General features: G+C 45.6%; 9 protein-coding genes across 14 annotated transcripts; 4 read left to right on the top strand and 5 right to left on the bottom strand.

Moving 5' to 3' along the window:
- The first annotated feature begins 16,933 nt into the window (after nt 1-16,933).
- Nucleotides 16,934-34,200, top strand: VSTM2B (V-set and transmembrane domain containing 2B). Its single transcript, XM_057421950.1, has 5 exons — nt 16,934-17,142; nt 17,652-17,836; nt 19,367-19,396; nt 20,028-20,415; nt 33,511-34,200. Exons 1-5 carry the CDS (start codon nt 17,070-17,072, stop codon nt 33,597-33,599), a joined length of 765 nt encoding a protein of 254 aa, XP_057277933.1. The 5' UTR covers nt 16,934-17,069; the 3' UTR covers nt 33,600-34,200.
- An 18,319-nt stretch (nt 34,201-52,519) lies between these two features.
- On the top strand, nt 52,520-55,478 carry POP4 (POP4 homolog, ribonuclease P/MRP subunit). Of its 2 annotated transcripts, XM_057421955.1 has the most exons (7): nt 52,520-52,532; nt 52,613-52,665; nt 52,994-53,217; nt 53,793-53,870; nt 54,083-54,144; nt 54,494-54,595; nt 55,098-55,478. In XM_057421955.1, the coding sequence occupies exons 1-7, from the start codon at nt 52,526-52,528 to the stop codon at nt 55,232-55,234; spliced, it is 663 nt and encodes a 220-aa protein (XP_057277938.1). In that variant the 5' UTR covers nt 52,520-52,525; the 3' UTR covers nt 55,235-55,478. The 2 variants fall into 2 exon arrangements, with proteins under 2 accessions (XP_057277938.1, XP_057277939.1); XM_057421956.1 differs by lacking the exon at nt 52,613-52,665.
- A 17,238-nt stretch (nt 55,479-72,716) lies between these two features.
- LOC130606029 (carbohydrate sulfotransferase 5-like) lies at nt 72,717-82,851 on the bottom strand. Of its 2 annotated transcripts, none has more exons than XM_057421945.1 (2): nt 82,709-82,851; nt 72,717-74,238 (listed from the first exon to the last, which is right to left on the bottom strand). In XM_057421945.1, exon 2 carries the CDS (start codon nt 74,208-74,210, stop codon nt 73,029-73,031), a length of 1,182 nt encoding a protein of 393 aa, XP_057277928.1. In that variant the 5' UTR covers nt 74,211-74,238; nt 82,709-82,851; the 3' UTR covers nt 72,717-73,028. The 2 variants fall into 2 exon arrangements, with proteins under 2 accessions (XP_057277928.1, XP_057277929.1); XM_057421946.1 differs by lacking the exon at nt 82,709-82,851 and adding an exon at nt 76,539-77,066.
- A 2,139-nt stretch (nt 82,852-84,990) lies between these two features.
- On the bottom strand, nt 84,991-89,256 carry TMEM231 (transmembrane protein 231). 2 transcript variants are annotated; one of them, XM_057421953.1, is made up of 7 exons: nt 89,055-89,255; nt 88,805-88,974; nt 87,664-87,792; nt 86,687-86,830; nt 86,322-86,403; nt 86,082-86,188; nt 84,991-85,223 (listed from the first exon to the last, which is right to left on the bottom strand). In XM_057421953.1, the coding sequence occupies exons 1-7, from the start codon at nt 89,194-89,196 to the stop codon at nt 85,035-85,037; spliced, it is 963 nt and encodes a 320-aa protein (XP_057277936.1). In that variant the 5' UTR covers nt 89,197-89,255; the 3' UTR covers nt 84,991-85,034. The 2 variants fall into 2 exon arrangements, with proteins under 2 accessions (XP_057277936.1, XP_057277937.1); XM_057421954.1 differs by lacking the exon at nt 87,664-87,792 and having other exon boundaries at nt 89,055-89,256.
- Nucleotides 89,257-89,640: 384 nt separating this feature from the next.
- Nucleotides 89,641-97,421, top strand: GABARAPL2 (GABA type A receptor associated protein like 2). Its single transcript, XM_057421939.1, has 4 exons — nt 89,641-89,718; nt 89,946-90,001; nt 95,046-95,218; nt 96,845-97,421. The coding sequence occupies exons 1-4, from the start codon at nt 89,685-89,687 to the stop codon at nt 96,933-96,935; spliced, it is 354 nt and encodes a 117-aa protein (XP_057277922.1). The 5' UTR covers nt 89,641-89,684; the 3' UTR covers nt 96,936-97,421.
- Nucleotides 97,422-99,807: 2,386 nt separating this feature from the next.
- Nucleotides 99,808-125,587, bottom strand: ADAT1 (adenosine deaminase tRNA specific 1). 2 transcript variants are annotated; one of them, XM_057421937.1, is made up of 9 exons: nt 125,347-125,587; nt 124,612-124,680; nt 123,387-123,441; nt 122,588-122,718; nt 119,809-120,427; nt 115,438-115,583; nt 112,767-112,866; nt 110,096-110,182; nt 99,808-102,558 (listed from the first exon to the last, which is right to left on the bottom strand). In XM_057421937.1, exons 1-9 carry the CDS (start codon nt 125,585-125,587, stop codon nt 102,426-102,428), a joined length of 1,581 nt encoding a protein of 526 aa, XP_057277920.1. In that variant the 3' UTR covers nt 99,808-102,425. The 2 variants fall into 2 exon arrangements, with proteins under 2 accessions (XP_057277920.1, XP_057277921.1); XM_057421938.1 differs by lacking the exon at nt 125,347-125,587 and adding an exon at nt 125,089-125,177.
- A 257-nt stretch (nt 125,588-125,844) lies between these two features.
- KARS1 (lysyl-tRNA synthetase 1) lies at nt 125,845-134,016 on the bottom strand. 2 transcript variants are annotated; one of them, XM_057421948.1, is made up of 14 exons: nt 133,844-134,016; nt 133,091-133,241; nt 132,711-132,876; nt 132,266-132,359; nt 131,835-132,021; nt 131,538-131,663; nt 130,211-130,330; nt 129,805-129,967; nt 129,538-129,711; nt 128,720-128,805; nt 127,949-128,034; nt 127,485-127,611; nt 126,597-126,740; nt 125,845-125,947 (listed from the first exon to the last, which is right to left on the bottom strand). In XM_057421948.1, the coding sequence occupies exons 1-14, from the start codon at nt 133,903-133,905 to the stop codon at nt 125,873-125,875; spliced, it is 1,761 nt and encodes a 586-aa protein (XP_057277931.1). In that variant the 5' UTR covers nt 133,906-134,016; the 3' UTR covers nt 125,845-125,872. The 2 variants fall into 2 exon arrangements, with proteins under 2 accessions (XP_057277931.1, XP_057277930.1); XM_057421947.1 differs by lacking the exon at nt 133,844-134,016 and adding an exon at nt 133,609-133,780.
- On the top strand, nt 133,958-135,495 carry TERF2IP (TERF2 interacting protein). The gene is made up of 2 exons (XM_057421949.1): nt 133,958-134,470; nt 134,988-135,495. The coding sequence occupies exons 1-2, from the start codon at nt 133,964-133,966 to the stop codon at nt 135,423-135,425; spliced, it is 945 nt and encodes a 314-aa protein (XP_057277932.1). The 5' UTR covers nt 133,958-133,963; the 3' UTR covers nt 135,426-135,495.
- A 2,405-nt stretch (nt 135,496-137,900) lies between these two features.
- CHST4 (carbohydrate sulfotransferase 4) lies at nt 137,901-139,055 on the bottom strand. Its single transcript, XM_057421944.1, has one exon. It carries the CDS (start codon nt 139,038-139,040, stop codon nt 137,901-137,903), a length of 1,140 nt encoding a protein of 379 aa, XP_057277927.1. The 5' UTR covers nt 139,041-139,055.
- Nucleotides 139,056-140,549: the final 1,494 nt, after the last annotated feature.

Genomic DNA, 140,549 nt, shown 5'->3' with positions numbered 1-140,549 from the left:
GCCCCTAAGGGACAGAGGGGTGCTGGGCAGCACACACGTGCTGGGTACCAGCCTGGCTGCTCACGCTGGACCACGGGAGCAGGGTCCTGTGCACAGGGACAGGCTGAGCCCTGCTGGCTCCTGTGGTCTCCTGTCGCAGGCAGTGGCTTGTGACAGGGTCACTCACAGTGTAGAAATGCACCCAGGACACTGCAAAGTACCCCAAGTGCAGCCTGCCAGTGCCTCGGATAGCGCAGAGGGAAAACCTCACCTGCTGGCACCAGATCTGTCAGAGCATGCAGCAAGACGAAATGAGGGATAATCCTTAAAAACAACAAGTTTTTGATATAAGAAGTGGGCTGGTTTTGAGGTTTTATCTTCCTGCTTTGTGCAAAATTTGGTATCTAAATTGTGACTTCATCAGGGAAGACTGTACTTTCAGATACTGCCTTTTGTTTTCAAACAAGATCTCAAGATTTCCTGACTGGCTTTTCAGAAGCTTTTGAAATTGGATCTGAATTTCACATGGAATCAGAAATCGTGCTTATGTAGATTTAAAAAAAAAAAAAAAAAAAGGGTTTAAAACATCTCCCAGTGGCTAAATCCCTTGCTTCCTTTGATAAGGAAACATTTCTTTTTGCTAGCAGTTTACTGCTGTTTTCATGCTTTGTAAATCTAAGCTTTAGTTTATCTCCCCATTTGTGCTTTTGTCCAAAGGTGTTAAAGTTGAACCACTGTAAAATTAATTGAGTCAGACAACACAACACTATTTTTCTTCCATCCCTGGTGTTTGCATTGCTACTGAGGGAGGGAAAGAGATGGAAGGGGAGGTGTCTGAATGCTGTGGGAGTCAAGCTGCTTGTTTCCTTCACTGATAGAAAGAGTGATTCTTTCTATTTCGAAGTGGAGCAGGAGTGGCTTGGAGCTTCTGCTGCGAATAACAGCACACACGGCTGCACTAGGACTGGAGTCAGCACCGCGCTTTGTGAGCACCAAGTCTGGGAATTGGTGCTTTATGATCCTGTTTAGGGGAGGCTGGGCCAAATCTAAATAAGCAAACCTTTGGAGAATCTTATACATTCTGTGCTAATAAGAAGTGCAGTAAAAAATGACTCTGAAGATTTACACAGACACATAAACACATGTAGATGCAAATCACTGGAAGAGGGGAGGTAGATTTATATGTGAATACAAGAAGGAAAATCTAAACACAGTTGGACTGCTATAGCCAGAAAATTAATTGTTACTCTATTTTTCTGCCAAGCACAGAATGTGCATCTCGTTTTTACTTGTCTCCTGAGCCATGGATATACAGGTAAATAGATGTGATAAGAGGTCAGGGGTTTAAGCTCCACACTGAAACAATAAAACAGACAGAACTAATTGTCCTGAGACCTTCTGCATCTCTTAAGGACAAATAAGACAACTTTACTGTGGTAATTGAGATTTGATTCGGCCTCATGGAGTTCAGAACATCCTGCCCTTTCCCTGCCCCATGGAGGACCAGATTTCTTCCTCCCCCAAACATTGATGAACTCTTGGCTCAAGCACTTACCAGGCAGGACAGGAGGGTAGAGCACACCGTTGCCGACAATGACGCTGGTAAACCTCAGATGATTTACAGATCTATCCATCTTAATTAACAGTCTCCAAACTTTTATTTCTCTCTGGAGGCCTGCTGTTCTCTCGAAATCTAATCTAATAAATCCTATTCCTCTGTCAGAAATGACAAAACCACAGGGAAAAAAGGCAGTGCTGTGAAAAGAGTAAAGGACCAAAGCTCATGAGAGTATCCGGGGCTGTGAGAGCCTGCCCTCCCTGCAGACAGACTCACCCCATCTGCAGAGGCTCCAGAGACGACTTCTGAAAACATCATCTCACTCTTCCACTGCCCTGCCAAGGGCCCCAGCTCCTTTCCCTCGGTGACCACCCCGAGGTCTCGTGGCTGCTGCCTTGTGCCAGCCTGCGCAGTGACTTCCACTTCTCCATGAGCTCTCCCCCAACCACAGCTCCCCACGGGGGCTCTCTGTCCCCGGCCCTGTGCACCCTTCCCCAGCCACAAGCACCCGTCACTGCAGATCCTGGCACCGGGGCAGGTCAGTGGTGTGCTGCTGGGCTGGATCTCTGTTGGTGCTGCCAAGGAAGGGTGGTTTGGGGGTAGCTCCATGGCAGCAATCCGGCGGGTTCCGCTCCACACTGCACCTAGCGACAGCGGTTTAGGAGGGGAATCTCTTCCCAAGATGGTTTGGAAGAAATGACTCCGGTATTGGTACCTATGTGTTTATGGATGGACACGGATACAAAAAGCAGGGCTTTTATGTATAGATATGTCTATATATAGTTCATATATAGTTTTTTCATCAATTCTCCAGGATAAAAGGAAGGATCCTAAAAAGGCTAGGTGGATTTGGCAGGTTAATAAATGGTTAAAAGGGTGGTGCCATAGTCAGGGGTTTGGGTATTTAGAACATGGGACTCAATCTGGGAGGCCAGATCTACTGGAGGTTGGTGAAGCTGCTCTAAAGGGGAAGAGCTCGTTTTGGTAGGAGTCTTGCCAGGCTGGTCAAGGCAGCTTTAAACTAGATGTGTCTGGGGAGGGGGGCATCATTCCATCCCAGCACTCCCAGTCAGCTGCCAGCACCTATAATAAATGCCTGGAGCAATGTAGAGATATTCCAGCCGCTCCAGCCAATGAGCCGGGTTCAGTTGGAGCTCGGCTCAGATGCCTCCATACAAACACCCGTAGCATGGGGAACAAACAAGAGGAATTAGAGATGTGTGCACGTCTACGGGGGTATGATGTAATGGGCATCACAGAAACATGGTGGGATGGCTCCTATGACTGGAGTGTTGGAATGGAAGCTTACAGGCTGTTCAGGAAAGACAGGCTTGGCAGGCGGGGAGGTGCAGTTGCCCTTGATGTTAGGGATAGGCTGGAGAGTATGGAACTCTGTCTGGGTCCACAGAGAGTTTGTGGGTCAGGGTTAAAGGGAGAACAGCAATGGGAGACATTGCTGTGGGGTCTGTTACAGACCGCCTGATCAAGGAGAACCTGTGGATGAAGCACTTTATAGACAGATAGGAACAGCCCCATGCTCACAGGCCCTTGTTCTCATGGGGGACTTCAACCACCCTGACATCTGTTGGAGGGACGGTATGGCCTGGCACAAGCAATCCAGGAGGTTCCTCGATTGTGTGGAAGACAACTTCCTTCTGCAAGTAACAGAGGAGCCGACAAGGAGAGGTGCCATGCTTGACCTCGTGCTCACCAACAGGGAAGGGCGCATTGGAAATGTGATGCTCCAGGGCAGCCTTGGATGCAGCAATCATGAGATGCTCGAATTTGAGATCCTCAGGACAGTGAGAAGAGCGTGCAGCAAGCTCACTGCCCTGGACTTCAAGAGAGCAGACTTTGGCTTTTTCAGGAACCTGCTTAGTAAGGGTCCATGGGATACAGCCCTAGAAGGCAGGGGGGCCAAGATGTTGGTTGATATTCAAGGATCACCTGCTGCAAGCTCAGGAGTGCTGCATCCCAACCAGAAGGAAGTGCAGCAGGAGGGCCAGGAGACCTCCTTGGATGGATAAGGAGCTGCTGAGGAAACTTCAAGGGAAAAAAGAGGCTTATAAAAGGTGTAAGCAAGGATAGGTGGCCTGGGAAGAATACAGGGATGATGTCTGGGAAGCTGGGGATCAGGTTAGGAAAGCTGAAGCCCAGTTAGAATTAAACTTGGCTAGGGATGTGAAAGATAACAGGAAGGGATTCTGTAGGTATGTAGCAAATAAAACACAGACTAGGAACAAGGTGGGCCCCCTCCGGAAGCTATCAGGAAAACTGGCTATACAGGATTTGGAGAAGGCTGAGGTTCTCAATGACTTCTTTGCAAATGCTCTGACCACACCACGCAAGCCTTGGAAGGCAGACGCAGGGACTGTGAGAATGAAGACCTGAGGCCCACTGTAGGAGAGGAACTGGTTCGAGACCATCTTAAGAACCTGAACATACACAAGTCCATGGGACCTGATGAGATCTATCTGCGGGTCCTGAAGGAGCTGGTGAATGAAGTTGCTAAGCCACTGTCCATCATATTTGAGAAATCATGGCAGTCAGGGGAAGTTCCCAATGACCGGAAAAAGGGAAATATAACCCCCATTTTCCAGAAGGGGAAAATGGATGACCCGGGGAATTACAGAGCAGTCAGTCTCACCTCTGTGCCTGGCAAAATCTTGGAGCAGATTCTCCTGGATGGCATGCTAAGGCACATGAAAATCAACAAGGTGCTTGGTGACAGCCAGCATGGCTTCACTAAGGGGAAATCCTGCCTGACCAATTTGGTGGCCTTCTATGATGGGGCTACAGAACTGATGGACAGGGGTAGAGCAGTTGATGTCATCTACCTGGACTTGTGCAAAGCGTTCGACACTGTCCCACACGACATCCTTGTCTCTAAATTGGAGAGACATCAATTTGATGGATGGACCACTCGGTGGATAAAGAACTGGCTGGATGGCCGCACACAAAGAGTTGTGGTCAATGGCTCAGTGTCCGGCTGGAGACCAGTAACGAGTGGTGTCCCTCAGGGATCGGGGTTGGGACCGGTCTTGTTCAACATCTTCGTCACTGCCATGGACAGTGGGATTGAGTGCGCCCTCAGCAAGTTTGCCGATGACACCAAGCTGTGTGGTTCGGTTGATACGCTGGAGGGAAGGAGGGACCAGGAGGGCCATCCAGAGGGACCTCGACACGCTTGTGAGGTGGGCTGATGCCAACCTCATGAAGTTTAATCATGCCAAGTGCAAGGTCCTACACCTGGGTAGGAGCAATTTGAGGCACAGCTACAGGTTGGGCAGAGAAGAGATTCAGAGCAGCCCTGCGGAGAAGGACTTGGGGGTGTTGGTGGATGAGAAAATGAACATGAGCTGGCTTCAGTGTGTGCTCACAGCCCAGAAACCAACCGTATCCTGGGCTGCATCAAAAGGAACGTGACCAGCACGTCGAAGGAGGTGATCCTGCCCCTCTACTCTGCTCTCGTGAGACCTCACCTGGAGCATTGTGTGCAGTTCTGGTGTCCTCAACATAAAAAGGACATGGAACTGTTGGAACAAGTCCAGAGGAGGCCACGAGGATGATCAGGGGACTGGAGTACCTCCTGTATGAAGACAGGCTGAGAAAGTTGGGGCTGTTCAGCCTGGAGAAGAGAAGGCTGCGTGGAGACCTCATAGCAGCCTTCCAGTATCTGAAGGGGGCCTATAGGGATGCTGGGGAGGGACCCTTCATTAGGGGCTGTAGTGATAGGACAAGGGGTAACGGGTTCAAACTTAAACAGGGGAAGTTTAGATTGGATATAAGGAGAAAGTTCTTTACTGTGAAGGTGGTGAGGCACTGGAATGGGTTGCCCAAGGAAGCTGTGAATGCTCCATCCCTGGCAGTGCTCAAGGCCAGGCTGGACAGAGCTTTGGGTGACATGGTTTAGTGTGAGGTGTCCCTGTTGGAACTTGATGATCTTAAGGTCATTTCCAACCCTAAGTATTGTCTTATTCCATGATTCTATGAGATATGTGTGTGTGTATATATATATATATATATATATATATATATATATATATACAACATCTCTGTGTAACAAACACAAAATTTCTCCTTTTATCCCTTTCCATTTTCTTTTCCCTTGTGGTCATATTCTTTAAATTTCAGCATTATCATACAGCATTTCACTTACTCTGTTTAGTGTTGGAGTGGTGCAATACTGAGATAAAGTTCAGGGATCTGAAGTCAAGAAGCTTTTTATCCATTTTGAGAGCTGCTCAGCCTCATCCTGAAGTTGGGAATCATGCAGAAGGTATACCCTCTGGAAAAGGAGCAGACATTTCACTGCAGTCCATTTATTCCTCTTTCTTTGTAAGTAAGTCCTCCTTTCACCTTAATAAATAGAAGAATTAATGAAAGCTTTTTTTGGCACCATGGCTATTACTTTTATACAGCCATCAAAAGGAAATGTGAACAGGATTGACAATTTCATTTATCTTTGTGATCAAAATGCAAAGTAAAGAATTTGTAGCAAGTTGTGTGCACATCATAATAAAAGGGCAGCAAGAAGCCCTTTGCCAGCCAGTGCAATATATTTACTTCTTTTCAAAATCAACCTCTCATTGTGTGCCTACAAACGTGCCTGCTCTGAATATGCATTCAAAGAGGAAGAAAACAGGACAGCTTTGAAAGGGTATTGCACAGAAATTGCGAAGAGTACTTATAATAATTTGGAAGCTTTGTCACATTGGGCACAGTCTGTCTGTGCATTTCAATAGAGTGTAAAAAGCCCCCAGCCGATGGCCATGCAGAAGGGATGCCCGTGTGGGACCCGCGAGGTCCTCTCTTGCTCACAGCAGTACTTGAAAGTGTGTGTTGGCCAAGGGAAGGCAGTGCTGCCTTCAGAGGCTCTCCATGCTACTCTGAGCTGGTAGCTCTATAGCGCGCTACTCACGGAACAGGTCCCACAGAACACCACTGCTGTTCTTTTCCCCAGAGATAAGACAGTCTCTGCACAGAAGAGTATTAAACTGAAGACTCACAAACCTGCTGTCCAAAGACAGGGGTAAAACCAAAATCATTGCAGAGTTCAAGATAAAAAGGGGTTTTGGCATTCAGCTTAGCAGCATCAGCAAATGCTGTCACAAGACCTTCCTTCCCTCTGCCTCTCAACAACAGCACAGGCAAATGTAGGAACAGCACCAGCCCTTCAGTAGACACATGCTGTATTTCCTGTGCTTTCTGTCTGATGTTTCACTGAATTTACAAAAACCTGGCAAATGAAACAGCCATTAAAGTGTGTAATAACAGCGACAACAAAAGCACGTGCTCTGTGCTAGAGCACACAGGTACATGCAGCCAGCGAAGAAACACCAATACAGTTTCTGACTCATGAGACAGAGACCGAATAATCTGGTCAGAGTTCAGTTCTTCATCGTTTCCTCATTAGCTGCACTGCAACATCAGCTCCCGTTCAGCTGGAGTACAATGGCAAAGCACAGGGCACAGGCCAAGGGCTCGCTGGAGGACAGATTTAGCACAGGTCGTTACCTTCATAACTAGGAAGGTGGGGGTAAGTCTGTGTGGAATATTACAAAAACATTTATGTGAAGTACAACTGAACAGTGTACGTGGTTACAGCCCAAACACAGGCACAGTGGTCTGGAAGCAAATCTGTGTCAAAAGGGCAGCTTGTTTTTAATACCCAAGTAAGCCACAAGTTCAAGAGCACCCGTGTGAACATTTTAGTCTTAGCTTAACCTCACCCCCTAGTCGAGGAGTCTGGAAAGCTATCAGCTATTGCTCAAGGAAAGGTCAAAGACAACTGCCCAAAAGACTGAACTCTTTGTTGCTGGATATACAAGGAGATCCAAGTATAGCCAAAATGACAACCAAATATAGCCTGCACGAAAAGCTAAATAAAGATGACAGGTTCTTCCTTCCCACAGCACCTGTGCCCTTTCTGCAGGGCCATGCTGTAACATGGGAATTACTTAAAACATTAATTAGCATGGTTTCTTTTAGCCATGACTGCCATCATCAACTTCAGACCTCTGTTTTCCAGAGATCTGCTTTTAACCTAATGGTATCACATTGACAGAGAAATTATAGATAACTGAAGTGTTTCCTAATATGAGAAACATTGCTTGTTGTAGCCAGGGATTTCAATAACCATCAGTTGATCTCTGATTCAGTGCAAGGCACTTCACCAGTCCTGCCTGTTTAACTTGGCATTTGTCATCCACAAAACAAGGCCATGAAGTTGGACTTCAAAAGACACCCTCCCTGACAGCAGAAAGTATTTCATACTTCATAAGCATAACGCATAACATCATAAGCAGCAGTGAGGAATCACGGAATCCCAGAGTGGTTTGGATTGGAAGGGAGCTTAAAGCTCATCCAGTCCCAACCCCTGCCATGGACAGGGACACATTCTACCAGAGCAGCTTGCTCCAAGCCCCTGTGTCCAACCTGGACTTGAGCACTGCCAGGGATGGGGCAGCCACAGCTTCTCTGGGCACCCTGTGCCAGCACCTCAGCACCCCCACAGGGAACAACTGCTGCCTAAGATCTAACCTGAACTTGCTCTGTTTCAGTTTGAACCTGTTACCCCTTGTCCTATCACTCCAGTCCCTGATGAAGAGTCCCTCTCCAGCATCCTTGTAGGCTCCCTTCAGACACTGGAAGCTGCTCTGAGCTTCCTCTTCTCCTCACCCATAAGATAAAATGATACTCTATCAAGCAGATAATGTAATGCTGATCATCAGTATGAGATTAGCCATGGTAAATTACACTTTGGAGTTTCCCATTCAAAGCCATCTTTGTAATTTTGGGGGTGGTGATGGTAGCAAAAGCCACATGTGCCACTCAAGAAAAAAACACAACATTTTGGTGAGGTTTTGGCTTTCGGGAGCAGGTGTCAGGCACAGCCAGGTCAGGAGGGTGAAGCAGGCTCCGTCCGGTGCAGCCACCATCCCTGCAGGGTGGCTTTGTCTCTGTTGTCCTAGTGCCAAGAAAGCCAGGGGTGCTCAGCCCCGTGTGCCACAGGCTGCAGGGTTGGTGCAAACATGCCCAGGGGTGCACACGTGCTTCTGGCACTTCTCCCCATTTGTCAGAGCAACCATCTGGGCAATGGCTTGTTCTGAGGTGCAAAGCACAGCTCAGAGAGGCTTTATTGCTAAGGAAGATGCAATAAAAGTAGACAAACAGAAACACCACCTGTAGAGCTTTCAAACACAGAATAATAATGCTGTGAAAACAAGGCAGAACTTCCACATGGGGAGGTTTAAGTTGGAAGCGCTGGAGCAGACCGGGAGTGCACACACAGTGGTGAGGAAGATACTGATTTTGGTGGGGTAGAAAACGCTAATCAGTGCTTAGTGTTCGTGTGCTGACAGTACTGTGTCTGAATCCATTCTGGTTATCCCTGCAGTTAATGTTTTCACAACTGCTTCCTGTTTTCCTCCTGAAAACCTAACCTCCACAGCAGAAAACAGCGAGTGGCAGCAGGATAGCTGCTGAACGCCAAGAGCTCTAAGGGAGAACATGTACTGTAGTCAACTTACTGCAGGATTATGAGGATTATTTCCTAAAAAAAAAAGGTCAAAATAAAGCAGACCTGAACTGTGGAAATGCCAAAGTCTAACTAGCAGTGTGGTCAATTTATTTAAACAAATATCTGTTTTTACACGGCAGATTAATCTCAGATTAGTGAATTAAAAGCCTTAATGTTGAAGTATCTGTAAATAGTGGAATTCTAGCTTTTATATTGAGTTGTTACTGTTTATTTCAAATACCTTTCTGCTTAGTGATATTATTTATTCTGTGGCTTTACCTTCTACCTGTTGGTTGCAGGATGATGAGGGCATGTGCTGCCCTGAGCTGTGTGTCCCTGGGGTTGGGATGGAGCCTTGGCTCAGATGGGTGAGAGCTGTGGTCCTCCAGCACCAAAGACTGCTCAGCCTACTGAAGGGTGCTCAACCTACTGAAATACCCACAGATGGCATCTGGCAGACTGGTTCCTGGAGATACAGCTTCATCCGGTGAAGCCTGTCCCTTCACCTGGATACCTGCCGTGGTGTTTGCATGTCTGCCTGCACTGAAATGGGCATGGCTGAATTACAGCTTCAGAAATGTTCAGTCTGCTCGAAAATGTTCACCATGGGGAAGGCTTAAATGAGAGCACAGTCACAGCTGGGGATCAGGACTCTTACCCACATCAGAGGCAAAGAAGGGAGAAACGTATTTATGTGTCCAAGTTTTGTTATCTACAGATTATCACCAAAATTAACCTTCTGACGGTCGGTCGAGCATTCAGAGGGAAGCATCTAAGTCAGACACATGCTTTCCCTAAGAGGAGCCATTTTGAACAAAGGTGTGTTGCAATTTTTTTTTTTGAAAACTCTGCAAATAGAACCATTTGTGCCTGAAACACTTTCTGTGTACTTGCTCACTTCTAAGGATTCAGTTTGTGAAGATCTTTTGTCTCAAACTCTTTTCCAGGATGCTTTTGCAACAGATAGGGAATCAAGAGCAATCTGCCTTTCACTTCCCATCTTCTCTCTTTGGCTTATAGCGACATCTCCCCAGGTCTTCTGGTGCCACAATCTCTTTAGGAGAATAGGAGAGGCTCCTATTCTTGGGCCATTTGCAACAAAGCAAGTGGTGGAAATCCCATCAGTTCTTGAAATGTTATTGGTCCTTTGGGGCTTTGCAATGCTTTGCCTTTGGGGAAAAATTGTTTTAGGCTTGTGCACTACAGGAAAATGACCCAAGAGAAAATTCATCCTGGCAGGAATGGGCTCTGACCTTCCCAGCCACAAGTCTGGCCCCATGTTTCTCTTTATTTCAGATAAAGAAAAGTAATATCAACAGTTAAGTCAGAGCATCTAATTCATCTGTACAGCATGAGGTCAGGTGTTTCAGCTGATAAATGAAGACAGCAAGTTATTAGCCTAGTTTTGGCAGAATTATTAAGAGCATGTTTACATTCAGGCTCATTAAGGGAGACATCTAAAACCAGAAGCATCCAAAATTAATGGATGCTTTTTGAAACTGTTGGCTTCACTGAGCTGTGTTGCATTGTTGTGTTAAGTGGGAAGGTTTCAGTGGTTTAGGCACAGAGCAGCTGCAGATAATTCCTTAAGAAATAAAAATAGTCTTGATCTGTAAAGGAAAATTAATTGAATACTCAGCAGCCTTCCTGCGTGTCAGCCATCAGTATGGTGAGTTTTAGGCACATGGTGTTTGTGCCTAATATGATTTTCCATTCTGTGTGTGTTTTATATAAGGCATAACATTCTGTTCTACTTGAACTTTTTCTTGCATGCTGTTCTTTTATTTTTTAGTATGAACTGGAAAGGCAGAGTTCCTGTGCACTTGCTGGTTGCACTGATTTAACAAAGGTCCTGATTTTGGCTATATCAACAGCAGATTCACACTGTCAACACCTATTCTCCTGCTACCTCTCTCACTGGCGTGCTAAGTACTTAAATCCCTAACTGACTGCTGCAGTAACTTGTGTCTGTTGGGAGTATTCCTCTGTGTTCTCACAGCTTAAGTGGCATTTATAAAGGTATTTAGTATAGAAAAATCATATGAAATATTTAAAGCACAACCCTGAATATTGACTATCTGTATATAGAGAAAAATAGATCTATATAAAATAAAAATTTATTTTATGTTAAACTGTTATTAAAGCAATTAGTCCTAGCAAAAGGCCCACAGGTGGGTGCAGGAAGAAGGAAAAGGAGTAGAAAAAGAGAAAGAAAAACTGAAAGAAAAAGGAAAAATAAATCAATGCTTTGTAAGAAAATAAAATTAATTTCCCCACCTCTAGTTAACCAGGCTTTATTTGCTTAGTGTCTGTGATGTTGCAGTAATTATACTAATTCTCCGGTCATTCACTGAGTCTCTCTTGAAAAACTGGATAGATGTGACTTGAATTTGTAATTCTTTTGACTTTCTAGCCTGTATTAGTGGAGAGCCCAGCATGATGTGACCCTGGCAGTGCATAAGAGGAGAAAGGAAAGGAGAAACCACCTCAGCTCTTTTGAAAAGCCAAGTAAACTCCCTGGTTCCACACATGGAAAACGTGTCTTTTTCTCCAGCATCTTGCACATTGGCTCATCTCCTGGTCCTCTGCACGAGGAGGGGGCAGACACTGAGGCACTTGCAGTGCAGCGCACACAGAAGCACTTGAGGCCTGAGTGTTTGAGAGGCTGCTGCAGACCTTGTCTGACTGTTGGTTTCTTACATGGATTGTTTTCCATCTGAGGTGCTGGGAGTTCTTGAACATCAGTATATGTTAGTTTGCTGTGGGGGTATTACCAGTTCTGGAGCTCAGTGGGAAACACAAAGTGCCGCCCCACTCAGTGGTGTTCTCTCTTGGACTACATGTTCATTCAGTAACAGTTTTATTAGCATTCCTTTTAAGTCTTATTGATAATATATTGGCTTTGATTCCCCATTAATTACACTGCCTTAAGAAGGTGATGAATTGTTGGGAAACAATTGTTAAAATTATTTGGTAGACCCAAATGGGAAGTGTTCAGAGTTTTGTCAAGGTGTTTATCTCTTTCAAAGAGTGTCTATATTACTTTTTCCCCAGAATGTGTTCATTTATAATCTATAATATATTATTTTAACAATTATCTTTACGTTATAAGATATTACAAGATAGCAATCTCATATAGATTATAAAGATTCTGGTGTAAGTTAAATGCAAACATGTTACTCTGAAGGAGTAACAACAGCATGTAGGTAGGAACACTTGGAGGCAAGCAATTGTCAGACGACAACTTGCACGTTACCTTCTCTTGCCATCCTACACTTCTGTCCAACTGCTGGGCAGCCAGCATCGTGTCTGTCGTTAAAACAAGTTCTATGCCCTAAAATTCAGGTAGATTTTACAGTGTGAAGTAATCTGATTTCCTGACTGCTTTTGATTTTGTTGTAAGCATAGTGTGCTAGAAGATGAGCTATTGCTGCATTATTGTGAATACATGTTGCCTTCTCCTTCCTTACATTCTTGTACAAGTGTCTCATACGGTTAGATAGCTTAACAGGGAGTACTGGATAAGCAAACTAGATAAAATACAAATCAAGGCAATCAAAAAGGCATTTGCTGCATAAAGTGAGAGTTGTGCCCAGCTTTGCACCTTAGCCAGAGTCATGGAAAGTAAAATGAAGTGTTTTGGCAGCAGTATCACCTATCCAGAGTAAGGCTCAGCAACAAAAGGCTAGCACAGTCCAACTGTTTGAACCTGGATTTCCTAATGTAAGTCCAGACACTTCTTTCACAAACACTGTGTCAGACTTCTGCCCATCACATGGAGCCAGGAACAATTTCTAGGTAGCACAGCCCCTGCTTGCAGAGGGGAAATAGAAGTCACCGTGTACATGGAGAACAATTCGGGTTCTCAACTGGCAGCATTCCTGACCTTTTACAGCCTTCTTGAGGGAACACAAAGGGAGCGTGGTTTGGGGCTGGCTGGGATTAGAAATTGGAGGTGGGGAGAAGGGAGGAAAAACTCAATTATACCTCTTGAATAGATGTTAAACCAGTGACATTTCAGAGGCACCCTGGCTGGCAGTTACCAGCCTGTTCTTAAGAGCTACTCTGAGGCAGAAGCTCCACAGTGAAGGTCAATGTGCTGGAAGCAGAGATATGAACATTTAGCATCTCTCTCTTTTGCTTTCTCTAGATTTGTGAGCTCCACCTTCACAGGAGTCCTTTGCAAAAGCATTTACTTCTTATCAGTAGGAGCAAAACTGGCCACTCTGACTATGAAAACACGTCAGGGTAATGAGAAACATAAGAAGAAAAACCTTGACAAAAATCTAAGAGTAGTGTTGAACAGGGCTTATTTCTGCCAGAGGATTTAGGGCAGAGGTGAAGGTTGCTAAAATACAGTAGGAACACCACATCACATGGAGCATGCTGCGGGATGTTCACACCAGCTCAAGGTAGATGTCTCATCACATACACTTTGTGTGTGTGAAATTGGGTGGTTTTGCAGCTTTCTCCTTTCCAAAGGTGACCTGTGCTGGTTTAATTTCTGAATGGATTAACTCCAAGCAGCAGGCTATGAATTAAAGGCTCCTCAAGCAGCCATTAGAAAGAATTTTGGTTATTCAAATAAAGGGGTTACCAGTCATTTAAAAAAAGTGCAGGGAGAAATGTTCTTAAATGTCATCAGTTCCACAGAGCTGGAATCACTTCGGGGATTTCATGAGTTGCCATAAAGCACGGTGCAGAGTAGCACCAGCACCAGCACTGTGCCACCCCTAGTCCTGCCAGCCCCAGTGCCCGTGCGAGCTCCAGGCCCTCACCCCTGTCAGTGGGCACCCCCCGAACTCAGTGATGCTCCCACTCTTCACATCAGAGGGTGATTGGGGCTGACAATGGAATATGAGAGCAGGACTGATGACAAAGGTGACTGTCCCTTCAGGACGAATTCTGCTGGTTTCATCCAATGGCTCCTTCAGACTCCTCCTGGCTTCCCTGGAAAGGTGGTCAGGAGCAAGAAAGAGGACTTCAGAGCTTCCTCCTGCCACCATCTCCTTGGGCATGGCTTTGGGACAAAGCCATGTGGATAAAGTGATGAAGAGTCCTGTTGCCAGAACAAATGCTCTTGCATTTTGGCTTGTCCTACAGCGGAGAGAATACTCTCCACATAAATCTGGAAGCGGAAAGCTATGGAAATGGCATGGGATTTCTCCATAAAGACAGCCAGTTTCAGTTTGCCTGGGTGTAAAATAGTTACCCCCTGCTATTCAGCTTAATGTGACATCTGGGGCAGTTACAGTACAAAATACAGTCACCACCAAAACACGGTCTTTGCTTTAAGCACCAAAACAGTCTCCCTGATCACACTGAGTGATGTGTGGATGGTGCTGGTGTGAATGGTGCTGGTGTGGATGGTGCTGGTGTGGGTGATACTGGTGTGGATATTGCTGCAATATCAGTGACTACAAAGGGAGCTTCTCCCAGTGGTATTCCAAACATTCCTCACCTGTGGAGGCAGTGACAGCTCCTGCACTGTGAAGTCCCTTTTGCAGACAGGACTGAATCAATAAATGACTTAAATGTTGTTATGATCCTAAGAGCAAAATGATTTGCACAGAGTACTTGCCAGCCAATGTAGAGCACAATAGCCCCCCATTACAGTGTTAGTAGAAGAGAAGAACATAAAAAGAGTCTGTTATTAGTCTAACTTCAGCCTGTGGAAAACACTCTTGTGTTCCTAATGCCTTACTTTAATTGAACACAGAGATGTCAGTGCTTCAGTGTTCAGCTGCTACATATAAAATCATATTTGGTGGGCAGTAAATACAGTAGAACTGAAGGTTTAATGTTATAAATTGAGGGATGCAGTCAAGATAAAACTGTCTTCACTTCAGCAACGCTATTACTATAATAACAACCTTAGATTTATTAAAACAGAACTAAGTTTAAATGCATTTGACTTTCCTTCTCGTTTTTATTACTCACTTTTTATATCTAGGAAACAAAACTGACTTCACATGAGCTGTCTATTTTTACATCCCCAGCCTTTATGAATTTTCACAATGCAGCAATTTCAGAAGAAATTTTTAAACATCAATTTTAATAACAACTTAAGTAACAGTTTTTCAAATATGATATGTCACTAGTAATTTGATATAAAAATTGATTGTGTTTTGATTCTCTTTATCCATCTGGAGTTTTCTAATCAATCCTGCTGCAGAGGGCACCAAGTCTTGGATTCGCCTCACTAGCAGGGACCCAGCGGAGCTGTTCCTGAGGTTGACTGGAAATCTTGTGCTGCTGGACCTACCCCAGCTACCCCCAGGCACCCCACAGCTACCCCCCAGGACATCTTTTCCTGTCTGTGTGGGGCCTAGAAGGAGAAGCACAACACGGGGACTCTGGCAAGCGCTCATAGAACTGACTGCAGCCCTAGGGGACTTGAGGCCATGTCTGAAAAGAAACACTGACCGTAGAATCATAGAATAATTAAGGTTGGAAAGGAGTTAAGGTGTTGCTTACTGTGTGAGATTTCGGGTGGAAAAGCAAAGTCTAAGTGATTATTAGGCTATTTGATTGAATAGTTATTACAATAAAGACTTTTATGATTGGTGGGGTTGCTGCAGCTACCCCGTGAGCTGGGCCCTGCAGGCTCCCAGTAAAGACTGGAGAAAGGCCAGGCGTTGTCACGGACCTGCCAGAGGCCTGTCACAGGATTTAAATCACAGAACCAGAGAATTCCAAAGTGGGTTGGGCTGGAAGGGACCTTAAAGCTCCTCCAGCTCCAACCCCTGCCACGGGCAGGGACCCCTTCCACTGGAGCAGCTTGCTCCAAGCCCCTGTGTCCAACCTGGCCTTGAACACTGCCGGGGATGGGGCAGCCACAGCTTCTCTGGGCACCCTGTGCCAGCGCCTCAGCACCCTCACAGGGAAGAGCTTCTGCCTAAGAGCTCACCTCGATCTAAAACTACCCTCTCAGTTTAAAACCATGATACCATCAGTTTTAAAATTCAGTTTAAAACCGTGATACCATCAGTAGGAGCAGCTGAAAATGCTCTGAAGAAAAAAAAATTCCAACGGGAAAACTGATTTGGTGCAGTTTCAGCACTGTTCAGAACCACACAGATTTTCCTGAAACTCCCGGGCGGAAGCCGTGCCGCGGTTTTCCTGGTGGGAGCTGCCAAAGCCTCCAGGCGTCTCCCCACCGGGCAGGGGTTAGCTGGGAATGTGGGTGAGCACCCATCTGAAAGCGGGTCCTACTGAGCTACTTGGGAAGAGAAATTTTCCAAGTAATGCGCTCCCTGCAGACCTTCGCGTCCCCAGCTTTGCACCCTGGTGCAGAGCGGAACCACTGAAAGCACAGAGGAAGCTTTCTGCAGGCCAGAACCCGCACCGCCCGGGGCGCGGGGACTTTCGGAGCTGAGCCTGCACCGCACGGTGACGTTTGGCGGCGTTTCAGCGCGAACAGGCGAAGCGCTCAGGGCGGCCCCAGGCTCACGGCAGCGCAGACGCCGAGCGCCGCGGCTGCAGCTCCCGCCGGTGCCTGGGAGCGCCTCCGGCTTTTAACCACGACGCTCCCGGGTCCTGCCCGCGCGGGGCAGCTGCGGAGCGGGCCCGGGGCCCCCCGGGGGTGCGGGGGGAGCGGGCGGCGACTCGCGACGGAGGCGGGGCTCGGGGCGGTCCCTGCCGCCGCTCGGGAGGTGCCCGCGCCGGGAGCGGAGCGTGGTCACGGTCCGGAGCCGGTTCCCCGCGAGCGCCGAGCGCCGCCCCGCAGCGCGATGGGTGCCGGGGCACAGCCCGGCTTCGCCTGCCCGCCTGTGGGCAGCGGGAGCGCCCGCGCGGCGCGGGGCAGCTGAACCCCGCGGCGGCGGAGCGGGGAACGGGACGGGTTTGTCGCTGCCTTCCCGGGAACGCCGCGAGTGAGCCCGAGCGGCCGCTGTGGATTTTACGTTCGCTTCCCCGCAACCCGGGGCCGGTCGGGCGGCTTTCCGGGAAGGAGCCCAGGCGCTGTGCGATGGATTGAGCCCGGCCGCGCCCGCAGCACACGCAGGTGCGATGGGCAATCGGGGGCTCCGGGGCACCCTCCGCTGCCTGCTGCTCGGCGCGCCGCTGCTGCTCCTCGTCACCGGTGAGTCCGCGACTTCTGCCTCTTCCCGCGGGGAGCCGCCGCTCCGGGCGCCGCTCGGTAGCGGGGACCGTCGGGGCTCGGGGAGCCGTCGGGGCTCCGGTGCCGGCAGCCGCCGCAGGCCCGTCCCCGCGGGAGGGGGCAGGGCGCGCAGAACAAGGTGTCTCTGTTGCGGCCGCAGCTGCCGGCAGCGCGGGGCCGTCCCCGCGCCGGATCTGGGGAGCGGGCGGCGGGACCCGGGTGTCCCCGCACCAGCCGAGGGCTCTCCCGGCAGGACCAGGGGCTCAAGGGCTTCTTCAAACGTCCCCTTTCCGCCGCAGGGGGCAGGGTGGCGGGGGCCGGCCCGGCGCTGGCCCCAGTGCGCTTATCCTGCGGTCGCCAAACTACGGGAAAGACGTGTGTCGGTGGGCAGCCAGCCCTGAGCTGGAGCAGCTTGCGTTGCCCTGGAAGGGACTGATTTGCCTCTTAATCCCTCCCGTTAACTAGCCCTTGTAACTCTCTTCCCCTCCCAGCTACCTTTACCGAAGTTCCCAAAGATGTGACGGTTAGGGAGGGAGATGATATTGAGATGCCTTGTGCTTTCCGAGCCAGCGGATCCACTTCTTACTCCTTGGAAATCCAGTGGTGGTACCTTAAAGAACCAGCCAGAGAACTTGCACACGAATTAGCCATCAGTGTCCCTGGCAGCAGGAGCAAGGTAATGCAGTGCTATGGAGATCTCTCTCCATCGCGTGCAGCGTGGTCGGAGGGTGAGCAGATGAACTCTGCAGTCCCAGAGATCAGAGCACTTCCCTGCCCAGTGCCAGAAAGCAGGTGGAGGCACCGGGATCCCTGGCATTCCATGGGATGGAGGAGGACAGGGTATGCACCAAGGGCAGCTTCATTTCAGGAAACTGCATCAGTGCTTTAAGCATTGTAAATAGAAAATTATAAATGTCCTGCTGCAAGATCAGCAGTGAGGACCCGTGAGAGGCAGTCAAAAATAGATGAGCATGAAGTGGGGATAAGGAAAATCCTGTGCTTTTGTGGACTAAGCTTGTGAAAGGTGGGAGAGCCTGTGTTTGCTCCTTGATAGAGCAGAGGGAAGCATGAGGGATGATCCTTTCCTGTTGGCATGTTAAGTACATATCAATCTGCATAGACAAACGCACAGTTTCTTGGGGTGCCTGCACACTCTCTATATCTGGAGCTCAGCAAGACATTTTGAGACAGTCAGATGTGGCAATTAAAATGCATGAAGCGCAGTTAAATCCTGCATTCCCTTTCCCCTCCCCCTAGCAAGCCGCCTGGCTTGAGGGTAGGCTCTAGTCTAAATTCTTCAGCTGCATTTCCCCAGCATAAGCCCGTCCATTCTGCAGCTCCCCCAGTTCAAGACGCCTTGTTGTGCAAAACGGGGCTGTACAAGGGGTGGGGTGAAGCAGGACTTGAAGCCCTGCCACCCCCTGCTCAGGCCATGTCATCTCCATCCCTGCGCAGCCCCCCTGCCAGCTCCCCTCTCTGTGGCTTGTTTTCCTGCAGAGCTCAAATAGAGATGCAAAGCAGAGATGCTGAGCTCACGCGATGCCGCCTAGCTGAGGAAAGTGTAAGTCAGTTGTCAGACAGGGAAGTAAATCGCTTGGATTTAAATGTCTTCTTTAACCTTATATAAAACCCCTGAGTTTCTTTCACAATAAACGATGGCAGGGCATGCCTGGAGAATAATGGCATCTTGCTGGGAGGTGCATCGCCGGGATCCCAGGCATCGCTTGGGTTTACAGTAGTTGGCTGGAGATAAAAAATACCCAAGTATTAGGTGATCTGGCAGTAACATGCAGAGAGTGATAAGAGCTCCCAGGGTGTTTCAGGACTGAAACTCTCCCTGAGCAGTGTGGGATCCTGCTTGCCCGAGCTCTGCACTGCTGGGCTAACACTGCTGGTAAAGTGTCTCCCCCGGTGTTTGTCAGCAATGGGAGCAGCACAGCGTGCAACAAGCGTTCCCCTGGCTGCTGTTCTCACCCTTGGTGAAGGCAACACTTCCGTGGGTGCTGCAGGCACTTTACCAGGACTGTCCCCCAGGCTGAGCACCGGTTTGGTGCCTTCCCATCACCTAGGGAGCTCCACAGCCACACACGGGTTGTGTTTATGGTGAGCAGAGTCCACGTCCTGTCCTTAAACTGGGCTGGGAATATGAGCATTTTGATGTGCTGGCAGAGCTAAGTCTCATCACCCTTTTTTTCTGTCCCTTTAGGTGACAAGTAAGGATGCGACCAAAATCAGTGTAAGTGCAGCTCTAAGCGGGGCGGTGCACCCTCCTCCTCCCGCGCGTGGGGTTCCTGCGGGCCCCTCCTGCCCCGACACACGGGTGCCGCCGGGCTCGCGGCAGCCCCGCTCCTGGGGCACGGTTTTTCTCTCGTTCTCAATCCGCTGCTGCTTTCACAGTCAGGTCTCATTCCTCACAAACCGGGAGGTGATGCTTGCCTTGCAGCCCGAGCTTAGCCACGCTTGGAAGAGACAGTGGGGTGGATCAGGGGAGAAGTTTGCTTTTTGTCCCTGTCCTCTGCAAACCTCCGGCGCCTTCGCTCCCGATCCTGCAGGACATGGGTGCAGCTGCGGTGGGGCATGGCCTGCACAGCGGTTGGGGGGGGGGGTTGGAGCCCGCCCGGCTTTTGGGGGCTCTGCGGGACTCGGTGCGGGACTGGGCGAGGAGGAGGGAGCAGGGGCTGGTTCTGGACGGGGCTGCAGCAGCGAGGTGCTGGGCGGGAGCGTCCGGTGCGCTCAGTCCGGTGCGCTCAGCCCAGGCTCGGGGTTCCTGACCGCGGAAGACTCGTCCGTGGGGCAAGAGCGATCGCTGCGGGGCCAGCGGGGTGGCCGCGGGGAGGGGCAGGGCTGAGCCGCGCTCTCTTTTACAGACCGTCCGCGTCCAGGGCAACGACATCTCGCACCGGCTGCGGCTGTCGGGCGTGCGGCGGCAGGACGAGGGCGTCTACCAGTGCCGCGTGGCGGACTACAGCGACGACGAGACGCGGGAGCACCGGGCCCAGGCGCTGCTGCGCGTCCTGTCCCGCTTCGCGCCGCCCGACGTGCAGGCGGCGGAGGCCGTCTCGCACATCCAGAGCGGGGCGGCCCCGCGGCGGCACGGCCCCAACGACCGCCCCACGCCGCCGCCGCCAGGGCCCGGCAAGCGCCCGGCCCCACGGGATGGCGCCGCTTCTGCCACCGCCCCGGCCGCCGCAGCTGCCACCTCGGCCTCGCCGGCCCCCGGACAGGCCGCGATCCTCCGCCAGCAGCACGGGTCAGGTAGGGGAGGCGCGGGGCACCGTGGGGCGGTTCCGGTGGGACGGGACCTTAAAGCTCATCCACAGGCAGGGACCCCTTCCACCGGAGCAGGGTGCGGCAAGACCCGTCCAGGCGGGCCTTGAACTCTGCCAGGGATGGGGCATTTACCACTTCTGTGGGCACTGGAGCTGCTCTAAGGGCTCCCCTTGAGGAGCCTTCTCTTCTCCGGGCTGAACCAGCCCAGCTCTGTCTGTAGAGCAGTGATGCTCGCGGCCTCACAGCATCTCCATGGCCCACCACTCAGCTTAAGGCTGAGCACCACAACCCTCTCGGTCGCAGGTGGCACTATCACTGTGATTCTAAAGCTGAACAACTAAGTAAATGTCCTTCCTTCACCCGAAAGCTCAGCCCTACCTCACCAGCTGGGCAGGAGTGTGTCGGGGGGGGGGGGGGGTGGGTGGGTGCTGAGTCCTCTCTGTGGGTGCTGTGGGGTGGAGGCCCCACTTTCACAACTCACACACAGCTTTTTGGATGTTATTTGAACATGAGCCGCAGCCTCAGGCGAGAGAAAAGCCCGGGCTGATGTGCAGGGGACTGAAACCCGCTGATCAGCCTCAGCAGGCCTGGGCCATGCATCAAGGACAGGTGTGGATGGCAAGTGCTAAACGCTGTGTAGTGAGCTCCGTCCACCTTTGCATTACTGGCAGGGTAAGCTTTGAAGATTCTGTGCTCTGTAATGGTTTGCAAATGTAAAAGTTGCATTAATGCTGATTGTCTGTCGGTTAATGCTGTGTTAAGTTGTTATCTCCACGTTACCATGTTACAGCTAGCTAGAGAAGGCTGTGGTAAACCTTCCTTTACCTTATGACAAAGTCTGGCTCAGAGAAGACAGTCTTAAATCTGCACTGCGAAGGTGTGCCACACTGCAGAGCTGTGGTGCTGCTCCGGCTGGGCTTCAGCTCCCCGCTCAGCTGCTGTCCCTTGGCTCATGTTGAGCAGAGGTCCCTGCCAAGCTGCCTGAGGGAGAAGGGAAACAATTTTATGCCAGTGGCTGTGCAGGGAAGGCCCTGAGCTCCCCTCCGCAGATTCATAATCCTCACTTGGAGTGTTCACACTTCTTTCTTCCTGATACCTCTTCACACTCACAGGGCTCATAGTGATGGGAATCAGGTGTCGATGGATCACTGTGACCTATGGCTGCTGCACAAGTGCTGGGTTTTATCTGGCCACTACCTTTAGCTATTTCTGAATAATTTAGTTTCTTTCTCATGTGGAAATAAACGTGTGAAAACTCGGGTTTACTCAAGCTGGCTGTTCATTGGTGTCTTGTGGAAGACAAAGTGATAATTCGTGAGGTTTAACTGCAGGTGCCTGTGGCCATATAAAAACGTTCAGTTTGTTGAATTCACTAGCCTCAAGAAATTAAACTGGACGCTGTAATGCTCATGATCTGCTGTTTTCCTGTTGGGTAGATCTTCTTTCCTTGTAGAAGCCTGGGGTTGGTCGTTGTTTCCATGTTTCCTCCTTCCACACACACCCTAGTGAGAATTCTTGCAAAGCTTTCCATGCTGACAGTAAGTTAGGTTGAGGATTCACAGCTCTGCACCCTGCTGACCGAACCAGAGCTGATGTCATGCCCATGAACTAAAACCAGGGTGGTGGAAGTGCAGTGGGCTCTGTTCCATCTCAACAGATGGGTGTGAATGTGTGCGCCAGGGCAGCCTGTCACATATGGCTGTTAGGGCAAGACCTCCTGCCCAGATCATCTAAACTTCAGTCTGTCCTGATTTTATCTATGTCTGTGGTTTGGGGATATGGCACTGCCGCATCATTTCTAGGCTGGATTAAATTCTGATAATAAATCACGAGCATTGTGGCCAGCAGTGGGGATAATGGAATGACTTAAATCGGTGGAAAAGGTACTGGAATGCTGAAAAATATTTTGTGGGGGTCTCCAGATGGAGGCTGATGCTAAGAGGGCTATGGAGCAGGCTAAATCAGAGTTTCCTGCTGTGCCATCCCTCCTGTGCACAGTGTTTTCTGTGAACCGTGCCACATTGGGACAGGTCCCATGCCAGCAAAAGGCTTAAGTCAGTGGAGAGGACAGAGAACTCCTGTTGTGCACAGTCAGGTATAGAACACATAAATACTAACATGGAAGTTGATGGAAGGACTTGCAGGGACATCACCTGGTTTTGTGAGAAAATGGGAAGCTGGGGTCTGCAGTGCTGTCACTCATGTTTGATAAGCAGTAGGAAGCAGTAAACTTGCTTCAGAATGTCTTAAAAGACAATTACATTCTCGAGCTTCAGAGTTTCCCATTTATATGTTAAAGTAGTGTTCTTCAGAGCTATTTTAGGTACAGTAATTATTTTTAATTTTTATTTTTAATAATGCAGTGTCTTTATAGGGAATACTTCGGTTTAACTCTTCTTTCACCTCTGAAACTAGAAGCCTTTCGGAGTTTGGAGTCCACCCCCTCCAGGCAGTGTCATAGCTGGTTTTCCACACAGTAGAGTCATCAAATCAAACTAAACCATTGTTCACATGAATGTAGCAGACTGCAGGACCTAAACCTGTGTTGCTGGATGAGTTATGGATATACATAGTAGCATAACACATGTGCTTCATTACCCTATTTTGAGCTCTGCAACACACATGCAGATAAGTACTTGCACCAAATCTGTATGTAGTGATTGAATCATCCAGTACATTTACTCTCAAGTCTTTAGTTCTGTAAGTCTTTTCATTGTACCTGGGGGTATTTCCTCTGTATAAAAGTACAAATGTGCTCAAACAATGGATTTGCCGTCAGTGGTTAACACCTTCATTTATATGCTGGAGAGCTCTGCCTAAAGGATGGTGGCATGGCACAGCCATAGTGTCCTGCATGAGTTGGGTTCTAATCCTACTTTCCTTGCAATAGAAATCTTCCCAATATGTCCAGTGCAATAGGTTAGGGCCTCTCCATGTTTGCAGTCCAGTAAATGTGTTTGTAGATTAAATGGTGCTTCTGAACATGCCCACAATTCTCTTGTTGACTTCTGTTGGAGTCCCAGCCATGCACCTTGGAAAAACATTATTCTTTCCATCTCCAGGTTGAACTGAATCATGGACTTACTGAAATAACTGTGTTTGTTACTGAGATTCTGTAAAAGCACAGAGTTAAATCTGACAAGCCAGGTAAAATCGAAATCCATAGTTTTGGAGAAGTCATCTGAAATTGTGGTTAGTATAAATTTGTGATCAACATTATAGCATGTACAGGAATGGATCCAGTGTAATGGAAAAATTGCCCACTGTGCCAGAAATGCTGGCTAATTATACAGAATTTTATCTGCAGTGTTTAAACCTCAGTGCTGTGGTCTCAGGAGAGTCGCATTGATTCCTGCTGTCTGCTGGTGAGGTACACTGACTTGGAAACTGAGAATGTGTCACTTAGGCTGCAGGGAGGCAAAGATCTACTGTTAAGATCGTTGGGTTTAATGGTGTCAGTGAAGGAGCCCTTGTCCATTTGGTTCTAAAGGAAAATAGTCTTTTCCTGGCTTTCATTTTAAATATTTACACACAACTAGAATCTTTTGCTTTAGAAGAAAATTGGGGTTAGCAAATGAAAGACTGCATGTACTGTTACTGTGTTTGGAAGTGGTCCTGGTTTGTATTGGGTAAGTAGGGGTGTAGGAGCATCAATGAGCAAGACTTACAGTGTCTCTGTCCCAGGAGGTCTGGGATGGATGAGATGGACAAATGGCAGTAAGAGCAGTGCCCAGCTTTGTTGAGTGTGCGGCAGCTGTGAAATTAAATCCCAAAATTTAGTTTCAGCTCTCTTAAATTCAAGTCCAGCCTTGGTTATGAGACTTAACTTTGTCACCTAGTAGGTGAAGTAATAAACAAGGATCTTTGTGCTGACCTTTGGAGAGGCAGATTGCCTGTGTTAGATAATACCAGACTGTCTCCAAAATGGGCACTGTGTATTGGCTTGGGGGCAGTTTTTAAGTTCTGAGCAGAATCTAGATGAGACATTGCAGCTTCCAAATTCCCTCTTGTTTGTTTGATCTCTAGCCTCAAAGCTCTGAAGTGAAACCTTTAAATAAAATAAACAAGGATGGGAGTGTGAAACAAGAAACTGTGCTTCATTATGCTTAAGAGTGCTCTAGGAAGGACACAGGCTTGTGTGTTATGCAGAGATGAAGTGCACACAACAAGGAAGAACATAAGTCTTCACTTCACGCCTGTTCCCTTCTCCCCCCACCAAGCCTTTCATGTCTGAGGCAGAAGCATGTCTGCTTGTGGGCTACACAGCCTGAGATAACAAAGCACCAGGTCGTAGTTTTGCAGTCTCTGTGCGTGCACAGCTCCTGTGATGCTCCTAGGAGCAGTACATGCCCAGGGTCAGGCTGTGGCAGGCTGCCTTGAGGCAGGAGACCACATGGGAGAGAGTTACCTCCATTGAGCACTGGGAAGCAAAAGGTATGCTTCTGCAGCCTGGAGACAGGAAAGCAAACACACACTCTTTTCTCTGGGGTACGAGCTGGGCTGTCGGAGGGGCTGTGGTTGAGTTTGAATTAACTTTGGGTGAGGGCTCTCCTGGTTTTGTCAGAACTGGAATGACTCTGCAGGCTCGCAGGAGGAGCAGCCCATGCAGCTCATTAGTCTTTGATAGATGAACAGGGCACAAAATAGCAGGACAGGGAAGTCCCTGTGTTGCTGCTCAGCCTCCCTGCCTTTCCACTCAGAGTGCCTGGGTCTGCTTCACCCCTCTGTGCTTCTAACGAGACCATGTATGAGCGTGTGAGCTGTTGTTATTTGTAGTTATATGCAACCTGGGTCACATCCCATTTTCCTTTACTTTAAAAGTAGCAAGACAGAGGCCATAACTGAATTAGCAGGCTGACCTCCTAAATGTCACTGGATAATAAACATGCAAAAAGAATTCCTATTAAATACACATCAGTAGCACTTTAATATCTAGGCAAATTAGACTGCTTTGGGGACAAGTGAGGTCAAATACCTTCTTTTCTGTGTGTGCAATATGGATTATTTCCCAAACTGCATAGAAGCACAAATGGCAGCACCACGTCACCTCATTACCTAGGATAGAAACAAGCAGTGCCAGGGTGGGTTTGTACTGTTTAAATGCAGTTGATCTGAGTAGCACCTTTCAGTGTTCTTGCTTGTTCCCAGAGGACAGACAAAACTGTGCTAACCTATGCCAGAGCCTGCGCAGTGTCCTGTATGAATTCTGAATATTATTTGAACTTCTTTAATACCTTCAAGTTATAAATGGGAAATTGGTTTAAAGAACACAATGAAAGGGGTATTCCAGGTCTTCCTTAATGAATTGTACCTGACATTGGTCTAGATTTCTATGTAAGATGGATTCATTAGTGAGTGAAAATCTGGCATTTGTATGAGGAAAGCCTGAGTGTGCCCATGTGTCTCGTTGCATGAACAAACAGCATTTGGGGCAGGAATATCTGTATAATGCCAGCCCTTTATGTGTGGTTTCAAGAGATACATTGCAAAATGGGTGTTTACTAATCACTAACTTGGTCTGTGTCCTTCACAAGAGGTGGGTAACTGTTACACTTTCCCCACCTCTGCTGTACTGGTGTAGCTTTACAGATGTAAAGTAATGTTTGAGCTGTGTTGTGGACTATAAAGGTCCCTAATACTTGCAGTGGTGTGCTCAGCAGTCGCAGAAGAGAGCTTTTCCAGGCAAACTGGGGCTGGTTTTGAGAAGGTATCAGCAGTGGCGGTCTGTGATTGCAGAGCGGACGTAAGGCAGGATGTGCTCAGAAATGGCTCTTGCAGCAGTCCTGCCAGGAAGGCGTTTCTTGTTTTCATATCAGGGAATTCTTGACAAGACAGAGCCTGGCAGGGCTGTGCTGGCAGTAAAGGGGGGTTGGTTTGGGCTGTGACTGAGCTTTGCTAAAGCAGTTGGAATGCTGGCAGGTCCTGCGCTGCTGTTTGCGGGTTGTTTCTAAATGAGGTAGCAGCGGAGCCACCCCGTGTGTCAATAATGGGCAGCTCTGGGGGGGGTGTGTTGGGAAAAACGGGCTGTTGGGGAGCGCGTCTGTCACAGCAGCAACGAGCCAACAGCCAAGGCCCTGGTGGCTGCTGCCGGCAGGAGCAGCCCTGCCCGCGCTGGGGCTGGAGCTGGGGGCACAGGACCCACGGATGTGCCTGTTGTTACCTGGACCCACGGCCCGGGCCGGGACGTGGAGTGGCCACACGTGCACTGGAGCTGACGGGTGAAGACGATGCAGCCGGGGTAGTTAGAACTGCTTCACTGCTGCATCGGTGATGAGGTCGGTGTTCTGACCCACTCGCACTGTGCAGCAGGAATCCCACACGTGAGAGGACCCAGAGGAATGCCCATGTCCATGGTTTCTCCAAATAGCCCCTCGCTGGCCTATCCTGAGGAGTTCGGTGCAGGGCAGTGCCTTCACTCAGCTGACATCTACCAAATATCTGCCACTGGGGAGGTGTGGAGGGTCTGTGGATTTGTGGGTCACTCCCAACATGTCACTGTTTGTTAGAGAAAAAATCCCACGCAAACCGCAGCCCCTGCCGCTTTGCCCGGCACAGGCTTTCCCTGCAGCCGTTTCCATGTGTCCTGCCCATGCTCTCAGCTCTGTTCTTTAAGTGTGGACGGGATAGGGTTATTTATCTAAGAAAAATCCTTAGATAATCTGCAGTCAGATCTGCTTAACTTCGGTAATTCTGGTTGGAGTGATGATTACAACTACATTGGCAGCTTTCTCCTAATCCCAACCAAGTCAAAAACACTCTAGAAGACACTGAAGTGAGATCTATGATGTCTTGTTCTCTGTTTCTGGGTTGCAAACATTTGCAGCTTTTGTACCAGTTACAGAAGGGGAAATCTGTGGTTCCTTCCAGTGTGGCTTTTATTACAAGTCTGTTCCTGAAGTGTCGGCTTAGGGAGCAGTGTGCTCTTTGCAGTGTGGCTTTAGTCCTCCTGCTTACAGCAAAAAACTCGAGGGTATGGCCCAGACCCACCTCAGCCACCAGGATTCTTCATTGCCTTATGGTGGGGGTGGTCTGAGTTGTGCTATTTGCTGTTTGTGCAGGTCCATGTGCCGTGGCCTTGCTCACACAGTGCTCCTGAGGAAAGACGTGTGGGGCCGGATGCACATTTACCACCTGAACCACCGCTAATTTAGTTACTTTTCTGTAAGTGTCAGTTCAAAATTCATTTTCCACCAAATCGCATTACAAATGATTTTGTATCTCTCATTATTCAGGTGTCAAGGAGTGAAATAATGATGCTCAGTCTTGTGAAGTGAGTCTTAGATTATGGAGCTGCGGAAAATTCTGGAAATGAAATGAATCCAGAGTTGCATCTTTTGGGTCTCTTGAATAAGATACTTGGTGAGAAGAGATCATCTCATAGATACCAAAGCAGAAATCTGTTGATGGGAATGTCTTGAAAGAGGGAAGTTCCTGGCTTATTTAAATGCAGAGCAGTGTGAAGTATTTAAGCTGTTGTTGGGGTTTGTATGACAGCTGTATAATCCTTCTGTAGTGAATGACTCTTTCTAAGCATCCAGGGTGCATTCCTGTGCACCACCACCTCAGAGCAGCCGTTTTCACAGCCCAGTGTAGCACTTGTAGCACTTGGAGGAGGTGGGGCAAGGCTCTGAGCTTCTCTGGCTTTCACAGGGGAACTGGGACTGTTGAGGGGAAATGAACCAACTGTTCCATATTGTGTGTCCCTGCTTCTTGTAACTTGGGTGAAATGAGTTTTTACCAGCCTGTTGACAACAAAGCTGCTTTTTTATCTGGTAACCTAAAATAGTAGATACATTTTTGATAAAGGTCTAAGTATTTATTGCTCTTTATGTAATATGCACTTCCAAACGTTAATCAAACCCACCAGTTTAGCTGTCCCTCTTTCTGTATGACAGCAGCTGTGTTTGATACAAGATTGTCTTGCCATACAGACCTGCAGCAACTGTAGAACTGGAGCAGGTCCATTATCCATCTAATCATTTAGCTTTTGTCTAGTAATGTCCTTATGACCCAGGAGGAAAAGGAAGAGCCCCCATGGAGGAGAGTTGAGGACTGGGCTGCTCCATGCACCGTGTGTGTGTGTGTGTTTGGGAGGGATTGTCCATCCTAACGTTTTGAGAACAGCTTGGCCTTGATGAGTCCTGGTTGAAATGAGCCCTGATGAGACCCAGAATCCATCTCAGGGGCTGTGCAAGTCCTCAGGAGCACCCCTGAGTCCCATCCTGTCCTGGGCACTCACACACATCAACTCCGTGCAGAGCACTGCAGCGCTTGAGGGAGCAGAGCTGCAGAAGGAACCCTTATCTTTGCTGGCCCTCCTGTCGGAACAGCCTTTCCTGTCTGCATTGTTCCCCTGTGTGACTGCACCTCCCGCCCCTTGCCAGCCAAGTTGTTTTCTGATCTGTCCATAGCCCCATGGTGCATGTGACCCATTGTTCATAGTATATGCTCAGACAGGGGCTGCACGGTGCTCCAGGGCTCTTGGCCATGCTGTAGTTTACTGTCTCAAAGTGGAGATTAAGCACTTTAAAACCCTTGCTGGCATGGGTGAAGGAAGCAAGCAGGATCACTGGCTCATACCTGCGTGGTTGTGTAGAAATGTGTGCTGGCTTCTATGAGGCGTAGTTTTGAGATGGGTTATGGAAAGCTGCTCCAAAATCCAGTGAATCATAAATAAAAATGTGTGATGGGTGGAAAACTAATCCTGCATCGTGCCTTGTAGGTGCTCAGTGGTGAGCAGATCCCACGCAGTCACCGAACATCTGGGAAGTCATCATGGCCAAAAAGAGCAACACCAGAGGGCAGCTCTGGAGCTGTAGCTGGTTGTGCCTGGGCATGATGGCACATGCCCAGCAATGGGGTGGCCAGGAGCAATGGGCGCAGCGCAGTTGTGTAGTTTTGTATAGAACTCCATAGTCCTGTCTTCTCCTTTCAAAAGGATGACGCTGTGTACTGCAGTGCTCCCGGGTTTGGCTGGGACGGTGTTGAGGTTAGTGCAGGCTCCTCAAGAACCAGCAATGGGTGAGGAGCAGTTACAGCCCTTAAACCCAACAGCAAAACTGCGGCACTAGGTTGTGCTGTATTTCCGAGTGGAAGAAGGATTTATACAGCTTATAAGATGATGTCTCAGACTGTGGAGTAATGCTAATGTGGTGGAGCTTATTACCTCTTCAGTAAGTGTAGAGTGACTTTAATGTGGTGTCTTTTTAATTAAAAACTTCTAAGAAGATCTTAGATCTGAGGTTTGCTAAATTCCCTTCAGTTCGGGGGAAGCGCTCCAGTGTGTGGCACTGAGAATTTGTTTTGTCTGAGATATTATTGCCTGTAATGAACCTTGACCAACAGCCCGTATGAAACCCTGGTTTTGCCGTACGTATGAGGCTGCCAGAGCATTTTATCCAAGAGTATGTCTCAAGCACAGTCTGAAGTTTCTGTTCTGAGAGGCTCAACCCGTGAGGTTAATTGGTTAGTTGGATCCTTCACCTCTTGGTGAAACACCAGGTTTAAAAATGTGTTTTACAGAACGCTGCTCTCTGGGGATTGGGATGAGGCTGCCGAAAGGCTGCACAGAGAAATGCCCATTGCGGCGCCGGCCGGGTCCCTGCTCCCACAGCGACCAGGCTGTGGCTGTTATCCCGTCTCCCAAGGAAAAACAGGCCACTGATGTCTTTTACCTTTTGATATATACGGGCCACTGCATTTTACCACCACCTCAGAAAGAGACATTAAGGGACTTCTCAGATTCTTTCTAGGAAGAAAAATAGGCAACTGCTGGAAACTGGGGGTTTGGCCATTGGTTAGATATAGCTTGTAGAAGAATCTTCCCATTTTCTCTATGTGTCACAAGTCTCTTGTTTTTTAATTTTTGTTTTCAATTAGATGAACTGTTTTAAGTCAGACTTTGATGTATGCTTGCACAAAACAAATTACTAAATAGAAAACTACAGTAAAACATTATGTTGTAAATTGAAAAGAAGGATGAGTGATGCCAGAGAGCAATTCACCATCCAGGAACAGAACAGTCTGTTACTGTTCTGCTTAGTGGCAGAGCTTCCCTTATAGCCACATACATATCAATAACCTAAAAGCAAAACTGGAAATCTCTGTTGTGATAAGTAAGCTTGCAATAACAAAATGAATATTCAAAGTATAAATGAAATGTTTTCTTGTAAGCATCTCTAAGGAACTGTGTGCTGCTGGTCCAGAGTCTCTGGATAGAAACTCCCTGATCTCAGATGGAGGTTGGTGACACATCAGGATCCTGGGGGTCAGCGCCACGTGCTGTTTGTTCGTATCTACAGGGGGGAGCAATTCCTTCAGTGAACGTCAAGACCAGACTAAGTCCAGCTTGTTTATAAACAATACTACAGATAATGAGAAGGGTTTGGGTTAACTAAACAAGGAGAAGTCACTGGAAATTACAGTCCTGGTCTAATTATATTCAGAGGGAGAATTCTGAAGGTCTGTGTGTCTGCTTCTACTGCCGGAGGTCTTGGAGGAGAATAACACTGAGTAAGCACAGGGAAAAAAAAGAAGCTTGCATTTGGTGTTCAGTAAGAATAATTGCTTTCAAGTAAGTTTGTAAAAATATTTTTTTTAACTGTTGAGATTGTTAACAGAGTCTGAACTCACGTTCTGCTGTCACATTAAGAAGATGGAGAATGTAGGTTAAAAACCATGGCAATTTCTAGAAAAGAGAAAAACTTTGGACTGTTGCATTAATTCCCAGTTCTGCACTGAGATTTAAACTAAAACTGGCACCTGAAGGTGAACCTGGCATGGGGGTGTCGTTGGTAATGAGGCACACGGCTCCTGCATGGAGCTGACTAACGCTGCTTCCCATTCAGAACAGAAACAACCCCGACCCAGCATCCGCAGCAGCCTGTCAGCGTGATGGGCGTAAGAGCCCTTGAGCCACAGGAGCCCGTTTCTGCAGGTTTTGTTCCTCAGCGTTCCCAGGGGTTCCCCCGCAGAAAAGCGCAGTTTTGTTTCAGTAGCGGCATCTCCCCAGCTCCAGTCCTGTTCACTGAGAGAGCAAGATCAGGGGCACAGAGGCTCTCGCTGCCCTCGGGTCCGAGCATAGTAAATATGCGGGGTGCGATCATTGCTGCGGTGCTGGGCAGGTGTGGAACGGGCACAGCTCGTGCCGTTCCCCGGGCACCGGGGCTGTCACCCTGGGCTGTGCCATGTCCCGGGAGCGAGAGGAGCCGTCTGACAGCTTGGGAACGGGGATGCGCTGACAGGCACCATGGGTCGTTGTGCGGGTACCGCCGTTTGTGAGCAAGCAGCCTCCCACCGAGCGCACACAGCCCGGCAGACACAGGAGGGGGGTTTCACCTTCATCCTGCTCAGTGAGGAAGCTGTTCTCTCTTGCTGGTGTAGCTGGAGACGTTGCTGGGGTTACCCTTGCGGAAAGGACTGGGTACCATGTGTTTGTGAGCCGGCTGTTTCTGACGGAGGAGGGAGGTCCCTGAGGCTGGGGAATGGCTGTCACAGCCCCCTTTGCTCCCAGGCTGGCAGAGGCAGACGCAGAGTTGGCATCAGCACGGGCAGGGCTCCTGCTGCCCTCACCCACCCTCCCGGCACAGGGAGGAGATGCAGGGACAGACCCCCCGTGCACCCCGGCTCCGCAGGGCCGGGTCCTGGGGCAGGGAGGATGAGCAGAGCTTTTTGAGCGCCCCGGGCTGGTGATGCTCCGTCCCGTGTTCTGGCCGGACCCTGAGCTCCAGCAGCTGTGGTGAACCTCCCTGCACACACTTCTGCTGTCCTTATGGCAAGACTTTAACGAGTTACTCCTTCAGTTACACGAGTTAATTGTGTTTGTTAATGATCTTCAGCTTTAAGAAGAAAAATCCTGCATCCGTCTTAATGCCTTGCTGTGGCTACATAGGCAGCCCTTAGCCACGTGTTTGTGCACGTGAGGATTTAATTAAAACCTTAATAACTAAATAATCTCCACACAGTATAGGCATGTGAGATAGCGCTGTGGGGACATTTTGGGAGTTCCTCAGTTGCCCACCACATTAATATCAAGTATTTTTTATGCTGGATAACAATACGCCAGCTTTGCTGGTGAGGCAGGTATAGAGGCTGGGGCAGGTGGAACAGCCAGCCCAGGAGCAGCGGGTTACTTGGAGCTGCTCGAGGAATGTCCTTTGGTCATGCCACAGCTGAGGGAGGCGCACAGCTCCAGAGACCAACTGAAGTATTCACATCAGGGTGCCTGAAGAGAGTTTCCTCAGTAGACGTGGCCCAGTTCCTTTCTCAGAGATGCCGAGCACAAAATGCTTTCACACTTAGCACCAGCAGTCACTTTGCTGGTGGCTGTCAGTACTGCAGGCACCAGTTCCTCCTGCAAGCAGGGGTGAGGGGCTGGGCCATGATGACACACAGTAAATGCCTCTCCTGGTGAACAAGTATCTCGGTGTGTCTGTGAGGCAGGGACAGCCCTAGCTGCAGTATGGCCACGGAGGCCAGTCTGTGCCAGACAACCTCACCTGGAGGGAGCTGGAGCCGTTTCGCCCCTCATGGACGCGGACGTTGACTCCCTGCTGTGTCCCACTGTGCTCTTGTCCTGCAGCTCCTATGCGCATTTTTAATGTAAAATTCTGCTCTTTCCTGTGAAAGGTAAAGAAGATGTCAAGGTCTTCCTGTTCCTATTCCAAATGAAATGGGCTCATGTCCTGTTAATCAAGGAGTATAGCTGCAGCATTTGTCATTTCCCTTTGAAGTAGTGGGTGGTTGATACCTGCCATTTCTCAAGAAACTGTATACCAGATTAAGGTGTATTTATAGAAATCTCTATTGCTAGTAACTTGGCTGAAGCCAAGTTTAGGCGTACCATTAGTAATGCATAATGAGATGGCCTAAGTGGAGTGAGATCTGGGAGGGGGAAGAAAAAGCTATTTGAGTTGGATAGCTTGAGGATGCTGTTTTACTATTAAAATTACGCTTCTGACCCCTGGCTCTGAAGTGATATAAAAATAAATCTTTCTATATTTCTCTTCTGCATTTAATCTTTTATATTAGACAAGATAAAGAATAAAATCTTTCTTTCTCCCTTGTCTCTTTCTGTTCTAGGTACAGGACCTATTTATGCTACAGATCCACTTCTCTATATGGCCCTCTTACTACTGCATCAGCTTGTACATTTGTTAGTAAACCACTGATCGACTGCTTCCTCCATTCCTCTGCAGCCAAGAACCTATTTAAACCTGAACAAACTCGTGACAAACAATACCTACGGTTTTAAAGATGGACAGAAAGAGACTGCAAGCAGCATGATCAGTTCTCTGTAGGGGATAAACATATTTTTGGGGATGTCACAGAAAATAAACCACTTAGAATAATGCATCTAGTTTCCAGACTCTCTGGTGTAAAGCCCTGCTCTGTGCATGGCACTTTTGATTTCTCTATTTTAATGTAATGTTTTTTCTTTTCTAAACCTTCCCTCTGACTCTTCATTTTGCACGAACTGTTGAGCAGTTGTTACAATATGTAAAGATGTTGGGTCAAAGCCTTTCCTAAAAAAGGAAATATTTTTAGTAGATTGTTGTGTTTAGGTTTTTTGGATTTCTTTTTTCTTTTTTTAATTAAATTATTTCTTTTGGAGACATTTTAATTAAAAAGGTACATCTTACCATAATTAATATTCACTGTCAATAATATTTATTTTTAAATGAAGATGATTGGAAACAAGGTAAGACATTTGTTTATAAACTGTATTGTATATTGCTGGATAACAGTTGAATAAAAAGATTTTGAAATAAAGTTTCTGCAGATGCATGTCCCCTTCCTTGTGCCTGGAGCTCCCTGAGGGCATCAGGGCTGTGTCCCTTCCCTGCCTTGGCTCAGGACAGGCAAGTGAGGAAAGGTGCATCACAAACCAATCTGAAGTGAAACCAGTTCTTTATTGCACCCCTCTACACTCTGCCAAACCCTGCCCACGCCAGTTGTCTCTGGGCTGTGAGTGCCAGATGTGGTCAGATGGACAGGGGCACGGTGCAGAGCACTCAAGGTTAAGTTGCTGTGGTTTTCCTCAGGCCTCCTGAAGAAAGGTGAATCAAGCCTTGAAAAAATAAAAGAGAAATGAATCAAGCCGGACTGTTTTATTCCTTAGGGCTGGATCCAGTGTGTGGTTATAATGTGATATTCAGAATTACATAGTTGTCATTTGTGTTGCCAAGTGAGCTGTCCTCTACTGGGGAGAAAGGCTTATTTTACAGTAAATACAGGAGTTATTTTCCTGTTCCAGAGTGCTTGGGGTTCAAGTGAGATAATGGGATAACTTGGTAAAGAAACATGACCTTCTTCAGCTGAATTTAGTGAAGTACTTTGAAATATTCTCTGCTACCTGTGATTCTTATCATTTGTGTAGCATTTCAGAAAGGGCCTTAATGTGCAAATGGTGAGGGGGCAGGTGCTGCACCAGCAGGACTCTGCTGGCAGAAGCTGTGGAGCAGAAGCAGGGCATGCCACTGCATCACCTCGTACCCAAGTTCTTTTCTAGGAGGAGCGCAGGAAAGGAATTTCCATTCCTCAGTCAGAATTTGCTTTTCTAGGACTGCCAGCAACAGTGAGGGACTTGTGCCTCTCACATCACACTGGGTGTCAACCAGAAGGCATCTGTCTTCCATACCTGCTACTACACTGTAGTAATAGAAGTCCTCTTGTGCTGAGGCAGATTCACCAAAGGCGTTAAAATCTTCGTAAGGATGTTCACCCCATAACGGCAGCTGTAGCATCCCCTGGATTGAGGAATAATCCATAATCATCCCACAAAAAGAGGAACTGCTCTTCATAAAGCTTGGGGAGGTGGTGGCTGCAAACCTGGAAGTGCATCAGAGGTGAGACACTGAAGAACCATGGTCCTTGGCTTCCGTGTGCTTGGGAGGGTGAGTCTTCAGTAACCTGAAAAGACAGGTGGAAAACAAGATTTCCATGTAGGACCGCGCGTGAATCAGCTCCAGCATTCATGTCTGGGAACAGGCTCAAGGGCAGCTACTCTAGCAGTGCTACACGTGGAGTTTGGAACGTCACCAGAGCTCTCATCCTTCGAGTCGTGAGAGTGAAACCCACCTGGGTTTGAACTGTGCCTCATCAGCTGCTGCCTTTCCCAAGGGCAGTGAATATTTCTCTGCGACTTGTCTTCCTCCTAAGGAAGGGAACCCAAACACATTTTTCCACAAGAGGAAGAAGAAAATCTGCCTGAATTTACCTAGAGAAAATGCTGATGTCTGAAGCACTGCAGTGTGTCTGTGGTTTACCTGCAGCCCTCCCCAGCATGGTCTCTTAGTAAACAGATCTCTTTCGCTCTGACACCTGTGTTTCATCACTTACAGAGTACATAATGTCTTGAATTGCATACAGAAACCAGGGAAGGAAATACATCATCCTGCACTTGTCCTTCCCTTGGTGCTGTAGCCTGTTACCTGCTCAGGGACGTGGCAGCAACTGGGACTTGTGTGTGCAGTGGCAGGAGCAGAATTATCAAGGTTTTTTAGACTTTCATCACATTAAAGGTGAAAAAATACTAAATCTGCAACTAAAAATAACTTTTTTTCTTATCCTTTTTGAGATCAGAATTAAGTATACCACAGTAGGAATAACAGTTCTTACACTCTAATTCACTATAAAACCACACAACTACTAAACAATAATCTGAGGATTTGGTTAAAAAAAAAACAAACCTAACGAGCAATAGGCATCTTTTCCATCCAGGAAAGACCTGCACACATGCACACTCATTCCCAGCACACACAGGATAACTTCAGCAAGGGAGCAGCCATAACTTGGCTGTACCTTCACTTTGCTGTATTTCAGCCTTCAGAAACAGCAGAATGAGTTCTCCAAGTTTTGGGTCCTAGTTTCCACATCTGGACCAGCATTTTTTGCAAAACACACAGCGAGTGGTTGGCCCCATATTTGTGTAGTGCAGAGGAAATAACTGGCTAAAGAGGAGGCTGCAGCTCTTGGTACCCCAATTGGTCTTTACAAAGCACTTAAAGGAATGAGAAACATTTTGATGGAAAAAAGTAGAGAATTTGGAGGCTTATTGCTTGTGAGTGCGTTAAGGACTTCTGCTAAAACATCTGTCCTTGAGAGTGCTAGCTCTTCTGAAAAGGGCAACTGCCTCTCTGCTGCTGATTGTATTTACAGAGGGCAAAGTGAGGTTTTGCTGTACCCTTAATGGACAGAGGCTAGTGGCAAATCTTGCTCTTTCATAAATCTCCGCATTCCTTGTGGTGTCTGCTGTCAGAATCAGTTAGGAGTAAATGCTCAGCCTGCAGAGGCAGGGGAAGGCAGCAAGTCTCCTGCAGTGCTGTGTGGAGCTGGGCAGAGAGTGCCATGGCTGGGGGCCCTGGGGACACAGCTCTTGCCCTGCATGGGGCCAGCACACCAGCAAAGCTGCAGCCCTGGGCTGGGAAGTGAGTGATGGCAGTTGTGGCCAGAGCTGAGACGTCTATAATATAGTCATAAGGAAACACACATTGTTCCTGAGAGAAAATCAATAGAACTTTGCACTTTCCCTTGTAATATTTCCAGCGTGTGCCATCAGCCACATTTGCTCACAGTTACACTGCTATAAATTCACTGCCTGCTACAAAAACAAATGGATTTACAGTGGTGTAACAGAGCCGGTGCTAAAGCCATGTACATGTGAAAATACACGGCACAAAAGTAGTTGTACGGCACTGGTGACCTTCAAAGTACCAAGACTCGGCAAGTAAAAAGCAAACTTACCTAGTTCCCTGTGTGCTCCCTGCAAGAGGACACGTGTGGTCCCCACAGCATCCCTGTGTGTGGCACAACGCCAGGGCCCCACTGAAGGGAAGGCGGGCGAGCAGCTTCTCGCTGTGATGGAGCACACAGGAGACTGTCTGACCATGGCAGTTTTCACTGCCTGCATAAACCATGCAGGAGCCTAGCCTCACTCAGAATTAGTGAGTAAATAATGTGTTCCCAAACTCTGTGTCAAAACTGGGTTGGTTAATGCATGAGCTGCCTCTGTTCCATTTGTTACTGCACAGTAAATTTCATGCTTAGCCAGAGGCTGGCAAAGTTAATTTATTCATTATCCCCAAACTTCGGGCAGTTACTATTCAAACTCCCCTAGTACATCTATTTAATAAGAAGAGAACAGAAAATTGATGGGATCAAAAATGTTAAAGTCTTAATTAATGCTTTTAGCAAAGACTGATTAGAGGGGGGTTGTTGTGAGAATATTAATTTGTAGCAAGGAGAACTAGGGCTGCAAGAAATGGGAGAGTGCTCAAATACCAACACACACAGATGCTGCTGGTGAATAACAAGTGCTCAGATGGCAAAACCTGCACCCGCTGCCTTGGGGCTTCTGTGGTGCGCTGTCCTCTGGCAGCCTGGCAGTGCTGCAGGTCCCTGGGCAGCGAGGCAGAGCAAAGCTGGGCTGTGGCCATGCAGACAAGGAGGCTGGGTTTTGTTCACACAGGAACAGGTACAGTTACTCCACAGGAAAAGCAGCTGGCCCTAAATCAAAGGCAGCAAGATGAAAGCTGTGAGGGATGCTGCATCCCCCATCCTGCCCCAGAGCAGCGTCAGCCCATCCTCTGTGCACAGCCCCATGGTTTGACAGGGAAGGGGAAGAGCAGGGGAGGGTCTGTTGCTGTTTTTAGACCCTGTTTCTAAAGCCCAGCAATTTTTGCTGAGTGCAGATGGGTGTTACTGAAAATGGAGCCAGTGGGGAAGAAAGATCTATGGTTCAGCTCTGCAGCAACAACAATCCAGAGTGTAGCACTGAGCAAGATCGGGCTTCTAAGGATCCATGCGAGTGTCAATGAATGGACTGAAACCTCCTGTTTTTTTCTCTGATGAATGACAGCCTTTTAATTACAGCAATTATGGACAGTCCAAGCAAATCAGTTACAGTAAGAATCTACTTGCACAGTGCTGCAGAGTTTGTTACTGGATTTCTCTATTTGTTGCCTATAGATGTGGCTTCCTGTTACTGTTAAAATGTTTCTTAAACCCCATCTGTAGTTTAATGCAAATTAAACGACCACTGTCTTAGTAACTCCAGAATGCTTACAGTTCAATTTTACTTCAATTTACTTTTCCAGTAAGATATTTTTGAATGGACTCTGAGGAAGATGGGGAAGGGACTGTGAAGGTATTTCAGGTTTTTTTCTATCCCATTACAAGATCTGCCAAACACTTTAATTCATCTCTATGTTATTACCCTTGAAACAGGAAGCAACAGGTAAGACTTCAGGAATGCTATCCAGGGTGAACAAACAGATGACCACACAAAATGGTTTCTTATTTTTGGATTTTCTTGTCATTTTCCTTGAGAATCTGAAGCAATTGGTTTTTATTTTTTTTCCCTAGAATAGGAATTCTTTATTACTAAATATTTTCCAGGCTTATAAGTTACTCTAACCCACTGAGTATCATGACTCATTTTGACTTTAGGGTGATCTACACGTATCTAGGCAGGCGATGATATTTAGGCTGTCAGCTGAAGTCAGCTGTTTTTGGCAAAAATTAGGATAGTTCTGATTTTAAAGTGCTGTGGGTTTTGTAATAGCTTTTAATGTCTTTGTTTGTTTTTAACAGACTGGTTCTGCATTCATAGTCTACGGCAAACATGAGATTTAGCTCGAATTACCCATGGCAGAGTCTCTTTTTAATGCATATGCTGTAATTTATTTACTTACTCTTTTGAACAGTTGTACTTTAGTGCTTCCAGAGTTGTCAGAATTGATCCAAGTGACTGATACCTGTCAGTATGTCATTAATCAACTGTCTCTGCAGTTTTAGAAACATGTCCAAATGTCTCCCATGGGGAGAGCTTCTGACTGCTGTGATGGGTGTGAGGAAGGCTGGTGTCAGCACTTCGACACCTGCCTTGGTTTGCCTCATCCTCCCCTCCCAAGAGCAGCACAGGGGGCTGCCATGACACAGATAGGAGCAGCCTGGCCAGACACCAGTGAAGGGGCTCGTAACTCAATTTCCCTGTGCGACTCATGTCCTCCCATGGCATCGGGCGGCCCTAGGCTGGGGGACAGTCTGTGCTCTGAGACAGACTCAGACCACCAGTCCTCAGGGCCCGGAGCAGCATCACTGACATGGTGGTGAGGGCTCTGTTTCTCTGCTTCCTGGGATCCCCTCGAAAGCCCTGACAGCAGACGAAGGGGCTGCAGCGCCATGCTCCCAGAACTGCGCCCAGTGCAGCTCTGGAATCCTCTTGCTCAGTGTCCCAGCACACGGCTCTGCCTCACACGCTCTGCTCCAGCAGGACACTGGGGACAAGGAGAAGCCACCCATCGGTTCCTGAAGGGACCCTCATGTGCCTCAGGATTCGAAAGCCTGCTTTCCCCAGTTAAGCTAATCTTGTGAGCGTCCAACAGGAATAAGGATGGTGTTGAAACACCCCACATTGTTCCACTGAACCTACATTGCTCTGAGCTGTGGAAAGCTGCAGTACCTCGTCAGGGTGCCTTGACACAACTAAGCCAAGTGCTGTGTGAGCACTGGGAATGTTGATAAACCTTTGTACAAGGACATGGTGCAAACATCTAAATTCAGGCCAGGCCAAGGAGTAACGGTACTGAGCAAGGATCTAGACCAAACCATGTCTGTCAGTGATACCTGTTACTCCGAGAGGAATGCCGGACTCAATAAAATCTGCAGGAAAAGCTAAACGCCAGCAAATCAAATGAGGTTACTAAAATGTACAGTCTGATTAAGGAAACATCAGTTACTTTATGACCTTTACCAAATACACTCATGTTTGTGATTCATTTATGGTAATGCAGTGGAAGACGGTAAAAATACAACCATTCAGTGCTACAAATAATGATAATAGTGTAATCCATTTACTCTTAACTCATATAATCTCAGCTTTATAGTATAGTGGTATAGAAGTCTCAAGTTAATTAAACGCACAGCAAGGTGCTACTTGCAATCTTGGTTAAAATGAACCTCAGCTTATGGTTAAGTTGCTGGTTGAGCGAATGATTTTGTATCCAAGTGAGCGAGGTCCACTGAAGTGGGCAGCCAAATTCCTCATATAGTGAAATACTGTAATAATTAGTAAGGCTGGCATTTTGGCCTCCAGAGAAGTAAGGGTTTGATAAGACAGACGAGCAAAACTGTGTACGGACCTGTGCACTGACCCTGCTGTGGGTCTGCTGATGTGGCCGCCTTGCAGCATTTCAGCATGCAGGGAGTCAGGAGGATTGCTCGCCTTGTTGCTGCCAGCACTGGGGGCTCAAACCCAACCAAACAGCAGCTAACACACACCAGGCACCTGCCAAACTGAACTGTAACACGATTTAATAAACCCAGCTTGCCGCTTGTCAAATGTGAGAAGCTGAACTTTCTGCAGACTTTTCTAGAACATAAAACCTCTTTATTAACCCAAGATTTAATTATATTAAAACCAGAGAAGTCTTATGCTACTTATGCCAGACTAAAGCATTTCACTAAAGCAAACCAGCTCAAATACAAATGTGCGGAGCTTCGCTGGATTCAGGAAGTGTTTGTCAACCTGGTCATAAATGTGCACGGAGAAGTCACCCAGATTCAGGCGCACCACCTGGGTAACCCTGACATTGCCAGTGCTGGGGTTTGGAGCAGAGCAACACCAGAGAGAGCACTGCTCGTGTGTGGGGCCCCAGACATGGCACGTGTTCACACACCGTGTTCCCCTTCAGTCAGCTGCTGCTGGTATTTACGGGGCTTGGGAAGGTTTGCTGTTTACAGCTGGGAATGTGAGTGCAAACTGGCGAGGGAGGAAGGGAGGCAGGGAGGCAGCCACAGGGATGCTTACCTGGATGTTGCACACCTCACCTGCCATGGTCTCTCAGGAGCAGGAGACAGAGGTGCTGCCATCATGCTGAAGCCATTTACTCTTAAGCAACACTTCACATTCCCAAAACAGCCAGACGGAGCTCAGGGAGACAGGTGAATAAGCAGGAGCAGCAGGATTTGCCACGCCTTGAAGTTTCCCTCTGCTATAAAACAAGCTTTTCTCAGTGGAGAAAAAGGGTATGTGGTTTTTCTTCTTCACATGCTAAACCATGTGAAGAAGCGAAATAAGGTGTTTTCCCCAGTAATGTCACTGATCATGATTTTCACCATGCATCCCTACCTAATTGGGGTGCGTGCTTATCAAGTGCTTAATTTGAGTGCTATCTAGCCTGAGGGTTTAAAGAAAAGCTTAACTCTGCCTGCAAAGTGGAGATCACTGATGTGACATCTGCCTACCAGCAGGCTGCAGGCAACCTCCTGCAGTGGGTGCACCGTCTGACTGCAGCTTAACTTCTGTCCACAGCCCTGCCTGTGTGGTTCAGCAGTTACTCGATGGCCAAAAAGGCATGAAGGAGTCACAATGCAGAGTTTATTTCAGGAGAAAATACTTCAACAGCCCAGGTGACTGCCACGCATGCATTAAGAAAACCAGGACACAGCACACCAGATTTAGTTTAGCTACAGTAAAATAACTGTAGTAGTAGTGAAGCAATGCTGACCCCCAGCTACTAGATGCTGACACCTGGCTTTTGCTGCATAAGAGATCAGGTTTCTCTGGTTTGTTTCCTCCCTGTCTCTTTATATATATTTCAAGTATATAGCATAGATTTAGTATTCAGATGTTTAAGATAAACCCCCAACATTTTAGAGAAAGAAGCCCAGCAAGCACAATCCATGGGCTCATGAAATAGCAACTGCAAGTGGAAATGAGCCCCTGCAGTGCAACCCCTTCACTTTGTTATATTGCAATGTATTTTCTGATTTTTCATGAGCCTGGTTTGTGTGACCCTGCCAGTATCTAAATTGGTTGTTGAAGTTTCTCTGCTTTTGTCTTATTATAATGTAATTTATGGGATGCTGGAAGTCTGCAAGTTACTTGTACTTGACTGACATTTCTCTGAGAGTCAAAAAAAAGGCTGTGTGTACTTGACTGAGATTAAAATTGGTAGACTGCATCTAGCTGTATCCTGCTATCAAAGTGCAGGATTGGAAGACTTCCATTAAATTGTTATTTTCAGTTATTACTAGCTCCTAAATCAGTTCATATAATTTCTTTCCCATAATGAATGCACTGCATTGTAAGCCTAAATGCCATATTTTCTACTGATCTATTTCCACAACCTGTTTAGTGAAATAATTAAAATGATTTACAAGGCTGACCCAGTATCTCAGTGGTTTAGTAAATCATGTGCCTTGTGGGAGACTCAGAGAGTTTTAAACCCACAGCTCCCAGCAGCAGCAGGACTCAGTGCTGCTGCAGCGCATCCTGGACTGCATCTTATGGTGCATACAAAGCCAGCCTCCAGAAGACTGTCTGCCAGTGCTCAGGTGGAACAAGGGCTCCAGTTGGTTTGTTCCTTCATCACCCCTGTTCAAAGCAGGAACACTTCTTGGTGCTACCAAGCTGGAGCAGAACTCGAGCTGCAGCCTACAGGTAACGTGTCTTCACTTGAACATCTTCAACTTGAACACCCCTGTTTTCCATCCTCAGAGTCGAGCCCACATTATCTGTGACGGTAGCAAAAGATGGCAGCAACTGTGGAGCTTAGTATTTTTGCATGCAAGACAATGTGGGAAATGATTCTTTCTATCTTCTTCTGGTTAGTTTAAGTCATAAGAGGACAACTGTAAACACAATCTCTATTTAAAGGCCAGGGTTATGGAAGGGCTCTGTAGCATTCAGCAGTGTCAGAACAGACATACACCAAGGTATGCCCCAAAGTCTCTTCGAATCTCCCAGGTTTCTTTCTAGCTCACCTCCTGGTCTTACACAAACAGAAGCCCTCGGAGCAGGGTCAGACAGACACTACAGCAATGCCTGGGAGGAGACACAGCAGCCAGTCCCTGTAGCAAGAGTGGGAAGAGCAAACACTATTTAAAGTGCTAGTGTGAAAAGCTGCCAGTAATGCTCTTTTCCATGAAAAATGTGCATTTTGACAGCTGCGGTCTGGAACAAAAGGTATTGAGCTGACTTCTGTGCGATGAGGGCAATGGCTACGAAGCAGAGTACAGCCAGGGTCAGCCCCACCAGCCCCGCAGGGAGGACACCCCTGGGGACACACAGCGGGCAAGGAGGTCACAGACCTCCATCCACAGGAAGGACAGAGCCCATCACTCTAAAATCCATCAGCATCTGAGACACTATTTATAATGTCTCCACTTACAACCCCCGAGCAAGGCTCAACCTTGCTTTCAGCATCTGCTGCATTTTTTATAGTTCTATTCTTTTGCATAATTATACAAAGAGAAGAAAAACATCCTATATAAACTTAAATATTTGCAGACAGTTGCTGGACGCACTTTGCTGCGGATGTTATTATCCTCCTTCCCCGACACTAACCTACCACCATCTCTGCTTTGATTCAAATGGGCCTGTAATTTCACAATATGAATTCAGCTGGAACTACTATTTTTCTTAAGTGAACTTTGCCAGAGCAGCGACTGCTCCAGGCTCTGAAAAGGAACACATCTTGTGAATGTTCCAAAGCATGTGTCTGAAATTCAAAACAAGTGTTGGTAAATGGGCTGTAATCACACTGAAAGGCAAGCAAGTATTCCTCCTCTAAGGCAGAAAACAACAAAGGGAAATCCGCTTTGCTTCTGCTGCCTCAATGCTGATAATTTACAGATCAGAAGACTTCTTTAGAAAGAAGCCTGCTGTGCTGCAGTGTGTGTTTCAGAGCTGAAATACCTATAGTCATGCCTTTAATGCCACATCTGAGGTGTAAATCAGAGCCTTACCTCTACAAGCACCATGCACCCAGCAGGAGCTCATGCTGCCTGCAGCAGAGGGTCTGTGTGGAGGCACACACCAGCAGCAAGCCCTGACGACCCCAGAGTCACCATGGCACAGCGTGCTGTGTTAACAGCATCCATCCTCCAACACAGGCAGCTGCATGTACGAGAGCTTGGCGGCCGTGACCCATACGACTGAAACTGGACACAAGGGTCAAAAAATGACCTCAGAGAGGGACTGTAACACACAAACATGCTCTGCTCGTGTGCACAGTGGGTAACAGTCACTGCCTCCCACATCAGGCAAAAGTCCCTCACTTTGGTGTCTGTCCGGCCTCAGAATCAATTTTCTGCAGAACATGAGAGCCACAAACCAGGCGCGGGGCAGCTCTGTCAGGGGTAGGTGCCACATCACTGACAGGGTCCTGAGCAGAGACTTGCTCACTGTGCCAGCCCAGACAGCACACGAGGTTCTGTTAGTGCTTCTGTGCCAAATGGTCCTCCCCTGCACCTCCCCTGTGCCCCCACCAAAGCCCCTTTGAGTTTACTGTAGTCTCAAATAAGCACTGTAGGTAAAACCCACCGCTGCAGCACTCCTAATTTCACACTCAGGTAACTCTTAGAAATCCCTTTAACCCACACCAACACCAAGCGACTCAAGCCATTTGCTAACTAGGGCTCTGTACTAACTGAGCTGTGGCAAAGCAGAGGATCCCCTGGCAGCTGCCTGCAAATGTGGTTCAGGCCAGTTTTAAATCTGTGACCAGTTAATTCTGTTTAGAGGATCTGCTTTTCTCTCTCCCTCATTCTCACCCACTATTCAGTTTTTAAGAAGGTGCTTAATACCACTTGAACTCATCACTGGCAGGATGAAAGCTCCTCCTTCTCCTTCCCCTGATGTTTTGTCCCACTGTAAAATACATAAATTAATTTTATGCTAAAATTAACATATATTGCTGAGGCAAATGAACTGGCATCTCCATGTATACCTATTAGCTTCCAGCATTTCCTGAGAGGGGCTTTATTTAATTACCAGCCTGAGAGGCTAGCTCACTCCAGAACTGCAGCCGCATTTATTAGTTATCTCCTTGGACACCTGCCTCTCTGCTGTTTATCAGATTTCCACTGGAGATGGATAAAATATTTTCTACTGCACCAGATTATTGTTTCTTTAAAAGGTACTTACTAGAGCACTGACCTCAAACAGGGTTTTTCTGCTTGGCTTTGGATGGGTTGGGCTTTTTTATGCAATTATCAAAGCAATCCAGCAGCATTAAGCCCCTCATGGCCCCACCACATACTGGCAGCTCAGAAGAAATCACAGTATGGAAAGGGAGCTGAAAGCCTGAACACCCTGCACAGAAAGACCCTGCCTGCAGTGGCAGCCAACCTCAGGTGCTGTGACTTCTTTTCATCCTCCCATGTATGAAAATATCAAGTGGCAAAGCCGAGAGACTCCCGAGCACATGGCTCAGTGCCCTTCACTGCAGTCCAGCCAGAGGGATCTGCCCAAATTGCTCATGATGGTTTGGACCACGCTTTACATGACAATGATGCCTCTATAACTGGTTGATAAAAAACTAATGTAGACACAATTATAAAATGCTGCCTACATGCATTACCAACATAGTCACAGCCAGTGTTATGGGTGCTAAGAAACCTAAGCGACCAAGGAGGGTAAAGCAGCTCTCAGCTCCTCTGCAGGACAATGCTAGTCAGGTGTAGACTGTAGCCATGGGTCTCCTTCAGCCCAGCTTCAACAGAGTTTCCACTTGTTTTCCTCTGGGTTGCACTCCTGAATTTGTAGAGACACACATTTAAACCAGCGTGACCTGATGCTTCAGGGTGCCTCAGCAGACAAGGCCTTTATGTGTATGCACTCAGCAACACATCTCTTTGGAGATGCACGAGCTGACTCCTGCTGAAGAGAATGGTTCAGTCCTGATAGCCTACGCATGTTACTGAGAAAGAGTGTGGCAGGAACAGGGTCATGCTGATAGCGATGCCTCTGAGAAAGGTGACTCATTACAGAGGAAAAATGAGAAAGTGTATTTGTTTAATTAATGAACCTTTTCAACTTTCTTGGGATTTCACCCCAGTTTGTAACTCCAGGCATGTTTGGCATGAAGCACCGGCTGGCTGCGAGCTGTGCAGGAGGCAGCAGAGCTGCAGACACTGCTCCCCCATGAGTGAGAGCCCCTTAGCCAGAGCGTGCCGCGTCCCCAGCTCTTCAGCACCTGCTGGGAATGGAGCAAAAGATTCTGTAGTGAAACATACGCTGTTTTAACAGGAGCCTTGTGCAAAACGTGCCTCTTCTCTCCTGCCACCTCAGTCGTAGTCAGCACCACTTCACCTCACACCGGAGCCCCAAAGTGGAGATACACACAAACACCTTGTTTATGTTATGTTGATGTCCAAGATAACTGGGGTTTGAACCCAAAAGCTCTTGATTTGTATTATTTTTAAATGTTAATGAATTATGCTAACTGTATGTAGTTTAACCAAAACCAAATGAAATACATTCTACGGGCTGGTCTGCTGTAACTCCAGTGACTATTATTACTCCATAATTTATCATTTTTAATACTCATTTTGCATCACACATGACTACCACTAGTCAATGCTAATTTTGTTTTAAAATGAAATATTCAACAAGATCTAAATGTGATTCAAAGCACAGCAACAGTAATGGCTGGGAGACAGACTGATGGAGTAATACATGAATGCAGAACATTGCTATTAATTAGTAAATACAAGCTGTTCAGGAAAGCAGCAGTGGATGTTGCCCTGAGGTGGGTTTGGATCATATGTGATCTCAGCATGCTGGGGAACCAAATGTCTGCTGCCAAAGCCTCAGCTTGTGGACTCCCCATTACTGTTTTACAGAGAACGTGGTGGTTTTTTACTGTTGCTCTGCATGGCAAAGCTGGGCAACTCTAGTTTGCAGCAGTTATCTCCAGGTATTCCAGGGTCCCTCATATTTTTAATATTTAAAGATGGACTTAGCTTCTTATTTTGATGTAAGGCTATACTGGTATTTAGAAGAGTGCCCTCCTAAACTCGTGGGGAAATTGAATTCCTTCAAAATCCTCTTTCCACTGATAATTGTACCGTGATGCAGAAGAACTGGAACTGGATACCTGTATGCAAAAAAAAAAGCTGCAAAGAAGCAAATTTCTTCCAAAACAGGAAACCATTTTAAAGCTTTTTTAATTATTATTTTTAGACTTGAAGCAGGCAGGAACAGGTAGAGAGAACACATACAGGAGCCTGCGGCTGCGACCCCTGTCTCGGGCTGCCCTCTAGTGAGATCAGCCTCCGCGATGGGTGCTGCAGCCAGCCTCCCAAAACAGCTCCCTTCTTTTGTTTTTGTTTTAAACCCCAGCTTTTAAATCCTTGACATTTTCTGGAAGCATTTTGGGATTACTATTTGCGTTCTGATTTCTGTGCCACTAGGATATATTTGGACTGGGTTTCCAGGCACTTTCTGTTTTCCTTGCACACAGAAAAGCCAGTCTCTTATTTACCCTGAGGTAGTACCTGCAATCTGAGGTAACAGGAGCCAGGACTCTAAGGATAAAAATGAACCTTACGATGCAAAGCACAGTTAGTCAGCTGAGGGGTAAGACGACACACGGGATGGACAACTGGAGACACCCATCTCATCCTAACCCATGAGTTATACATGAGCTGAAAAAAGCAGAAAAACTTACAGGAAAATAAATGGAAAAGAAACACTCAAGGAAAACAGGGTACATCAAAAGATGATGCTCATTAATGAAACACAGCTATCTAAAAGCAGTCAGCCAAGCCCATAATGCAAGAGTCTGGGTTTCCACACACAGCACCTCCAAACTTCCCTCTAGCAAACCTACACTGACATGAAAACTCAGGCTACTAATACCAATACTCCATCTACCCGCCTTGCTAAGTGGCAGCTCTGCCCCATGACCCTTTCCTAGACCGGTTTCTGCAGGGAGCCGCAAGTCCCAGATCCCTGGAAGTGCATGCACGGCACATGGCACACCAGCACTGCCCAGGTGCTGCACGGCGAAGCCAGGGGAAACTGGGGCGTGCAGGGTACCGGCAGCCACAGGGCCCAGGAAACATGGGCACAGAGCACCCAGGCCAAAAGACGTCAGCACAGGGAGGAAAAGGCAAAAGCGATGGTGAGATGCAGGCAGGAGGTGGAGGGATGGCCATGGGACCCACGCAGGCTGGATGCATGTGGGAAATTGGCTGGCAGTTGTATTAGCAGCTGGATATTTGGATAGAGGGAATCAGTTCAGAAGAGCTTAAATGGAAATTACTTTCACCAGTACAGGTATCTCTAAGGACCACATTTAGCTGCTAATAAAATGTGGCGAAGAGGAATAAATCATATTGATCTTGAGAGCTCACATGCTTGCTGAGACAGTCCTTCTAGAGAAGGATGGTATTCTCGTACCAGTGACAATCTGCAAAGGTTAACTGTGATTATAGCCCAGTCACTTTTTACACACACCACTTCACTTCTCATACTTCTGCTCATCTCTCTTCAGCTCACAATGACTCTTTGTAAAAAAATCACTGGTCTTCTATTCTTGTGTCACACAAATATCCTTAATTGTGGTTTTATTATCTTTAATTATCTTTGCTTAGTCTGCATCTTGTCTCTTAGTTCTCTGTGAGCGCCAACATAGAGCTCTTTCTGTGACTGCTCCCCCACTGGCGCGCACAGGGCGCTCTCCCATCGCAGCCCTTCAGCAGGACTTCGGTGCAGCAACACTGCCCCCTAGTGCTCACGGTCAGATCACCTAGCGCTGGGCTTGTGCGCGGTTCGGGGTTTCAGATTGGTTTTTAGAAAGCAATAAATAAAGCCATACACAGACTTAGCAGACTCAGATATGCCAGTGTTGGCACCTGTAACTTGGTATTAATAATATATATTAGGGATTTACATCACTATAAACCTATTCCAAGCTGATTTACTTGAAGTAAAAAGCTTGAGAAGTCTGAGGCACTAAGACATGCAGAGCAGTTGATGACGCACATTTGGAAACACGCATTATAATTATTTTGTTTGAATATTTCCACTTCAGTTTCTATTCACATTTTGCCCATCTCTCCTCATTTCTGAGCCTTCTTTTTCTTATTTACAAATTGTCTTTGCCTATTCAGTGGTTTCTCAGTTTCTTCACTTACCCTTTTTCACATTTATTTGATGGGACTCTCAACTCCTGACACAGAACCTTCTTTCTGGGACACACACTTAATGCACTCACCTCACTCCCTCAGACATTATATCTGAAGATAAATAGAGAAATGAAGACGTAGAGCTGTTGGAAGAGACTGGTTTCCCCAGGCACTAGTTTAGCCTGGATCACTGGATTTACAACACCAGCATCGCCACCACTGATTTGACTATTAATCCCTGAAGTGCCCTAGGAATTGCAGCATAAATCCAGTGAAGGAGCACTCATATGGCCCTAAAGACCCATAGCACTTATCCTGGTACTCCATTCATGAAAATTGATGTTTTTTTAGTAGCAATGACAACTCAAGGAGTCCACGCTTTGTAAAACCAAGCAATCTGCTTGCTGTAGCATATACTTAACTGCCAGGAGGTCTGTGATACAAACCAGCTGGTGTTCACACTTAATACCCTGCAGAGACTGGCCCTTTCTTTACACACATGCAGAGATCCACAATTTCACTCCCTGTTAGGGATCACTTTATTGCCTTCGTGCTTCACAGCAGCACTTAAAAACCCACCATTTCCTATATCCTGCCTGAGTAACTTGTTCCCTAAGTATTCTTCACCAAGCAATGATAATTACCCGCTAAGCCAATATGCCTCCATGACATGCATATAGAATCACAGAATCATAGAATCCTTAGGGTTGGAAAGGACCTTAAGATCACCCAGCTCCAAACCCCCTGCCATGGCCAGGGACAACTTACGCTAAACCATATCACCCAAGGCCTCGTCCAACCTGGTCTTGAACACTGCCAGGGATGGAGCATTCACAATTTCCCTGGGCAACCCATTCCAGTGCCTCACCACCCTAACAGGAAAGAATTTCCTTCTTATATCCAATCTAAACTTCCCCTGTTTAAGTTTTAACCCGTTACCCCTGTCCTGTCACTACAGTCCCTAATGAAGAGTCCCTCCACAGCATCCCTATAGCCCCCCTTCAGATACTGGAAGGCTGCTCTGAGGTCTTCACTCAGCCTTCTCTCCAGGCTGAACAGCCCCAACTTTCTCAGCCTGTCTTCATACAGGAGGTGCTCCAGTCCCTGATCATCCTCGTGGCCCTTCTCTGGACTTGTTCCAACAGTTCCATGTCCTTTTTATGTTGAGGACACCAGAACTGCACACAATGCTCCAGGTGAGGTCTCACGAGAGCAGAGCAGAGGGGCAGGATCACCTCCTTCGACCAAAAGGAGGTTACGCTCCTTTTGATGCAGCCCAGGATACGGTTGGTTTCTGGGCTGTGAGCGCACACTGAAGCCGGCTCATGTTCATTTTCTCATTGACCAACACCCCCAAGTCCTTCTCCACAGGGCTGCTCTGAATCTCTTCTCTTCCCAACCTGTAGCTGTGCCTGGGATTGCTCCGACCCAGGTGTAGGACCTTGCACTTGGCATGGTTAAACTTCATAAGGTTGGCATATAAATCCCTTCTGTATTTGGAGAACCATCATGTATGAGCAGGTGGCAGCATGGGTTGGGACTAGGCTGGCAAGAAAAAGGAATTGGCTGCTCTGGTTTAAAGGTACCTCTATGTTGTACAGTGAGCAAGACTTTGACTTACCCCAGAAGGAAAGAGGCAGTGAGGTATCAGAGGTAGTAAACTCCACAGCCAGCAGCATCTCCCTGATTTTTTGACCTTTGTTGGTAGAAACATAAAGACAGATTTTAAACAAAGATACAAATCAATACTCAAACAACAGACTTGTCTACTCCAACTGTATGCAACCCTACTGAAGTGGTAGGTGACTAGAGAAAATGAGGTGGCCTACGTTACAGAATATATGACTGGCAAGACTTTTAACAGAAGTAACTGAGTTATCTGGTGCCCAGCTTACTCTCCCAAGTCAGAGAATTTTTAGTATAAAAGAGATCAACAATAGATTTCAGTTTGTAAGACAATCTCTTTGACAGCTGAAAATTAATGTTAATTTTGCATCACAAACTCTACTGAAATAAACCTGTGACTTGAGTAATAATAGTAACGCTACTGTTTGGACATGTAACAAAAATTAAAGGTATTGAAAGTATCAAACTGACCCTATCTAGCTTAATCTAAATGGCTAATCTAACAATCTACACCGGCCACAGCTTCCCCCTTTGCAGAACCTCATGGCTGAGATAAGCAACGGCACTTCCCTGTTTTACATGTGGATTTTGGTCTCAGTGATGGTTTCCCTCTAAACCCGAGCTTAGCACAGCTTGTGATTTATGAGGGACACCTTGCTCCTGGGGACCCTGGTGCCAGCCGTTAAACAACCCAGAAACACGGCTGCTCGTGGGGGCTCCTCTTCCTGGGACACCTTAAACAGAGAAGCCTCTGAAATTTGAGGTTAAGGGTGGGATTTACTACCCGAACCAGCAGTGGAGATGCTACCAAGATGGTATTTATTCTGACATTCCATATACTACAAACTCTTTTAGCAAACAGAATGTAAGAGTTTCCTTCCCACCCCCCGTTTTTTGGCTCCTGTGCTCTAATAAAGTTTTGACATCCCTTCCCGTTTGTCCCATGCGACTGTCAGACAGCAGGCAAGGCCAAGGGAGCAGCTGGGCTCACCATGCCCAGGGCCTCCCGTAGGGCCCACACAGCTCGCGAAGAGAGCCAAGGCTGGTGCGCTGTATGCCTGTCCGGGGCTGCGCTGTGAGGCGGGTCGGTTGTACCCCTGAGCTCAGCCGGTGCCGCAGCCGGGCAGCGATTCCTCGCAGGCCCGCTCCTGGCTCATGCAGCTCCGCGGGGCCCGGGAGCTCGGCACCGCCGGGCCCTGCTGCGAGGCGCGTTCAGCGCACACGGCGCACACAACGCACACGGCGCACACGGCGCACACAACGCACACGGCGCACACAACGCACACGGCGCACACAACGCACACGGCGCACACAACGCACACGGCGCACACAACGCACACGGCGCACACAACGCACACAACGCACATGGCGCACACAACGCACACGGCGCACACAACGCACACAACGCACACAACGCACACGGCGCACCCGCCCGGTGCGGCTCCGCTCACCCCCGCCCCGCGGCCCTCCGAGCAGCCGCGCGTCGCCTTCGTCACCGTCACCGTCACCGTCACCACCCGCGCCGGAAGCGCCAGCCGCCGCCGCCGCGATGGAGGGTGAGTGCCGCTGGGGAGCGGGGCCGCGCGGAGGTGGGGAGCGGGGCCGCGCCTGACGCGCTGTCCCGCTCCGCCTGCAGTGCAGCTGTACCGACGCCTGCCGCCCCAGGAGACCAAGGATCTGCGCCTCCAGGTACCCCCGGCCGGACGCCCGGCGAGGTGTCCGGGAGCGGCGCGGGCTCTGCTCTTCGTGCACGCCGCCGTATAAAAACCCTGCTGGGAACCGAAGGTACCGGTTCTCCCCGCTGGGGGCCACGGCAGCCGTTCCCCTCCCAGACGCGTTAGTGACAGTGGCGGCGGGTAACGCGGCTGCTGTGAGCTGAGGTGCACGAGGGTGCAGCATGTGAGCGTTCTCCGGTAACTGTTGCTGTGCGTGGCACCGCGGTAGAACCGGCCAGCAGCAAGTTAGTAACATTCAATTAACATTTCGTATTTTAAAGTATCTTTTAAAATACCTTTAGCCTCAGAGCTCAGAAGAGGCCAAAGCATTTGTAAACGCCTTCCTGAAGCTTAGCATGCCAAAAAAGAAAGATCAAGCTATCCAGGACATGCTGACTCGGAAAGCCGTGGTTCTTGAGCATTATGCCAAGAAAAAGACGAAGCAAAAGGGGAAGAAAACCAAAGGTTTTACTGCCAAACAGAGGCGAGAAATGCATCTTTTTGAAATTGAACCCAAGCAGCAAAGGTAAGAGCTGAACTATTTTCTTCGTGTAATAGTACATCAGTTGTATGTAAAAGCAGCGGCACACACAAGTGAGTACTAGCCCTTCAGTATGTACAGTCAGTGTGACTTCTGTCCTGTCTCTGAAGCTGGTAAATTAATTCTCCACCTGGTCTCTCTCCTTTTACGTACCCAGCTATGAGATCAGACCCAAATACAATCACCCCTGATTTCAGGTTTTCATTAGAGTGCCTGTGACCAGAGAGCCAAAGCTCTGCAATAAGGTTCCTCAAACCACTGGCTAAAGCCCCAGCTGTTGTTAATGACAAATGGGGAAAGAACTGAGGAGAAATTTCAAACCTTAGATACAGCCTAATCCTCTAAAACACATCACCATTTTGGGTTGACAGCAAAGAGCATGGTTTGTGCTTTTTTATAAAGCAACTGTGTTGTTCAGAGCAGGCTATGAAAACAGATTACAAAACTTAACAAATGGTAGTCTTAAATCTGTTGTAAATATGGATTATTTCAGTAACAAGCCAAGAGAGGTTTTGATCATCAAGTTTGTGTATAATACTTTTTTGTGTCTTTTACTACAGGTATGCCATCTTTCTACCACTACATCAACTCTGGAAACAGTATATCAGAGACCTGTGCCATGGCCTTAGACCAGAATCGTAAGTTGAAGTATTTGTGGGTGGGCATGTTTGGGTCTCAGTAGACATTTCCAGGTTTACTGAACTACTGCTTGAAACATCACAGTTACTTGATAAGGTTATGTACTGTTTCTGTGAGGTTTACAAAACATGACTGTGACTACTAAAATCATGCTCAAAGCTAACTTTCCATATAACTTTCCCTCTTCTCTGATCCAACCCTCTTCTTCAAGGCAACCGTATATTGTGCAGGCCAAACTGCTCAAAGCTGATCTCCATGGAGCAATCATTACAGGTATTCCATTTGGTCTCTTTTACAAAATCATCTGGAGTTGATGAGTAGACACTCCTGTGTTTCAGATGCTTATTTTTAAATTTGTTCAGTGTCATCTACTCTAGAATCACATAGTTGAAATTCCCTGTGGAGGGATTCTTTCTCTACTTAGCAATGCTAATTACTTTTCAACTGCTCTTGAAAACCATGTTGTTAGCTGCAAACATTAACTGCAAATTTTACTACTGCTTACAGTAAAATGGCATTATTTCAGAATACTGTTAACCAGTTCTTAAAATCAGGGGTGGAAGAGAAAATAACGTGTCTGCATCTGAAATTTTCAAATACCTACATATTTCTGTTCTTTCAGTTGCAAAATCAAAATGCCCCTCTTATGTGGGGATAACAGGAATCGTTCTACAGGAATTTAAACGTGTGTTCAAAATTATCACCAAAGAGGACAAATTAAAAGGTATGTTAGATTTTTTTTCAGTGCTTTCCACAATTTGAATAATCAGAACTTTTTTAAACCCACTATTCCTCTTACACCTCTGAGTGCATTGTTTTGTATCAGTGTGTTTAGCTTTTTCCATAGAGTCCCAGAGGTCAATGTCTTTGACCACGCAACAACCCAATAGCTTACAAAAAATATCTCAGAATTGAGCGGTTCTTAAAAAGGTATTTTCGGTGAACACAACATGGTCGTGCACAGGGCTCATTCATCTGCTTCACATTAGATATTCCTTGCAACACTGCATGCTCCTGAAAGAGGACTAACTTTACTAATTCCAGTTTAAAAACTTAGAGGGTTTGGTTATTTTTTTCTTTTCTTGCTAAAGCATGAACTCCTTGAAATGGGGCAAACCTCAAGTCTGTGAACAATGTGAATAATATCCCTGGGTACTTCAGTTTATTTTCATAACAGGGATTTACATTAGTCTACTCTTGTTAATTTCTTTCCTTTTACTTTTCAGTTGTTCCCAAATTTAACAATGTATTTAGTTTTGAGATTGATGGATTCATTTCCTACATCTATGGAAACAAGTTCCAGCTTAGAGCAAGTGAGCGATCTGCAAAAAAATTCAAGTTCAGAGGATCTATTGACCTCTGACTTCATGGAAAATCAGAAGTATTACTAGAAAGGTCTCCTGGTTTCCTGCAGTTTAAAGACCAGGTTTTCTGGCAGACTGAAAATGGAATGGCTATGTGAAGTATTTCTAAAGCATTTCTGCTTAATGAAGAATGACTAGTGTTGGTTGTCTTTAAACCAGTCTCTCAGACTTTTGGAATTTGAATGGTTTATTATTTGTATATAACATTCTGCCTTTTATTAAACTTTTATGATTAGTGTCAAATACCTGACTTATGTTTCAATTTATAATCATAAATTTGCACAATGAAAACTGTATCTTGTAACTGATGAATGTTACTGCTTTCTGTGTAAACTGGACTTTATCTACCTGTTAAATACTTACAGTGCAACTGCAGGTGCTGACAGCTCTCACAGTCATTGCTCCTGGGCCATCTTTAACATAGAATCATAGAATAGTTAGAGTTGGAAAGGACCTTAAGATCATCCAGCTCCAACCCCCCTGCCATGGGCAGGGACACCTCACACTAAACCATGCCACCAAGGCTCTGTCCAGACTGGCCTTGAACACTGCCAGGGATGGAGCATTCACAACTTCCCTGGGCAACCCATTCCAGTGCCTCACCACCCTCACAGTAAAGAATTTCCTCCTTATATCCAATCTAAACTTCCCCTGTTTAAGTTTTAACCCGTTACCCCTTGTCCTATCACTACAGTCTCTAATGAAGAGTCCCTCCCCAGCATCCCTATAGGCCCCCTTCAGTTACTGGAAGGCTGCTATGAGGTCTCCACGCAGCCTTCTCTTCTCCAGGCTGAACAGCCCCAGCTTCCTCAGCCTGTCTTCATACAGGAGGTGCTCCAGTTCCCTGATCATCCTCGTGGCCCTCCTCTGGACTTGTTCCAACAGTTCCATGTCCTTTTTATGCTGAGGACACCAGAACTGCACACAATGCTCCAGGTGAGGTCTCACAAGAGCAGAGCAGAGGGGCAGGATCACCTCCTTCGATCTGCTGGTCACGCTCCTTTTCATACAGCCCAGGATACGGTTGCTTTCTGGGCTGCAAGCGCACACTGAAGCCGGCTCATGTTCATTTTCTCATCAACCAACACCCCCAAGTCCTTCTCTGCAGGGCTGCTCTGAATCTCTTCTCTGCCCAACCTGTAGCTGTGCCTGGGGTGGCCCTGACCCAGGTGTAGGACCTTGCACTTGGCATGGTTAAACTTCATAAGGTTGGCATCAGCCCACCTCACAACATCTTTGCCTGATATAAGTATGTGCAACTAGGTTGTTTCAACTGATAGGTTTCACCTTGAATTTCTCCTTTGTGGTTAATATTGCTACAGATAATACAAGCAAGCATGCAGAGACATGTTTTCTAAGTAATAAAATGTTCTGGTCACCTTATTATTCCTGCTGCAGTTACTCACACTCTTCCACTGAATACCACTGGATGGCTAATTCCCAGCTCTGGTATTTACGATCCTCTCTCAGCACACACTAGTTTCCCTAATTAATCTCCCTTTGCCTCAACCAAGGGAGGCCTTACCTTAAGTGATCAAAGTACAAGGCTTCAACAGTCCACAACCTCTCCTTTTGGGCTCCAACAGATCCATCTTCTTCAGCCTACACATCATATGATGTTGCAGCAGCATCTGCAGGATAGAAGATCCCTAACAGCCAGTAGCAGCTATAACAGCCCAGTCTCCTGCACCACCACAGATTAGGCAAATGCCCAACTGGCCTCTAAAAACACCCAAACTCCAAAGCTCTCTTGATATGGAAAATACTTCAGTACCTTGAAAGACTAACCCCTATCAGCTGTGCCTCCTGCCCCAGCTGTACTGCCTCCGCACCCAGAGTGAGCTCCTTAGCATGCAAAGCCTCCCTGAGTAAAGCACATTACAGAACAAATACTCATCCCCATTCATTCTGTTAGATAAAAACTGGATTGACAGAGCTTACAACATTCACCAAACCATGGTCCTACATACTGCGTCAAATAATTTGTTGACAATGGACAATTCCATGGAATTTCACAGAGGTTTGACTCATCTTTGTCTCACGCTCCCCTTCTTTAATTCTATCATTCCTATGGTAACTAACTCCAGTTCTGAGTCACCCTTCCCCACAGCCTGTGATGAAAATGTATGCTTCTGGTAAGGCAGTGTCCTGGGCTCAGCAGTAGCAGTCATTTTTCTCCTTCTTAGTAGCTGGTGCAGTGCTGTGGTTTTGACTTTCAGCCTGGGAACAGCGCTGATAACACCGATGCTTTTAGTTGTTGCTCAGTAATATTTAGTCTGACCAAGGACTTTCTGAGCCTCATGCTCTGCCAGGGAGATGGGGAAGCTAGGAGGAAGCAGACAGGACACCTGACCCAAACTGACCAAAGAGGTATTCCATACCACAGCATGTCATGCCCAGTATATAAACTGGGGGCAGTTACCCAGAAAGGCTAGATCACTCCTCAGGTCAGGCTAGGTATCGGTCGGCTGGTGGTGAGCAGTTATATTCTCTTCCCTTGTTATTTCCCTTATCATTATTATTATTGGTGGTAGCAGCAGTGGTTTGTGTCATACCTTAGTTACTGGACAGTTCTTGTCTCAACCTGTGGGAGTTACATTCTTTCCATTCTCCTCCCCATCCCTCTGGGAGCAGGGGGAGGAAGAAGGGGCACAGGGGGAGTAAGCTGCTCTGTGGTTCTGAGTTACCAGCTGGGCTTAAACCATGACACTAATCTTAAAATATACAAAAATATATAATAAGATAGAACAAAAACTATAATATTCATATAATAGTTTCTGGGAAGTATGATATTACCAGAAATGCCAAAGGACTTCAGCTTGACTTCACACATTTTAAAACAATAACCAAAATGGGATATAAATGCCAAAGTCCTCATATGCTTGTTAAAGGCAAAAGTTAAAACTTCAAAACCAAAACCTCGAGCATGACTGCACCCACTGGTCTGTCAGCCATGTGGCTCCAGAGCCCCATGACTGGGACAGAAGGTTTAGAAACATGCTTCTTGTGTATCTGACTCCAACACCAGGATAGGCCTCTAACTACCAGCTCCTTGGCCGCCCTCTAGTGTACATACAGTATCTGCCCCAAAACGACTCCACTTAACAGCACCGTTGTTCTGGGAGGGGAGGAAAAATAGGTTTATGCACTTCTTGTAAATGTTAAAATAACCCCATAAATCTGAATTATTTCTCAGAGAGAAACTGCCTGCAACGCTCTGCTCTGCATATTCTTCCTCTAAAAGTTTATTTCAAAATTACAGGCTCAGAAATGTTCAGCTGAATGGTTAGTTCTTCAGTGGCTGAGGTGCTCACAGAAGAATTTAAATTATGTAATAGCTATTGAACACCCCATTGTATGGCTGCCTAATTAATGTGAATGATAGTTATGTATCAGTCACAGAGGATTATTTTACACAGAGGAAAATCTACTCATTGTCACAGTAGCCATTTCAATAGTTTTTACAGGAGCAGTTGCATCATGGATTCATCGAGTAGAATGCAACTAGCCATCCTAAATAATGAAGATTGAAAGTTTTACAGTCCCAATAAAGAATCCTGCAGGTTTTTTATTTCAAAAATTAGAGTCTGATTGCAAGTGTAGGATAGTAAGAGGGAAAAGAGCACTGGCACATGGAATCCTCCTGCAGCCCAGGCTCCTGGGGAGCCTCCACTTATTTCATGCAGAAGTATAGAAGAATAAGGACAGAAAAGAAAGAAAATAAGATCTTTAGTTTCCAAGCCTCTCCCTGTGGCAACATTTCAGTGAATACGGACATACTGGCTTGTACCTATTACACTCAGAAGGCTGACACTACTGAAACAGCTGCATACAGCTGATCAGATACACAGAAATACTCTAAAATACTGTGAAGAGCCCAGCCCCATTTGATGATGGGACACATAAGCCAGCCTTGCAAACTTCTCTCACAGCTGTAGCCTATTACAGAAACTCTTTTTTGTGAGGGAATCATCAAGGTACTTGACATTTCTGTTATGAGGCCCTATTTGCAAGGTTATATATCAGAGATTATAACAGCTATGAAAACTCAAATGAGATTTAAAACTTCACATTAACATTCTTTAAGCAAATCTTTGCAAAAGAAGATGAAAGTTTACTTTTTCTGCTTGTTATTTTAGGTCCCTATTGTTACAAAATTCTCAATCTAGATCCTTATACACTCCACATCACAGTATCAAGTAACCTCTTTTCTCAGCTGCATTTTCAGAATGGCAGTTCGGAGCTAGGATAACTTATTTGACATTTGTTTCTCAAAAAAACAAATTTCCAAGAAGGGGTTTTAAATCTTTAAGATTATTTAGAAAACCTAAGGCTTACCCACAGAACAGTAACATCTTCTGGTTTTGAACAATGACTTTTTTTAAAAAACAAAATGAGTTATTAATGAGAACAGATTGAGTAATCAAGTTCAATTAAGCATGTGCAGTATGTACTATAACAACATTCACTGTGTGGTGAAGTAATAAAGCAGGTTTATTTTCTTTAGACTTCTGGAAGTCTACCTCAGAAAACCGTTCATTCCTGCTTCTAGCCAGGCAGCACTTCCATGAAGATGTATCATGAATTTTAGCTACATTGCTGTGAAAGGGAAAACAAAATCCTACAGCTATTATCAGGAGACAGTATTAGCACCTACGTGGACATCAAGTTTTGCTGGTACAGTCCACGCTCTGATCAAGCATTGGTTTTGTATAGGAAGCCAAGCCACTTTGGGGACTACACACATCAGAGAATATTTCAAAGGACAGTTTTCTTCCCATGCAGCAGAATGGTGTGTAGCTTCAGGAAAACTCCACTAGTAACTTGTGTGTTGTACCTGAGGGTCAGGTATTTTAATTTATTATTGTTGTTGCTGCTGCTGGTTTAGTTGCAGCTAACATAAATCTCTAACAGAAATCACCTCACCTCCTTCTATGTCCAGAGCAATGCATTTTGCTTTGGTACCAGAAGATGGAGCCATATGCTCACAGTTTTAAAGTGATACCCCCCCCGCCCCCGTTCTCACAGAAGAACCACCCGTGAAGTAGACAGTGCCTACAAACTGCTCCCTTACCTTACACGAACTTGTCTTTCTACTGTGTCTATGTGTACTGCTGATCTGATGCATGCCTTACCCTATGTCAGCTGCCTTTCTCAGATGTTTCCATTCCAACTGAATTTTCCTTACTGCAACAGATTTTCCTAATTGCCTACTATGTTAAAATGAAATCAAGAAACAGAACCAAACTAAGCCATGCACTTCCAACTCTGCTAAAATTTTACACTTTACATATCCTTCATTAAAGAATTGATATAAGGAAAGCAAGTGCCTGGAAAACAAAGGGTTAAAATACTTTTAACTTAACTTAGGTCTAAGATAGAGAACACTGTTTATGTTGTAAGTCTGTGATGTAGTAACAGAATTTAGTAGTCTTACTAACATGAGTGACCATCCTTCTAATGAGTGAATTATTTCTTACCATACTTCTAATTATCAGTTAGTTTGGAGACAGTGACTCCCAAACATCTGCTAGCTTAGGATACTGCTTGTCTGCCCATCCTGTTTTGCTTGCAATAAATTTTGTACGAAGGTCACATTGTCCTAAATCTTTGCCAGCTATCAGAAACTTACACATATGGCTGGTTTCAGCTGGTTTTGTGATTCCTGGAGCATCCAACTGTGCCAAAGGTGGAAAGTGCACCATGAGGAAGATTGCTTACTTCATCTTGAAGACCCCTGTGCACAATCATCAGAGGGCAGTGCGCAAACACCAAAAGGGAAGAGACTTATAATAACAAGTACCTAAACTAATTGTCATATCCCCACCGCTCTCTCAGAACCTAATGAATATGCATGTTTGTGTGTAATAAATATCTGCTTGCTTAACCCCTCGGTGTGCAAGTTAGGAGGAGCTATCCTCCTTGCACCTGGTGCCGTAATAAACATACCTGCTTTATAACTCTGAGTTGTAGAGTCTGATTCCATGCTTCAGGATATAGTCTTAAAGGAAGTCATATATGTCCCAGAACCATCAGCTTCAGACTCTTAATTCTCATATTGTTAACATGTCAGATAAATGCAGATAAATCATGTTTAGTGCGTCCTAAAGCTTAAAATATGCGCACAGATGAGAGAACAGGCTAAGCTTATGCTTTGCAAACCTTCAGTGTCTCTGTTTAAACAGAACAGCAATAGCAAGAAAAGAGTTCAGATGAAGAACATGCACAGAATGATGTTATTCTGGAAGGAAAGCTAAGCTCACAAGATGCAGTCCTCTCTTCACAGCATGCTACAAAATGCTTTCAGCAGCTTTTCTTAGACACACCTCTTTTTTTCCACTTTAATTTCATGCATGTTTCCTTTAATACTATACCACTCTCTGCATATAATACCTGCACCTTCCCACAGTTCTGGCATTTCGTATTCTTACCCCACATCTTTCTCACCTTCCCCTTTCATGTTGTGACTAGAACCTGCTCCCACTACTGGGGAACACAGAAATAGTGGTATGGCAGCGTGCCAATCCTACTGCTGCTTTGTCAGTGTGTACTTACCCATCCTGCTCCTCAGAGAACAAACTTCTAAACTTCCTCCACGTATGTCCCTGTATTGGGCTCTTCTTGGGTGTAACCTGGAGACTCACAGTGACCAACCCACTTGGTCAATCCATGCAGAAAATGAATGTGAAGTTCATGCTGTTAAGGATGAAAGCAAGCACATATTAATGGCACAGCCTGAAAAAACTGACAGCAGGCAACACGGCATATGGCAGTATTGCTCCAAGAGGCAGGGGAAGGGCCACCAGTGTGGGATCGGGGTGGTTCTGCACTCCTGGCAGCAGCAGCTTCCTAGGCCCAGCACCAGAAGTTCAGCGTGTCCTCCTGACACCCACCACACACTGCACAACCTCATGCGTCCTCCTGACACCCACCACACACTGCACAACCTCATGTGTCCTCCTGACACCCACCACACACTGCACAGCCCCATGTGTCCTCCTGACACCCACCACACACTGCACGGCCCCATGCGTCCTCCTGACACCCACCACACACTGCACAACCTCATGTGTCCTCCTGACACCCACCACACACTGCACAGCCCCATGCGTCCTCCTGACACCCACCACACACTGCACAACCTCATGTGTCCTCCTGACACCCACCACACACTGCACAGCCCCATGAGTCCTCCTGACACCCACCACACACTGCACAGCCCCATGCGTCCTCCTGACACCCACCACACACTGCACAACCTCATGTGTCCTCCTGACACCCACCACACACTGCACAACCTCATGTGTCCTCCTGACACCCACCACACACTGCACGGCCCCATGTGTCCTCCTGACACCCACCACACACTGCACAGTCCCATGTGTCCTCCTGACACCCACCACACACTGCACAGTCCCATGTGTCCTCCTGACACCCACCACACACTGCACAACCTCATGTGTCCTCCTGACACCCACCACACACTGCACAGTCCCATGTGTCCTCCTGACACCCACCACACACTGCACAGTCCCATGTGTCCTCCTGACACCCACCACACACTGCACAACCTCATGTGTCCTCCTGACACCCACCACACACTGCACAACCTCATGTGTCCTCCTGACACCCACCACACACTGCACAGTCCCATGTGTCCTCCTGACACCCCCACACTCTGCACAGCCCCACGTGTCCTCCTGACGCCCACCACACACTGCACAGTCCCATGTGTCCTCCTGACACCCACCACACACTGCACGGCCCCACGTGTCCTCCTGACACCCCCACACTCTGCACAGTCCCATGTGTCCTCCTGACACCCACCACACACTGCACAGTCCCATGTGTCCTCCTGACACCCCCACACTCTGCACAGTCCCATGTGTCCTCCTGACGCCCACCACACTTTGCACATTCTCTGCTTGACCCCACAGGCATCAACTGGTGTAGCTGGTTTGCCAATGGTTTTAAGTTCCAGGTCTCACCATGTCCCCTGCTCACAGGGTACTCTTACCATACACACTGAGGACATCATATAAAGAACGTTTCAGTGACAAAATGCCCTATTATTAGGAAGGGGGATTCCTCTCTCCCACTGCACATTTCACCACTGCTGTTTATCACTGAAAATTAAGAAGGAACAGCAAAATACACGATGCCTTCACAGCACTGAGACCCACAGACATCTACTGAGCCCTCACACCAGCATGCAGCCTTCCACAGTGCTAACCACACGCCTTCTACTGAGGAGCACACCCCCCATTCCTTCCTTCTCCTAGGACCCAACCCAGAGCAAACATTTGTTGCATATTTACACAAAGCATTTCAGTTTAGCCTTTGCTGTTTACCTGCTTGGCCTCCACTGCCTGTTCAGCCCCACCTGAGGGCACGCGCAGCACCGCGCCTCCGCTATCACAGACCAGACCCGCGGCTCGGCCAGGCCCCGCCGGCTGCGCGTTGCCACCGGAGCTCGGGGCTCTTTCGCGCCGGCGACACGCTGCAGGGACCCCCCGAAGGGGCTGCCCCGGAGCGTCCCGGGGTGCCGGCCGAGGAGAGGCGGCCGGACCGGCCTCAGGGCCCGCTAGCAAACGCTGCCCCGGGGAACGGCCACCGGGTAGCGGCTGCCGGCGCCACAACCACCGCCCGCTCCCTCAGCTCGACAGCAGCGGGGAGGCGGCGCTCGGGCGGCCCCTGCCGGCGCCGCGCCCGTCCCGTCCCTTCCGGTGCGTGCCCCAAAGCGGCGCGCTGGGCCGGGCCGGGCCGGGCCGGGCCGCGCCGCAGCCGGCGCTCGGGAACCGGGCGCGTTCCGACAGTGCGGGTGCAAACCCGGAGCTGCTCTGCCAGCACCGGCGGCTGCCGTTGGCGTTCGCCGCTCGTCGGTATCGCAGGCGGACGTTTGCTGGTTTACGTCTGTTGTTACCTGGTGTTAAACCAACCAACCAACAACCGCCCCGAAGCGGGCCTGCGAACTGCGCCCCAAGAAGCTCGCTGCGTTTAAGACCTCCGCAGGGTGGATTCTTTGTTTTATAATGCACTGTAAGAGCTCTGTCACGTGCGTGCGCGCTTCTGTTTGTAAAAACGAAAGACGTAACTGTGGCATTTTTTAATTTATTTGGAGCGGTGCTGGTGAGATCGCTGCTGATTCGGGGAAAACTCCAGGAACAAACTCGCCAACAGTTTCCAAGCTGACAAGCAGGTACTCTTTATTCCGGTGCCGGAAGACACGGAAAACAGCTCCTCCTAACGCGTGTCCCCGTATTGCTGCACAAGCCGGCCTTATGTAGTCCCTGGGCATACATACATATTCATGAGGCTACGTATGGATTACATCATTTTCCAGAAAGTTCCCCACATGCGTACAGAATTGAGGTGGTGGGCCGTGAGGGTCGTTTACTTCTTCCAACAATCTTCATCAGTTCTGGCAGCCTTCAAAGCACACAGTAGATGCTTATACCAGCTTAATTGGTTCATTAACACCACAGGCATAACAATCCTCCTGTCCTCCTACTTATCAGTTAGTTTAACTGCAACCCATCCCGGACACCTGCTATTCCCAGATACTCCTTAGCCTTGCGTCCTGTTCTAGGCTATTTTTCTTGCATTCATTTTGTACTAAGGTCATAAGGGCCTAAAGCTACATCAACTACAATGGTTTATCTTGTACAAGAGTTCTCAGTGTGTTCTCTAGCTGTACTCTATTTTTTGTGTGTATCATGCACCTCAGTAATTCTCCATTGCTACTGTTACACAGCCACCAAACTGAACATTACTTAGAACTGATTCTAAAGGTTTATATATTCCATTTTGTAATTTTACGCCCCCTCTTGTCTCACTGTGAAGCTTTTTTTTTGGTCCCCTCTCACCTCTGTGTGGAGCTCTCTCTCCTCTTTGTCACTGCTTTTCAGGCTCTAGACATTTGGATTGTTTACTTCTGCCTTAGGCCCCTGCTGAAGACTTGCTCAGGTGCATCTGCGTGAGAAGAGGTGCGATTGGAAACGAGGACAGCTACGGAGCAGGAGTTCACAGCACAGGCCTTGTGGCACTAGAGAAAAACAAACCTCAAACAGCTTCCCCTGCGAGAGGAATTTGTTACTCAAGTCCAAAGCAGAGGTACGTGAGTAAAGCACTTGAGCAGTCAGGTCCCTCCTTGCGAAAAAACAGCTGTGACCTTGTGCAACTATTCAGAAACAGTGTCGTTGGTGGCATTGACATTGTCGTCTGTTCCTCTCTCTGCATTCTGAAAACCACTGACATTGAGAACAATTTAAAATGTTTTTGTCTACAGTTTTTAGAACAGTATGCAGAGAGTGAGTCATATTTTTATTGGTAACACCAGTGCTGCTTTAAGGGTTCACATTCAAACAGGTTCCCGCTTTACACTGGGAGAGACAACAAGGTTAGATTTCCTAGCCTTTTTTCTAGTATACATAGCTCCTGGTGACGTGCTGCACAACTCTAATGGGTTTTTACAGGTACCCTTTCACTGGTTTAACAATAAATGTTACTGAGTTACAGACCTTCTGTGGCATGAGCTCTTTTCTCAACTATTGTTCCACAAGGGAGATAACCAGGAAACTTTCTCTGTACTTGGACTCTTCATTAGGGACTGTAGTGACAGGACAAGGGGTGATGGGTTCAAACTGAAATAGGGGAAGTTTAGATTGGATATAAGGAAGAAGTTCTTTACTGTGAGGGTGGTGAGGCACTGGAATGGGTTGCCTAAGGAAGCTGTGAATGCTCCATCCCTGGCGGTGTTCAAGGCCAGGTTGGACAGAGCCTTGGGTGACATGGTTTAGTGTGAGGTGTCCCTGCCCATGGCAGCGGGGCTGGAACTGGATGATCTTAAGGTCCTTTCCAACCCTGACTATTCTGTGATTCTATGATTTATTCAGAGATGTTTTTGTCTCAACAGTACAAAGAATTGCTACTTCATTGGGTATGCAATCAAGGTGGGGTATTCTTCGTTTTTTTCTTAAGAAGTGAATTTGGGTCCCTTCTAGGGTGTCAATCAAAATCTCTTTCCCAACCCTGGATTTTTTCAAGTAGTTTTGCTTAAAGTCCCACACCTCCCACAAGTAAAACATCTGAAAACCAACATCCAGCTGTTAATATAAAGCCCCAACCCCACTCTGCTCCTCCCTTCAGCTCTTTGTGTGAAAGTCATTGTTATATTTGATGTTTTTGCATAGTCAAGCAAGTTTAGGTTAGACATAAGGAAGAAGTTCTTTCTTGTTCTTTCCAGTGCCTCACTCACCACTGGTGAGTGGTGGCAAGGCACTGGCATGGGTTGTGCAAGGTAGTTGTGAATGCTCATCTCTGGCAGTGTTCAAGGCCGGGTTGGATGAAGCCTTGAGTGACATGGTTTAGTGAGAGGTGTCCCTGCCCATTGGCAGGGGGGTTGGAGCTGGATGATCTTAAGGTCCTTCCCAACCCAAACCATTCTATGATTCCTGTTTTGAACAGAAAGTAGCTGACCTGTTTTCTGCATTTAATGCATGAAGAGAAACATCAAAAAATATGAAAAGCCACATATCACCAAAACCACTAACATCTGTGATTCTGGGACACCTCTTCTGTGGGGCAGGGGCAAAAACCTGAGCTTTGCCCAGAGGCTGGCATGCAGTGAGGAGCAAAGCCCCATGGTGCTGCCTGCGGGGCAGGGAAGGAGTCCCAGTGGCCCTGCACCACCTTCAGCTGAGCCGGGGACCAGCTCACTGTGGCCAGCAACAGCCCTTCTCCCAGTCCTGCTAAAGCCTGCCCTGGCAAAGGATGAAAGAGCAGCATTTAGAAACTTCCTCTTTTCTTCACTCACTGATGAGGACAGGTGCAACATCAAAATTCCATAACGCAATGAGCTATCCGCTAACCCCTGTTAATCAGTGACTTGCACGGTATGTTTTGAACAAAGGTAATCCTGTACAGAGGGGAAATCTCAAAGCAAACAAACTGACAATTTAAAATGCACAATTATAGCTACACTAAAAAACTCACTTGGTCATGCAGTTTATTAACACCTTAATCGGTTGGCCTACTGGAAACTGCAAGATAGTGGGATGTATGGAAATACCATCAATATATTTAAATGCAAGAAGTTATTAGAAATAGCTTCTAAAGATATTTAAAAGATATGTTATTTTATCTTTATAATTATGTTAAGATATATTAATAATATAAAGATATTTGAAAAAAAAAATATCTTCTAAAGCAGCCACCTCAGGCACGTTAGAAAGAAGCTGGAAATTAATAAATTACTCAACATGACATTCAGAAAACTTTCACACAGAAGGGCACATACCATAACACAGAAGGAATACAGAGTTTTGCAAACTTCCTGATGTCAAATATAATTACTCAGTAAACACATGTTTAACACTGACAAATGTTTAAGTGTCTGTAACGATGTTAGTTCAGGATGTGAACGCAAACCAAACTTAAAGGTTAAACATTTGCCCAACACATTTATTGATTCATTTTTTCATTCTCAGTCTTTTCACATCAATGGCTTTGATACGCCTTTGAAACCTTAGCACTGTTGGATGTTGTGAAGAGTCTCAAACATTATGACATGAGGATTGGGAAGATTTGTCACGTAATGTAATATATGCTAACCCTTCTTCTTATTAATCTGCTTTGTGTTTCTGAAAATTTACATTGTAAAGTACTAAAAACGTACGGTTGAAACCTGCTGTGCATCTAATCATTTTCATTTGAAGTACTGTCTTATTATTTTGCACCTCTTGTTATTGTTTGAAAATTATCATTGCTTTAAAGGGGAAGTAATTAAATACAAAGAAAATACAATTATAAAGAATACTATTCTTACAGATGCACAAGGATTTTAGACCATTTTGCACTTGATTAGTTTAACTAAGGCTGTGCCATTCTTTATGTGTACAGGTCTTATTGTTGCTAGATCCCTAACGGGATCCCGTTACTCCCAATGGGATTCATTTATCTTTTACCTACTTGATGTCAATTGTTACTACTAATTACTCATGCTAGGAGAGGGACATGGGGCAGAGCCCTGTGGCAGTTCAGGTAGGGCAGTGCCAAAGAGCTGCAGGGAAGGGGTGCCTGGGGTAGAGCAGGGGCTGAACCTAGCTGCTCTAGGCGAGCCATGGAACACCTCTCCAGTGCACACCTTCCACGGCTCCAGACCAGCTCTCACCCAGCACTGCTCCACCATCCATGGCCTCCACCGCTGGTGTCACACTCCCAGGACATTCCCGTTGCGGGGACCCCTTGTCCCAGCTCACCTTCTCTGCAGTTGTGGTCGGTTCTGGTCCCAGCAGGCAGGGCTCGGCAGCAGATCCATTGTCCCAGACAGGCCCTTGCACAGCCCCCCAAAGCTGCACACCCCCTGCTCAGCTGTACTACATTGGATGTAGAGGGGCCGTCAGCCCCACTGGCTTCACCTGGGGCTTTCCATCCCCAAACTCCCATTACAGCACAGAGCTGCATGAGGGGTAGTGGGAAGGTTACACTAGTAATCCTAACCTGAAGTATGATCAAGGGGCTAGTGATCCACTTAACCTGAGAAGGTGCAGTATAACTTCATGTATAACTTCTGCATGTATAACTTCACCTCCCAGCCTGTGTTGTGCATATCCCCTGCTAACAAAATAAACTTGGTTGGCTAACTGTAAAAAAGGAGTCTGTAGGCAGCTCCCACTTGGCACTGCTGACTAGAGAGAGCACCTACACATCTTGATCGTAAAGTGAAGCAGCAGGTTCCCACATGGACATCCTTTCCTCTGATGACGGAAATGAAAAATAGAATAATTTTCTTCTAAGAAAATCATGTAAGAGCTCTAAAGACTGAGACACTGGTGGAACCTCCCTACAGAGAGGATCTGCATGATATGCTATGTCTTGGCTTAAGGTCACTCTGGTTCTGTGAAAATCGGAGTTCCCAGCATCTGAAGGACACAGAACTATCCATCCTAACCTCTTTTTCCTTTTGGTGTTAAGTTCAATAAGTGAAAGTATAATCAATACCTTGTGGAGTTTGAGTGCCTTTCAGGGATAGCCACATACAGAGTTGCAGTCAACAGCTCAATGTCCAAATGGAGACCAGTGATGAGTGGCATCCTTGAGGGGTCAGTGTTGGCACTGGTCTTGTTCAACATCTTTGTCGCTGACATGGACAGTGGGACTGATGCGCCTTCAGCAAGTTTGCCGATGACACCAAGCTGTGTGGTGCAGTCGACATGCTGGAGATAAGGGATGCAATCCAGAGGGACCTGGACACACTTGTGAGCTGGGCAAAGCCAACCTTATGAAGTTTAACCATGCCAAGTACAAGGTCCTACACCTGGGTCAGGGCCACCCCAGGCACAGCTACAGGTTGGGCAGAGGAGAGATTCAGAGCAGCCCTGCGGAGAAGGACTTGGGGGTGTTGGTTGATGAGAAAATGAACATGAGCCGGCTTCAGTGTGTGCTCACAGCCCAGAAAGCAACCGTATCCTGGGCCGCATCAAAAGGAGCGTGACCAGCAGGTAGAAGGAGGTGATCCTGCCCCTCTACTCTGCTCTTGTGAGACCTCACCTGGAGCATTGTGTGCAGTTCTGGTGTCCTCAACATAAAAAGGACATGGAACTGTTGGAACAAGTCCAGAGGAGGCCACGAGGATGATCAGGGGACTGGAGCACCTCCTGTATGAAGACAGCCTGAGAAAGCTGGGGCTGTTCAGCCTGGAGAAGAGAAGGCTGCGTGGAGACCTCATAGCAGCCTTCCAGTATCTGAAGGGGGGCTATAGGGATGCTGGGGAGGGACTCTTCATTAGGGACTGTAGTGACAGGACAAGGGGTAACAGGTTAAAACTTAAACAGGGGAAGTTTAGATTGGATATAAGGAGGAAGTTCTTTACTGTGAGGGTGGTGAGGCACTGGAATGGGTTGCCCAGGGAAGTTGTGAATGCTCCCTCCCTGGCAGTGTTCAGAGCCAGGTTGGACTGAGCCTTTGGTGGCATAGTTTAGTGTGAGGGTGTCTCTGGCCATGGCAGGGGGGTTGGAGCTGGATGATCTTAAGGTCCTTTCCAACCCTAACTATTCTGTAACACTATGATTCTATAAATAGCCCAAAGCTTTTTATCTCAGGACTTAGACCTATTTAACAATAAGCTATAAACCCTAAACTCTAGCTGAAAAACTGCAAATATCAGAACCCAAATGCTTGCTGGGGCTTTACAACTTATCATAGAATCATAGAGTTGTTTGGGTTCAAAGGACTTTATGATCATACACTTCCAACCCCCTTGGCATGGGCAAGGACGCCTCACACTAGACCACGTTACCCAAGGCTCTGGCCTTGGGTAACGTTAGATTTAACGTTAGATTTAAAAACCTACGCCTTGAGTAGTAAACTGTAAATCCTGACTGATGAATACCAAATCCCACAAAACTAACAAGAAAACCACAACACCTGAGTGAGAACATCTCACCAAGAAATTCTAAACAAAAAACTGCACAAGCAAACCTCCAGACCCTCAGTTTTACACAAGATACAACATGGGGGAGCAGGAAAACAGTGAAACCAAGGTATTTCTGCCTACAGCTTAAAACACTTCATTTGTGAGTGTGGCAGAACTGGGAGACACGTCACAAACACTTTACAGTTGCTGTTTATAAGCCTGGTTTCAGCCACCGTTCAAATGTGACCATATGCAAGAAGCAATACATGGAACCGTGGTACCCTGCTCTTGCACCAGACCTGCCTGTCCCCGTGTGAGCAGCAGCTTCAGTGCAGGACCCGCGACCATGGGAGTTACCGGGGCTATCCAGAAGGTGGGGCAGTGTCCAGAGTGAAGGTTAAAACACTACCGTGGGGAAATAGGATGCAAAGTAGACTTGATTTTATCCAGTTAACCACATTGTGGACACTTCTAGTCCACTGTGGACATTTCTAATGCCTAAGCACTCAGGCACCTGGCTGTCTTCAGCCTTTGGCAGATGATCCTCCTCAGGGAAACTGCAGCACAGACAGTGTTAGAAGTGCTTGCTTGCCTTACTTGGCATGAAGAACACTTACCACAGAAAGGGAGCACAAGCAGGCCTCTCACCTGCCCACTTGTTCATCAGCACAGGCAAGAGAATGAAAGCGAAGGGCTTGCAGACTTCCAGGCCATCATCTGCTACCACCGCAGCACCGCGCCAGGGCCTGGCTCGTCAGCTGCTCACACACATGGGCAGGATGTTCTCCCCACGCCAGCCCAAGCTGCCTCCTCTCCAGCTCAACAGCCCCAGCGCTCTTGGGCTCTTGTCATGCGAGAGCTGCTCCATCCCTTCGTCATTTCGGCAGCCCTTCGCTGCATTCTCTCCAGTCTGTTCATGCCTCTCTTGCACAGGGGAGCCCAAGAGACTCTTGTGCTACATACAGCAGTGGGGTACCCTTACCACCACAGAATTCCATATTCCCTGACACAGGGAAGAAGCCCCAAGTAATCTGAGTAAGCAAATGGCCCCCAAAGAACTGAAGAATGCATGAGAAATACTAGCACAACCTCCTAGTCCCTGGAAAAGTCAGCCAGAAAAAAATATGACTCCACAAGCCCCATTGTAGCTCTGGGAACACTTAGGAAAAATCCCCATCAACAGGAATGCCCCCAAGAAGACACAGCACTGATGGGCCTGCCTCGCAGCGCTAAGAGCATCCACCTCCTACAGCAGGTTAAAGTGGTGGCACTGAAGAATTTTTGTGCACACCATATACGAGCTACAGCACAGCATTCAAGTAGTCCTAAAAGGATTATCTGGTATCAATCAAACATGCACTATCCATCCTGAGATATGCTGGATTAAAAAAAAAGTTAAAACCACACAAAGCCCTCTTACACAAGCATCTGTCTCTCTACAACAACTGTTTGAACTGATAGCTTCCATACAGCAGTATAATCAATACAAGTATTTCCAGGGTACCTCAAAATTCTCAGTGATCTTCATAAACAACCTGTTTCTCTAAACAGAGAGGGTAATGGTATGAATCATGCTGCATGACCAAGCGTGTGCCTACTCCATGTCACAGCATTAGAATGCACGACTGGGGCAGCATTAACAAGCTATTTCTACAGTGATTCCACTCGAAGTTTCTCCATCTTTTTTGCTTTCTGCATTCCATGCCAACATCACCATCAACTATCTCAGTGCAAACTTTGCTTTTCCATGGAAAAGAAATCTATCAATAAATGAAGCTCCTGCATAAGCCTTTTACAACAGAACTGCTGCAGTTGTCCTAGCTCTTAGAAAACTTTAATAAAAGTTCTCCATAATTAAAATATTAAAATTATGTTAAAATTTAAAACATCAAGAGAAGTCTGAAAAGTTCTTCACAACAACTTTAAAGCAAAGGAAAAGAGTCAGATGATTCTAAAAGAAACAGAAGGAATTTAGTTCCTACTTTGTTATTTATACACATTAAGAACTGAAATTCTTAAGTATTTAAAGCATGAAAACAGAAAACTATTATCAATGAACAAAGTCATCTTTGATAATTCATCTTTTAATAGAATGAACTTAAATTATATTTTAAAAACAATGCTGAGAACAGCACAGCTCAGCTGTAAATGTGCAATCTGACAAGTATCCGCAGTATTTCTCATGCCTTTTTTTGGTTTTGGGTTTTTCAGTGTAAGAAACTCAGGGTAAAGACCTCCTTCCATTATGGAAAAACAGCAGATGGGAAGATAGTTAAACTTATCAGCCAAGGATTTTCAAATAACCTCTATGCTGCATAGTAGACAGATACGCAACCATCTACACACCACTCCCCAACCCCAATCTCAGAAATCATGTCTCAGTGCTTTGGATTAAATGATGACCAACTGAATTGATTCTGTCTTCTTGGCAGCACTAAATCCAGTGACAGATCTTTCTGCTCTTTTTCTGAATCTACCAGCTGATAGCCAAGCATGTTTATAGCACCTCTGCAAACTTCCTGTATTTGCTTAATTTTCTGGAAGGAAAGAGCATTTCTCCAGGCCTGTGAAACACTAACTGCATCTCGAGATGTGATTTTGAAGGCTTCTTTTTTCTTTCCTGGTCCCTGTCCATGTGTGATATTATGGATCCAGCTTTTGAGCATAGGGGTCAAACTAAGATCAGCAAATTTATACATTTCTGAGATTTCTGATAATGGATCCCTTACCAGGTCTTCGAAACGGATCATTAAATAGCGATCTTTAAGGAAATGGGGTGGTTTTAGAGTAGCTGTTTCATAAATCTGAACATGACTTCTACAGATCTCTTGCATTACTTTGTATTTGCTGTCTTCCACTTTGGTGCCATTGGTGCTCAAAACGATCCCGTTGTCACGGGCTAATGCTTTGACCGATTGTTCCCGTGACTTGACGACTGCCCTGGGGTCACGGACCAAGTGAATGATTTTGAGATTCAGGGACGGATCAGTGAGAAGGGGGTAGAGGACCTTCAAGTCAAAGAATCGAACCTCCTTGATGACAACATGACTGTAGGTTTTACAGGCTTCCTCCACCTTGCTGAATGGGTACCGTCCACAAAGAGTCTTGCATGCCATTTCACTGGTTATGTCAGTACGCTGAAAGGAGTCACAGGCAGGAGCTGAACACAGAGCCCGACTCACTGCCCACTGGAAAAGATCAGATAAGTTTCTTTTCCAAGGCATGTAAGCATCAAACACAGACATGTCACACAGAAAAACCGACCTGACAAGGTCCCGCACTGCCATGTGCAAGACCTTGGCACTGCTCTGGTACATTGTAACCCACACGTGCCATGCAGGCTCCATCAGGTAGAAGACACTGGGGTGCTGGCTGAAAAGTTGACCAACAAAAGAAGATCCTGACCGCCAAGAAGAGAGAATGAGGATGTGGACTTGAGATGGTTTCTCCTCGGGCTGAGTCATGAAGCTACTATACCGGGCATACATGAAGAGTAAGAATCCAGTCTGAACCGCAACAAAAATTATAACAATTGTGCTAGGAATCCGAATCCTTGCCATTCTCACCAAGGAAAAGCAATTACAAAAGCTGAAAAAGAAAAGGAAAATGCATGTGAACCATTGCCCCTATGGCACATAATAATGTCACAATTTACACAGTACAAGCTCTTGCATTAGCAAAACCTTCTTTCAAATATGCATTAGGCAGTCTTTGCTTCCTCAACCAGTGACACTGAGAGATGATCATTTGCAGGTGACAGGTATCAGAAGCTGCAAGAAAGTAGTGTGTGACAGCAAAATCACAGCAGAAATTCTTTTGGAGCATGTGCTTGATGCTGAAGGAAACCTTGAGTTGATGCAGCTCAACTACTGGAGAAGTAAAAATTTACAGAATACACAAAGCCCTCAACTTGAATTCTGGTAAACACTGCTGAGGGGAAAAAAATCTTTCTGAATCATTCCACAGTATTTCCATTTCTGTCTGCGAGGGCTTCTATCCCTTCACAGGAGTAGACAGGAAAGGCAGTAACTGTGACTACTAAAATAATGAAGCTGGCATGCCTTTGGACTGGAGTGCAGATACCCCATGACTGAATACTCTGAGTTTGCATTTAAGAAGTTATCCATTTGTGAGTTACAATTAATCTGCATGTAACTCCTGGAAAATTTTAGGCATGTTGCCCACAAGTGGACTTCTGTTTTACTTGGAAGTCAAAGTTCAAGCCACATGCACTCCTCATGATCTCATACTGGAGGTTTTTGGCACCTACCCCTTTGTGCTCTCACTTTTGCAGAGTCCACTTGTAAGCAGTCAGTGTATGTTAGCAGGCACGGTATTAGGATGATAAGAATCCTCGTGCATGCAGATCATCTCAAGAGTTTTACATATAAGCATTTGCTATCTAGCTGCATTTAGGCAATATTTTTATTGTTACACTGAAGATGTCAACAGGTATCAACACACTGAATTCTTGAAAGTAAATAATGCAGACTAGTGAATATAGATACACACTGATTTGACATAATACATACATTAAGTTCTTAGTGCTAGCTCAAGGAAACATGAAAAAGACTATTAATTAGTACCAAAAGTTGAAATAAATGGTCAATTGAAAGAGATAGTAGAAATGGGCAGATTTGGCTCCTTCCACTGCGCAAATGCTTCTTCACTATATCAAGAAATGCATTCTACCTTAAATTAACACAGTTTTGCTACTAAACTTTTATTTAAAAGCCAAGAAAAACAGCAGAAATATGAGCTGAGTAGGAAAAAGGAGTCAATAAAGACATCCACCTTTGGTATCATACAGTATCTCGTAAGGAGGGTATGGCAAATGAGTAAGGTATTAGTTTGCTTGCAGACACTTTTCTCCCAAGACACAGTCATTTTGGTTTGAAAAAGCCTTTAAGGTCAAGTCCAGCTGTTAACCCAGGACTAAACCATGTCCCTGTGCACCATGTCTACACCATGTCTTTTAACCACCCCCAGGGGTGGTGGTTCAACCACGTCCCTGGGCAGCCTGTTCCAATGTTTGATAACCTTTTGGTGAAGAAATTGTTCCTAATATTCAGTCTAAACCTTCCCTGGCACAACTTGAGGCTATTTCCTCTCATCCTATCACTTGTTATTTGGGAGGAGAGACTGACTCCACCGCCCTGCAACCTCCTTTCAGGTAGCTGCAGAGAGTGATAAGGTATCCCCTCAGCCTCCTTTTCTCCCGGCTAAACAAGCCCAGTTCCCTCAGCTGCTCCTCACTGCACTTGTTCTCGAGACCCTTCACCAGCTTCACTGCTCTTCTCTGGATTCAAAGATCTGTATATTCCTCACATCCACTCCAGTTTATAGCCACTCAGTTAAAAATGCCTCTTTACTGTTTTATGTTCCTGGCTTCACCATACAATCTGTGTCTGTAGCTTAGCAACAGTATTTAGTAATTTCTAAAACTATGTTTATCACTGAGGATTTAGTGGTGGTGTTGCCTGGTGAGGCAAGGCCCTTTTCTCTACATTCTCATCAACCTACATCCAGCCCAGAACAGTGTCCAGATGGCTCTGGAGCATCTCCAACCTGGGAGACTACACAACTTCCCTGGGCAGCCACTGTCAGTGCTCCATCACCTGCACAGTGAGAAGTGTTTCCTGATGCTCAGAGGGAGCTTTCTGTGCTTCAGTTTGTGCCCATCACCTGTTGTCCTGTCACTGGGCACCACTGAAAGCAGCCTCACTCCATTTTCTTTACACTCTCCCTTCAGATATTTATAAACATTGGTGAGATCTCCCAGTATCAGCCGCTCCTCCCAGTTTCCTATCCTCAGCAAACTTGCTGAAGGTACACTCTTCGCCATCATCCATTTTGTTAGTGAGGGCAGGTTTGGATTCTGCACTGACCTCTGGGGTACACTGCTAGTTACTGGCCCTCAACTAGACTTCATTCCACTGACCGCCAGCCTGTGGGCCTGGCCTTCAGCCAGGCTGCAATCCACCCCACTGTCCGCTCATCCTGCTGCCCCGTGCCAGCTCCTTTGCACAGTAACCTGATTGTTCTCACTTCAACAGGCTTGGGTTTTAAATAGCAAGATGAGACAAAATGTAACAGAGTGCTCATAAATAACCTTATTTTCTCAGGGCCGGGCTCATAAGCAAATTTAAAGCCACAAAAAAACAGACCTTTTACTAGACCCAGATGTCACTATATTCACTGAAATGCCCACTAATATATCCAGGCAGACAAGTATGGAAAGAGTAGCACAGTCTCTCTACTCTGGTATTAATGTTTGGCCTGCAAACAAATAATGCTGCCAATTTTTGGCAATGGGATGGGGAGGCAAGGTGTCTGTGGACCAAACACACTGTGAGTTGGCTTTTGTATTTGCTGCACAATCAGTATGATAGCTGTACTCAAAAGGGAACTGAAGAATGACGGGTGTAGTCTGATACCCTGCACTAAACCATAAAATGTTAACTATGGAACCACTGGCCCCTTGGCCTAATGCGAAGATCTCCTGACTCAGATCCCAATGACTCCTGACTCTCTCCGGGACCAATGACTGTTTTTAGAGCATCATATTTTGCATGCTAATTTGCCCATGATAATCCTTCAAGACAATATAGCAGAATACAGTCAAGTACAAAGATTAATCAAAATGACAGTCAATTACTTTTGTAAAAGGAATACTGAAGTTCCTCAGCCTGGAAGAAATGCTTCCTGAACAGGTCACAGCTGGCCTGGACAGAGTATCTGCAAAAACACTTTCTCACAACTGCTCAAAACAGGAAAATTGGGAGAATTCAATTAAATGATCACTCATGACAAAAGCTTTCTGTACACTGCATTATAAAAAATGTGAAACTCTACCTCAAAATGCTGTGGCAGCAAGACTATACAAGAGTTCAACAAATTATTATATCCACTGAAAGTAATTAATGGAAGAGAACCTCCACAAGGCTGTGAAAGCAAAGACGAGGCTCCAACTGGTGGTTTAGCAACTCCCTTGACTGTAGACAGCCGGAGGTGTCTGCCTGCATCTGGGAGGTCTACTCGGAGAAAACACATCCTTTATTATTTAACATTTTGCCTAGCAATGCAATACCTGCTACTGTTGGGCACAAGAACAGGTAGATAAACATCCAGTTTAATTCAGTATGGCTGAATTAATTCAATTCAATTCTTCATAGGTAAAATCTGCTTTATTCAAATACTATTTTTTGCATATTATGCCACCAGAAGCATTTATAAGTTTTCTCAACGCAGTGGCGACTATCAGCAACCCAGCAGTCTGCACTGACACTTCAACAGAGGTGAGGAAAGAACCCAAGTTAACACAGAAGAGCAGCTGCTTTTGCTAGTTCAAGTTTTCCTGAAACAGTTCCTACACCTGAAAGACAGGCAGCCAGAACTACGTCAAGTCTCTGCAAAAGTCAGGCATTTTCTGTACTGGCTGCGTCCTGTAGCTCCTGACAGTCTGGCCTATTACATACCTTTTAGAGACACAGTGATACTTTCTAACGAATTAATGTGTTTCTGTTCTAACTACACAGAACTGCTGCTCCACCCTAATGAAGACCACAGCAGAAATAAAATACTAACTGGTCTTTATACCTTATCAGCAAGGGATGAGGGAGTAAGGAATAAAAACATGTAGATGTCAAACAAAAAGCTGGGGTTTTAAACTCAAATCTGTGTTGACTGCCTCTCTGACCTCTCCTCACTCTGATTCCCACCCAAGTACTGCTGCAGACAGTACTGTGCCAACAAAAACAGAGACAGCATAACTATTAGTTCATAATTTGTGTCTGAACTAGTCCACCCACTGTAAGCAGTACAAATAATATGCAAAATGACTGCAGCCAAAGTATTTCCCTACTCTTTAGTATGATATAAACTGCAAGAAAGATTGTGATACCAAAATAAAGCACTAAGCAGATTTTCATTTTCAGTATTTAAAATTCATCTTCTGTGCTTTCAGGTGAGTTGTGATGTGTCTAAGGAATATGCATGCACGTAGTCACCACACAGAAATGAGTAATTACACAATAAAATGCAGCATCTGTAAGAGTATTCTCTGGGGCAGTTTCCAGTGCATGAGGCCAAACACACATCCAGTTCACTGTTTTTTCTCTGTAAACAGTACCTTTAATTTCTGCATTTCTCACACTGGGCACTATAATTCTCTTTGCAAGTAAATACCCTTTTACCATCTGCAGTTGCATTCTGCAGATAAGGTGTTTTCTGCCCACATTAAACTCTCACTCCTTTAATGTGCAGCTTTATAACCCACCAAGCTCCTTCAGGATTTTTGACAAATGGTGGCAGGCAGAAAGCAGATCTTGAACACCCTGAAAAATCACCGTCTCATGAAATTATATATTTATATATATATAAATCTACAGATTACATTATATCATCACCTTGGCAGTGCTGGGTTAACTGCCAGGCGATGTTGGACTGGATGGTCTTTTCCAACCTAAACGATTCCATTATTCTAATTGTGAGGGAAAGCACCTTACAATACAGCCTGCTTCTGATCCTCCATTTACTTCATCGCAGGGCCCGCCAGAGGGTGCTGCGAGGCAAGCTCTTTCCACACAGAAAGGCAAGATGCCAAAACTGCACCAGTTACTAGTCTGGCCATTGCTTTGCATTGCCTCTCCTCTTTCTCTGCTAGTGTGCTCCTTCTCCTCCGACAACTGAGCGTGGGAACGTGGGGACCCCAGGGGAGCTAGAAAGGGGCTTGTTCCCGTCCCTCTTCCTCCTTCTCTGCTTCCCAGCACAGCTTTCTTGTGCTGCCCCTGCCTTTACTCGAGCAGGACTGCTGACTGAAAGGGAGAAGCACCAGGACAGCCAGACATCCAGCTTGAGTACATCTTCAGCTGTCAACTGCCACCTCAGAGACAGAACTTCCAGCAGGCACCTACCTCCTTGTTGACTCATGAAATCAGACTGACCAGAAGTGTCAAGGGGGCTACAGAGGCAGAAAAACAGACTGTGAGGGATGCCAAGCATAGAGCACTCCAACGCCTTCTGCATCTCTCACCTGAGACACCTGAAGTATTGCAGTATTTGGTAGTACCACAATACAAGCTTTTGTACTTAATGAATACTGCTAAGCATAAACGATTTTAATAACAATCACAGTGGTATTCCTTTTCTTTGAGAGTAGTATTACTTTTGTTGTGATAATATTTTGGCAGGGAGAGCTCTGGCAAACAGCAAAATGACCAAAAATCTCATTCTAACAAAAGCTTTAGGCAGAACCATCTCTTCACAAGCCTATGAAAATGTTCAAAATGTGATCTGAAAATCTGTATATATGGTTTATCTGAGAGTCCTGAGTCAAGCCAGTCACTGGGCTTGTCTGCTAATGGCTACTAATGGAAACAAGACCCTGGATGAGATGAATCCTGGCTCTGTCCCAGAATAACTATTCTTACATATTGTGGAAAGGAAATGAGTTATACAAAGTGGCTAACAGAGCAATGATTTTCTTCATCACTTAAACTGGCTCTGACAGAATCCTGAGCTGCAGGGCCACTAGCATCTACCACTGCTTCCTGAAACTAAGATCCATTACAGAAAGCTATCCAGTTTTACCAGGCAGGCTAAACACACAGTGAGTGGTAGTATTGATCCCAGACAGCTTGTTTTCTAAACAGAGCACTTTTCAGACCCAGAATTGTAGAAACGAATGGAGGAGGAAATAACTAAATTGTGCAGTGGATGATTGTTTGGCTCTTGCTTTCATTTTTACTCTTTTGTCATGTAAGATAAGTAATGCTGGAATTCAGTAATCAAACCTTTGCAGGTCAGCACTGTAAGGAGCACAGTTGCTCAGTGAACTTCATTTCAGTACAGAATTCAACCTGAAGAGACCTAGTAAATTAACTTTATAGCTAAAAAAAAGACCCTCCTGTTACACTGCTCATTTTTTCTGGAATACTAGAACTATAGAAAGATAGCAAGAAAGTGCCCCACATTAGAGCTGCAGAGAAACATGGGCTTGCTCTGAGCCTGGGACAAAAGGCTGAGATGAAAGACTCCCTTGGAACAAATGGGTCTGGATCGGTTTCTGGAAGACTGAAAAATATGGCTGGAAGAAAGCAGAACAACTGAGAGAGGAAGTACAAGTATCTTGTCCCCTAAAGTGACTTCTGGGCAACTGAATCTTAGCAGTCTTTGTCAAAGTCTTCTCCAGCCATTTTGTATCTGAGAGAGTTTCCAGCACACTTTCATTTAAAACAGTTTATGCAACACTTTAAAGCCAAACTCTTTAGGCAGAAAATACTTCAATTCCCACAAAATGCAAAAATGCATACATAATTTCCCAGACTGATCTCTTCTACTGAAAAATGATAGCCTAATGATGTACTGTGTTCAACCTCTTGCTCGCCAAAAATGATTTTGTCCTGTATGCCTGTCATATACTAAATGCTGACTTTCAGAGCAACCATATCAGCTAGATATAAGTATCATTTATGTACTTATAATTCAGCAAAATACCTCAGTACTGCCTGTGAAAAAAATTGTAACAGTAAATGGAATCATGCATTTTATAGAATTAATAGGAAAATGTTTGTGCATGGTGTGATAAACAGATCAAAGACCACCTAAAGGCCTACTATACCTCATGGAGACATTTACTCACTACGTACTTCACCTCTAAGACATCACACCAATGCAAACACCACCAGACTGGCTGCTATGAGCTAACATTACAAACATAGCTTGCTGCTGAAAAAACTGAAACACAGGAACGTGACAAAGCTGGTCCAAGAAAAACGCACAGCAGTATTTCTAGTAGTTCTTGATATAAATCACCCAGCTGACAAAATGTCAGTTTTCACTGCTCCTGCACAGCTAGAAATGACACATCTGCACAGGGCAAAAGCCAACAATATGTAGGTTGGACTTCGAATGAGGAAAGAAGAGTTCAGTGAGTGCCTTCTATAACCACTGATACTTCAACAAGAGCTAAAAGTATTTCTAAGAGCTGATCATTGCTAAATAATTGAAAAAAATATTAGTAAGCCTGCTTTTTTTTTTTAAATACAACAGTGAAATGGCAACGGAAAGTACAATATATTTACTGTAATCAGTCATTTTGAATTCTAACATTGTATTAGCATTTCAGCTGATACTGTTAGCTCAGTTTTTAAAACATTCTTCCTTTTACAATCTAGTGGAAAATGAGATTGAAAGAGTTGCTTCCAGGTTATCATCAGACATAAAGACTTGATAACACAATGAAGTATACCATAGGTTTCATATGTGACCAGAAAAAAGGCACTGGGCTTTTATATATGTATATAATTTGGGGCTAGGATGAGTTGTCCAGCCTGAACAAACAGCCACGTGAAGGCACAGCCGTCCCTACAACACCTATTTCTCCATGCAACGCACCTGAAGATTACGAAGTGTTTTCAGCTATTCCGATTACCTGCGCTCAAGAAACGAGGTCTGCTCAGCTGCAGCTTTTGTTAGGAATTATTACTTACGGTTTTAAGGATGGCCAAACGGGGCTGACAGTGACTGAATGCTGCTCACATCGGAGACCTCGCTGACACCCCACACTCTCCGAGGGCGAACGGGCTGAGGTGCGACCTGTGCCCCACCACAGCAACTGCTGCAACAACGAAATAACAACAAATTCTCTGTCCACTGGGAACAGGCGGGACACAGCAGGAGAATGGGGAAGGATTCCCCCGAATGTTCTCTAGAGCACCTCATTTCCCCATCTAACTCCGGCAACAAAAACTAATTCAACCCGAATCGGGGGGGGGGTGTCGGAGAAAATAAAAAATAAGGCAGATTTCCAACATTTCGAACACCTTTACCTCAGACACGAGCTGACTGCGCCTCACGCAGCGCCCGCCCGGGCTGTGCGGGACCGCCGCGCCGGTATCACCGCTACCTCACCGGCTCAGCCAGCGGCTCACAAACATCTCCTGAACGCAGTGCAACCGGTGACAAACACCGACATCAGACACCCAAAGCAACCGGTCCGTCATCGCCCGGCCCGCCTAGCGGGACGATGAACAACCCCCCCCCGGCCTACCCGTGCCTTCCCGCCGCCTCCCGGCACCGCCGCGGACCCGAGCTGCCTGCGGAGACAATGAACCGCTTTCAGACGTGGCCGAGGAGACGGGGCAGCGGGAGGAGCCGAGCCGATCCGCCCCGCACCCGGAGCATCCCCGGGCAGAGGCGCAGCCCTGCCCGCCCCGCCCCGCACAGCACCGCCTGCTCCAATGGGACCGGCTCGGCGGGGAGCCTCGGGACAGCGGCCGGGCGCTGATGGCGGCAGCAGCCTTACCGGAGCCGGGCCGCTGTAGCTCCCTCAGGCCTGCGCCGCCTCCTTGCCCCTCCGCCCGCCGCCACCCCTCAGGCCGCGTCCTGCGGGGGGAACGGGACCGTAGCCGTCCTTGTCCCGTCCCGACCCCGACCCCCCAGGGGCCGCCTCCTTCGTTCAAGCATCGCCCCATGGAAACCTCGGCACCCGTGCTTCTTCCCTGCCCACATCACCGCTTTTATTTATGCACAGGGCTGTTAACCAGCAGACACTCATCTATTTCCTGAACCAGACCTATCCACCATTTTTCCTTTCACATGCATTCACTGAGCTGTTGCTCTGAGCTGTTGTAACTTCATGTGGAAGGAGATGAGAGAAAAGCAAAATAGGGGGATGGGGTCTCCTGGTTTTACTGCTGTTTTCTGGCATTAGCCTCGCTTCTTTTCCGGCTGCTACCTTAAACAGGCTTCTGTTCGGCTTGGAATTCCATTTCTGTGAGAGTACAGCAGCTCAAACCCTTAAAATGGGCCTGTGGTCTCTAGGGATTTCTATCCCTTGCTTTATGCCCACCCTAATGCTTGTGCAGACACATACCAAGCTCATTCAGGGAACTGACTTCTCTGAAAAAGTGAATATATTTGGTAAATATGACCTTTACCACAATGAACTCATTATCAACCATAATGAACTGATAGCTCATACACTCACATGCTATCACCACTGCAAGGAAGAAGAACTGGGACTACAGCAGGAGAGATGTATGTCAGCACGAGATGCTGGTGAAACAAGTGCACGGGCCCTATGTTCATCCTCTGCAGTGCTAAGAACACTGAAAAGCAGTGGACAGTTGCTGTTGACAGTGCACTGGGATACAAAGCCAACTGCCAGCAGTCCACAGCTGCCATGTGTGGAGTTCGCAGAGCAAACTGGAGATTTCTGGAATAGGTAGTTCTCAAAACTGCCAGGATGCTGAATCCCAGAGAACAATGGTCCAAAGGTCAGCTGTTGCTTTACAAGTTGCTCTTTCACGTTTCATAGCTGCACCATGTCTTGAGACTTAAAAGAGAACCAACACAAAATTTAACTAGCACCTAAAATTGTTTTACTCCTTCCTGCCATAACATGGCTTTGCTAGAACTACAAAACTGAAAACACAGCAGAAATTTTGTTGGTTTCCATTTTAAGCTTGTCTAGAACAAAAAGTAAGCTTAGAAAGAGAAAATAAAACTAAATAATCTTCCTTACCACCCACACTAAGAAAGAGGGACATATCAGCACTCACCAGGTGATAATAATTGATTTAATTTTTATTTATTCTAAGTTATCATTTAAGTTCTGAAAGTAATTTTTCACTTGCTTTGGAACTCTGAAGCTTCTCTGGTAGGTTTTTGTTGTTGTTAGTGTTCTTTAAACAAATATCAGGCTTCTCTGTTTTACTATTCCCAATTTACAATTAATGGTGTAGTGCTACAGTAATAATGCCAACAGCAGACAATTGTGCAAACCTTGCAGACACTGTCACCCACAACCCAGTTTCTCACATCAATCTTGAATTTATCCAACTTAATACCTAAATTGGTGAGCACATATAGCCACAGTTATGGAAGTATGGCTCTGATGGTAACTCATCCATACACTTCTTCACATTCCTTGTATTTTTTCCTTTCATAGTGCATATAAACACATGTACAAATACCCCTTGGCAGAACTCTACCTTAATGGTGAATTAATTTACAAGACAGTAAAAACAGCTTATGCTGATACTGTTGGCATGTTATTTTCAATCTTCAAGGTTAAGCAAAATCAAGATCATGAAAAAGCAGCTTCATTGCTTTCTGCTGGTTTTCGAAGTGTGTTCTAGTTGAAAAAAAAAAACCAAACAAAAAACTAGGTTCTTCTTCTGTCAAAGATACAAAACTTTTCAGTCCCAAAGCAGTGTTCCCAGAGAAAAAGATGAATGAACGTGTACTTGAAAAAAAAAACAAAAACAGAACAAAATTGGAACACACCTACAAAGTTTGATCTTCCTGAGTAAAAAACACACAAAGTCAGGGATCTATTTTTTGAACTGCATTTCTTTAAAGTATTCTCAAGTATCTCCTCAGGACTGGTGCTGTTTGTAGGACAGTACTGGAGACACTGGCAAAACTGGTGTTACTGAAGTTGTCGTCAACACATGATTCTGGAATATAAACATTTTAATCCTACCAAACACCCAAAGAAATATAAGGAGAATGCTGACATACTGGATCCAGGCAAATTTAATCACTTCCCAAAATCCTGGCTGATACTTAAAGGAAGTCAAGGAGTGTTCAAGAAGCAGCTTCTGCTACTACTACTGCAATAACTAAACAAAGGAACTTGAAGGTGGAAAGGCAAAACTTCTTGTTAACAAAAGTTGTTAAGACATCAGTTCATGTGGCAAATGCAAAGCCTTTTACCATAGTATGCAACAACAGTTGCAGAGAATGTCTACCCTAGAAGACATTTAGATCAATACTGTGCAAAGTGCCTAGTTTGTCCCTGACTCACCAGAAAGTAGTTTAGTAGTCAAGCAGGTAAACAAACCTTGTAAGAAGAGTGCTTCATACAAATTCTTTTAAACACAGGCTTGTTCTTATCAGACAAAATGAGTAAAAAGTGTAATGAATGAATAATTATTTTATAGGGGGAAAAAAAAACACCAGGTATGTCTGCACATGCAACAGGTTTGCCACATCCACTGCAGGGATTATGATCTGGTGAGCTTACCTTGCATTCAGATTTCTAATGATTTGCTTTAAGTCACAGAATACAGTATTATGCTTTGCTAGTGGCATCTATGACACATTGGGACAGCAGGTGCTGCAGGAGCAAAGCAAGACTTCCTAAGGATATTTACTGTGGATGGCTAAGAAACTGCTATAAAGGCCAGTATAGAAAGACTGGAAAGCAACGTGGGTTCCTAGCAAGGAAAGACAAAAGGTGGTTATGCTAGCAGAACCACCCAGAAGAATGGGCAAATAGGTATTCAGCTGGCTCCAGAACTATAGCATTTGCTCAGCTAACACAGCAAGTCTAGAAGCAAACAGTTTTCTTTTGGCCTATATGCAAAGTCCTAAATAATGCAACCCTGTTATGTCACAGTTTATGCAGTTTTCAAAGGATATAAGATAACTTCCACTGGGTAATGAATAGTGGCGTTAATGATAAATGGTGTATCTGTTGCTCTTCCAGCCATCCAGAGAGGGTTGGGATCTGAAAAGACTGTTGTAACTACAATGGGGAAAGAAAACATCCAGGTTAAGGGGCTTTTCAGTCTTAACACAGAGCTCAAATCCTCACAGAATAACTGCCAGTATGAGAACTACTGCTGCCCTGTAATTCAGAGCTGTACATTCAGGCTTACCATTTCTATCCCGATATGCTGCAATGATGTTTGTTAGATCATAATCACTTGCAAAGGGACTTGCGCCATTGACCAGAGACACCTGTTACAACAAAGAGATACTTGCATTACTTGTTCACTCCTCAAGGAAGTAACTCTACCAAGTTTTTTTATGCTAAGTAACCATGCCCTTGAAGGAATGCACGTAACTATCAGACTGAATGTTTTGACAGAATAACCTGATCCACCTTTCAGCCTAACAAGAAAACACCAGTTTCAAAGTTCTGCAGTCCCCTTTGCGCAGGAGTATGAATAGGGTGTCACCTATGGCACTAGGAGGATAAAGAGAGGGGACAATTTATGGAGAAGGAAAAAAGTTTCCTCACATTGTATCTGGTATCCAGTCCACAATAGTTAAGTAATTGCCTCTGCTTCAGTTTCAGGTCTCCATTCATATACAGCTGAGACCCTGGCACAGGAGAAAAATACTGAAGAAAAGCCATGCTCTGCATCACAAACGTTGACATCCTCTGAAATGGTGAACACAAGAGAAGATAATTGGGGGGGGAGGGGAACACAACACACTTTTGAAATTCTTTGTATCTACAGATTTTCTGCATGGATTTTATTTTTTTCCTGACCCCCAGTTTCAGACTGTCACATTAGTCTAAACAAGGGAACACCAAATAAGATATTATTTATTTTTTCAGGTTTTTCTGAAAGTGAACTACCTTATTTGTGAGTTAACAAACTTTATAAACCAAACAGTTCCATGGGAACTTCAGGGCAGTTCAGCAATCTGTGGCTAATGACAGAAGGATTCAACTTGCCATAACATGTGAAAAGCAGCAAGATGACTAAACAGGTTAATTGGAGACACACTTTAAAATACTCAAGCAGTCAAAGTCAGCTAAGGACTCACTGTGGAAGGAAGGAAGGACCAAACAAGTTCATTTGCCATTATCAACCACTCAATCTGAATGAAAATTTTCTTATTTACCTAAAACAAATGTGCTGTGAATATCAGAACTGTCTGTGATATTAATCACTGACCTGAAACTCCAGCACAAATTTAGTCCTGTCAGGCCTTTACTCTGGGCCTCATAGGTTTGAGAACACCCCACCCCAAAATCCAAAATGAAATCAAATCAAAACCAAGACCCACAAAACATATCAAAAGATGCAAGAGAGATAGACTAGGGATGACCCAGCAGAGGAGGAGAAAATTAAGTATTTGTTAGCAAAATAAAACTTTTAGATAGTAATTTCAAATATGGAAAGGTTCTTCCATGCTTTGCATAACCACTACTGGAATATTATATTGTGTCTAAACGTCACAACAAATAAAACTAGAAATGCTCACATAAAGCTGGTAGGAAAAGAGTAGAATCAGCTGAACACCAACTACATGCTCTGTAGGTTGTAGCGGAAGTTCCAATCGAAAATGCAACTGATCCATTTTGCCATCTTGGTTTTTGTCTTCTTCTGTAGTCTAGAAGAACCAGTAAGATTTTTAGTTGGGGTTTCTTAAACAGGAACTTCTACTAGAAAGAAAACCAAAGGTAAAACCCCAGTGGATCTCCACAGCTGCAGCATGCACATGCTGAGGAAGCAGATAAACCACTGTTAGGAACGCAACAAAAAGCTGCTTGACTTTATTAGACACAGGACTAGAGGCTGCAGTTTTGTCTGTTATACAATGTCTCATTTGCCCCCAAGGGAGGGAAAGCATATCAGACTCTTGAAGGTCTCTTCTGCCCTGTGCCATTCCAACCACCTCCCCAGCATGCTACAAAGCACACATTAGTGCTGAATCTTATGTCACATCCTGTGCAAGTGTGTGACTGTTTGCCAAGCTTTTGCCTCTTGCCCCTGCAGCCTGCCTGTTAATGGTCTCTGCATGACGACTCCTGGTTATAAGCCAAGGCTTGACACACTTCTGTGCCACAGATGCCCAGCACTTCAGCTATCTGGATACATAACAGGACCGTACCAGAGGAAATGCAGAAAAATAACTGCCGCTGTTGACTCCCAGTAGGAACAACAGTTGCAGGGCAGAAGCCAGGCAGGTTAGAAAGCACATACCTGCTTTCAAAACCAGGGGCTAATGAGGAACCCCTGCAAACTTCAGATCCTGACAAGCCATATGGAGGAGGAAGAGAGTAATTAATTTGAGTAAACTGATGTGCTCATGCAAACCACCAGTAGTGCTTAGGAACATGGTTTAGTGGTGGACTTGGTACTGCTAGGTTAACGGTTGGACTTGATGATCTTAAGGATCTTTTCCAACAGAAACGATTCTACAACACTGAGAGGAAGTAAAATTGGACTGGTTAATAACCACTCGTCCCTCCCGAGTGAATTTTGGTGTGGGACACGAAGTGACACATGAAGCTGCTGCTACTAGCAGGGAGCAGAGCGGGACAGGCCTCCTGCTCGCAGCACCAGCACTAGCCCCGGCTCTGCTGCCCTGGGCGCCCCTCTCCCGCCCCGGGCGGCCCTACCGACAGCAGCGGGACCCGCAGCCGCTCCCCCTGCAGCCGGTTGAACGCTGGAAACGTGCTCCACGCCAAGAAGCTGCCCGGGCTGGGCCCTGTGGTGGCCACGAGGAGCAGCTCGTACCGGAACCGCACTGTGGGCTGCTCCAGGTACGAGCTCTGCTTCAGCCAGAAACCTGCGGGGAGAGGAATCGCGAGGGCTCAGCGCCGCCCGGGCCGCTCCGCTCCGGGCCGCGCGCGGTGCGGTGGCGCTCACCGTGGCTCCGGTAGGCCACGAGCAGCGGCGGCACGTAGGTGAGCAGCGTGACGAGCAGCAGCGCCAGTGCGGCAGCGGAGCAGAGACCGGCGCGGTACCGCGTGTGAAGCGCGGGGTGCGAGAACAGCTCCACGGCCGCCATCGCCCCGCGCCCTCACCGTGGCAACGGCGGGGCCCTGACGGGCGGGACGCCACGCTTAGCAGCAGCCCAGGCGCCGGGGAAAACGGGCGCGCCAGCCAATCAGCGCGCTCTGCTGCAGTCCGCTGCTCCCGGGGCCCGCGGCGACGGCGGAGCCTCGAGCGGCCTCGAACCCGGCAGCGGCAACGGCAGCAGCGGCAACGGCAGCAGCGGCAACGGCGGCAACGGCAGCAGCGGCAGCAGCGGCAGCAGCGGCAGCAGCGGCAGCAGCGGCAGCAGCGGCAGCGGCGGCGGCGGCCGCACCCCCCCCTCCCGCCGCCACTGCCACCGCCCCTGCCCCTGTCGCGGGCCCGCCGGAAGCGCCGCGCTCGGACTGTTGCTAGGAGACCGGCGAGCCGGAAGTCCCGCCCGCCGAGCCGCGGTGTTGTTGTTGTGACAGCGCCAGCCCCGGCCTGAGCCCCGCCGCCGGCTCCGCGCCCCGCCGCCGCGCCATGAAGTGGATGTTCAAGGAGGACCACGCGCTGGGTAAGGCCGGGCGCTGCTCGCCGCTTGCAGTGTCGCTGCGTGCCCCGTGGGTCGGCCTGTCTGCGCGCGGACAGCCGCCCAGCCCCGCCGCGATGCCCGGGACGGTTCCGGAGCCCCCGGAGCCCCCTGGGCGGCCTGCGGGCTGCCGTCCCTGAGGCCTCACCCCCCGGCTCGGGGCACGGCGGTGCCGCTGCCGTGCGCTGACTAACGGCGAGTTTTGTCCACAGAGCACAGATGTGTCGAGTCGGCAAAAATCCGAGCCAAATACCCTGACCGTGTCCCGGTGAGTAACCGAGCCAGCTGCATCGGGCCGCTGGAGGCAAAGCTGGTCCCATCCCACCGCCTCATTTGATCAGATCTTACTGAAGAAATTCATCTTCCCTTGTGTGTCCTCAGGTGTTCTAAAGAGGCCCCAGACACATCTGACTGACCGTAACCCTTCCTCTGCCCTACTGCAAGAGTGCCTTTCTAAACACTTTCCAGGCATGTTCATGATTTTCAGTGTCCTGATTTCTTCAGATGGCAATTATATCCCAGCAAATACCTTCAGTGTCCTGAGGATTCATTCTGTGCCCAATCCCAAGAACACTAAATTCTCTAAACCTTCACAATCTTCTATCCTGGCTCTGTGAAGAGGGTGATTTCTCCTCATGTAGCCATACTTGTACCCCGTTGCTGGAAGAGCCAGTGCAAGTGATGACCCCTCCTTTTTGCATTAATACCTCTCTACCTGCTAAATAGTGAATGATCTTTCCTCTTCACAGCACAATTCTTTTTTTCCTTTTATTGTGGTTCAGTGAAATGACCACACTTCACATCTGTTACAGTTGGCAACACGGCCATCTGCTTGGGAGTAAAATTTCCCACATCTAAGCTGACCACAGGCCAGTTGATGCCACTTCTGACTGAGCTTTTGGTAAACAGCATTCATTAGGCAGTGCAGCCCAGAGAAGAACCTCTAATCCCATTGAATTTCTCTGCTGCTGAGCTGCCCCTACGCACAGCACATTCTCCAGCTGCAGTCTGGCAAACTGAGCTGATCCTCGCTGTTCTCTGCTTGCCTAACTACCCCATCATGTCCATTTCAGGAATATCCCTCATGACCTTAGGGGATAAAGAGACATTGAAACTCACAGTATGAGTCAGAATTACGTGATGATATATCAGGAATGGACAGCAAGGTGTGTGTAGATACAGAAATTAAATTGCAGTGTGATGCTTTGGCTAGGCCAATAAAATTCCAATTGAGCCATGTACCTTTCACAAAATAGTTACCAAGTATATTTTTGGCATTTAATAGAAGTGTTTTTCAGACTTAATATACGTTTCCTGCTTTCCAGGTTATAGCTTATATCCAGAGTGACAGATGTCAAAATTATTTCAATTCTCAGATGCTGTATCTGTGTACCTGGATTTAGAGATATTTCAGTGATTCAAACCTATTAAGATAATGTAAGAACAGCCCGACTCTGTCCTAGGGTGGACTGTATAGGAATAAAATGTGAGGTGAAAGAAATTCATGCTTGCTAAGCACTGCAGTCTTAAATTTGCCTGAGTAATCAAGTGGTCTAAGGGTTAAAGGTATCTGTAAGTTTTACTAGAAGCAGTTCACCAACAGCCTTGACTTCCTTTTGTGACATTTTCTGTGTTATGAAGCTGAAATGCCCAGTGTGTTATTGTAATCTTAAAAATACAGAAGTATCAGTTGTTAAGGCTTTGGTATGTCTGTCAGGCTGCTTTTTGACCACTTTATAGTTCCCTCATACTGAATTGCAGGAGGCAGCTCCTGTTTCTGTAGGCAGATCTGAAGAAATTATAAGGAAAACCCTCTCCACATCATAGGATAGTGTATTCTGGATATCTGTCTGGGCATTACCTGGATGCTGTAGCAATGGGGAACGCAGAGGTAAGGAATGGAGACACTGGAACCTCTTGTAAGCCTTACTTCCTCATGTACTATATTTTTCCTTCAAGAACTAGTCTGGATGGAGCAATAAGCACCAGGTCCTTTCCACAAGTAATACTTAATTCCTCTTCCTCTACCTGTTGCTTTTTGTTTGGTTTGTTTGTGGCCATCTGTCCTTCCTGTAGTCAGTTTCTGATTTCCTAACATGAAGTAAGATACTCTAATGCCAGTCCAGCATAATACAAAGTAGAGAACAGCATCAGTGAGTCCTACCTTGACAACAGAAACACAGTGGAATGAACAATACGCCTTAGAGTGCAGTTATATTCAGAATAACACGTGTGAAAATAAAAAAATCTGTTTTCCAGTGGTAAATCAGTATGTTACTGCAGACCTGAATCTACAGACGTCCTGAAATGGTGATTAACACAGGCAGTCTTTTTTTCAGAGTTGCAAACAGAAGCCTGTTGATGCTGCAAACATCTTACCCTGGCATCTCTGCTTTGGTCCTTTCCTGCTTTCTTCTGCCAAACACTGTAGTATAGGCCGGGAATATCCCAGTTCCTGAGGTGGCTGCACAGCACAAGCAAAGCTTGTAGATTGTTTTTTCTTTTCCTAATTTTTTACTTAATTTTTTTCCTTAAAGCCTACCTACCCCATCTGGCTGTCATTCATACAGAGCTAAAACCTACACCTTGTTGGTATGGCTTCACTGCTGTCTTGTAACTTTAGCCAATCAACTGAAGCTGTAATTAACATGAGCTGCATACACTTCTGGATTAGCACTGTAAGTCTGGTACAGCAGAGGCACACACACAGCATCACATCACAGCACCTTTCTGGGGATTTGGTGGGCTCAGCTGGCACCCTTGAAGGTGAGCTGGTGTTGCAGCATGCTGCAGCCATGCTTCACCTCTCAAGGCATTGTTAAAGTGCTTGGTGGCTTGCTTTGGCCTGTCAGTAGTAACTGCTGGAGTAGTTGCAGAAATGCAGAGAACATGGATGTCAAATCAAAAGCAGTACAGCAAAGCACTGAAAAATGCACATGTGGTCTATGGCCAACTAGAAACTTGCATTGTACCACAACTCATACAGTATCGGAGTTTGACTATTCAGATACAACATGGCTTCTTCAGCTCTGCACCAATCTCCCTGAAGGATGCCTGTACCTCTATTTAGCAAGGAGGTTTCTGATGTAAAAGTACTGATGAATACTGTAATGCTGTAGATGGAAGCCTGAAAGTCATTCTGGCATCTGTGGTGTGTGCAGAACAGATGAAATGCCAGACCTGATACTAGACTAGGCTGATGCTTCTCCCTCCCATTTACCTAAATTCTGATTTTGTAGCTTCAGTGTTACTGAAATTTATTTCTAATATTTCTTCCTGTTTGGGTTTTTTTCCTTTTGATGTCTGCTACACATGGACAGTTCGTTCTGTCATGTTAGGGTCAGCTTGAGGCATTGTTTAAAGAAGACAGTTAAGTTGGAAGGGTGGTAGAGGTGTGTATATTAAACCTGTATTTCTTCGTATTGTGGCATTTTATTTAGCCCCATGACAGTTTAAATGAGGAGAGGCCATGCTTCTTGCAAACTAGAACTGTATGTAATGAGATTGCAAGCAATGATGGTCATGTCCAGTGAGTAGCAGTTCAGGACTCTAGGTTTGTCTAGGTTGGAGAGAAGGAGGCTGAGGGGTCACCTCACTGTTCTCTGCAGCTTCCTGAGGAGGAGACGTGGAGATGGGGCGGGTGTTGGGATCCAGGGCAGGACACATGGGAATGGTTCAAAGCTGCAGCAGAGGAGGTTCAGACTTGACATTAGAAAGAAGTTCTTTAACATGAGGGTGGTCAGACACCGGAAGAGACTTCCTAGAGGTGGTTGATGCTCCAGGCCTGTCAGTGTTGGAGAGGCAGTTGGACTGTGCTCTGAATGACATGCTTTAATTTTTGGTTGGCCCTGAATTGGTCAGGCTGTTGGACCAGATGATTGTTGTTAACTATTCTGTTGTAGTCTGCTTTCTTTTTACATTGTGACAGTGACAAAACAAAGTAAGCAGCATCTGTACTAAGGGAATGCACTTCCCCAGATCACCTGCCATTGCTCAGGTACCAGTGCTGCAGTCTGGTTAGATTTTTCATGACTTCCTTTACAGGTGAATGGGGCAAGAAGGAACATGGTTAAATGATTTTTCAGTTTGTTACTATCAACTAGATTAATTGAGAAGACAGAAGTCCTGGACTCCTTCCCTCAATCACCAGTTAAAGGGAAGTAGTGCAGACAAGCCACTCTTAAACCTCAAGTTCTCAAGCTGCCATGCTGCAGACATCTCAGGAGATGCCAATTCCTCTCCTGCCCCAATCTTTTGTTACAGAATACACTATTTTTGGCTAGTGCATATGGCAAACTTTTTAAAACACATTGAAAATTACCCATATTTAAACACAATAGGACATCAGTGTCCTGGTATGAGTAAGTCACAGAATCACATAAGGGTTGTGGTGGGAATGGACCTCTGGAGGTTCATCCAGTCCACCCCCCTGCTCCAGCAGGGCCACCTGCATCCAGCTGCCCAGAACAGTGTCTCTGGAGCATCTCCAAGCTGGGAGACTCCACAACTTCCCTGGGCAGTGAGAAGTGTTTCCTGATGTTCCTGAAGCACAAAATGTGCTTCAGTTTGTGCCCATCACCTCTTGTCCTGTCACTAGGCATCACCGTAAGCAGCCTGGCTCCATTTTCTTCACATGTTCCCCTCAGGTATTTATAAATGCTGGTAAGATTCCACTGAGCATTCTCTTCTCCAGGCTGAACAGTCCCAGCTCTCAGCCTTTCCTCATATGAGAGATGCTCCAATCCCTTAAACAGCTTGGAGTCTCTTTGTTGTACTCTCTCCAATATGTGCATGTCTCTCCTGTACTGAGGAGCCCAGAACTAGACACAGCACTTAGGTGTGGCTTCACCAGTGCCAGTTCCAGGGAAGGATCATGTCCCTGGACCTGCTGGCAATACTTGCAGCCTAAGATACCATCAGCCTTCTTTGCTGCCAGGGCACACTGCGGGATCTTTCTCAACTTGGAGTCTACATCACAGTAATTTCATATCATCAGTGTACAAAAAGCTAACAGATGCATATGCTTTCCTGGCACAGGTTTCTTTTAAACACCTTGCATCTTTCACTCCATGACTGTCAACAGGCAAAGGAAGTTTTGAGCTATTCTGTATATGAATGTAGGTTTCAGTGCCCTTTAAGATCAGGTTTTACAGTGTTGAACCAGTCTTGCCTCTTATTTGCCTCATTTGGTCAAGAAACCATTGTTCCTCCCCTCTGCTCACTGTTGTAAGCCTGCACCAGCAAGTGGTTTCTGAAAGCTGTCTGTTCATAGCAGCCCTGAAAAACCTAACCTTCACACCTGTGCTTTACAGGTCATAGTGGAGAAGGTCTCAGGATCTCAGATTGTTGACATTGACAAGAGGAAGTACTTAGTTCCATCTGACATCACCGTGGCCCAGTTCATGTGGATCATCAGGAAGAGGATTCAACTGCCATCTGAGAAAGCAATATTCCTCTTTGTAGACAAGACTGTCCCACAATCCAGGTGAGAAGCTATTCATGTGGTATTCAGACCCATGTCTGCAAGCCTGTGTGTACCTGATGGACAGGAGCTCCCCTCTTTGAGGCTTATCTGGTGATTTTAGGAGGGGTGTGGCTACATCTTAGTCTCACTGTGATAGGATTGGGTTTTTTTCTCAGGAGTTTGATAAACATTTCTTGAGCTAGGCTGAAAGGAAAGGTGACTGAAAAAATCTCTTTATGATTTACTTCTATGGGAAGAGGGTGAGCTCTTATTAAGCCTTACCTGTGTAACAGGAACAGTTCCTCCAGGTAACCTGTCCAGACTGTTAGCAATATCTTTATTTACTTTGTGATACACAACAGGGACCTGTGAGAACCATCTTTTCCTGCTTGCTTTCTTGTAAGAGTATTAGGAATGTCATTGTCTTAACAGTGCTGCAGAACTGCTAGGAATGGGACAGAAAAAGAAAGGACACATTGTTCACGATGGGATGTCATATCTGCTGGAAAAACAGGGCATTGAACCTTTCAGTATTAATGCAAAAATGGTAACTTGTTAACAGGTAAATCAAAATCTGATCTGTTAACAGCTCTGCTCGTCTTGTGGGCTGAGTTCATTACGTAGATCACTAAACCCGTGATATCCTCTCATCATCCAGAAGTTTATCTAGTGCTCACCAGTTCCCTTTCATTACAAGTACTGCTGCAGCTCCTCCCAGCCCCTCCCTCGGGTAAAAGCTGTTCTCCTTTCCCTATCACTCAGTCTAAATCTTTCAGTTCCTGACCCTTTTCTCAGTCTTGGGTAGGTAGGGAAGGGTGAGCTGAGGAGGTGTCACTTGTGCAGCTGCCCAACGTCAACTTGCTGTTCCATCTGCAGGAAGATGGTTGGAGCAGTTGTACTGGCCAAGTAACTGCTTGGGTTTCCTTTTGTTGCCAAAACACAGGCATTGCCCTAAAGACCATGGCTGCTTACACTGTGAAGGGCCACATGCCTGTTCAGTGACAAACATTTTCATTTGATCAAATGTTCAGAGCCTTACCTCTGGAAAAAACAAGTTCCTGGGTAACTTGTCATTTCCTGCCCACACATTTTGGTACTGGCATTACTTGAAGTCATTACTTTTTAACGATACAGAAAACAAAGCTTTTGCTTCCCAGAATAACCCAGAGCTCAAGGAAACAGTCCAAAAAGCACAATCTTGATAGAGCAGAGACCAACCGAACATTCACAACTACACAAGGTGGAGGGAGGGAGAAATGAGGTGGCTCATGCAAGAAGCACAACATTAATGCAGCTGCATTCAAGGAAGGTGCAGTGAGGCTGTTGAGCCTTGTATTAGTCACAGCATCAATAATGGGTGATTCAGAACCTGAAATACCTTCAGTGACTAATTTTTTCAGTGAAATAAGGTAGCTTTGTGACACATGCATTTGCAAAGAGCAAAACCCTAGACAATGCAGAGAGCCCAGGATCATTTTTCTATCTCGGGAGTCAACTGTTTTCATATATCCCCATTTTTGTATTTTAATTTACACAGATTCACAAGTTTTAGCTTTTATTAATCCTTGTCTTTGTGAGGTTCTAACTGCTACTATTTGCAGCTGTCATGATGCAAGCAAACCATTTCTCTTTTTTTCCCCCTTAAAGCTTAACTATGGGACAACTTTATGAGAAGGAAAAGGATGAGGATGGATTCTTGTATGTTGCCTACAGTGGAGAGAACACATTTGGTTTCTGAATGGTTGGTCCTGGCTACCGTACCATCCTGCTGTGTATCTTGTAAATAGCTGATCATTTTCTGTTCTGACATCCACAGAAGTTCCTTCTATATACACGCATTTGTAACTGGATTTATTTCTTAATATATTGATAGGTCTTGTTTTATTAGACTGTTAAATTATAAAGAAGTTTTGTTGGTTTTGTGCTTTTTTTTTCTTTTTCCCTCATGCTATGAATTCCCAGAGCCTCATTCCTTTGGGGGATACACCTGATGACATGGATTAAATAATAAAGCAAAGTAGTTGGGCTACTAGAACATGAAGAGAAGAATACACATTTATTCTGTTTTGAGGTGTTTAAGAAATAAAAATATCGAATTAGTATTGGGAACACTGGATTTACTAGCTTGTCCTAAGCAAGAGCACAATGTGATCATTATCAGTTGAGCTAATATGTTCCTTTCTCAATTAACAAACAAGTACAATAAAAATTCCTGTCACAAACAGGCAGTGCTGTCATTTCTTTGCCTTAGTTTTGGCCAGAAAGTTATACATCACATTTACTAGATGCTATAGAGCTCCTTATGTTATTTACTAGACACTGCAGAGCTTCTCAACGTGGATGATGATACAAGGAAAAAACAAGCAGCTATCTGTAGGTTCCAAAACCAGTAGCTTCAGAGCTACTAGGTCTCATCAGGAGAGCAGCTATGCCTGCCCACAGGCTGTCAGCCTAAACCATTCTATGATTCTACCATGGTGAGGCAGACAACTGCAATTAAAAATGCTGCATGCAAGATGAAGAACTGATGGTCAGTTCCTGCAGTTGATGAGCACCACTGCCACAGCAGGTACACAGCACAGCAGAGGTAAGAGGCTTTGCCACAAACACAGAACACATTGTTATTCATGAGGGTCTCAGTTTCTCTCCAAATGGGCTTACCACAGTTACTCAGCTGCCTCTACATACAGGGCAAGAAGCAAAGATGTGGCTGAACGGTGAAGGGTCTGGAAAAGACACCTGATTGATCTTTTTGCACAGTACTGGTGTTTACACTTTGAAATTAAAGGATAACACTGTGTTGGAAAAGTAGCATCACTTTGAACTTCATAAGCCAGCAAGGAAACACAAAGTGTAGATTCCTAATAACAGTTTTACTCCATTTTTATGCTGCATGGTGGAGGAGTTTAATTTTTAAAATGTTTGCACCCAGTGGAAATCTATCACTTTTGAGGCTCAAATCAGATTCATACTAACTCAAACCCTCATGAAGTCACCTTATGCCTAGAATTATGTCTGGCTCTACAGTTACTCACAGGTACAGGCAGAAGGACTCCAAAATGAGAAGGTAGGAGGCTGTGAAACACTGCCACTGTTACAAGCCTTGTCACAGTAACAGTGCTGCATGTGCTTACTGCAACTGAAAACATGCTGTTGGTTTCAGTAAGCCTTTCACTGTTCAGAATAGCGCTGCATTGTATAGTACTGCTGTAATAAACATTCCATCACTGCTTCCATCCCGAATTCCTTCCACCACCACCCTTTCCACACATGTAGTATTAATGTTTACTCTTCACAGAATTTTTGATTCAGAATGAAAAGTGGTTTCATCTGTGATTTTTTTATTATGTTTTATTACTGGAAAATGTTCTGTTTCCTTTAAGCTAGAACTCCACAGTTTGACTATGGTTTTCAGTGCTTTTTGCTAGCGGTTAACAGGAGTAAGAAATGTAACTTAAAGCTGCTAGATAAAGCTAATGACATGTTAACATATAGATATATCTAAACAAAACAAGGGAAGGTGAAGTTTTATTCCCAATGTTATGATCTAGGTGACTTTTGGAATATCCTTCATAAGCCCCTAAAAAACCCCACATAACTACTGTAACATTTCTGTAATGATGAATTTAGATTTAGGAGACCAGGTACATGAGTCATTCCAGAGAATGCAAGAATACTTGTGCTAAGCAGTAACAACTTTTAATCTACAAATGCACTTAAAATGGCAATAAAACATAAGAGGTTTCACCTGAAATGCAGAGATGAAATGCATGCCTTTAGATAGCATAGTCATACCTGTAAAATCATGAAAAGTTTTGGGTCCCATGTGAGTCTCACTTTCTGCTAACCCTTCAGGCCTGGAAAGGCATCTTGATTTATACACTGAACAGAAAACAAGTACCTCATTTCCTACAGCCACAGTTCCATATCACCTATCTTCAAGCTAATGTAAAATGTCATCTCCAATATAACTAAACCACTGCTAGATGAATTCAGATGGTCTTTCCTCAAAAAATTATCTTCTACCTGTAAATCCCTGCTGCAGCCTTCTCATAATGACATTATCGGATGCTTGGGATGGTTGTGCTTTGAGAGAAAGAACTGCTGGTTGTAGCCCCTCAACTATGGCTCCCAGTTTTACTCAGTGCCTTTCTTTCCTCCCTACCAACAGTAGCTTCCCAGAACTAATTCTCAATTCATTTCCATGCTCATGCCTCAGGCATTTTCTCCAGGTCTGGTTTCATAACCAGTTAATAGTTTGTAACAAGCAAGAGGAAGCAGCAGCAGCAGAGCTTTAGCTCATTCTTTCCTCTAGCGCTTCTGGGCTTATGGCAGAGCTGATTTAACTCCTAGGGAAAAGCTACCCTGGGGTTTGGGTTCATGGCTTGTTTTTCTACAAAGAAAGAGAGTAACTTGAATAGTCTTGAGTTTACTCTGAATGTACTGAGATCAGTAAGTGCTCCAGCCTGCCTAAGGTGAGCAGTGGAAGCACCCTGCGAAGATTAAAACCTTCCTTTGCAAAGGTACTGGATGTTAGCATGTTATGTCATGAACTGCAGCCTCCAGCTCAAACAGGCTGTTTACTTCTACTTTTGGGCAAAACCATGCTCTGACTTCCTTAAAGGTAAGCAGGTGGCCCTGCCTTGTTACTGCAATTGAAAACATAATGGTGTCTCCAACAGTGAAGCTGTTGAAGATGTCCCACTCAAAACAAGGGTTAGTTTCTTTCTTCCGAAAAATAGGGACCACTGGCCCCCATACTAGTTTGGGAAAATCAGGGACCTATCCAGTAATACAAATACGCTCATTTTACACATGCCTTGGGAAGCTTGGTGCCCTCATGAGCTCTGCTGCTCCCCTTGGCAACCGTTTGGTTGTCCCCACTAACCATCAACTGTGGGCACTTGGTTTCCTCTACTTACACCTACCCACAACTGTGCTCCTCTGTGACAGGGTCTCTGCATTCTAATGTTCTCCCTAAGGATCATGCAGGATCAGGCCCCATCCTTAAATGCTGCTTTGTTGTAGCTCCTCTCTCTGCATATTCATTGACTCACTCTAGGCTAAAATATGTCCTCAACTAAATCCAAAAGTGAGGTTAGTATTACTGTTCAGCACCTATAAAACTACTTTTAAGCCTGACAAGTAGTGGAAAGCAGCAGTCCACAGGTCACAAGTATTTTACAAACACACAGGAAAATCCAGGAACAACCTTTCCCAACAGCCAGGCTCGAATTTTATGAAAGAGTTAAAAGCATTTACATCACGTAACTGCTCATCTGAAAACTATCTGGATGCCAAGACAGAACTAGCCTTATGTAACCCATTTTAATATTGCAGCTGGATGGGAAATGGGAACATTCCAGTCTGGTCAGCAGGTTCCCTACAGACCTTCTTGATTAACAAAGGGAAACTAGGTACGGTAAGTTACAGTTTCTGCAAGATTTCAGGGGAGGACAAAGGTAAATTTTAGGAGTCTGGAAATGTACTAATTATCTCTTAGGTACACTACAGGACTCTGCCCCTGCAATGCAGTTCACCATGTAGCAAATCTGTTATAGCATCTGGCCATTTTTCATCCCCTGGTGACTAATGCCAGTTACCATTCTCCATAATCCCCTGTCCTCTAAAGACACATGCAATGGCTCCCCCCTTCACCAATACAACTGGTCTTTCTGCGGGATTTGGGAGGACAGGCTCATACACACAGCATTCGGGTTTTGTTAGTTCTTCGACAAGAGCACTATTCTTATTTGACAAGTCAACCCAAGTGTGAAGTAAAAGGATTTGCTGTAATCACTTCTCAGACTGTAACGCAATATGTACTGAACAGTCCCATATGCAGCTCAGCAGTTGACTGTACAGGCTGTTTGGAGAACTGCTGTGCCCATTTTTCAAATCCAAAACTATGGTAAGATACCAAAAAACCAGAACATTCAAGTCACTAAAAAATTCTTAGGTTCTAAATTATCCACTTCTTTCATCCTCCCATTGCCTTGTGCAAATGTTTTATGAAGCACAATTTACAGCAGAAAAGGTACAAGAGGGGAGTGTGCTCAGTAGCAGTTACATAGTCCTGAACTTGCTCACAGAATGCAATAATTGGGACAAAAAGCTTACAGAGAATTACCTGCTGCCTCCCCCAGCCCCCAGCGTTTACTGACTGCCATGTAGACATTACTTGGTAATAAAGCATAAAGGCAAAGACTGTCAGAGACCACTTCAGTCTCCCCCAAAGCATCTCCACTTCTGCCAGGCAATTAATGAACAGTTGCCAGGAAACAGTGACATAAATGGTTAAGGCACCCCTGCTTTTAATTAACCACATATCACAGGGAGACAGGGGTTGGACAGCACTTGAAACACTGCAAAGTAGGTAACTGTTTGCCAGGAATTACACAGGACTGACAGGTTTGAACCAGGAGGTTTCTTTCGTGCCCACAGAAGCAAAGCAGTTGAACAGGTATCTGGGAAAGTTGTGAAATTAAAACAGGCACATGAGATAGATCACAAGTGGTATTATTTGACACTGCTTCTCCCCAGCACTTTTTTACTTCTGCTTTGGCTGTATTTAGTAACTAGAAGCTTACATGAAGGATTTGCAGAAAAAAAGACCCTTTAACAGAACCTGTATTTCCAGTTAGAAGCAATGGGGTTGGGGGACATGGAAAATTCTTCCAGGAGCCAGACAAGGAGAGCCAAGAGTTATAAAAACATTACTTACTACACATCAGGGTTGTCCCAGCAACACAAACCCAACCATAACATTATGAAGAGGGGGGGATAAAAGCAGCAGTAAAATTTACAAGTGATGGCCATAGTGCTGCTTTAGTTTCAGTTGACATTACTTCCACTGCAATGGACTATGGTTGATCATATCCTCGGGTAACAGGGGATAGCACGTCACTTCTTCCTTTCTTTTGAGGCATAATTGTTTCATGCAGCTCAGAACTTCAAGTCTACAATGATTCTTTTCTATATTTCAATAAAAAGGGGCTTCAACTCAACCAAAATAAAGACTTCTCTAAACTGCTTTCCTTTTCACTGTCTCCTTACAGCACATAGAATCACAGAATAGTTAGGGTTGGAAAGGACCTTAAGATCATCTAGTTCCAACCCGCCTGCCATGGGCAGGGACAAACTAGAGGATATCTTTTCCTAGTCCTTGAACTGCAGCGGTATCTGTGCACCAGAGCTCATTGCTGGATTTACACAGCCGCATGTATTCTCATGTGAACTGCAGGTATTCCTTGGTATTCTTGACCCAGCCCATTAGGGCTTGGCTACGCAGCACTTTCCAGGCTTCTTGATAATCTAGTGCAGCTTCCTTGTAGTCCCAGTAGGTTTCTAGAGTCTTCATCCTGACAGGAAATACACAACACAGAAAACATTTCTATTATGCTATTGAATGTAAAGCTACAAAATGAAAGAAACCCACAAAACCCAAACACCCAAGCACATGATGATGCCATTTGAGCTCTTTCATGCTAGTAAGTGAAATTCTCTGGTGCTTCTAGACAAGACCTGGAGAGGACAGACCCTGAAGCTAGTGTATCTATCTAGACACTGTCAGCAGTCTTACAAAAGGAAGCAAACCAGTTCCTCTCCATGCTTCACCACTCTCCAGCGACAGAAGTGTCATTGTTTGTGTCATAGCTTATAGAAAACTTCCATTATAGCAAAGAAATGTCATAGGAAAGCTGAAAAGGTGGCTAGAGATAGGTGCAGAACAAGTAGCCTAGTTCTGCTTGAAGAACAGACACGATTACTGGCGGGAAGGAAAGGTGACAAGGGCAAACAGGATAGCTTTTCTTTTCCAACACAAAATAATGGAGAAGAGTGAGACAAAGGAGAAAACATATTTTTACCTTCTCTCTAAAGCAAAACAGACTCAGCAGTTTTGGTGCTCTGCTCCCCTTCTGCATGTAGCACCTACTCCCTACAGCCTCAGCAGAACGACAGTTCCAAGAAAGGCCAAGGTCAATTCACCACAACCACCTCCAAATCCTTACCATAGGCAAATTGTTCTCTCCCAGGTACTCCCAACGTGTACGTCAGACACGGTACAAACCACCTGCACCTTCTGCTCCACCTCAAAACCACACCCTGGGGAGCAGTGTGCACGCTTACATTCACGGGTAATGACCAAATGTTTCTTTTGGGAGAAACTCTTTCATGCTAGCATGCTTCTTGCACTTCAAGCACGTCTGACATATTTGTTTAAGATCTTGACCCTGTCCTTCTTCACTGTAAAATCATCTAATGACATATATTTGTTCTTTATCACAGAATAGCTAATACTAGATGCTGCTTATATCTTCAAAACACAGCTACTTGTACTTATGAGGTCACATTTAAGATGGTCAAAGATCAAAAATGAGTTCTACAACACAGATCTTTTGACCTGCTCAGTCTTGTTAAAGGTGAAACAGCTGTTTTGCTTGCATTTGCTGTGAATGCATATATGTAGATACAGATCCAGACAGACAGATATTGCACCTGCCACTAAGCCAAGAGAAATACTCCAATGCCTAGCTGTTCCGCATTTCATCCTTGCTAAATGTTCCTGGTTTTCCTGCATCTGCTGGCAGATCAACGGCTCTTTAACTCATATCCAGCAGTGTGAGACAATTTAATTAAAACACATAGAATCATAGAATAGTTAGGGTTGGAAAGGACCTTAAGATCATCCAGTTCCAACCCCCTGCCATGGGCAGGGACACCTCACACTAAACCATGGCACCCAAGGCTCTGTCCAACCTGGCCTTGAACACTGCCAGGGATGGAGCATTCACAACCTCCCTGGGCAACCCATTCCAGTGCCTCACCACCCTAACAGTAAAGGGCTTCTTCCTTATATCCAATCTAAACTTCCCCTGTTTAAGTTTGAACCCATTACCCCTGTCCTATCACTCCAGTCCCTAATGAAGAGTCCCTCCCCAGCATCCCTATAGCCCCCCTTCAGATACTGGAAGGCTGCTATGAGGTCTCCACGCAGCCTTCTCTTCTCCAGGCTGAACAGCCCCAACTTTCTCAGCCTATGAGAAATGAGAGAGATTCTTCTAACCTAGATCATTCCAATAGACCTTTGTTTGGAAACTGTTACAGGAGACAGTAGAGGACAACACAGCACAAAAGCAGGATAGACAGCAAGGAGCAGCTCAGTATTTTCACCCCACTGTAGTAGTAGTTACAAGAGCACATGTGAGTGCAGCCTCTTGGGCTCTCATTCTCCAAGCAGACAACATCACTGTAGAATTTAACAGTGGATGCAAGAGAAAGCTGCATTTTAAACAGCTTCCTCAAAGAGCTGCCAAAATCAGATTTATTCAATTCATGTTCAAAATCTCCATTAAGCTTCTAAGAAATTTTCAATCTATACATGGGAAAAATGCTTTCAAATTACTGGGTTCAGCAGTAGCAGTCATGTTTCTCTTTCTTGGTAGCTGGTGCAGTGCAGTGTTTTGACTTTCGGCCTGGGAACAGAGCTGATAACAAGGATGTTTTGGTTTGGCCAAGGACTTTGTGAGCCTCATGCTCTGCCAGGGAGGAGGGGAAGCCGGGAGGAAGCAGAGACAGGACACCTGACCCAAACTGACCAAAGAGGTATTCCATACCACAGCACGTCATGCCCAGGATGTAAGTGGGAGTTAGCCGGAAGGGCTGGGAGACTGCAGGGTTGGAGGAGGTATCGGTCGGAGCTTGGTTGGGCCTGGGTGTGGCAAGTTATCGGTTGGCTGGTGGTGAGGTGATGTATTCTCTTCCCTTGTTATCTCCTTTATCATTGTTATTATTGGTGGTAGTAGCAGTGATTTGTGTTATACCTTAGTTACTAAACTGTTCTTATCTCAACCCAGGGGAGTTGCATCCTTTTCGATTCTCCTCTCCGTCCCTCCGGGAGTAGGGGAAGGGCAAGAAGAGGGGGGTACAGTGAGTGAAGGAGCTCTGCCTGGTTTTAAACTACGACACAAATTCAAGGCACCTTACATCTGCCTAAATCCCTCACGATTTGTATCTCAGCTGTGTTTGGGCCATTGAGGGTCTGAGCATCAGTAATAAAGAACCTGTGACATTTTTTGGCAGAAGTGACAATTTGCTGCTCCAGGCAAAGTGCAGTACAACTGTATGATCTACTGCCTGCCCAGGTCTGCCTGACTACATTCCTTTTATGTTTCTCTTTACTATTTTAATCTTGCCCCTACACTATAATGTAAGAGAGACAGTGATTTTGATGGCTGTGTGCCACGGACATGAGATGTGATCCACAGGTTTCACTCTGAAAGGTACTGCACTCTCGGAAAAGTCTTATACAAATCACCATTATTGCTTGAAAACATTCATGTGCTCAGCTACTTGGAAAGCTGAGCAAAAATGGGCTCACCAGCAAGGCAACCTGCAAAGAAAAGCAATGCACTCTGCAGTACTTTCTTCTCAGCAACACCTCTTTAACCACATATTCAAACGTATACATTGAACTAAAATATACTTTTGAGATTCCAGTGACTCTGCACATGAAAAATGTTGATGTAAGCACAAGGCATCAAACAGAACATACTGTTGTACAAAAATTAATGAATCGCATCTAAGAGGGCAAAAGTTCACAGAGCTCCAGTACGTAAAAATCTGATGTGAATCCATAATGACAGGGGTCAGAAAAACATACAGGGTCTGATTCTGTTAGTGTCTTATTCAGAGCTACAGACCAAATGCAGTCACTGCAGGCAAGATGCTGAGTTTTTGCTCACTGACTTCCTGTGAGTGGGGTCTGCTCAAATACAACAAGCTCTAACAGTAACATAAGGTTCTGCAGTATCTGAAAGACTGTCAGTATATTGCTGTGCCTAAGCTTGGCAGACCAGATTTTTTATGTATTGTTCAAAAATAGGAAAAATAACTTTGTGGCTTTTTCCAGTGTCATCTGAGATGTGGAAAAAATCAATCCCATAGAGAAAGATGTAGAAGCTCAACAGAGTAATTAAAAAAATAAGGACCAAGTCTTGAGATCATTGTGAAGAATCTTTATGGAGCAGAATATACTACTTACTAAAAGATTCTTCAATCTGGCAAAGACCTAAACAAGCATCTGTGATGTGCAGTATAGAAAGTGCAGAGGACCTAGCTGCTCCACAGGCCTCCATGCAGTGGTAGGACCATCACAGAAACTGTTTCATGTACCAATCTTAAAAAGAAAATGGAAAAGGTACTAGAAAATTGCAACAGAATTCTTGCCAGATATGGTGGTTGTTCTGGTTTGGTTTTAATTTGGAGAACATCAGTAACACTGAAAATGCAGCTCTCCAATGACAGTTACTTTCATTAGGCTGACACTTCCTTACCATCATCGTCCCTCATTCCATAGGGAAATATTTAGCAGCCACCTGGTGACATCCTTTTGTTTTTCACAAATAAACACTGGCAAAAAGACCTTAAACATGAACCTCAAACAAAGGTTTTATAATGTATCTTAAAGCCATCTGAAAGTCCTTGCACTGCTCTCTACAGCAGCCCACACCCTCCAATCAGGTGTCACTGGAACTGGAATTGTTCCTACTGCAGACAGAATGGGAACAATGAATAAAGCCCAATCCTAATTGTGAGGGCTCCTGGCTACAATTTAAGAGAAAAGAGAATCAGTGATCCATGTAATAAGCCCAACGAGAAACTTGGGGCAGGTTTATGTTACAAAGCCTCCCTTACATTCAGACAAAGGGTTGCAGAGCCAGCCACACCTTGCACAAACTGAAAGGCCTGGTGACTCTGTATGGTGGATACCACTGTGTGACAAAAGAAGTCTTTCACTTCCTCAGGTGATGCACAAAGCATGCAGTTTTTCTACCAGCAGGGAAAACAACCAAAAATGCAAAAAACCTCCTTTGCCATATAACCACTAAGAAACCACTAAGAGATCTGCAAATAACAATAATATTGCAGAGGTTTCTACATAACAATTAAGATTAGCAATGGCACAACACTGCCACACGGCACGTCTCCTTTGACAGTGAGCACAAACAACATGGTGAGGAATGATGGATTTATGTACCAGTAATTTCAAAACATTAACATGAAACAACATGTGAAAGGGAGACAACAGAAGAGAATGGAGTACGGCAAGTGGAGGTTATAAAAAACCAAGTAAGTTTAGATAGTCTAGCTAGAGATGTGAATGAAAATATAAGTAAGGTTCAGAAGCCAGAGGTCATAGAAATTATCAGAAAGGAAGAAAGTGTAACAACATAACACAGCACTATCTGGTTCTTCGTGAAGTAGCTAATGCCAGCTAAACACAACCTCTTCACTGTCTCAGTTGAAAGCAAATAAACTAAATCCTGACAAAAACAACTGCTCAGTGTAATGTTTAGCATCTTGGAGAGCCAGCAGAGTTCTGCCCCAGTAGGCGTTCTCTCCCTTTTCCAATGTAACAGTGCCCACATCAATTCCCTGGAAAGAAGTGAAGAATAAAAGAGAAGGGAAGGCACAAGAAGCCAGAGAAGCAGCTTTAGACACCATAAAGAAGAAAACAAAAGAGCATCAGAAGCAGTAAACTAGTTCCATGTAAAGCTTTAACTGCCCCAGTATCCTAGGTCTGACAGTGGACAACCTTAGATGAAGGAAACGTTAAGTAAAGAATGGCTTGTGTCTGAATGTACCAAGACAAAACTGTTCAGCAAATTTTAAAGGACAACACAATGAGATTCCCTTGATGGAGCAGAAAGGATGGGTGGCAAGAGACCAAGAAGTGGACTAGAAGAAGCAAAGCAGGAACTTAAGGACAAAGTGGAAAAAGGAAACTAGGTGACAGCATAGCACCAGAGCCAAACATCTGTGGGAGGAGATAAGATGCATTTGAATGGGAAGAAGATATGGAGCTGTAACTTAAATACACAGGAGTTTAGAGGAAACAACTTGAGAGTGTGGGATTTTTTATCTGAGGGCCACTCAAATTCAAACTACAAGGAGGAAAGGAAGAAAAAGGAAGAAAACACATCAGAATATTTTGCAGAAAAGGAAAGAGAAGAAGGAGGAAACAGCAATACAAATTTTTTTTTAATTTTGCTTTCTAACTGAAGAGTAGGGGAAAAAAAAGACTTCCAACAGGAAAGCAACTGGACAAGCTGACTGGTGAGCTAGCACCTCTACTGTATAAATCGAGTTTGTGCAGCCACATCTGCACATCAGATGGACTTTGTCAGGAGAAACCCAAGCAGAAGAATGGTAAAGGACAAAAAAGTCAAAGGAAATTACAAAGCCACTGGAGTCTAGAAAAGCCCTGAGGGGAAGTGACTTTATGTAAGCAGCACATGATCAGCACAATGAGTCACCTACCCAACAAGGCACAGCTCACACTCTGCTCACACTCTACTTGGAGGATGTTATGATGGCTGAACAAGTGATAAAAACTCCCACTCAAAAAAGGTTAACAATTTTATATTTAAAACTGAAGAAGAGTGTATTCTATTTATAGAATCAGTTGAAAGTGTTTCAGCAGTGGCACAGCTCCTGCTGGCATCAGAACTTTAAAATAGTTATGAGACTTCTACAGACACAAAAGGTAACTGCAAGAAACTCAATGGCATGCAAGATCTAATAATAGAAATCCAGGGCACACTTTTATTTTTAGGTTCACCTCAGCTAATATGTTGCTACCAGGAAAGGCAGAAACAGCCCATCTCCCTTTCTTCCAGCTACACATACCTCTTACTTCCTTTGCAAAGGATTTATTACATGTTTTAGCCCTACATGAGCCAATTCAGCTCATCCAATAGAAAACGTAGAAGACAAGGAAATTGTTTTCTGCAGCATAAGCTAGTTGAACTGCCTCACCCTGAGGCTGGAGAAGTGCAACTGATACAAGGGAGAAAACAAGAATCTACAGCCATCAGCAGCAGAGACTGCTGTGGGACCATCACCCTCAGCAGCTACCAGCAGTTAAATTAGCTTAACAGCTGGCGTAATCACATCCCTGGTGAAATCATACCTGGAAATAACTCTGAAATAAACTAACCCTCTCAAGGCAATGGATTTGGAACCTTCTACATCTCTCCAAATCTCTAAGCCAAAGTGAGAGTTAAGTTTTTTGTATATATAAAACTAAGCCCTACTCCATGGTAGCTGTTCTGGCTGGAATACCACCAGACACGTAATGCACATAATGCAATGCCAGACCAGGTGACTATCACAAGAAACTGCAGTCTGATAAATCAAACTTGTTTCTAATAATATAAAAGAAACCTCCAAGTGTAGCTTCCTCAGCCAACTTTCTGTCTTTCCAGAAAGTCTTCATAATACATACATTGCAGAAAGAGCCCTACAACTTCTCACCTTACTAGCTCTCAATCCATCATACATTTGGATGAAAAAAAGATTTTAGCCTACAGTTTTCTAAAAAAAAACCCAAAAAAACCCAACCAAAACAAAACAGCAAACTTTTTTTCCTCAAATTCTGTTTCAGACAAAACCACTTAGAAGACAAACAAACAAAATGTAGAGTTTTCTGCAAAGACAGCAAGTTGAAGAGGCTTACAGAGGTGTCCATCAGCTAGACACCAGACCTAGTGCAATGCCCCACTGATCAGGAACAGAGTTTACCCTTCTCAAAAGAAGTAAGCCTTCAGAACAGATCAGCTGCCCCAGATTCTTACCTTAACTCCAAACAACCCACCTGCAATTTCTTCTGTCATTAACATATGAGATGTGATAGCTATTTCTCCATGGAGGTGATTAGAAAGACCAAAAAGTCTTCCTAACCCATCAAGTACATGCCATAATTTTCAAAGACCAAATTTTAACAATGAACTTATCAAAAGCGAGATTCATGAGCAGATTCTGGTATTATCACATAATTATTGAGTTTCATTAAGTTTGAAATCACTTTTCTAAATCTAACAAAAATGTCTTTACCGGAGCGTGTCTGGCAGATCCTCATGTGGAATACTCATCACCAGCTTTTGGAATGTATGGAAGAGTTCCACTTTACAGATCTTGGATCTGATAGAAAAAAAAAATAAATCAGGAATTCTGATGGAAAAAGGATTCAGAATTGTACTTCCTCTTACAGCTCACAGTATTACATCCCAGCTGAATGTTTTTGATGAAAAACATTTTCACTTCTCAAAGAATGTAGAAAGTTCTCAACAATTTAACTTTTCCTACCCCATCCAAGTGGCCCACCTGCCTTTTTACTTTGTTTTAAATGTTGTACTGACAAAGAGCTCTGTTGCCACCATGGTGCCAGCCAGCACTCTTATCAGTTTGCAGAGAACATTTTAATAGCCACACATTGTTATCTGTGTGAGAGTGCACCATCATCAGCTCACAACTACAGCAAGGTTGAGCCAGAAGGACTAGTCCCAGAACTGATCAAACAAGCACAGGAGGACTTGAAAGGCTTGTTCAAACTGGCAGACTTATTCAGAACAAATAAAAGAATCAGCAGGAATAGATGGAACAATGCTGTCCTTCTCACAATAGTGACAAGGACACACACAGCAACAGCTGCAAAGCAGTTAAATATTAAAAGGCTCATCAAAAAATAAAGTGAGTCAAAGTTTGAAGATACCATATGCATCTCAGTCAGCTTTAAGACCCTCACCCTCCCCAAAGAGAACACAGGTAGAAGAGCTGTTTATAAAGCATGGTTCATTTTTGAGAGCCCCAGCTACTTTCTCTATTTAAGCAAATTCTCTTTATACACTTGTCTTTACAATGACTGAGCTCTCCAACAAGTGCAAACTGATTCTCCAGAAACACTGAAAAAAACCACCAGTCAAAAAAAAACTTTCTATTTTGGTAGTATGTTCTTTAAGAACCCCAAAATTGGCATGCAAAGATGTTCTAAAATTTCATCTTCATGTTAATCTGCCAGTAGTTCATATTGTATTTTCTGGTGTTTTAGTTAAATAAGTATTAACAAAAGCACATACCAGACATCTACCTACAAATTCCTTTTAGTCAGTCAGCTTTACCTTTCTTGATATTTAGCGTTATCTAGCATACAAGGGGGGGGAAACTCTAAACAACACCCCCCACGAATCACCATGAGATTCCTTGAGGGAAATTAAGTCTTGTTTATTATTAAACACCCACTGCCAGTAAGGATATAAATTCCTTATTTTCATGATAGAAGTTCCTTTCGTGACGATTTATCACACAAGTGCGAACAGTTTATGTATTCTTTGACAGACATTGTTTTTAATCCTGATTTCCTAAGGAAACAAGGCCTTTGAAGTCACACAGTCTTGTAGGCCCTCTCCCATAATTTCTGAATGTTTTAGTAAATTTTGGGCACATGTAAAAGAGAGGAGGAGCTCTCAACAATAACTAAATTTCTATAGCACACCGGCACCTAGCAGTGGCTCTAGAGTTTGAGAGCTGAGGATCCACAAACGCTACGTAACAAACATAAGCCTACTGAGAAGAGGTTGTTTGGTTTGTCCGATCTTTCACACATCTTCTGGAATACATTACATACCACCTAATGAAAATTAATATTCCACTGTGCACATAAAGCCTGTCTCAAAAGACACACTAAGTCACCGAGGTCACCTGTGCTAACAATACCCCACAAACCAATGTCACACATCACAGACCACAAAGTTACTAGCCCTCTTCTTTCAGGAAAGACGAGAAATACTAGGATATACCAGGATAACCTTCAGTCAATGAGAAACTCAGAACATGCAACTCTCAGGCATGTGAATGAATTATCCTCTAGAATTGTCCAAGATCTACTTATTCGCTACTGTCAGGACTATCATATTTCTCCCAGAAAGCCCAGGAAAAAAAAGAACACCATGACCATTGATAAACCGTAGTATAAGCAGCCAATAACCAAAACATGACTGCAGCCCTCAAGCTGAACTTCCACAGACCAGTGCTAATTTTGGTCACCTCACCTAAACCGAGAAAGGTGTAGAGAGAGATTTGTCTGCAGATGTTTACAAGTAATTCCTGTCAACCACAAGAAAAATGTGTAACTGTTTCTTTAAACATGGATTATGATGTTTCTTAGAGAGCACAGTGTCAAGAAACTATTGGAAAGTGACATGTTTTGTGTTAGGAAGATGCTACAGGCACTTCATAACATTTTAAAACTTTAAAGCAGAAAGCCACATTGCAAAACAACAGTTTTAACAATCATACAAGCAGATCAGCTGGCTGACTCTTACAGAAATCTAGAAGAAGGACCTGTAGAACACGCACTTCCTTCACAGTCACCAACTCAAGAGATACAAAGCAAAAATTCTGCTCATTTCAATAATAATCTATATTTTAATAAAAATTTATCGTAATCCACCACCACCATTACCTACAATTCTAGTTTTAATCAACAGTGAAAACAAAGAAATAGGATAAACTTGTTAACCCTCATCAACTTTTGCCATTCCAACTCCCCTTCTCTCCCTTACACAGTGACTCTTCTCTTTCCCCAGCTCCCTGCCTTTCCCCTTTTTTCCTCACTCCCTGTATTTCCTCTACTCTGACAATACGCCAGGCACCATATGAGCTGACAGACGTGTGTGTGGGCTAACAAAAAAGATCTCTGCATTCAGACACCACAACATTCTCATACCTGCTCTGATGGCTCCCAATCATCTTCTTTGTTGTTCCCTGACGGAAGCCATCTGAGGTGACATCCAGAGGCTGCTCAGGGACTGCAGTCCAACTGATAGCTGCAGAAGAAAGGATTATGAACAAGGGATATGCTCTCATCACAAAAGCAGAATTTAACAGTTCCTTTCATTCCACGTGTTCATGTGATACCATGCTGATTCCCAAAATAATTCAGACTACTTGCACCAGACAGTCTACATCTTCCTTATTTACTGTGTGCTACTATTTTATTATGTATTGTATGCTCCAAATAGTTCTCTCTGAGTTTGATAACTGACATACATCAAATATTTGCTGACTGTACTTAAAAAATATTCTTATCTAGAAGTCAAATAAAAATAATCTGCTCAAAGACATAGCAAGTGCCAACAACCTTATCCTTTACCATTCTGGTTACCTTATTATCATCTTAAGACTGTAAACTTCTTAATGCTGAAACTCTGCATACCATGCCTCATAGATTCATAAATAAGGACCAAAGCTCAGTGGCATGTTAACAGCAACAAAACTGTATACCTAATCTGTCCCACAATATCCTGAAAACAGTTTTTAAGTTCTACTGATGTCCTGGGTTCAGCAGTAGCAGTAATTTTTTCTCCTTCTTAGTAGCTGATGCAGTGCTGTGGTTTTGACTTTCAGCCTGGGAACAGCACTGATAACACCGATGGTTTTAGTGTTGCTCAGTAATGTTTACTCTGACCAAGGACTTTGTGAGCCTCATGCTCTGCCAGGGAGGAGGGGAAGACAGGAGGAAGCAGAGACAGGACACCTGACCCAAACTGACCAAAGGGGTATTCCATACCACAGCGCATAAAGTGGGGACAGTTACACGGAAGGGCTAGATCGCTGCTTGGGTTGGGCTGGGTATCTGTAGGTGGGTGGTGAGCGGTTGTATTCTCTTCCTTTGTTATTTCCCTTATCATTAGTATTATTGGTGGTAGCAGCAGTGTGTTATGTTACACCTTAGTTACTGGACTGTTCTTATCTCAACCCATGGGAATTACATTCTTTCAATTCTCCTCCCCATCCCTCCTGAGGGGAGAAAAAAAGAGGGGAGACATTTTTTGTTCCCTAAGTTCTCCCATTTTTCTGTGTTCCTAACCGGCAAAACAGCTGCACATGCATTAACTCTAAAGAAAATATTCAGTTTTTCTCCTTCATGATACCATCTTGCCATTCAAGATGCTCAAAACCTACACATTATAAAGCATATTATGGCAGCTGATTATGTTAATCGCACTCGTATCGTGATTCAGCTGTATGCTGCAATTACCCTGCTCTCCTAAGTGTAAATGGTATTTGCACTGTGATTTAGGTACAATGCTGTATAGCTCTGCTGAATTAAAATTCTGTGTAATCCCAAACAACATGAAATACAAAAAACTGTTACTGAACACTTCATCTTACATGTGGGGAGTATCTAAAACCACCTGGTCAGAGTCTGACATCCCCTGACAAAGAGATAAAAATCTACTTAAACATGAGAATGTTTTTCTTTTTTTCCTTTGTTATAGCACAATCTTCAAAATATTAAAAAGAACACATTTCTATTTTTAATACCAGCTGCAATTATCAAGCATATTTCAATGCTCAATGTAACAGCCCTGAATTTATTCTGATTTTCACCTCTTCAAGAAAAAAAATCAACACGGCATAATTTCTATATACAAAAAAGTGTGATAAAGCATCATTCATCTTTATTTAATAGACTGACATGAGTAACTGTACAGAAAGAAAGTCATACACAGGGATTTAGCAGCTGGCTTCAGATCTTTTTTGCAAAGTAAACTGGCGCCATTTTTCAATGATGGATTTTGTTTCCTATCTCACAGAATCAAAATATTTTCCCTCCTGGCACCTGCAAAAAATCCAATCTAATGAATCTGAATTCCATTCAGGAACCCTTTGTTTGCAGTCTGTTTTATCATCAGGTCTATTGTAAGAGAATAATTTCCAGTTCCAGTTAAGCCAGAAAAGTATACAACAGCAGATGGTAGGCATGTCCAAGCTTAAAGAAACTGTTTAACTAGTACTAGTAACCGTACACGCATGGTGGCAGCTCCAGTGTTTGAGTTTTTTCCCAAAAGACATCATGTTGCTAAATCACAGCGTGACTTGCATATTCATTCATCACCATGACAAAAAATGCAATGTCCAAACCCTCTATCAATTAAACCCTCACACTATACTACTCTGTATTCTTTTTACGTTCACAGATTTCTGCAGCAGTTACAAGCATAACTCAGCACGGCAAGTCTTCTGTTCATTACCAAGGAGAATGCAAAACTAACTGAAACAAGCAGCCTTTTGATATTTTGGGGGTTTTTAGTGACCTCAGAACTTCCACTTTAGCTGCTTGTTTCCTGTCTTTGTTTAGCTTAGAAATTCTTCATGGCATCAACCAGGTGTTCATTCAGTCTGAAAATTACCTGCAGAGAACGAGAGGCTGAGCTGAGTATTATTAATTATTAACAATTAAGTTCTGACCTGAAATTAATTCCTTGCTCTAAGTCACATGTTGCCTCTAGCATTGGCGATGAATGATGTTCCATTTTAGAAAACCAGAAAAACCACCTCATTTCTATTTGGATTTCTGCACACAGTTATGCAACTAGCCCAGGTGAACTCACCTGCACTGCAAGGCACAAGTTTTGTTTTGCTGTTAGTCTGTGCTTCCTGAATTGCCTGACGGCTGTGCTCAAACTGAAGATCTGACTGCAGCAGCTTAACCTCCTGGGTGACAAAACCAGCTGGTAAACATGAGATGTGCTGACACCTAAAGTAGGCACAGAAAAATGCAAGTGATTTTAAGTCTGCTCTTCCTAAACAAGCTGATTTTGTGCAATTTCCACCCACAATCTAAAATATGTTACTTTTTACATTAAAACTGAATTTAGCATGAGTTGTGGAAGAAAGACAAGGAGGCTTGAGGGCACGTTTCCCTTCAAAAAAGTATTTGCTAAAAAAACAAAGCGACCTAGTTTGTTAAGACTTTGTCCATCTTAAAAAAATGTGACTGATTTTTAAAAAAGGTCTAGATATAAGGGTTAGTTAACCTTCCTAATCAATGGAGGTAAAATATGGAGGATAAAGACTGCAATAATCAAAGTGTTTACATAGTAAACCATATTACACTAACAACTGTTTTATGAATCTGGAAGTTCATAATCAAAGACTAAAAAGGTACAAGATACATTTACAGTTATATGCATAATCTTACCTGCGTTACTTTAAATTACTGCTACACACTGAATGGGATTATGAGTGTATGAGGAAAGATATCAAGTATTACAGAGTGAGGAAAGAATTACCCAGTAAACTCCACTGCAGAGATAGCTATAGAGTTTCCCCAATTAATATACTATGATGTCTTTTATAACCATCCTAGAAGGATGCAAGGCTATGGAGAAAAGGAGTTACTAAATAAACTCAAACCTTTCAGAGGAACTGGTGTAGTAACTGGCTCTTAATGGGAGAGGTTCAGCTCCTGGGTTTCCTTCTTGCCCTCCTTTCCCTTCACTCTGCCCTGTTCCACTTACTGTCCTTTAAAAGTTGCAGATACCTTTGTTGCACTGAACCAACCTCCTAAGCAAGAGAAATACTCACTTCCAATCCTTTTGTTGCTGGAATAGTTTTCATCAACTCAGAGTTGTGAGGAGCAAGAAAGCCAGTGAACAGCAGAGGATTTTCTTCATTTAGCAGCAGTGCACCTCACCTCGCATAAACTTCCCTGAGGTGACAAGTTGTGTTACCAGAATACTGCTCACAGTAAAGTGAAGCATTCCACTATATAATGAAAAACTACACAGGGTGTAGTTCAGATCAAAGAAGCAGACAGATTTTTATCATCACAGATAAGCACCTACACTTGGCATTTCCAGTCTAAGACAACTCAGTGTTTTCACAGCCGACCAGTGCAAGCTGTCACATGCTAGGTGACACAGCCTGCATGACTCTTCGAAGCAGCCTGCTCTCCTGAAGTCCATGGTTGTGAGTTTGCTTTTTACTTCCTTCCCTCCCCTTGGAATCCTGAACTCCACCAATTCATGGTCACTGCAACCAGGGCCTCTTTTGCCTTTCACATCCCCACTGATCCCCTCATTGTCGGCGAACATGAAGCGCAGCAGAGTACCTCTCCTCCTTGGCTCCTCTCTCTGCCATTTCAATCATTCCTAATGGTGGGTCAGGTTCAAAAATTAAAATTCTTTCTACATTGCAGAGCAGGAGGATGAGAAACAAGTATGCCAAAGCCAGATTTAAGAAGCCACAAATCTCATCCTTTACAGAAGCTGAAGGCCCAGACTCACAGCAGAATTCTGAAGTGCATCCCTCAGAAGGCATGAAAACTACAAAAGGTGAGCTTGCACTGCACATTCAAAGCGTGAATGGAAGTGGTGGGACAGACCAGGCAGAGATACTAGCTTGCATCGGAAGTGTGAAGTGTCCCAGAAGCATGAAGTTTTGCTCAAGAAGCTGGCAAATGAAGTTGCTAAGCCACTGTCCATCATATTTGAAAAATCATGGCAGTCAGGTGAAGTTCCCAATGACCGGAAAAAGGGAAATATAACCCCCATTTTCAAGAAGGGGAAAATGGATGACCCGGGGAATTACAGAGCAGTCAGTCTCACCTCTGTGCCTGGCAACATCTTGGAGCAGATTCTCCTGGAAGGCATGCTAAGGCACATGAAAATCAACAAGGTGCTTGGTGACAGCCAGCATGGCTTCACTGAGGGGAAATCCTGCCTGATCAATTTGGTGGCCTTCTATGATGGGGCTACGGAACTGATGGACAGGGGTAGAGCAGTTGATGTCATCTACCTGGACTTGTGCAAAGCATTCAACACTGTCCCACACGACATCCTTGTCTCTAAATTGGAGAGACATCAATTTGATGGATGGACCACTCGGTGGATAAAGAACTGGCTGGATGGCCGCACACAAAGAGTTGTGGTCAATGGCTCAGTGTCCGGCTGGAGACCAGTAACGAGTGGTGTCCCACAGGGACTGGTGTTGGGACCGGTCCTGTTTAACATCTCTGCTGGTGACATGGACAGTGGGATTGAGTGCGCTCTCAGCAAGTTTGCTCATGACACCAAGCTGTGTGGTTTGGTTGATACGCTGGAGGGAAGGAATGCCATCCAGAGGGACCTGGACATGCTTCTGAGGTGGGCTGATGCCAACCTCATGGAGGTTAACCATGCCAAGTGCAAGGTCCTACACCTGGGTGGGAGCAATCCCAGGCACAGCTACAGGTCGGGCAGAGAAGAGATTCAGAGCAGCCCAAGGAGAAGGACTTGGGGGTGTTGGTTGATGAGAAAATGAACGTGAGCCGGCTTCAGTGTGCGCTTGCAGCCCAGAAACCAACCGTATCCTGGGCTGCATTAAAAGGAGCGTGACCAGCAGGTCGAAGGAGGTGATCCTGCCCCTCTACTCTGCTCTTGTGAGACCTCACCTGGAGCATTGTGTGCAGTTCTGGTGTCCTCAACATAAAAAGGACATGGAACTGTTGGAACAAGTCCAGAGGAGGCCACGAGGATGATCAGGGGCTGGAGAACCTCCTGTATGAAGATAGGCTGAGAAAGTTGGGGCTGCTCAGGTAGGAGAAGAGAAGGCTGCGTGGAGACCTCATAGCAGCCTTCCAGTATCTGAAGGGGGCCTATAGAGATGCTGGGGAGGGACTCTTCATTAGAGACTGTAGTGACAGCATAAGGGGTATCAGGTTAAAACTCAAACAGGGGATGTTTAGATTGGATATAAGGAGGAAGCTCTTTACTGTGAGGGTGGTGAGGCACTGGAATGGGTTGCCCAGGGATGCTGTGAATGCTCCATCCCTGGCAGTGTTCAAGGCCAGGTTGGACAAAGCCTTGGGTGACATGGTTTAGTGTGAGGTGTCCCTGAGCATGGCAGGGGGGCTGGAACTGGATGATCTTAAGGTCCTTTCCAACCCTAACTATTCTATGATTCTATGAATATGAACAGAAACAAGTGCTGACATGAGATCATGACTTTTCAATCTGGTTGCCAAACAGACTCATCTTTCTAAACCTAAATGTACTCCACCACACCACAGCAATTTCTGTGCTAGGTCCCGAAGTCGGTTTCCAAGGGATGCACAGCTCACCTGAAGACACAAGGAACAGTCACAACTTTAGAACAGCAGCTTTCAAAAACTTCTACTGAGAACGGCTGACAATATAACTTTGAAATTTTACATGGGATGGACTTATATGCAAATGCAATAACCCAAATATTAACCTCCTGGGAAATTTTAAGTTCAGATCCAAGCTCAGAAAGACAGCAAAAAGTAAACTGGTTTTACTACAATTCCCTTCCAAGTAAGTTTAATATACTGCCTCTTTTAGTTGCTAGAAAGTTAGTTTGAAAGCAGGGTCTAAAATCAGTGAAAGCTGAATTTAAGGCTGTTATAAAGGTCTGTAAGGACAACCAGAAAGACAGTGCAAAAGTCTACCTATGCATTTACTTGGAGTAATTTCAGATTGCATTTATGATGGATGGATTTGGGAGCTTTTTAATTTAATATTAGGAATGCTGCTGCACGACATAAAAGCTGCTTTTGCTCATCAACACAGTTATGTAAAAGGAACCTTACTACTCAGAATGACTCTCTGGAGTACGGATAACTGAATAAATTGAGAAGTCCAACTTCACTACACTGACTGCATGTCCTTCCAGCTGCTTTTTCTGCTGGAAAGCTTTTAGAAAAACTCTGGTGGGTAACAGCTTCTCAGTGCTCTGTGATGGGACAACCAAGGGGATCCAGAATCTAATGGAAACTCTTTTGTGAATCTTCAAGTCTGATCCACCAGCAGGAGTCACCTTTTCTCCATACTCCACAGGGCCACTTTCTGAAAATGTGAATTTGCAGAAATTGACATTTTCTGCATATGACCCTGGAAAAAAGTTCTGGTATTTGTGTGATATGTTGTCTTCCATGATTCATTGTCTCCATACACACCATGTGATTTCCAGAGAACACTTACCTTTCAATAATTGCTCTCCTCATGACTTCTTGGCTATATGGACACTTCCCCACTATAATTGCTGACAGATATAATGGATACTGCAGGAAATGCATCAGAAGAGCTCCTTGACACCCTAATACATTCCAACGAGCCAGTTTATCACTGCAGGACATTGAGCATGTTCTGTCCCCACGACCTGGCTTCACTCGTAATAACCCCACACAGTGATAACCTAGTCCAGGTATTCGGGCATCACTCAGCTCTCCAGGCACGCATTTTGCTCCAGTTCTATAAACATCTGCTACCTTTGGTCTCCTTAAGGTAGTCTCCTTATTAGCTGTTTGCCTCTCTGCAGAACCTTCACAGCCCTCTGGATTTGTGTCATCTTCTCGTTCCACAGATCCTTGCTGAACAGCCAGGCCTTCAGTGATTACAGAAAAATAACCATCATTGTCAGTTTTCATTCTCTTGATTTTATGGTCACTTGCCATTTTCTCTGATTTCCTTTTATCTTCTAGACCCAAATGATCATGGTTACTTCTACACTCTTCTAACTGTCCAACAGCATCAGCTCCAGTTGCTGGCTTACAAAGCTGGTTCACTGGTTCAGTCATTGGAATAATAGAAGCATCTCCACCTACAACAGAAGAAATAATATTTAAATTTGCCAAATGTATCTCTTGTGATTGGAACATATCACAGCAGTACTATGATGACTGCTATTGGCTTTCACAGATTTGTTCTCAGGAAAATTTTAACTATGAGAACACGCTTTTCAAGCGACACTGATGTACAATGAAGAATCAGACTTCATTGAAATTTTATCCAACCTATGTTTAATTTCATGTTTTCCATTCTACCTAAGAAATAATCAAAAAAGCAAAATTTAAAATAAAAATCATAAAGCTAAAGGTGTCATTGGCATCTGACAGACCACAGGCAGTGCTGAAGACTCAGAGGAAAACTAGTCTGATCTAACTAAACAATACAACTCTCAAAGGAGTAAGTAAATAATAACCTATCAAATAAAAATGCAAATTTTAATCTGTATTATTAAAACAAGATCAAAACAGAATTCTGAAGCTCAGTTCAAAGCCAACCAGGCGTGACAGGTATGTGAGAAAAAGGCAGTCAGGAAACTATTCTTGCTATTAAATTTGGAGATAGATGTGGACTCTATTCTGATATTGCATTACTAAAGAAAACCATCATAGTGTATTCCAGCAATGCCATCAAAATCACACAAAAGTATGAGCAACTAATTCACTATGTGAAGTACTAATGAGGTGTATTTTGAGAGCACTGTGACCTCTTGACTCTGGTAACAGACTAGCAGTTGAAGAATATACTGGTAAGATTGTGATAACATTGAGACCTCCATTAAAATGACAGACCCAAGAAGTCTCATTTCTACATTTTGCTAATAGAGCTCATCTTTGTGATGTTTGTTGGTTTGGTTTTTTTTAACAAAAGTGTTTTCCTGGACAAAACAAGAAGTTGCATCCATCCCGTAAGTTTTGGATTAGGGGACTGTTCTGTAGGTGGAAATTTTGGTTGTTTTGTGGGAATTTGGTTTTGATTTGTTAGGGGGTTTTTGGTTTTGTTTTGGTGGTTTGTTGTTTGGGTTTGGTGTTTTTTTCTTTGGTTTGATTGAGTTTTATCTTTTTTTTTAGTGGTTTGGGGGTTTTTGTGTGTCCTGCATTCAGTTGTAACAAGTCACTTTTCTCCTTCTTAATATCTGTTGCAGTGCTGTGCTTGGGATGTGCTTGAGTCTGAGAATATTGCTGATAACACATGGGTGTTTTCATTGTTGCTCAGCACCACTTACCACAGTCAAGGACTTTTCAGTCGCTCATGCTCTGCCAGTGAGGAGGGACACGGGAAGCCAGGAGGAGCAGAGACAGGACACCTGATCCAAACTAACAAAAGGGGTATTCCATACCACAGCACATCATGCCCAGTACAAAAACTGGGGGGAATTACCCAGAAGGCCCAAATCAGTGCTTGTGTCGGTTATCTGTTGCCAGGTGATGAGCAATTATTTGTGCATCACTTGCGTTTATCAGTATTTTCCCCTTCCTTTTTTATTTTTATATTCTCTCTCCTTGTTATTCCCCTTATCATTATTATTATTGGTGGTAGCAGTAGTGATTTGTGTTATACCTTAGTTACTGGACTAGTCTTAACCCATGGGAGTTACATTCTTTCCATTCTTCTCCCCATCCCTCCAGGAGCAGGAGGGAAGAAGCGGGGCGGTGAGCAAGCAACTGCATGGCTCTGGGTTACAGGCTGGGCTTAAACAATGGCTGTGGTTGGGGTTATTTTGGTTGTTATCGGCTTTTTTCTGAGGTTTTGTGTTTGATGGATTGCTGGTTTTGGGTTTCTTTGCTTGTTGGGTTTTTTTTAAGGAACTGTGATAATTGTCAATGATACCATTATAATTTGAATCCAAGGAGACAATGTTTAAAGCAAAGCAATCAGGAGACATGACAGAACCTCTGACAAGTATGTTAGTTTCTGGGAAATAGAATAGTAGCTGTTATCATCTAAAGAGAAAGCGAAGCATTCCACTATATAACGAACAACATACCAGATTTCCTGAATTCTCACAAATCACATCCAGTGAGAAAAAAATGCCAAATGTATCTGTGAAGGACCAGTCAAGTACATCTTAGGGCACATACTAATAACATGAATTACTGCCTCACACTCACTCCAGACCAAAAAGACCAAAGGCAGGGGCAGAAGAGATTCTACAAGTGAGAGCAATGAAATTAGTTCACTCCAGCATACTCACATGGGGTGTGACTGGAGAAGAAAACAAATATGACATTTGGTTTGAGTTTCCATTTCCCAGTTTCAGTTCCTGGAATAAAGATACTGCATTGCTGATGGGAAGCTGCCAGCCACATCTGATGGAGAAGATACCTGTTAGGCAGAAAGTTTTCATGAAACATTTACTTCATTTCTGATGCATGGGAAAATAACAAACATGAGACACCCACTAGTGCCTGTCCTTTGCTGATAAAGTCTGTGAGGAGCAAGGAAGTTTTGCTTCTAAAGATAGATGGGATCCAACATAATCCATAAACAAAAAACACATCATTGGAACCTTAGTAACAGCAACCTGACAGGGTCAGATTCAGTGGAGTTAAATGTCTCTTCAAATCACGTCTCTGTTCTGTAGCTTTACTATTCTCCTGTCTTGGTTCCTTGAACCAGCTTATCCAATGTGAACACGATGGCTGTTATGTAGGAAAGAAAAAAAAGGCTACCCTTGACAGCTACTCATCAAATCAGCACTGACATCACATGAAATCAGATCCTACTTTGTTCAGAGGCTCTACAAGAACAAAGAAACAAGCTTTTGTGAAAGGGCCTTCACACCACTTAAAAGTGTAAAAATTAGGCTAAACTGCTTGTTGCAAAGGGGAAAAAAAGTGTTGCCTACACAGAAGTAATACCATTCTCTTTCATTACACTCTTATCCCTGAGGCTGCAAAATGTGGCTATTTTGTTATAGGTCAAAACATTTTTACCAAAATCAACCAACCTCAAGAGGCACTGAGTAACAGCACGTAAACTTCATGCCTCACCTCTGGAAGCTCCTCTTGGCCACAACTTCAGCATGACTGTCATTCAGAACATCTCCTGAAGCAACAACCAAATAAGAACATTATGCAACATTACTAAAAAGGAGACAACAAAGCAAACAAGATTTGACAGGTGTCAGTTCTCCAGATTTGTTAGCATGTGAAGGTTTAACATTGGTATTCAGTTACTGCAAGATATTTACAATTCCTATAGCTACAAAAGGAGGTCAACAGCCTACTCAAATGAAGGATAAAACTCTTCACTCCGCAGCAAACCCAAGACTTGTTGAAATACCAAATTGTAACTCTTCTGGCATCTGAAATCCTTTGAGTTGAATAAACACTGGCTTCCTTCAAAACCCTCATGGTATTTCTTCTTAATGGTAACTCTTTATATTCTCAGATGAAGCATAGCATTCAGAAAATTTTAAGTGCTTGTTAAGCTGTTGGGTGAAATCGCTTGTTGCACTATGTACAATATAAATTACTTTTCTTGTAAATAACACTGATATTTACCAGATTTACACATCTCACCGTCAAACTTCCAGCAATATCTGCCTACTGCAGTATCTAAAGGAACAAGATCTGCAGATCTACCTAACGAAGGTAGAAAGCCCTGTACCTACATATTTACAAGCACTTCTCCTTTAGTTCCTATAGCTTCTGCCCTCTCCTAGGAGAGGGAACAAACATCCTGAGTAAAGAAGCAGACATGCAGAGCAAAATCCTACAATAAATGGTAAGAAATGTAGCTGTGAGAAGTCATGTTTGTGCCACACACACTATTGTACAAATACTTGAAATTAGCTAGCTGCAGAACACATGGTAAAGACAAGCAGCCTGTTAGTACATTCCGGTGCCATCCCTCCCCTAACTCAGCAGTGGCTCTTTCGCATCAGGCCACGACAAAACTAGATCATCAGAGGCAAAAGCAGCACAATTATTTTGCTTATGTTTTGGTTTGCTTTTAGTCATTAACTCTTTGGGCATGCAGATGAAGGGCCTAAATTACACATTTTCACATATATAAAGTTTATTCACCTTCAAGGCAGCAAGTACAACAAGCTCCAGGGCAGCCATTCTGGCTGCCTAAACTCCTCTCTTCTTAATGAAGTGAAACCTGCCTGACACTTCTGCCTTCAAGTCTGAGCCTTGGACATTTGCACCGATTTTATGACACCAGCAAGAAAAGGTAGCACAGGATGTCCGGTCTGAACACCATACTTACCAGTTTTTCTCATTTTGTTTTGGCCAATACATTTTGTTCCTGTTCCCATAGCGACAACTTCCTTTGTAACTGAAAAAGGAAACATTATTACTTGAACAAGCTGTGACCAGAAGCACTGCTCTCATAAAGTCATTGAGGTAACACACAGGACATTGTGTCAAAGGTAAGATACAGTGAGGCAGGCCATACCACATTCCAGAAAGGAAACAGTATCTCACCAGCCCCAGAAAAGGTCTGTGATACATTGCAGCAGCACTAGCACATGCCTGCCATGCTTGGCTGGACCCTGCGACGCTGGCAGATGATTCCTCAAACTTGTAAGCAAGCATGGGATATAATTTGTGAAGCAATATGGAAGTGCCAGCAAGGGAAAAGGTAATGGGGAACTATCACCAACACAAAATGTAATAAGGCAGCCTGTTAATGGAGAGCCAGCTGAGACCTTCCAGCACTCTTTCAAGTAGCAGCTGAACACACCTGTGCAAGGGTTTACATTAGTAATTCAGGTCCTCCTAAACTTCTTTCCTCTCAGATACAGCCTGAGAAGAACAGAGCTTCACCATAACCGTCTCTTTCTAGGCAGAAGCGGTAAAAGCTTTTGCAGAGTAAAGCATTTGGGTGGAGACGCAAATGGGGTTGTTTTTTTTTTCAAAGGTATTAAATAAGAAAGCACCAAGGGCTGCCATCTCCTCTCCCCTTCGCCGCCAGCTGCCCCCGTCCCCACGGCTGTCTTACCCTGCAGAGCCCCTGCACTAGCAAGAACCTCTCTTTGGGTTGCGGACTCCACTTTGACAACAGCTGCCAGTGAAGTCCACTCCCTGCTTGGATCTGGCTTCCCCTGCTTAGGGAGCCTGCTCCGATAGTGCAGGCAGCACAGCTCAGCAACTTCATCAGCTGACCACGCGGCTCCCGAGAGGCGCCGGATCCCATCACAGCACTGATCTGCAGCCCCCTTCTCTCCCACTTTGCGCTGCATGCCGGTGTCCCGCACCAGACTCCGCTGCCAGAGGCGCAGCCGCACCCCTCTCCAGCACCGTTTATACCGAAGAGCACCGCACGGAACCAGGAACTGCCAGGACCGGGGCTCCCACAGCGGCAGCGCCCTCAGCGCCCGGCCCCGGGCAGCGCCACACCGCAACCGCGCACGCGCTGCCCCGTGCCGCGGAGCCCGCCGGGAGCGGGTCGGCCGCGCATGCGCTCACGAACACACAGACACACACAGGCGAGGCGGGCGGAGCGGCGCTGTTTATTGACGCGACCGTCACACGGAGGTGCCCTCGGCGGGCGGCGCCTCCCTCTTGTCCTCCGGCTTCATGGCGGGGAACAGCAGCACCTCCTGCGGAAACGGCAACTGTCAGCGACACCGGCCCACCCCGGGCACCGCTCCCCGGCAGAGGCCACCGGCCCTGGCCCCGCGGCGGGCCCAGTCAGGCCTAAGTGCCGTGAGGGAAGCGCGTTCCACGGCACTGTGGAACCAGCCGGGTTGGGAAAGGACTTTCACATCATCCCCTGCACTGCCCAGGCCACCCCTAACCCATGGTACTGCGGCCTCATCTCCACGGCGTGTGAACACCTGGAGGGACAGTGACTCCAGCACTGCCCTGGGCAGCCTGTTCCAATGCCTGAGCACCCTCTGGGGAAGGAACTGCTCCTAATATCACAGAATCCCAGACTGGTTTGGCCTAGAAGGGACCTTAAGGCTCACCCAGTCCCAACCCCTGCCACAGGCAGGGACCCCTTCCACTAGAGCAGCTTGCTCCAAGCCCCTGTGTCCAACCTGGCCTTGAACACTGACAAGATGGAGCACTCTAAACCTCTCCTGGCACAGTTTCCTCTTGTCCTATTTTTGGTTACTAGGGAAACTATCTTTCAGGTAGCTGTAGAGAGTGTTCTACTCAATGGCCATGGTGTCTGGTGTTGGTTAGAAAGGCAGGCTGTTCTGCAGTGTCACCCACCTGGTAGGTGCTGCCATTTCTACCACTCACCTTGATATTGTTGGAATCCGTCAGGAACATGGTGAAGCGATCAATGCCCATGCCCCAGCCTGCCGTGGGAGGAAGGCCATACTCCAGCGCCATGCAGAAGTTCTCATCAATGAACATGGCTTCATCATCACCCACAGCCTTTGCCTAAGGGAATGAGCAGTAAAACATGGGTTGCAGAGAGCTCGGTAGTACCACTTCTCCTAACTCCTACCAAAAAGGGGGAATATATTGATATTTTTAGCAACCATGTAACTGGTAACACCACAGCCTTGTACAGCTGCATGAGAAACAGATGAAGGAACCTCAGCACCTGGACAATCACAGAGCTCACTTGTACAGCTGCTGCCAAAACAGCTCTAGGCTCAGTTCCTTCCTTACCTGCAAGTTTCTGTCCTGGGTTCAGCAGTAGCAGCCATTTTTCCCCTTCTTAGTAGCTGGTGCACTGCTGCGTTTTTGACTTTCAGCCTGGGAACAATGCTGATAACACCGATGGTTTTAGTTCTTGCTCAGTAATGTTTACTCTGACCAAGGACTTTATGAGCCTCATGCTCAGCCAGGGAGGAGGGGAAGCCGTGGTGAGTGGCTATATTCTCTTCCCTTGTTATTTCCCTTATCATTATGATTGGTGGTAGCAGCAGTGGTTTGTGTTATACCTTAGTTACTGGACTGTTCTTATCTCAACCCATGGGAATTGTGTTCTTTCCATTCTCCTGCCCATCCCTCTGGGAGCGGGTCGGGGTGGGGGGAGGAGAAGGAGAGTGAGCAAGCAATTGCGTGGTGCTGAGGTACTGCCAGGGCTTAAGCCACAGCACAGCATTACGGACTAACATAGGAGTATTCTTCGCTCATGTGCCTGTATCAGTGATTCCGTATCAGCAAGCACCATACCTTGGCCTGATCCTCAAAGAGCTGCCGCTGACGGAAAGGATCATTAAGTTCTGTGTATGCATTGCACACCTCCTTCTTCATGACAAAGAGTTCAAAGCGTTCTGTTAGTCCCACATGAGAGCGATGCCTAAGTGAAGATAAAACAACCACATCTTCAAACAAACATCTTTACAGAAGAAAAGACCACATAAATGAAGTGCTCCGGGGAAGTGCCCATGCTCAGCAATTAACAGCTGTCAAAACCTCAAATCACTGAACATCAGCCCACCTGTGCCCTGGATGATGGGTTTCAGGAACCAATGTTTACCTTGGTTGGTATCAGAGTTCACAAACTAGTATATAATATCAGAATCTATTTTCACACATGACTTAGATTTTTTCTTTCTTCATTTTTTTTCCTTGTTAATAAAGTAGGAGTAGAGGGTCTAAAAGAGTTACACACTGACTGTGTCTCATAATCTTACCATTTGGCTAGAGGACTCATGATCTGTGGATGGTCACAGATGAATGTAGGGTTGATGCATGTGACTTCCAGGAATTCACCAACTAACTGGGAAAACAAAAGTAAAACAAGTATGCAGAGCACAGTATCACATTCGTAGCACTGCCTTCCCCACACATCCTACTTCCTTCTTTCCACATCTGAAGAAGGTGCCATAAAACTGAACAGTTTCCCAAGTGATCATTACTAATCATGGTAATGTCTTCATTAACAGAGAGTACATGTCCTGCTTGGATAAGAAAAATGACATAGCAGAAACTGTACAAAAAAACCAACAGCATTATTCAAATTGCACATTGTGACAACAGCCAATAGGAAAAGCAGCAGAAAAAAAGCTATCAGGCAAATTTAGGTACAAAGGAAAAGACTTAGTAGAGCTGACAGCAGAACTACATGGTAAGCCTACTAGCTTTGTAAGGTACATCCAAACGCACAGATCTCACAGATAAAACTGACATAAGGCAAAGCACATCTGCTTTAATCATAAGACACTAATTATCAAACTCTAGAGCTCACATTAAACAGGCATCTGTAAACTACATTTTGGTGTAGACAACACCAAAAAGATTTTGATGCAGCAAGTTTTCTCACTGTGAAGAAAAGCTGAAGTGCATTTCACCACGTTTTCCAAAAGGCAGCTAAACTTTTGCTCTGAAGGGACCTCTGTTGGTACCTGTTGATACGGAAAGATCCTTCAGGACATTAGGGTTATAAAAACACCACCTTTACTTACCTTGTCAAGAAGCCTGGCTGTTGTCCTTGGAGGTGGACACTCAACATTTCTCTCTGCACAAAGATCATCAAAGAACTTGCGAGTTTCTGAAATTGTTGTAGAGAAAAATTAGAAAAGCCACTAAGGCCGCCACTTTTTTTTTTTAAATTTCTGCGCCCTTCAACATGTCTTAGAGTGATTTCTAAGATCGTAATGGTATACACCACAGAAGCCATGAGCTTAGAAGTCAATCTACAAAAATAGAGTTTGATTTTTGATCAATCTGCACTAAAATCTATTTTGTATTTCAAAAACTTGACAACAGTTAAGCACAACCCCACACAAGTGCTGGCCATTATCACTGGGGGATAGCAATAAAATGTAAAAAAGTATACCACTGAAAAATATATGAGTTTGTCTCCTATGGCTCAGGATTCCAGGAACAAAATAGCCCATACACACATTGTGAAGAAAGCCCAGAGTAATCATACTCCTAATCTACAATCACATGCATGGAGATTCAGCTGCACAGAAGACAACAAATAGTAAAAAGCTGGGTCTCTTCAGCAGATCAAGGACTCCCCAGATCGTGCCTCTTGGGAATAACATCACATACACTCAAGAAAGGAAGTAGCAAAAGAGTCAGATCCTGCTAAAGACTGCAAGGCATGAAGACTTCTTTCTGGACTCTTCAGTAACACAGAAAACCAGAGAAAAGAAATCCCGTGTGTTAGTACCACCTCAAAACGCAGCTGATAGACTGCAGGCTGGGAACTCAAGAGTTTTTACTGTTTTTCTGTTAAGGAAGAATGACAGGACATTCATACTCAGCATCTAACCTTCAGTTTCAAAACACTCAGCTGGTGGAAATTTCACTCCTATGACCTTTTCCAGATCAGACACCATACTAATTCGCCGGAAGGGAGGGGTAAAATCTATCTCATAGGCCTGTCCCTCTTGACCATCTGGATGATAAGTGATCTTGTAACTTCCAGTAATATGTTTCACCATCCCTGCGAAAGGAACCTGAAGTTTAGAACAAGAGAAGGCCACATAATATGTGCTTCTACGAGATTCTTGCTCTTTTTTAATGTTGCATACATCACCTGAAAGCAACTTCTCTGTAATTTCCATCAGGTCATGGTAGTCTGCATAAGCCATGTAGAATTCACAAGTTGTGAACTCAGGGTTATGAGTCATATCAATTCCCTCATTTCGGAACTGACGCCCAATCTCATATACTCTGTCCATGCCTCCAACCACCAACATCTAAACAAAAGGAAATCCCAGTGAACAAACCAACTTTTTCAAAAGACCTGAAGAGAGCTCAAACACACACAACTGCAACATGACTGTACAAATTTCACTCAAGATACATTTTCTCTCCTCCAGACAAATGAGTTCACCTTTCTTGAAGAATAATCCTCATTTTGGCTACATTTTCTTTTGTAGAACAAGATCACAACAGTCTGGAGAAGATGGGCTTAGCCATCAGAAGGGTTTGTATTTTACCTTATGGTAAAGCTCTGGTGCAATTCTCATGTACAAATTCATATCCAGCTCGTTGTGGTATGTGATAAAAGGTTTTGCCACAGCTCCACCTGGAATTATATTCATCATAGGAGTTTCAATCTGTAAAATAACAACAACAAAATAATTTAACAGTGGCATAAACATTTCCAGGCTCATAACTGTGAAACTGTTTCCAAAGCAGAACTCTGTAGGTCAAGCAAACAAAGAAACCATAGCTAGCTCTGATGAAAAACCTCTGGATTTCATTTACTGCTTGACATTCCAGTAAATTAAAGTAATTCTGAACTAAAGAGCACTTACTTTTAAAAGATGCATCCATAAAGACAAATTATTTAAATTACTTGTTGCTAACAAGAATCACTTTTGTTTCCTATAAATGTGAACCTGCTGTGTTCATATTATCAAAGCCAGGAACTTAGCTGAGGCATTGTCACAGAATTGTCTTTCTTCATTGCAGAAAATGAAGTTCAGCAAGGCCAAGTACAAGTTCCTGCACCTGGGGCAGGGAAATTCCCCACCATCAGCTGAGCTTTGGGAATGAATGGATTGAGAGCAGCCCAGTAGAGAAGGACTTGAGGTTACTGGTGCTTGAGAAATTGGGCACACACTGGCAACATGCACCCAGAAATCCAGTTGTATCCTGGGATGAATCAGGAAAAGCATGGCCAGCAAGTTGAGGGAGGGGATTCTCCCTCTCTACTCCACTCCCATGAGGCCCCACCTGAAGTACTACAGTCATTACACACACAATGCAGACAACACAGCACAGGTTCAGCATCCCATTGCTCTCAAAACCCACTGGCAGCTTTTGCAGATTCAGCTGGTAAACATTTGTAAATAAACTACATTAAGTTCTAACTTTTTTGCTGACTGTAAAGAACCACCAAGAATCTAGATGCGAGAGAGCAGAGCTAGTAATGTTTTTTTCATATGCTACAATAGATCTTAAGACAAAACCAACTTTACTTACCAGAAGTTAAACCTGCATTTATCTCCAGAGACAAAACATCATTTCAAAGGTGTTATTTTCACCTTAATTCACTGACATAAGGACAGGACAGCAGCAGTTTGAAGTATACCCTGTTTCAAAGTTTCCTGAGTCATAACATCAACTGAGGAGTAATCTTAACTTTAAAGAGAGATTAATTGTTCCCATTACGTTACACGGATAAAGCACACCATGCCGAAGTAATTATTCTCACTTCTGTAAATACTTGCATGTGAGCCTAAATATAAAACACCCTTGAAGCTGAGAAGCTTTAAGCAAGTTCAGTATGCAGAGACAAATAAAACACTGAAGCCTTACCTCAAGGAAGCCCAACTCATCTAGAAAGCTTCGAATATATGTAATGATCTTTGCACGGGTTATAAATTTCTGCCTCACATAATCATTAAGAATCAAATCCAAGTATCTCTGACGATACCTAGTTTCCTGGAAAGAACAAGTATCTTTAGAACAAGCTACACAAAATGTGCTGCCAAAGAAAAACTAAAACAAAACTGACGTTCCTTTGGTGACTTGATACCACCAGCAGATATAAAAGGTCATCCATTCTGACCTATCTGTCAAACTCCCTTCAAGAGTGACAGATATGATACTTACTTTATCTTTGAGGCCAAAGTGAAGATGAGGCAACATGTGGAGGCATGGAGACAACAGAGTTATTTCATAAGGAATAATACTCAGTTCTCCTTTCTTTGTTTTCCCAGGATTCCCCTCTACACCAATAATGTCTCCACGACGCAGCTTGTTATTAATACGGAAATACTCTTCCTCGGATTTGTAGAGCCTGTAATTACGAAACCAATGTAAGCACATTTGTTTAAAATTCACCATTCCAAACTGTCCTTCAAGTCTCTCCCAAGACTCTTCTAGCAGGGAGGCCAACCACAACATCCTAAGCACAAGTTTACCTGGCTTCCTAAGCCAACACAGAGACAAACTGCCTAAGGAGATGGAGAGTGACCAAATCAGATAACTAGGCCCCAGAATACAGTCCATTTTAGAATGCTACTGCAAATACCTCTCCTTACCTGGAATTTGCCATGACCTGCAACTTGACTCCTTCGCCACGAAGATCATAGAAAATCAGCTTCCCTCCAGACGCACGCTTCGCATGAATTCGACCTAAATATCAAAGTATGCAGGACATCAGGAAAGGAGTCCCTAGCAAAAAGGGCACAGGGGCAAAAAGCACAGTAGTATCACTTGGACAAAGGCTCATCAGCTCCAAACTGATCACTAAGTGTGGAAGAGCAGCAGTCAAGCCTCAAAATGAATACCAGTGCACAAAAGACTATATAAACTTCAGGGTACTGCAGGTCATACCATAATCTGATCTTGTAGGTGTAAGGGATGTGGCATGGTTCCACTCAGTCTGACAGCACATGTTCTGAATAGTCTAGCACTGCTACAGCAGCAAAGACTTGGCTTAGCAAAGCAACAGACCATCCTCCTGTATCCCAGAGAAGCTTTTACCTGCCACTCTCAATGTAATGTCCGTCAGGTGATCTCCTGGCTGCAGATGACTGTACTTCTCTATAAAATCTGAGAGGGATAAGTCTACATGGAACTTATGAGGATAGGGATCTTCGCTGGTGCCCTTCAGCTGCTGGATCGCCTGGCTACGGATCTTGTAGTATTGCTGTCACCAGAAACAAACAAAACCCAACACATTTCTGTTAGGAAATGAAAATACTTTACAGTGTGTGAATTAAACACAGCTTCACTTATACAGGAATATGTAGGTCTCTCCCCCTTTAACCATTTAGTTACCCATGAATTAAAAAACTCCCAACAATGTAAATAAGTAACATTTGTTCCCAGAATAGCAATTAAGCATGAGGCCAGGTGCTCACATTTGGATCCAAGCTCTCCTCATCAGCACCAGTGTTATTCTCAGAGTCAGTAGCCAAGGCAGGTTTACTTGACTGCTTTTCACTTTGTTCTTTCTGCTTTGCCTCTTTCTCAGCAATTTTTCTCTCAGCTTTTAAACGCCTCTTCAGCTCACTGCAGAACAGAAGGGAACCAGGTACAGGAGGAACTCTGCTAGCAGGTAACACACGGCAGAACTATCAAAAGCTTACTGTACAGTAACCCTTTCATTTCTCTGACCCAAAGTCAAGATAAGCGTGTTTAAGCGCCGAGACGCAAACACTCGGACACTCGCCAACGTGCGCAGGCCCTCTCGCGCGCCTCCGTGCACCCGCGGTCCGGGTGTGGCTGGAACAGGGCGTTCTGCCCCGAAACGAGCGTCCGGGGCCCGAAGGCGGCCGCACGGCGCACCCGCACAGCGGCGCTTCCCGCGGCTCCCGACCCCGCGGGCACGGACTTGACGAGGCAAGAGGAGGGCCCGGGCAGACCGCGAAGCACCGACCTGCTCTGGTCATGGAGCGCCCGGCGCCACCGGAGCGCGGCCGCGGCCCTCCAGGACCAGGACCAGGCTCGTGCCGAGGCGCGGAGCAGCGCGGCGCCGGGGCTCAGCATGGCGCGCTCCGACGTGAGACCTGGCGGCGGCGCGCCCAGGCCAGCCGGGCGCTCCCCTCGCGTCCCCGGCGCGGCCTCGCCCGCACGGAGCGGCTCCGCCGGCGCGGCCCCGCCGCCACCCTCACTTTTTGCTGAGGCGCGACTCGGTCCCCGCCGCTTCGCACGCGCCCTCCACGACCGCCGCCATCTTCCGCTCTCCACCCAGCCTTTCCGGTAGGTGCCGCGCCTGCGCGCCCGGGGCCGCTATGGCGGACTGCTCGCGGTCGCTGTTCCTGTGCGACAACGGCAGCCCGATGCGGTTCTACGTGCGGCCCGGGCGGGCCAAGCTGCGCCTGGCACCGCTCGTGCTGGCGGGCGGCGGGCGGCTCTGCCGCGTGCAGGAGCCGGGAGCCGTGCTCCTGGCGCAGCCCGGCGAGGCGGCGCCCGGCGGGGCCGTCTCCACCGACTACGTGACGGAGTGCGTGAGGCGCAACGAGCGGCTTCCGCTGGAGCCCTTCCGGCTGCCCGCCGCGCCGGCCGCCGCCGCCGCTCCGCGGGGCCGCTCGGCCTTCTCGGCGGCGGAGGACGCGGCGCTGGTGCGCGCCGTGCGCGAGCGCGGCGAGGAGCGGGCGCGCGGGCGCGCGCTGTGGCAGGAGCTGGAGCGCGCGGGGCTGATGCGGCACAGCTGGCAGGCCATGCGCGACCGCTACCTCAGGCACCTGCAGCGCGCGGGGCTCTTCGAGGCGGCGAACCGCGAGTTCGAGACCATGGAGGTGAGGCCGGGCCCGAGCGACCCGCGCCGAGGCTGCGCGGGCACCCGGGCCTGGCGCCAGGGTCCGATCCATCCCAGAGCGCCCCGTGACTGTTTCTTGTGAGCCGCGAAGAGCCGCGCCCCGCCGCGCTGTCCTGTCCTGTCCTAGATTGAGTCCCGGCCGGGCTTGGCTGGAGGGAGCCGGTGTGGCAGCGCGGCCACACCGGGAGCTGCGTTGGCAGATGGACGTCATCCTTTCGCTTCAGGCATAAAGCGTGCCTGCCGATGCATTAGCGCTTTTGCCTTTTACGCTTTCATTTTCTTCCTTCCTTCCTAAATTGTGTCTTATTTCATGCTTTCTGTGGTCTTGTGTGTCCTTGTTAACACATGGCTTCATTTCAGGCATGAGTTTTACCTTGTCTACTAATTTCTGAGGTTTTTATGTACTGTAGAGGCACAGTGGAAGGTGGTTGGGTAGCGGGGATGAAAGAAGCTTGCCAGAACATACCGTGTCTAACTGATGGCTCTACTTCTCTTAGTCAAGAAATGACGCCTCAGAAATCTCAGGAGAACTTCCTACAAAAGAGAGAATTTCCCCAGGAGAAACAGCATCTGGTTTGAAAACTGTCCTGCAGGAGTCTGCTGGCCCTGACACCAGGTTACAGATGGAAGAACAACCAACAAGCACTTGCTCTTCTTCCAGCACGGTGGCAGATGCAGTAAAAACGATGCAGTGCTTAATGGAGAAGTCTAGCATGGACCTGCTCACCGTCACACAGGCCTTTCTGAAAAACAGCGGTGATGTGGAGGCTACTTTGCACTTCCTGCAGACGGGGCGACGCCGGGACGGGTACCCTGTGTGGAGCAGAGAGGATGATTTGGAATTGCAAAAGGATGATGAGTCTGTCAGAAATAAATTGATAGCAAAATTTGGAGCTGAAAACATAGCAAAGCGGATAGCATTTAGGAAGAGTTAGCTGGCAAAGCAGAGGGGAATGGCTGATGTAGGACTGTGCAGGAACTTAAAAAAACCCTGGTCATTTCAGAGATGCGTATTTCCATCTCTTCTTACTTATCACGCGTGGCAGCGTGACAAACAATGCTTGCTTTATTCAGCTTCCATGTATATCTCTTCTTCCTTTGCAGTATAATTGCTCTGTGTGGTTTCACACATTTAGCTGTGGTCCGTGAGGGTTTTGAGCTCTGTTGTCTGGTCCCAGCAGAAAATCTGATGCAGCATTCTGAAATTTCAGAAATGCTTTAAATTTTTTTTTTCATAAAAGGCTCGTTTTTATATTACTGAGTGCACTAAACATCTTAAAGTAGAAAATGGTGAAGATAAGGACTCCATACAGTATCAACTTTTTTCCAGTGAAGAGTGTTTATCTGCTATATAAGCGGATTGACAGTCCCACTTGTATGTTGCTCTGCATGCAAAGGATTTTGAATAGGCATGTCACCAATGTTTGACGGTCACATTTAAGTGCTCTAACCTGTAATGCACCTGTAGTAGTGCACAACAGCATCCTGATCTCTATCATGTGTCTTACTTCAGACTGCTGTGGATGGTTATTTAATAACCTGAGCTGCCAGTTGTCATTACTTTTTGCTGCTAATAAACCTTGATTAGCAGCAGTTATTTGGAGATAGTAACAATGCAAATGTAACTATTCAAAAGAGGGATCAAGAACATTCATGCCAGAAGATGATGCACTTGGTCTCATATGTCAGTGCTGAGATGTCTTGAGAGTGGCCCTGTGTACTGGGAGTGGCCAAAAAAGGTCCCTGTGACGTTAAAACGCTCACACTCACGTTACAGAGATACGTCAGTTAAAACCTCAGGCTGGTTGAGATGATTCCAGTTTTTATTACCCATATTCCAGTATTTATTCTCCCATGCTAATATTGCAGGGTTTGATTAATAACATCAACCTTACCGTCTTCCTTCATGATTTCAAGAACATGGGCTCTGAGAACGTCCAGGAGAACAACTATTACTGGTTTTGGAAGCTAGAAGACAGAATTATTTCTGCTAAAAAATAAATGGATTCACATAGTCCCAGCTATGGATCACCATATGCAAACTCAGAAGTTTTTATTTTCATCTATAGCTGGTTTATTCCATTTTCCCATTATACAGTAAGTGAACGCAAACGTTTCCCCAAACATTGCCACCAAGGCTGGATACCCAGGCATGGGAATGGAGCAAAAGGAAACTGGGCTTGAAAACTCAACTATCCCCCAAAAAAGAATCATTCTAGAAACCATCGTCTGGTCATCCTTGCATCTCTTCTGTCATTACTTATCATGTGTGGCAGCATGACAAATGATGCTTGCTTTATTCAGCTTCCATGTATATCTCTTCTTCCTTTGCAGTATAATTGCTCTGTGTGGTTTTACACATTTAGCTGTGGTCCATGAAGGTTTTGAGCTCTGCTGTCTGGTCCCACTCCTTTGGCATTGTTTGCTCCAACCTACCTGTACTTCTTTTTTTTTTTTGCATAAACCATGGATTTAATTTGCAAAACAGACTTGCATTACTTCAGCCTCCATTTTCCTGGGGGTGCTGATTGATGGAGCTGCACATGGGCAGCTTGTGCCCAGGCAGCCAGGAAGCCACCAGCATCCTGGCCTGTATCAGCACCAGTGTGGCAGCAGGGCCAGGTCAGCAATTGTGCCCCTGTGCTGGCCACTGGTGAGTCCACACCTCGAATCCTATGTTCTGCTCTGGGTCCCTCACTACAAGAGAGACGTTGAGATGCTGGAGCAGGGCCAGAGAAGGGCAACAGAGCTGGTGCATGGCCTGGAGCCCAAGTGTGATGGGGAACGGCTGAGGAACCTGGGGGGTTCAGTCTGGAGAAGAGAAGGCTCGGGGGGACCACCTGATGGCTCCCTACAACTGCCTGACAGGAGGATGGAGCCAGGAGGGGCTGGGCTCTGCTCCCAAGGAACAAGGGATGAGACAAGAGGAAACGGCCTCAAGCTGCACCAGGGCAGGTTTAGACTGGAAATTGGGAACAATTTTTTACCAAAAGGGTGCTCAGGCATTGGAACAGGCTGCCCAGGGCAGTGCTGGAGTCACCGTCCCTGCAAGTGTTCACACACCGTGTAGATGAGGGCCTCAGTGACATGGGTCAGCGGTGGCCTTGGCAGTGCTGGGCAACAGTTGGACTGGATGAGCTTAAAGGTCTTTTCCAGCTTTGCTGATTCTATGATGCTGCAATTGTGGCTGAGCCTCCAGGACTTTGGAGAGCAGCCTGTGCTGCTGAGAAGGCTGTCACAACTGCAGCTGGGGATCCTGTTACTTATCCTTGCTTAGCACATCCATGTGTGCACTCTTAGCACGCATGCACATAGCTCTGTTCTTTGCTTTGGCAAACACTTTACAGTTCTCTGCTCTGCAGCCTTGAGAGAGTAGGTGCAGAGAGCAGCTTTTCTGCCTTCAAAATTTGTTACTTAGAGGAGTTATGATCAAACAAAAGGTCCAGTGACATATTTTTTTGGTCTCCTTCAGACTGAATGAGCTGGTAGCCCAACAGGTCCATTGCATCCTTGCACACTCTTTGCACTTTTTCTATTTTCTGGAAGGGAAGGGTCTTCCTCCAGGCCTGAGATACCTTCAGAGCATCTCTGGAGCTAATATCAAAGGCCTGTGCTCCTTGCCCCTTCCCATGGGTGATGTTGTGCACCCACTTCTGAAGTTCGGGTGTAAAATGGAGTTCTGCAAACCTGTACATCTGAGCAGCCAATGCTAGCGGGTCTCTGACAATGTCTTCATAGCGAACCAGCAGGTAGCGGTCCTTCAGGAAGCTGGGGACAGCCTGGCTGCCAGCCTTGTAAATCTCAACGTGGCTTTTGCAGATTACTTGCATGGTGTTGTAAGGTCCCATTTCTCCCTTTGTCCTCTCGGGCCCCACAACAATGTTACTGTCACGTTTCAGGTCTGCCACTGTATTCTCTCGCGATCTGAATACAGCCCGAGGGTCACGGACCAAGTGAATGATCTTGAGGTTCAGGGATGGATCAGTGAGAAGGGGGTAGAGCACTTTCAGGTCAAAGAACCGAACCTCCTTGATGGCGACATGGCTGTAGGTTTTACAGGCTTCCTCCACTGTGCTGAATGGGGACTTGGCACAGATTGTTCTGCAGTTGCCTGCAGTGATTATGTCACTGCGACTGAATAAGTCACAGGCCGGGGGGGAGCACAAGGCTCGGCTTGTCTCCCACTGAAATAAATCAGACTTTTTCTTCTGGCTAGACATGTAAGCATCAAACACAGACATGTCACACAGAAAAACCGACCTGACAAGGTCCCGCACTGCCATGTGCAAGACCTTGGCACTGCTCTGGTACATCTTAACCCACACGTGCCATGCAGGCTCCATCAGGTAGAAGACACTGGGGTGCTGGCTGAAAAGTTGTCCAGTGAAGGAAGACCCTGACCGCCAGGAGGAGAGAATGAGGATGTGGACTGAAGAAGGTTTTCTTTCCACAGGGGCATTGTTGCTGCAGGGTTGGAAGTGGCAGTGGATAAGAAGGAAGGTCAGAACTGCCAGAATCAGGAGCACCTGCACCTTTCTGGACTTCATCATGGTTGCAAGGGACCTGCAGAGACAGAGGAAGTTCAGGATCATGAAGAAGGCAGGATGCGGCGAATCGGACTCGTATGAATCCCTCTGCAGGCTCAGGGTTTTGAAAAGCTGCCACGCTACAAGTGATGCTGTGACAACCACAGCAAAAAGTGCCTTTGGAAAGAACAGAAATACTGCAGGGTTGAAAGTTTTCAGTAACAAACCCACTGTTTGTTAGCAAATCATTCTAATGCTGTCTTAGAAGATCACTGAAAAGCTTGTTTGCACTTTTATCAAAGCTTAAGAGCTAGTTCAGTGTATTGAAATAAGTCAGTACACACAAATATGTACTTAGTATACACAATTCCTGCAGATATGATCCCTGCAATTTTTATGGAGGAAAGATGAAATAACTTTTTTTTTTTTTTTTTGTGGACAATTCAGCAGTTCCATGCTGTTACTTTTAAGCTCCTGCTCTGATCAGTGTTTACAATTGGTTTTGTGCCAGAATGCTGTACAAATAAAATGTATGTTTCCACCTCTTTTGCTTATATTCTTTCCGGAATTTCAGGAAACTTTTCTTGTCATGACAGGCAAAATCTCACGTACCAGAGGAGGTCATTTGGAACTGTAATAAATCCAAGCACAACAATATCTCCTCCACAATCAGAGCATCACAGACAATTTGGTAGAAAGTCATGAGAGTTTCTTATCCATCTTGTTGAGGTGAGGCTTACCTACAACCAATACCTTTCTTAGTCTAACTCCTTTCTAGAAGCTGTCTCCTGCTACTCTTCCCTCCAACCCCACTAATGCTGTAGGTCTTCTGTGAGACGAGGTACAACAGAACATGGTAGTCCAACTCAAAGGTCTGCCCAAACCTAGCTCCTTGTTTCTTCCATTAAACCTCTATTCTGCCTGTTGTGGATGACATTATTGGAAAATGCTGTAGTGCACCCTGTCACCCCACAGCTTGGTGTGCTCCCCTGTCACCACATGCCAGGCTGGCCATGTTAGCTGTACTGCAGTGGAGACGGGCATCTCAGGCCACTGCAACTGCTTTACATTTCCCAAGGTGAACTAAACTTAAAACACCTTACTGGCTCTCAGGCATGGTCAGTCCCTCCACAGCCAGAGAGGATAGAGAGAGCAAGGTCCTGAGGCTGCAGGGCAAGGTGGGAGTCCTGGACAGGGCAGTACTGGAGCCCAGGTCCTCAGAGCTTTGTACACAGCTTTTGTGTAGCCCAAGACTACGGATCTTGGGCAGCCTTGGCCACGCAGAGCAGCTGCCTCCCTTGAAAGCAGCAGAGGTATAAAGTGTGCCTCACTTCCCTGCTGTGTGCTTACCAAGTTATCTTCTGGGTCCATGATAATGCCTGAATGTTCACAGTCAAAATTTCCCTAACTTCTTCCTTATGCTTTGCCTCAATTTCCCTCTTCAGTGAAACTTTCCAGCTAGCCTGCATGCTTTTAGTTCCTCTAGCACTGATGTTGAGATTTCCAGGTGCAGTCACTGCTGCTAACCAACTA

Source organism: Pezoporus wallicus, unplaced genomic scaffold (genome assembly GCF_028554395.1).
Source record: "Pezoporus wallicus isolate ANWC-B61680 ecotype Strahan unplaced genomic scaffold, APGP_CSIRO_Pwel_v1 contig_7902, whole genome shotgun sequence".
NCBI lineage: Eukaryota > Metazoa > Chordata > Aves > Psittaciformes > Psittacidae > Pezoporus > Pezoporus wallicus.
Note: the sequence above shows the minus strand (reverse complement) of the source record. Positions and strands in the feature narration are given on the sequence as shown.

What these genes read in the sequence shown, in the direction of transcription:
- LOC130606029 (XM_057421945.1), bottom strand. Translation starts at nt 74,210, where the DNA reads ATGGCAAGGATTCGGATTCCTAGCACAATTGTTATAATTTTTGTTGCG.
- TMEM231 (XM_057421953.1), bottom strand. Translation starts at nt 89,196, where the DNA reads ATGGCGGCCGTGGAGCTGTTCTCGCACCCCGCGCTTCACACGCGGTAC. An exon ending in GACTGGATACCAGATACAAT is followed by an intron (nt 86,404 to 86,686) that starts GTGAGGAAACTT and finishes TTGTTGTAACAG; the next exon opens with GTGTCTCTGGTCAATGGCGC. An exon ending in ACCCAGTGGAAGTTATCTTA is followed by an intron (nt 85,224 to 86,081) that starts TATCCTTTGAAA and finishes ACTTCCTTTAAG; the next exon opens with TATCAGCCAGGATTTTGGGA.
- CHST4 (XM_057421944.1), bottom strand. Translation starts at nt 139,040, where the DNA reads ATGATGAAGTCCAGAAAGGTGCAGGTGCTCCTGATTCTGGCAGTTCTG.
- POP4 (XM_057421955.1), top strand. An exon ending in ATTGAACCCAAGCAGCAAAG is followed by an intron (nt 53,218 to 53,792) that starts GTAAGAGCTGAA and finishes CTTTTACTACAG; the next exon opens with GTATGCCATCTTTCTACCAC. An exon ending in CAAAGAGGACAAATTAAAAG is followed by an intron (nt 54,596 to 55,097) that starts GTATGTTAGATT and finishes TTTACTTTTCAG; the next exon opens with TTGTTCCCAAATTTAACAAT.
- TERF2IP (XM_057421949.1), top strand. Translation starts at nt 133,964, where the DNA reads ATGGCGGACTGCTCGCGGTCGCTGTTCCTGTGCGACAACGGCAGCCCG. An exon ending in GCGAGTTCGAGACCATGGAG is followed by an intron (nt 134,471 to 134,987) that starts GTGAGGCCGGGC and finishes TACTTCTCTTAG; the next exon opens with TCAAGAAATGACGCCTCAGA.
- KARS1 (XM_057421947.1), bottom strand. Translation starts at nt 133,718, where the DNA reads ATGCTGAGCCCCGGCGCCGCGCTGCTCCGCGCCTCGGCACGAGCCTGG. An exon ending in GCGCTCCATGACCAGAGCAG is followed by an intron (nt 133,242 to 133,608) that starts GTCGGTGCTTCG and finishes TCTGTTCTGCAG; the next exon opens with TGAGCTGAAGAGGCGTTTAA. An exon ending in AGGAGAGCTTGGATCCAAAT is followed by an intron (nt 132,877 to 133,090) that starts GTGAGCACCTGG and finishes TTCTGGTGACAG; the next exon opens with CAATACTACAAGATCCGTAG.
- ADAT1 (XM_057421937.1), bottom strand. Translation starts at nt 125,587, where the DNA reads ATGCAGCGCAAAGTGGGAGAGAAGGGGGCTGCAGATCAGTGCTGTGAT. An exon ending in AAACAAAATGAGAAAAACTG is followed by an intron (nt 123,442 to 124,611) that starts GTAAGTATGGTG and finishes TTGTTGCTTCAG; the next exon opens with GAGATGTTCTGAATGACAGT. An exon ending in AGGAGAGCAATTATTGAAAG is followed by an intron (nt 115,584 to 119,808) that starts GTAAGTGTTCTC and finishes TGCCTACTTTAG; the next exon opens with GTGTCAGCACATCTCATGTT.
- GABARAPL2 (XM_057421939.1), top strand. Translation starts at nt 89,685, where the DNA reads ATGAAGTGGATGTTCAAGGAGGACCACGCGCTGG. An exon ending in CAAGGAGGACCACGCGCTGG is followed by an intron (nt 89,719 to 89,945) that starts GTAAGGCCGGGC and finishes TTTTGTCCACAG; the next exon opens with AGCACAGATGTGTCGAGTCG. An exon ending in AAGACTGTCCCACAATCCAG is followed by an intron (nt 95,219 to 96,844) that starts GTGAGAAGCTAT and finishes TCCCCCTTAAAG; the next exon opens with CTTAACTATGGGACAACTTT.
- VSTM2B (XM_057421950.1), top strand. Translation starts at nt 17,070, where the DNA reads ATGGGCAATCGGGGGCTCCGGGGCACCCTCCGCTGCCTGCTGCTCGGC. An exon ending in GCTGCTGCTCCTCGTCACCG is followed by an intron (nt 17,143 to 17,651) that starts GTGAGTCCGCGA and finishes TTCCCCTCCCAG; the next exon opens with CTACCTTTACCGAAGTTCCC. An exon ending in TCCCTGGCAGCAGGAGCAAG is followed by an intron (nt 17,837 to 19,366) that starts GTAATGCAGTGC and finishes CTGTCCCTTTAG; the next exon opens with GTGACAAGTAAGGATGCGAC.